At 48.8% G+C, this 144,179-nt stretch overlaps 4 protein-coding genes across 4 annotated transcripts; all 4 read left to right on the forward strand.

Annotated features, from left to right (window-relative positions):
* The first annotated feature begins 27,629 nt into the window (after positions 1-27,629).
* Positions 27,630-92,990, forward strand: LOC142259430 (uncharacterized). Its single transcript, XM_075331841.1, has 10 exons — positions 27,630-27,692; positions 43,892-43,933; positions 44,033-44,095; positions 44,184-44,472; positions 44,624-44,815; positions 44,961-44,995; positions 46,323-46,352; positions 89,210-89,245; positions 89,796-89,834; positions 90,118-92,990. Exons 2-10 carry the CDS (start codon positions 43,913-43,915, stop codon positions 90,130-90,132), a joined length of 720 nt encoding a protein of 239 aa, XP_075187956.1. The 5' UTR covers positions 27,630-27,692; positions 43,892-43,912; the 3' UTR covers positions 90,133-92,990.
* A 2,783-nt stretch (positions 92,991-95,773) lies between these two features.
* On the forward strand, positions 95,774-96,733 carry LOC142259408 (taste receptor type 2 member 8-like). Its single transcript, XM_075331822.1, has one exon. The coding sequence runs from the start codon at positions 95,774-95,776 to the stop codon at positions 96,731-96,733; it is 960 nt and encodes a 319-aa protein (XP_075187937.1).
* A 41,205-nt stretch (positions 96,734-137,938) lies between these two features.
* LOC142259409 (taste receptor type 2 member 40-like) lies at positions 137,939-138,856 on the forward strand. Its single transcript, XM_075331823.1, has one exon. It carries the CDS (start codon positions 137,939-137,941, stop codon positions 138,854-138,856), a length of 918 nt encoding a protein of 305 aa, XP_075187938.1.
* Positions 138,857-141,112: 2,256 nt separating this feature from the next.
* LOC142259410 (taste receptor type 2 member 39-like) lies at positions 141,113-142,033 on the forward strand. Its single transcript, XM_075331824.1, has one exon. The coding sequence runs from the start codon at positions 141,113-141,115 to the stop codon at positions 142,031-142,033; it is 921 nt and encodes a 306-aa protein (XP_075187939.1).
* The last annotated feature ends 2,146 nt before the right edge of the window (positions 142,034-144,179 follow it).

Below are 144,179 nucleotides of genomic sequence, written 5' to 3' on the forward strand. Positions count from 1 at the left end.
CTCAGAAAACTGAATGATACCAATTACCTTCTTTCTTTAGATGATCAGGGGCTAAGGCAAAAGACTGTCCATGTGAATATGATTAAGGAGTACCATGACCGGAACATTCCAATGATAGCAAGCTGTCGGTTGGCTTCAGAAGATGGTCAAGAGGATGAGGACTCTCTACCTGATCTCGTGGAAGCAGCGAGAGCCCCATTAACTGTGGAACAGGTTCCCCTGGGAGATCACCTGGACTCCTTACAGAAAATCCAGATGCTGGAAGTGCTTCAACAGAGACGGGCTGCTTTCTCATCCCAAACAGGTCGAACCACCGTCACCCAACATCATGTGGACACTCAGGGCATCCGTCCCATACAACTGGCTCCTTACCGGGTACCTGAATCAGTTCGAAACACCATGCAGCACGAACTGGAGGAGATGTTACAGCTTGGGGTAATCCAGGCCTCCCATAGCCCTTGGGCCTCCCCTGTGGTGTTAGTACCCAAGAAGGATGGGAGTACTCGATTTTGTGTGGACTATCGGCGACTAAACGACCATACCGTTAGCGATCCTTACCCAATGCCTCGTATTGACGAACTTCTAGACCGACTGGCTGGGTCCCGATATGTCACTACCTTGGATCTCAGTAAGGGATACTGGCAGATCCCTCTAACGGATGAAGGGAGAGAACGGTCCGCTTTTATAACCCCCTTTGGTCTGTATGAATTTCTAAGCATGCCTTTTGGAATGAAAAATGCCCCGGCCACCTTCCAGAGAATGGTGGATCAGATCCTCCGGGGATGTGATGACTTTGCTTGTGCCTACTTGGATGATATCGCCGTCTTCAGCCACACATGGGAGGAACATCTGAATCAAGTAGCCATTATTTTGGACCTGATTCTTGCAGCCGGCCTAACTATTCGACCCGATAAATGCCAATTGGGGATGGGGGAAGTCCAGTACCTAGGACATAGAGTGGGAGGAGGGAAGCTCCGACCTGAGCCTGCCAAAATCCAGGCTATTAGAGACTGGCCTGTACCCCAAACTAAGAAACAAGTTATGGCTTTTCTGGGCACTGCCAGTTATTACCGAAAATTTGTTTCTCATTTCAGTACTGTGGCCAAGCCTCTTACCGACCTGACCAAGAAAACAATGCCCCGGCTGGTGATCTGGACTCCAGCCTGTGATGAGGCTTTTAACCGGCTGAAGGATGCTTTGATCTGCGATCCTGTCCTGGCTGCTCCAGACTACAAGAGGAGATTCATTGTGCAAACGGATGCCTCTGCTTATGGACTGGGAGCTGTCCTCAGCCAGGTGAATGCAGTGGGGGACGAGCACCCCATCGCCTATCTCAGCCGGAAACTGCTGGACCGAGAAGTGGCCTATGCAACTGTTGAGAAGGAATGTCTGGCTGTAGTGTGGGCCCTTAAGAAACTACGGCCGTATCTGTATGGACGGGAATTCACTGTGGTTACTGATCACAATCCCCTCACCTGGCTGAACAGAGTCTCTGGGGACAATGGACGCTTACTGCGATGGAGCCTGGCTCTGCAGCCCTATAACTTTACCATACAATATAGAAGGGGCAGCCAACACCAAAATGCAGATGGACTGTCCAGGCAAGAGGAGCCTTGAGTCCTGTCAGCCATGCCTGCGTGTACTTAACCAGCGACCTGTAGAGGTCCCTAGTACGTACACAAGTTGGGAGGGGAAGGAATTGTCATGATGTATTTTACCTTCTCACTGTATTTGCTGTAATACTATGTCAGGATGTGATGTCACTTTCCTTTGGTTGTACTTACTGAACACTTTGAAATGTCTTGGGATGTAAGTAACCATACCTTCCCCCCATCTCCTGTGTCTCTGGGCCCATAATGCAATTATCTCTTGTCCACACAGCCAGGGGAACTTCTCATTGTTTCGTAAGCAGTGGATAACGCCAACTACACAAACCTGTAGACATCTCGGAGCCAACCTTCTAGAATCTTCTAGTGGGCCCAACCATTGCATAGACCCCTACCCTTGAGGGGCGGGCCCACGAGCTCAAACAATTCACTCCTGTTTCTAAATGCAGTTGGGAGTTGAGTTTTTGAAGAGGAAGGGAGCGAGATCTGAATCTGCGGACAGACCTCGCCGTCCAGTGGATTGTGTGGGATTTCTGGGACTCTGAAAAGGACTATTACGTTGTGATCTGGCACTTTGGATTATCGGGAGGTGCCCCCGAATCTGTTTTATTTGGACTTGTCGTGTGCTGTTCCTGTATTCCTGTTAGTAAACCTGTTGGATCATCCTCGGCCTGTTGTCTCTCTTTGCTCTGATGTACACCCCGTCACACGGTGTATACAGGATATGGGTGGACACACTGCATATAGGTGCGGTGTATACAGGATATGGGTGGACACGCTGTATATAGGTGCCGTGTATACAGGATATGGGTGCACACACTGTATATAGGTGCGGTGTATACAGGATATGGGTGGACGCACTGTATATAGGTGCGGTGTATACAGGAAATGGGTGGACGCACTGTATATAGGTGCGGTGTATACAGGATATGGGTGGACGCACTGTATAGAGGTGCGGTGTAGACAGGATATGGGTGGACACACTGTATATAGGTGCGGTGTATACAGGATATAGGTGGACACACTGTATATAGGTGCGGTGTATACAGGATATGGGTGGACACGCTGTATATAGGTGCGGTGTATACAGGATATGGGTGGACACACTGTATATAGGTGTGGTGTATACAGGATATGGGTGGACGCAGTGTATATAGGTGCGGTGTATACAGGATATGGGGGATACACTGTATATAGGTGCGGTGTATAGAGGATATGGGTAGACGCACTGTATATAGGTGCGGTGTATACAGGATATTGGTGGACACACTGTATAGAGGTGCAGTGTATACAGGATATGGGTGGACACACTGTATATAGGTGCGGTGTATACAGGATATGGGTGGACACGCTGTATATAGGTGCGGTGTATACAGGATATGGGTAGTCACACTGTATATAGGTGTGGTGTATACAGGATATGGGTGGACACACTGTATATAGGTGCGGTGTATACAGGATATGGGTGGACGCAGTGTATATAGGTGCAGTGTATACAGGATATGGGTGGACGCACTGTATATAGGTGCAGTGTATATAGGATATGGGTGGACACACTGTATATAGGTGCGGTGTATACAGGATATGGGTGGACACACTGTATATAGATGCGGTGTATACAGGATATGGGTGGACGCACTGTATATAGGTGCGGTGTATATAGGATATGGGTGGACACACTGTATAGAGGTGCGGTGTATACAGGATATGGGTGGACGCACTGTATATAGGTGCGGTGTATACAGGATATGGGTGGACACGCTGTATATAGATGCGGTGTATACAGGATATGGGTGGACGCACTGTATATAGGTGCGGTGTATACAGGATATGGGTGGACACACTGTATATAGGTGCGGTGTATACAGGATATGGGTGGACGCACTGTATATAGGTGCGGTGTATATAGGATATGGGTGGACACACTGTATAGAGGTGCGGTGTATACAGGATATGGGTGGACGCACTGTATATAGGTGCGGTGTATACAGGATATGGGTGGACACGCTGTATATAGATGCGGTGTATACAGGATATGGGTGGACACACTGTATATAGGTGCGGTGTATACAGGATATGGGTGGACGCCAGGGTGGATAAAAATCTTGATTTTTTTAAAAAAATCAAAAAAATCAGATTTTTTTGATTTAAATCAGATTTTTTTTATTTAAATCATTTGATTTAAATCAGATTTTTTAATCAAGTTGTACACAAGCAAAACTTTGTCTTTTTGCAAATCTAATTGTTTTACACAAATAAAAATATTAAAACAGTTGATTATGAAACTTAATAATTTTTATTTGCACTATTAAACACTCAGAATTGAACTACAGAGAGTAAGTACTTTTTAACAATAGCCTATCTCTAACGTTTGAAGTAAGCAAACATCTTCAGTGAATACATCAGTCCTTTAAGGGGTGCTTCACACATAGCGAGCTCACTGCCGAGATCGCTGCTGAGTCACGGTTTTTGTGACGCAGCAGTGACCTCATTAGCGATCTCGCTGTGTGTGACACTGGATCTGGCCCCTGCTGCGAGATCGCTGCTCGTTACACACAGCCCTGGTTCGTTTTCTTCAAAGCCGCTCTCCTGCTGTGACACACAGATCGCTGTGTGTGACAGCGAGGAGAGCGACAAATGAAGCGAGCAGGGAGCAGGAGCCGGCGTCTGACAGCTGAGGTAAGCTGTAACCAAGATAAACATCGGGTAACCAAGGTGGTTACCCGATATTTACCTTAGTTACCAGCCTCCGCAGCTCTCACGCTGCCTGTGCTGCCGGCTCCGGCTCTCTGCACATGTAGCTGCTGTACACATCGGGTTAATTAACCCGATGTGTACAGCAGCTAGGAGAGCAAGGAGCCAGCGCTAAGCAGTGTGCGCGGCTCCCTGCTCTCTGCACATGTAGCTGCTGTACACATCGGGTTAATTAACCCGATGTGTACTGTAGCTAGGAGAGCAAGGAGCCAGCGCTCAGTGTGCGCGGCTCCCTGCTCCCTGCTCACACTGGTAACTAATGTAAACATCGGGTAACCATACCCGATGTTTACCTTAGTTACCAGTCTCCGCAGCTTCCAGACGGCGGCTCCGTGCAAGCGCAGCGTCGCTTGCACGTCGCTGCTGGCTGGGGGCTGTTCACTGGTCGCTGGTGAGATCTGCCTGTTTGACAGCTCACCAGCGACCATGTAGCGATGCAGCAGCGATCCTGACCAGGTCAGATCGCTGGTCGGATCGCTGCTGCATCGCTAAGTGTGAAGGTACCCTAAGCCTACTGTTTATTTAGGACTTTTAATAGGAAAACCAGTTGTCCTGCTTTAGCAGTTCCTAAGCGGTTTCGGACTGTTGTGTGCACAAAACCAAATGAAGAAAACAATCTCTCTACTCCTGCGGATGAAGCCGATGCAGTCAGTAGCTAGATTTATTATCTTTGCTGGAAGAACAAGTGATTGCGACTTCCACCAGTCCAGTGGTTTTAGTTCATTAACGACGTTATCTGCAAACATGTATTTTTGAAATGGTGCAGATTCACACTTCAATTTCAGCACAGTTGCCACAATGTCATGGTTAGTATTGGCGAGCCACTCCATTGCAGAGTTGATTTCCGCCTCAGATAATTTTTTCCCTCTGTAGATGGGATGCAAGATATTGGCTAAATAGTGTTCTTCTTTTAATGCTTGGTCCTTGCGGTGCTGTATTGCAACCTTTACATTGGTTGAGAGGTTCAAGAGATCTAGAGAACCTTCTAAATCGTTCCAAACTTCTGTGGCATCAGCTATGGTTGCAGTATCTTTCTGCATTTTATCCAACGCAATCGATATTGGCTTTAACCTTTCCAAAAGGTCCTCGGCATTTCTCTTCACACCAAGATTTAATACTTTGCTTCGTATATTAGCATCAATTTTATCCCGATGTGTTTCGCAAATGGACAGTAATTTTGACCAGTTGTTAATAAACAGTTCCAAGCAGTCAGCCAAGGTATTCCATCTAACATCTTGTGGTAGAACCAACTTCAGTCCTCCCATTTCCTTGTAGGTTGCATGTGCAAAATGATAATTGCAGAAATATTTAACAATTTCTACAACATGTTCCTTGACACCCAAAATATGCAGGTCTTTTGCCAAAAGATGCAACAAATGGGCAGAACAACCGTATGTAATGACATTTGTGTCATCCTGTGCCAGTTCCGCTCGCATTTTTGCCACATTGCTTGCGTTATCAGTAACTAAGCTCCTTACTTTACATCCAAACTGTTCTTGGCATTGGTGAATTGAGTTCTTAGCAATTTCAAGTAAATATTCAGCAGTATGTGAATTTCCAGATGTGTCGATTGCGTCTGTAAGGTAAGTTTCACCATCTTCTGTTGTGACACAAGTGCAAATTATGGGGTCGTTGTGGATGTTGCTCCAACCATCCAAGCTCATGTTAACAACCTTGTCTTTCAAATATTTTGTACAAGCCGCTCTTTCTATGTCGTATACAGCCTGAAGATGTTTTCCTGAGATATCAAATCTACTTGGTGGTTTGTAGCCTGGTCTAATTCCTTCGATCATTTGTACAAACAATGGGTGCTCAACTAGTCGGAAAGAAGAATTGGTTGCAAATATGAATTTAGCAATTAATTCATCAAAATGTTCTTTCTGGCTCGTCGTAGTCTTTAAGATGAATTTTTCTACACTTTGTTGCACGCAAAGTTTTTTTTTTTTTTTTGGGCTGCTTTGTTGAAGTTGTACCCAGATATTGATTGTCACGTGCAGCACAAGCCATATTTGACCCTGAAAGCACAGAAATTAAAAATATAAATCGACTGCGTATTTGAAGAAATATAACGAAAATATTGAAACAAACTTTTTGAACAATGTAATGGTCCTCGTCCTATAAGGGCTGTCTCAAAAGTTATGCTACTCAAGTTTTCCGGTGAGGTTGCTGTAATACTGGTAACTAATATCAGAGCCTCAGCAACTGAAAAAAATTATGTCACAAAAGTTTTAAAAATGTTTTTTTTTAAAAATGGTCAATTTGGCAGACTTCAAAAGTGAATTGCAGCCTACAATAAAAAAAAAAATAAGCGTATACACACTTTATTTTTACTTAAAGGACATGTGCACCTTTATTTTTTAAGGTGCAGCCAGTCACAGTGTGCACATGTCCTCCCCCCGCAGCTCTCTTACCTCCGATGTCAGCGCTGCGGGGATCCGTGGCTTCGTTCTGCCCGTCCGCGAGCGCGCCTCCATTCATTTCAATGGAGCGTGCGGCCCGCTGACGTCACGCCGCTGGATCACTGCGAGTAGGCCGCAACCGGAGGACGGGAGGCGGACGGTCAAAACGAAGCCACGGATCTCAGCGCTGCGGGGATCGGAGGTAAGAGCGCTGCGGGGGGGGGGGACATGTGCACCTTAAAAAAATAAAGGTGCACATGTCCTTTAGCGTTAATTTTCTGTGAAATATTGCCTTAACATAAATTTAAATTCTATACTCCAGAACTACCAGTGCTAGAAATTTTTCTTTTCATAGACTTTAACCATCCCAGTAAAATGTCTGTTAAAAAAATAGGTTGTAAATTAATTGCCAGACTTACCACTAGTACTAGGCTCCTGGTGCATAAGAAGCTGTGGGGGTTCATTGACATTAGTTGTATCACTATCAACATCTTCATTTCCCTTCTGGTTGCAGTTTTCATAATGTGATTTCAAACGGCAAACAAGTCCTTGGATATCCTTTTGACAGTATTTGCACTTTGCTCTTGCACCTTTCTTTCCAAGATCTGCTGCTGGCATCTCAACAAAATGAACCCAAATAGGGTCTCTCTTACGACCTGCTGCCATGGCTCACACAGATCACTTATGAAGTTTGATTATTACTACAGCCTGAGCCAAGCACTGCTGATGTTACTACAGCCTGAGCCAAGTACTGCTGACTATCCAACAAGTTTGGGCATGTCAACTGAATGCAGGGAAAAAGAAACTAAACCAAAACTGAAACCAAGCTAGAAGTGTGGAATTAAAGGGGCAGTATGAACAAAATGTGGAGGCCATTAATAGTTTATACAATTAAGACATGCTGCTTTTAAACACCTACCTATTGCCATATAGTAAAACAAAAAAGATTTTTACTTACTTTGGGGTCCCCCCCTCACCCTGGCGTTAGATCGTTGCCCCTAGTTTCGTCCGTGTAACTATGGGCGCACATGCACACTGCTCTCACTTCTCATTTTAATCGTGATTTATATTAAAAAAAAATCTTTTGATTTAAATCGTGATTTAAATCATGATTTAAATCGGCGTGATTTAAATCAATCCACCCTGGTGGACGCACTGTATATAGGTGCGGTGTATACAGGATATGGGTGGACACGCTGTATATAGGTGCGGTGTATACAGGATATGGGTAGACGCACTGTATATAGGTGTGGTGTATACCGGATATGGGTGGACACACTGTATATAGGTGCGGTGTATACAGAATATGGGTGGACGCTGTGTATATAGGTGCAGTGTATACAGGATATGGGTGGACACACTGTATAGAGGTGCGGTGTATACAGGATACGGGTGGACACACTGTATATAGGTGCGGTGTATACAGGATATGGGTGGACACACTGTATATAGGTGCGGTGTATACAGGATATGGGTGGACACACTGTATATAGGTGCGGTGTATACAGGATATGGGTGGACGCACTGTATATAGGTGCGGTGTATACAGGATACGGGTGGACGCACTGTATATAGGTGCGGTGTATACAGGATACGGGTGGACACGCTGTATATAGGTGCAGTGTATATAGGATATGGGTGGACACACTGTATATAGGTGCGGTGTATACAGGATATGGGTGGACGCGCTGTATATAGATGCAGTGTATACAGGATATGGGTGGACACACTGTATATAGGTGCGGTGTATACAGGATATGGGTGGACGCACTGTATATAGGTGCGGTGTATACAGGATATGGGTGTACACACTGTATATAGGTGCGGTGTATTCAGGATATGGGTGGACACACTGTATATAGGTGTGGTGTATACAGGATATGGGTGGACGCACTGTATATAGGTGCGGTGTATACAGGATATGGGTGGACACGCTGTATATAGGTGCGGTGTATACAGTATATGGGTAGACACACTGTATATAGGTGCGGTGTATACAGGATACGGGTGAACGCACTGTATATTGGTGTGGTGTATACAGGATATGGGTGGACGCACTGTATATAGGTGCGGTGTATACAGGATATGGGTGGACACACTGTATATAGGTGCGGTGTATACAGGATATGGGTGGACACACTGTATATAGGTGCGGTGTATACAGGATATGGGTGGACACGCTGTATATAGGTGCGGTTTATACAGGATATGGGTGGACACACTGTATATAGGTGCGGTGTATACAGGATATGGGTGGACACACTGTATAGAGGTGCGGTGTATACAGGATATGGGTGGACACACTGTATAGAGGTGCGGTGTATACAGGATATGGGTGGACACACTGTATATAGGTGCGGTGTATACAAGATATGGGTGGTGTGACGGGGTGTACATCAGAGCAAAGAGAGACAACAGGCCGAGGATGATCCAACAGGTTTACTAACAGGAATACAGGAACAGCACACGACAAGTCCAAATAAAACAGATTCGGGGGCACCTCCCGATAATCCAAAGTGCCAGATCACAACGTAATAGTCCTTTTCAGAGTCCCAGAAATCCCACACAATCCACTGGACGGCGAGGTCTGTCCGCAGATTCAGATCTCGCTCCCTTCCTCTTCAAAAACTCAACTCCCAACTGCATTTAGAAACAGGAGTGAATTGTTTGAGCTCGTGGGCCCGCCCCTCAAGGGTAGGGGTCTATGCAATGGTTGGGCCCACTAGAAGATTCTAGAAGGTTGGCTCCGAGATGTCTACAGGTTTGTGTAGTTGACGTTATCCACTGCTTACGAAACAATGAGAAGTTCCCCTGGCTGTGTGGACAAGAGATAATTGCATTATGGGCCCAGAGACACAGGAGATGGGGGGAAGGTATGGTTACTTACATCCCAAGACATTTCAAAGTGTTCAGTAAGTACAACCAAAGGAAAGTGACATCACATCCTGACATAGTATTACAGCAAATACAGTGAGAAGGTAAAATACATCATGACAATTCCTTCCCCTCCCAACTTGTGTACGTACTAGGGACCTCTACAGGTCGCTGGTTAAGTACACGCAGGCATGGCTGACAGGACTCAAGGCTCCTCTTGCCTGGACAGTCCATCTGCATTTTGGTGTTGGCTGCCCCTTCTATATTGTATGGTAAAGTTATAGGGCTGCAGAGCCAGGCTCCATCGCAGTAAGCGTCCATTGTCCCCAGAGACTCTGTTCAGCCAGGTGAGGGGATTGTGATCAGTAACCACAGTGAATTCCCGTCCATACAGATACGGCCGTAGTTTCTTAAGGGCCCACACTACAGCCAGACATTCCTTCTCAACAGTTGCATAGGCCACTTCTCGGTCCAGCAGTTTCCGGCTGAGATAGGCGATGGGGTGCTCGTCCCCCGCTGCATTCACCTGGCTGAGGACAGCTCCCAGTCCATAAGCAGAGGCATCCGTTTGCACAATGAATCTCCTCTTGTAGTCTGGAGCAGCCAGGACAGGATCGCAGATCAAAGCATCCTTCAGCCGGTTAAAAGCCTCATCACAGGCTGGAGTCCAGATCACCAGCCGGGGCATTGTTTTCTTGGTCAGGTCGGTAAGAGGCTTGGCCACAGTACTGAAATGAGAAACAAATTTTCGGTAATAACTGGCAGTGCCCAGAAAAGCCATAACTTGTTTCTTAGTTTGGGGTACAGGCCAGTCTCTAATAGCCTGGATTTTGGCAGGCTCAGGTCGGAGCTTCCCTCCTCCCACTCTATGTCCTAGGTACTGGACTTCCCCCATCCCCAATTGGCATTTATCGGGTCGAATAGTTAGGCCGGCTGCAAGAATCAGGTCCAAAATAATGGCTACTTGATTCAGATGTTCCTCCCATGTGTGGCTGAAGACGGCGATATCATCCAAGTAGGCACAAGCAAAGTCATCACATCCCCGGAGGATCTGATCCACCATTCTCTGGAAGGTGGCCGGGGCATTTTTCATTCCAAAAGCCATGCTTGGAAATTCATACAGACCAAAGGGGGTTATAAAAGCGGACCGTTCTCTCCCTTCATCCGTTAGAGGGATCTGCCAGTATCCCTTACTGAGATCCAAGGTAGTGACATATCGGGACCCAGCCAGTCGGTCTAGAAGTTCGTCAATACGAGGCATTGGGTAAGGATCGCTGACGGTATGGTCGTTTAGTCGCCGATAGTCCACACAAAATCGAGTACTCCCATCCTTCTTGGGTACTAACACCACAGGGGAGGCCCAAGGGCTATGGGAGGCCTGGATTACCCCAAGCTGTAACATCTCCTCCAGTTCGTGCTGCATGGTGTTTCGAACTGATTCAGGTACCCGGTAAGGAGCCAGTTGTATGGGACGGATGCCCTGAGTGTCCACATGATGTTGGGTGACGGTGGTTCGACCTGGTTGGGATGAGAAAGCAGCCCGTCTCTGTTGAAGCACTTCCAGCATCTGGATTTTCTGTAAGGAGTCCAGGTAATCTCCCAGGGGAACCTGTTCCACAGTGGATGGGGCTCTCGCTGCTTCCACGAGATCAGGTAGAGAGTCCTCATCCTCTTGACCATCTTCTGAAGCCAACCGACAGCTTGCTATCATTGGAATGTTCCGGTCATGGTACTCCTTAATCATATTCACATGGACAGTCTTTTGCCTTAGCCCCTGATCATCTAAAGCAAGAAGGTAATTGGTATCATTCAGTTTTCTGAGAACCCGGAAGGGACCCTCCCATGTGGTCTGCAGTTTATTCTGCCGATGGGGAACAATCATTAAGACTTGTTGTCCTTCTACAAACTCCCGATAGCGTGCGTTACGGTCATACCATGTCTTCTGTCTGGTTTGAGCCATACGCAAATGACTCTGTGCAAAACTAGCAAGTTGGGCCAAGGTTTCTCGCAGCTTTAGGACATAAGGGACAACAGGGGTTCCTGTATCTTCAACTTGCCCCTCCCAGTATTCCTTGAGCAGGGTTAAGGGTCCTCGGACCTTTCTTCCATAGAGTAGTTCAAAGGGGGAGAACCCAGTGGACTCCTGGGGAACTTCCCGATAGGCAAACAAGAGATGGGGTAGGTACTTCTCCCAGTCTGAATCTCGGTCCGTGAAGGCCCTCAGCATATTCTTCAGAGTGCCGTTGAATCGTTCACAAAGTCCATTTGTTTGGGGATGATACGGGGTCGTTCGGATCGCTCGTACTCCACAGGTGCGCCACAGACACTGGACCAACTCTGACATAAACTGGGAGCCTTGGTCCGACAAGATCTCACTGGGGAATCCTACTCTGGTAAAAATAATAACCAAGGCCTCGGCCACCTTGGCTGCAGAGATACTTGACAAGGCCACGGCTTCTGGATATCGGGTGGCGTAGTCCACAACAGTGAGAATGTACTGCTTTCCAGATTTACTTGGTTTAGCCAGAGGTCCAATAATATCAACAGCTACTCTTTGAAAGGGTTCTTCTATTATAGGGAGCGGTTGCAGGGGTGCCTTTGGGTGATCTCCGGGTCGCCCTCTACGCTGACATATGTCACAAGTTCGGCAGAAATGCGCCACTGCTTGGGAAATCCCCGGCCAATAAAAAGTTTGAGTCAATCGTCTCTCGGTGCGGGTTTTGCCTTGATGGCCAGCCGTAGGAATGTCATGAGCCAGGTGTAATAGGGGAATTCTGTACTTCTGAGGAACAATCAGCTGTTTGCTATAAGTCCAGGGCTTATCTAGGGAGTCGGCATTGGCAACCCGATACAGAAGTCCATTTTCTCTGATAATTCTTTCTCCGTTTTCCCCTAGCTGCCCTATTTCAGCCCGAGTTCTAAAACTAGCAAGGGTGGGGTCAGTCTCTACTTCTTGTCTAAACTGAACTTTATCCCAAGTAACATTCCTATTATCCCCACAAGAAGAATCACTCACCGGCTGTAATGGCAGTTCTGGTGGCCTCAGTTCCATGGATGGGTTGTACACGTCCACACGGGCTGCTCTCTTGGCTTGACTTCTGGTTACCGCACCGACAAAGTGGCAATGAAGATTCCCCACATCATTTCCTAGAAGAACGTCTGCAGGGAGGCCGCTCATCACACCGACCACACATTGTTTTGCCCCAAAGCCATAATCCAGGGTCACACTCGCTCTTGGAATATATCTCTGGGTACCTCCTGCCAGTTCAATGGCAATTCCTGGTCTCTTTTGAATTGCTTGTGGTTGAATTACTCGGGGATCGGCTATGGTGAGGAAAGCCCCAGTGTCACGGAAGCCAACAACTTTTTGGCCATCCAGCACGACCTCCTGTAGATGTTTGTCCTGAAGATCAGAAGAACAGGTGGCTGGAGCTCGCACCCCATAGACTCCGGGTAGGGGAGCCAGGATATCTGAGTCACTTGGCAAGTCATCAGGCACAGAATCCAGCTCTTCTCCTGGTGAAGGTGTCTGTAGGTAATGAACAGGCAAAGGCGGTCTGTAGCTGTTCTGTCTATGAACACCTGGACATTGGAATTGCATGTGCCCAGGCTGCCCACATCCATAACATCTGCGCTCTGGGATTCTTCCTCCGCGTCGTATTCCCAAAGGTGGAGCATGAGTAATGCGAGGCACAGTCACACGAAGGTCCCCATGAGTTGACGGTCTAGGGTGATGGTGAACATTGGGGCCAGAAGGACCAGGGGCCACCAGCGTTGGGGGGTTGGTGTTTTTTTTCTCACTGGGTAGTAGTTTTTTCCACTGAGGCTTGATGGTGAGAGCCTCATCAGCTAGAGCTGCAGCTTCCTCCACAGTGGCTGGTCTCCTTTCACGCACCCATTCCCGGATCTCAGCGGGGCACTTGAAGTAAAACTGCTCTTTTAGGAGGACCTGGAGGACGGTCTCCAAGGTTAAGGCCTCCTCTGCCTCCAACCAACGATGCCACAGATGTTTGAGTTTGTGGGCATACATCTTGAAGGACACTTCCTCATCACATGCTAGAGTACGGAACTGAGTCCTGTAAGTGTCTGGCGTTACAGCATAATGTTCTAGAATAGTCTGTTTAATATCCGCATACTCACAGTTCCACCGAGGGTCCATAGCTCTATAGGCTGCAGCAGCTCCACCCTCTAAGAGCCCAACCAGATGCCGGACGCGCTCCCTTTCTGGGACTTCCATTAATCGACACTGATGCTCAAAGTCCTGGAAGAAGCCCTCAATGTCACCAGCAGCCTCATTAAACTGCTTGAAGTCTTTGCGGGACACTCTGGGAAGTTCCCTCATGATGGGTGCTGGGGTTACAGTCTGTCTGGAACCTCTCGCGGCTTCCACAGCGAGCTGCTTATCCAGCAATGCCATCTCCTCCATCCTGCGCTCCTTCTCTTCAGCTCCACGCATGGCCTCCCTCTTATCTTCTATGGTGGCCTCATCTCCAAGCAGTGCCATCTTTTCCTTGTACCACACAACCCATTGACTTTTTTGGGTATTCACCTCCGGCTCCCGTCTTTGCTCCCCTTGCTGTGGAAATTGTTCCTCGGTGCCATCTTGCAGGCAAGCGTGTTCCAATGCCTCAATTAGTTGCTCCTTAGAGAGTCCTTTGTAGCCGACACCTAATTCACGGGCCTTTGTTTGTAGACTCGCCACAGTCCAGTTCCTGTATCCTGAGGTTCTGGTTTCAGACGTCGATTGGCTGTTGTCCTCCATTTCTTCTGCTCTGATCCCGCCGCTGCCACCAGTTTGTGACGGGGTGTACATCAGAGCAAAGAGAGACAACAGGCCGAGGATGATCCAACAGGTTTACTAACAGGAATACAGGAACAGCACACGACAAGTCCAAATAAAACAGATTCGGGGGCACCTCCCGATAATCCAAAGTGCCAGATCACAACGTAATAGTCCTTTTCAGAGTCCCAGAAATCCCACACAATCCACTGGACGGCGAGGTCTGTCCGCAGATTCAGATCTCGCTCCCTTCCTCTTCAAAAACTCAACTCCCAACTGCATTTAGAAACAGGAGTGAATTGTTTGAGCTCGTGGGCCCGCCCCTCAAGGGTAGGGGTCTATGCAATGGTTGGGCCCACTAGAAGATTCTAGAAGGTTGGCTCCGAGATGTCTACAGGTTTGTGTAGTTGGCGTTATCCACTGCTTACGAAACAATGAGAAGTTCCCCTGGCTGTGTGGACAAGAGATAATTGCATTATGGGCCCAGAGACACAGGAGATGGGGGGAAGGTATGGTTACTTACATCCCAAGACATTTCAAAGTGTTCAGTAAGTACAACCAAAGGAAAGTGACATCACATCCTGACCTAGTATTACAGCAAATACAGTGAGAAGGTAAATACATCATGACAGTTTATAGGATGTGGAATGTGTCGGGTGTTTATAGGATATAGATTGTGTCGGGTGTTTATAGGATGTGGAATGTGTCGGGTGTTTATAAGATATAGAATGTGTCGGGTGTTTATAGGATATAGAATGTGTCGGGTGTTTATAAGATATAGAATGTGTCGGGTGTTTATAGGATGTGGAATGTGTCGGGTGTTTATAAGATATAGAATGTGTCGGGTGTTCATAGGATATAGAATGTGTCGGGTGTTTATAAGATATAGAATGTGTCGGGTGTTCATAGGATATAGAATGTGTCGGGTGTTTATAAGATATAGAATGTGTCGGATGTTTATAGGATGTGGAATGTGTCGGGTGTTTATAGGATGTGGAATGTGTCGGGTGTTTATAGGCTATAGAATGTGTGGGGTGTTTATAGGATGTGGAATGTGTCGGATGTTTATAAGATATAGAATGTGTCGGGTGTTTATAGGATACAGAATGTGTCGGGTGTTTATAGGATGTGGAATGTGTCGGGTGTTTATAGGATATAGAATGTGTCGGGTGTTTATAGGATGTGGAATGTGTTGGGTGTTTATAAGATATAGAATGTGTCGGGTGTTTATAGGATGTGGAATGTGTCGGGTGTTTATAGGATGTGGAATGTGTTGGGTGTTTATAGGATGTGGAATGTGTTGGGTGTTTATAGGATATAGAATGTGTCGGGTGTTTATAGGATGTGGAATGTGTCGGGTGTTTATAGGATACAGAATGTGTCGGGTGTTTATAGGATGTGGAATGTGTCGGGTGTTTATAGGATGTGGAATGTGTCGGGTGTTTATAAGATATAGAATGTGTCAGGTGTTTATAGGATGTGGAATGTGTCGGGTGTTTATAAGATATAGAATGTGTCGGGTGTTTATAGGATATAGAATGTGTCGGATGTTTATAAGATATAGAATGTGTCGGGTGTTTATAGGATGTGGAATGTGTCGGGTGTTTATAAGATATAGAATGTGTCGGGTGTTTATAGGATGTGGAATGTGTTGGGTGTTTATAAGATATAGAATGTGTCGAGTGTTTATAGGATATAGAATGTGTCGGGTGTTTATAGGATGTGGAATGTGTCGGGTGTTTATAGGATGTGGAATGTGTCAGATGTTTATAAGATATAGAATGTGTCGGGTGTTTATGGGATACAGAGTGTGTCGGGTGTTTATAGGATGTGGAATGTGTCGGGTGTTTATAGGATTTAGAATGTGTCGGGTGTTTATAGGATGTGGAATGTGTCGGGTGTTTATAGGATGTGAAATGTGTCGGATGTTTATAAGATATAGAATGTGTCGGGTGTTTATAGGATACAGAATGTGTCGGGTGTTTATAGGATGTGGAATGTGTCGGGTGTTTATAGGATATAGAATGTGTCGGGTGTTTATAGGATGTGGAATGTGTTGGGTGTTTATAAGATATAGAATGTGTCGGGTGTTTATAGGATGTGGAATGTGTTGGGTGTTTATAGGATATAGAATGTGTCGGGTGTTTATAGGATGTGGAATGTGTCGGGTGTTTATAAGATATAGAATGTGTCGGATGTTTATAGGATGTGGAATGTGTCGGGTGTTTATAGGATGTGGAATGTGTCGGGTGTTTATAGGCTATAGAATGTGTGGGGTGTTTATAGGATGTGGAATGTGTCGGGTGTTTATAGGATACAGAATGTGTCGGGTGTTTATAGGATGTGGAATGTGTCGGGTGTTTATAAGATATAGAATGTGTCGGGTGTTTATAGGATGTGGAATGTGTTGGGTGTTTATAAGATATAGAATGTGTCGGGTGATTATAGGATACAGAATGTGTCGGGTGTTTATAGGATATAGAATGTGTCGGGTGTTTATAGGATGTGGAATGTGTCGGGTGTTTATAGGATGTGGAATGTGTCGGGTGTTTATAGGATGTGGAATGTGTCGGGTGTTTATAGGATACAGAATGTGTCGGGTGTTTATAGGATATAGAATGTGTCGGGTGTTTATAGGATGTGGAATGTGTCGGGTGTTTATAGGATGTGGAATGTGTCGGGTGTTTATAGGATGTGGAATGTGTCGGGTGTTTATAGGATGTGGAATGTGTCGGGTGTTTATAGGATGTGGAATGTGTCAGGTGTTTATAGGATATAGAATGTGTCGGGTGTTTATAGGATGTGGAATGTGTCATAGTTTCATAGTTTTTAAGGTTGAAGGGAGACTCTAAGTCCATCTAGTTCACCCCGTAGCCTAACATGTTGATTCAGAGGAAGGCAAAAAAACCCCAATGTGTCAAATAAGCTCCAATGGGGAAAAAACTTCCTTCCTTCGTCCACATCCGGCAATCAGACTAGTTCCCTGGATCAATACCCTGTCATAAAATCTAATATACATAACTGGTAATATTACATTTTTCAGGAAAGGCGTCCAGGCTCTGCTTAAATGTTAGTAGTGAATCCCTCATTACAACATCATGCGGCAGAGAGCTCCATAGTCTCACTGCTCGTACAGTAAAGAATCCTCGTCTGTGATTATGATTAAACCTTCTTTCCTCAAGACGTAGCGGATGCCCCCGTGTTCCAGTCGCAGGCCTAGGTGTAAAGAGATCTTTGGAAAGGTCTCTGTACTGTCCCCTCATATATTTATACATTGTGATTAGATCCCCCCTAAGCCTTCGTTTTTCCTGTCTTGGTATTGCAGCCCCCCCATTCCTCTAATAATCTAGGTCGCTCTTCTATCTACCTGTAAGATTATGCTATTTATAACCTTCTATACTTTTGCTAACAAGAAAAGCATCCATTCCTCTCTTAAATTCATTCAGTGAGTTGGCCATCACCACTTCCTCAGGAAGAGAGTTCCAGAGCCTCACTGCTCTTACCGTGAAGAACCCTCTTCTATGCTGATGTAGGAATTTTCTTTCCTCCAATCGAAAAGAATGCCCCCTTGTTCTTGTCATAGTCCTTGGTACAAACAGATCATGGGAGAGATCTCTATATGGCCCTCTGATATATTTGTACATATTTATTAGGTCTCCCCTAAGTCTTCTCTTTTCTAGAGTAAATAGACCTAATTTTGATAACCTTTCCGTGTATTGTAATGCACCCATTCCATTTATTATTTTAGTAGCCCGCCTCTGAACCCTTTCAAGTTCAGTAATGTCTTTCTTCAGCACCGGCGCCCAAAATTGCACACAATACTCCAAGTGTGGTCTGACTAGTGATTTGTACAGAGGGAGAATGATGTTTTCATCTCGTGCCCCCAGACCTCTTCTAATGCATCCCATCACCCTATTTGCTTTGGTGGCTGCTGCCTGACACTGGGGACTCCAATTTAGATTCTTATTCACTAAGATGCCTAAGTCTTTTTCCATGTCTGATTTCCCCAGCAGTTTCCCATTTAGTAAGTAATCGTAGCATCTGTTTCTCCTTCCCATGTGCATAACCTTACACTTATCTGTGTTACACCTCAGCTGCCATTTTTCAGCCCAATTTGTCGGGTGTTTCTAAGATATAGAATGTGTCGGGTGTTTATAAGATATAGAATGTGTCGGGTGTTTATAGGATGTGGAATGTGTTGGGTGTTTATAGGATATAGAATGTGTCGGGTGTTTATAGGATGTGGAATGTGTCGGGTGTTTATAAGATATAGAATGTGTCGGGTGTTTATAGGATGTGGAATGTGTCGGGTGTTTATAGGATGTGGAGTGTGTCAGATGTTTATAAGATATAGAATGTGTCGGGTGTTTATAGGATACAGAATGTGTCGGGTGTTTATAGGATGTGGAATGTGTCGGGTGTTTATAGGATATAGAATGTGTCGGGTGTTTATAGGATGTGGAATGTGTCGGGTGTTTATAGGATATAGAATGTGTCGGGTGTTTATAGGATGTGGAATGTGTCAGGTGTTTATAGGATGTGGAATGTGTCAGGTGTTTATAGGATATAGAATGTGTCGGGTGTTTATAGGATATAGAATGTGTCGGGTGTTTATAGGATATAGAATGTGTCGGGTGTTTATAGGATGTGGAATGGGTCGGGTGTTTATAGGATATAGAATGTGTCGGGTGTTTATAGGATGTGGAATGTGTTGGGTGTTTATAGGATGTGGAATGTCTCTGGTGTTTATAGGATATAGAATGTGTCGGGTGTTTATAGGATATAGAATGTGTCGGGTGTTTATAGGATATAGAATGTGTCGGGTGTTTATAGGATGTGGAATGTGTCGGGTGTTTATAGGATGTGGAATGTGTCGGGTGTTTATAGGATGTGGAATGTGTCAGGTGTTTATAGGATGTGGAATGTGTCGGGTGTTTATAGGATGTGGAATGTGTCGGGTGTTTATAAGATATAGAATGTGTCGGGTGTTTATAGGATGTGGAATGTGTCGGGTGTTTATAAGATATAGAATGTGTCGGGTGTTTATAGGATGTGGAATGTGTCAGGTGTTTATAGGATATAGAATGTGTCGGGTGTTTATAGGATGTGGAATGTGTCAGGTGTTTATAGGATATAGAATGTGTCGGGTGTTTATAGGATATAGAATGTGTCGGGTGTTTATAGGATATAGAATGTGTCGGGTGTTTATAGGATGTGGAATGTGTCTGGTGTTTATAAGATATAGAATGTGTCGGGTGTTTATAGGATGTGGAATGTGTCGGGTGTTTATAAGATATAGAATGTGTCGGGTGTTTATAGGATGTGGAATGTGTCGGGTGTTTATAGGATGTGGAGTGTGTCAGATGTTTATAAGATATAGAATGTGTCGGGTGTTTATAGGATACAGAATGTGTCGGGTGTTTATAGGATGTGGAATGTGTCGGGTGTTTATAGGATATAGAATGTGTCGGGTGTTTATAGGATGTGGAATGTGTCGGGTGTTTATAGGATATAGAATGTGTCGGGTGTTTATAGGATGTGGAATGTGTCAGGTGTTTATAGGATGTGGAATGTGTCAGGTGTTTATAGGATATAGAATGTGTCGGGTGTTTATAGGATATAGAATGTGTCGGGTGTTTATAGGATATAGAAAGTGTCGGGTGTTTATAGGATGTGGAATGGGTCGGGTGTTTATAGGATATAGAATGTGTCGGGTGTTTATAGGATGTGGAATGTGTTGGGTGTTTATAGGATGTGGAATGTCTCTGGTGTTTATAGGATATAGAATGTGTCGGGTGTTTATAGGATATAGAATGTGTCGGGTGTTTATAGGATATAGAATGTGTCGGGTGTTTATAGGATGTGGAATGTGTCGGGTGTTTATAGGATGTGGAATGTGTCGGGTGTTTATAGGATGTGGAATGTGTCAGGTGTTTATAGGATGTGGAATGTGTCGGGTGTTTATAGGATGTGGAATGTGTCGGGTGTTTATAAGATATAGAATGTGTCGGGTGTTTATAGGATGTGGAATGTGTCGGGTGTTTATAAGATATAGAATGTGTCGGGTGTTTATAGGATGTGGAATGTGTCAGGTGTTTATAGGATATAGAATGTGTCGGGTGTTTATAGGATGTGGAATGTGTCAGGTGTTTATAGGATATAGAATGTGTCAGGTGTTTATAGGATATAGAATGTGTCGGGTGTTTATAGGATATAGAATGTGTCGGGTGTTTATAGGATGTGGAATGTGTCTGGTGTTTATAGGATATAGAATGTGTTGGGTGTTTATAGGATATAGAATGTGTTGGGTGTTTATAGGATGTGGAATGTGTCAGGTGTTTATAGGATGTGGAATGTGTCGGGTGTTTATAGGATATAGAATGTGTCGGGTGTTTATAGGATATAGAATGTGTCGGGTGTTTATAGGATATAGAATGTGTCGGGTGTTTATAGGATATAGAATGTGTAGGGTGTTTATAGGATATAGAATGTGTTGGGTGTTTATAGGATGTGGAATGTGTCAGGTGTTTATAGGATATAGAATGTGTCGGGTGTTTATAGGATATAGAATGTGTCGGGTGTTTATAGGATATAGAATGTGTCGGGTGTTTATAGGATATAGAATGTGTCGGGTGTTTATAGGATATAGAATGTGTCGGGTGTTTATAGGATGTGGAATGTGTCGGGTGTTTATAGGATGTGGAATGTGTCGGGTGTTTATAGGATGTGGAATGTGTCGGGTGTTTATAGGATGTGGAATGTGTCGGGTGTTTATAGGATATAGAATGTGTCGGGTGTTTATAGGATATAGAATGTGTCGGGTGTTTATAGGATGTGGAATGTGTCGGGTGTTTATAAGATATAGAATGTGTCGGGTGTTTATAGGATGTGGAATGTGTCAGGTGTTTATAGGATATAGAATGTGTCGGGTGTTTATAGGATGTGGAATGTGTCAGGTGTTTATAGGATATAGAATGTGTCGGGTGTTTATAGGATATAGAATGTGTCGGGTGTTTATAGGATATAGAATGTGTCGGGTGTTTATAGGATGTGGAATGTGTCTGGTGTTTATAGGATATAGAATGTGTTGGGTGTTTATAGGATATAGAATGTGTTGGGTGTTTATAGGATATAGAATGTGTTGGGTGTTTATAGGATGTGGAATGTGTCGGGTGTTTATAGGATATAGAATGTGTCGGGTGTTTATAGGATATAGAATGTGTCGGGTGTTTATAGGATATAGAATGTGTCGGGTGTTTATAGGATATAGAATGTGTCGGGTGTTTATAGGATATAGAATGTGTTGGGTGTTTATAGGATGTGGAATGTGTCAGGTGTTTATAGGATATAGAATGTGTCGGGTGTTTATAGGATATAGAATGTGTCGGGTGTTTATAGGATATAGAATGTGTCGGGTGTTTATAGGATATAGAATGTGTCGGGTGTTTATAGGATATAGAATGTGTCGGGTGTTTATAGGATATAGAATGTGTTGGGTGTTTATAGGATGTGGAATGTGTCAGGTGTTTATAGGATGTGGAATGTGTCGGGTGTTTATAGGATATAGAATGTGTCGGGTGTTTATAGGATATAGAATGTGTCGGGTGTTTATAGGATGTGGAATGTGTCGGGTGTTTATAGGATGTGGAATGTGTCGGGTGTTTATAAGATATAGAATGTGTCGGGTGTTTATAGGATGTGGAATGTGTCGGGTGTTTATAGGATGTGGAATGTGTCGGATGTTTATAAGATATAGAATGTGTCAGGTGTTTATAGGATATAGAATGTGTCGGGTGTTTATAGGATGTGGAATGTGTCGGGTGTTTATAGGATGTGGAATGTGTCGGGTGTTTATAAGATATAGAATGTGTCGGGTGTTTATAGGATGTGGAATGTGTCGGGTGTTTATAGGATGTGGAATGTGTCGGATGTTTATAAGATATAGAATGTGTCGGGTGTTTATAGGATATAGAATGTGTCGGGTGTTTATAGGATGTGGAATGTGTCGGGTGTTTATAGGATATAGAATGTGTCGGGTGTTTATAGGATGTAGAATGTGTCAGGTGTTTATAGGATACAGAATGTGTCGGGTGTTTATAGGATGTGGAATGTGTCGGGTGTTTATAGGATGTAGAATGTGTCGGGTGTTTATAGGATGTGGAATGTGTCGGGTGTTTATAGGATATAGAATGTGTCGGGTGTTTATAGGATGTGGAATGTGTCGGGTGTTTATAGGATGTGGAATGTGTCGGGTGTTTATAGGATGTAGAATGTGTCGGGTGTTTATAGGATGTGGAATGTGTCAGGTGTTTATAGGATATAGAATGTGTCGGGTGTTTATAGGATGTGGAATGTGTCAGGTGTTTATAGGATATAGAATGTGTCGGGTGTTTATAGGATATAGAATGTGTTGGGTGTTTATAGGATGTGGAATGTGTCGGGTGTTTATAGGATATAGAATGTGTCGGGTGTTTATAGGATATAGAATGTGTCGGGTGTTTATAGGATGTGGAATGTGTCGGGTGTTTATAGGATGTGGAATGTGTCAGGTGTTTATAGGATGTGGAATGTGTCGGGTGTTTATAAGATATAGAATGTGTCGGGTGTTTATAGGATGTGGAATGTGTCGGGTGTTTATAGGATGTGGAATGTGTCGGATGTTTCTAAGATATAGAATGTGTCAGGTGTTTATAGGATATAGAATGTGTCGGGTGTTTATAGGATGTAGAATGTGTCAGGTGTTTATAGGATACAGAATGTGTCGGGTGTTTATAGGATGTGGAATGTGTCGGGTGTTTATAGGATATAGAATGTGTCGGGTGTTTATAGGATGTGGAATGTGTCGGGTGTTTATAGGATATAGAATGTGTCGGGTGTTTATAGGATGTGGAATGTGTCAGGTGTTTATAGGATATAGAATGTGTCTGGTGTTTATAGGATGTGGAATGTGTCAGGTGTTTATAGGATATAGAATGTGTCGGGTGTTTATAGGATATAGAATGTGTCGGGTGTTTATAGGATGTGGAATGTGTCGGGTGTTTATAGGATGTGGAATGTGTCAGGTGTTTATAGGATACAGAATGTGTCGGGTGTTTATAGGATGTGGAATGTGTCGGGTGTTTATAGGATATAGAATGTGTCGGGTGTTTATAGGATGTGGAATGTGTCGGGTGTTTATAGGATATAGAATGTGTCGGGTGTTTATAGGATGTGGAATGTGTCAGGTGTTTATAGGATATAGAATGTGTCGGGTGTTTATAGGATGTGGAATGTGTCGGGTGTTTATAGGATGTGGAATGTGTCGGGTGTTTATAGGATGTGGAATGTGTCGGGTGTTTATAAGATATAGAATGTGTCGGGTGTTTATAGGATGTGGAATGTGTCGGGTGTTTATAAGATATAGAATGTGTCGGGTGTTTATAGGATGTGGAATGTGTCGGGTGTTTATAGGATATAGAATGTGTCGGGTGTTTATAGGATGTGGAATGTGTCAGGTGTTTATAGGATACAGAATGTGTCGGGTGTTTATAGGATGTGGAATGTGTCGGGTGTTTATAGGACATAGAATGTGTCGGGTGTTTATAGGATATAGAATGTGTCGGGTGTTTATAGGATATAGAATGTGTCAGGTGTTTATAGGATATAGAATGTGTCGGGTGTTTATAGGACATAGAATGTGTCGGGTGTTTATAGGATATAGAATGTGTCGGGTGTTTATAGGATGTGGAATGTGTCAGGTGTTTATAGGATGTGGAATGTGTCAGGTGTTTATAGGATGTGGAATGTGTCGGGTGTTTATAGGATGTGGAATGTGTTGGGTGTTTATAGGATGTGGAATGTGTCAGGTGTTTATAGGATGTGGAATGTGTCAGGTGTTTATAGGATGTGGAATGTGTCGGGTGTTTATAGGATGTGGAATGTGTCGGGTGTTTATAGGATGTGGAATGTGTCTGGTGTTTATAGGATACAGAATGTGTCGGATGTTTATAGGATATAGAATGTGTCGGGTGTTTATAGGATATAGAATGTGTCGGGTGTTTATAGGATGTGGAATGTGTCAGGTGTTTATAGGATGTGGAATGTGTCGGGTGTTTATAGGATGTGGAATGTGTCGGGTGTTTATAGGATGTGGAATGTGTCGGATGTTTATAGGACATAGAATGTGTCGGGTGTTTATAGGATGTGGAATGTGTCAGGTGTTTATAGGATGTGGAATGTGTCAGGTGTTTATAGGATGTGGAATGTGTCGGGTGTTTATAGGATGTGGAATGTGTTGGGTGTTTATAGGATGTGGAATGTGTCAGGTGTTTATAGGATGTGGAATGTGTCAGGTGTTTATAGGATGTGGAATGTGTCGGGTGTTTATAGGATGTGGAATGTGTCGGGTATTTATAGGATGTGGAATGTGTCGGGTGTTTATAGGACATAGAATGTGTCGGGTGTTTATAGGATATAGAATGTGTCGGGTGTTTATAGGATATAGAATGTGTCGGGTGTTTATAGGATGTGGAATGTGTCAGGTGTTTATAGGATGTGGAATGTGTCGGGTGTTTATAGGATATAGAATGTGTCGGGTGTTTATAGGATATAGAATGTGTCGGGTGTTTATAGGATATAGAATGTGTCGGGTGTTTATAGGATGTGGAATGTGTCGGGTGTTTATAGGATATAGAATATGTCGGGTGTTTATAGGATATAGAATGTGTCGGGTGTTTATAGGATGTGGAATGTGTCGGGTGTTTATAGGATGTGGAATGTGTCGGGTGTTTATAGGATATAGAATGTGTCGGGTGTTTATAGGATATAGAATGTGTCGGGTGTTTATAGGATATAGAATGTGTTGGGTGTTTATAGGATGTGGAATGTGTCAGGTGTTTATAGGATATAGAATGTGTCGGGTGTTTATAGGATGTGGAATGTGTCGGGTGTTTATAGGATATAGAATATGTCGGGTGTTTATAGGATATAGAATGTGTCGGGTGTTTATAGGATGTGGAATGTGTCGGGTGTTTATAGGATGTGGAATGTGTCGGGTGTTTATAGGATATAGAATGTGTCGGGTGTTTATAGGATATAGAATGTGTCGGGTGTTTATAGGATATACAATGTGTCGGGTGTTTATAGGATGTGGAATGTGTCAGGTGTTTATAGGATGTGGAATGTGTCGGGTGTTTATAGGATATAGAATGTGTCGGGTGTTTATAGGATGTGGAATGTGTCGGGTGTTTATAGTATGTGGAATGTGTCGGGTGTTTATAGGATGTGGAATGTGTCGGGTGTTTATAGGATATAGAATGTGTCGTGTGTTTATAGGATGTGGAATGTGTCGGGTGTTTATAGGATATAGAATGTGTCGGGTGTTTATAGGATGTGGAATGTGTCGGGTGTTTATAGGATATACAATGTGTCGGGTGTTTATAGGATGTGGAATGTGTCGGGTGTTTATAGGATATACAATGTGTCGGGTGTTTATAGGATATAGAATGTGTCGGGTGTTTATAGGATGTGGAATGTGTCGGGTGTTTATAGGATATACAGTGCTGGCCATAAGTATTGGCACCCCTGCAATTCTGTCAGAGAATACTCAGTTTCTTCCTGACAATGATTGCAATCACAAATTCTTTGTTATTATCTTCATTTATTTTGTCTTCAATGAAAAAATACATTTTTTTTTTATAAAGCCAAATTGTATATAATTCCACACCAAACATAAAAAGGGGGTGGAGAAAAGTATTGGCGCTGTGTGAATAATCCTGTGCTGCTTCTGTAATTTGTGTAGTAACAGCGCCTGTAACTTACCTGTGGCACCTAACAGGTGCTGGCAATAATAAATCACACTTGCAGCCGGTGACATGGAGTAAAGTTGACTCCACCTCTGTCGTGTGTCCTTGTGTGCACCACATTGAGCATGGAGAAAAGAAAGAAGACCAAAGAACTGTCTGAGGACTGAGAATCCACATTGTGAGGAAGCATGAGCAATCTCAAGGCTACAAGTCCATCTCCAAGGACCTGAAAGTTCCTGTGTCTACGGTGCGCGGTGTCATCAAGAAGTGTAAAGCCCATGGCACTGTGGCTAACTTCCCTAGATATGGAAGGAAAAGAAAAACTGACCAGAGATTTCACCGCAAGATTGTGCGGATGGTGGATAAAGAACCTGGACTAACATCCAAACAAGTTCAAGCTGCCCTGCAGTCCGAGGGTACAACAGTGTCACCCCGTACTATCCGTCAGCGTCTGAATGAAAAGGGACTGTATGGTAGGATACCCAGGAAGACCCCACTTCTTACCCCGAGACATAAAAAAGCCAAAACTTACCTGAGAAAGCCTAAAACGTTTTGGAAGAATGTTCTCTGGTCAGATGAGACAAAAGTAGAGCTTTTTGGGAAAAGCCATCAACATAGAGTTTACAGGAAAAAAAAAGAGGCATTCAAAGAAAAGAACACGGTCCCTACAGTCAAACATGGCGGAGGTTCCCTGATGTTTTGGGGTTGCTTTGCTGCCTCTGGCACTGGACTGCTTGACCGTGTGCATGGCATTATGAAGTCTGAAGACTACTAACACATTTTGCAGCATAATGTAGGGCCCAGTGTGAGAAAGCTGGGTCTCCCTCAGAGGTCATGGGTCTTCCAGCAGGACAATGACCCAAAATACACTTCAAAAGCACTAGAAAATGGTTTGATAGAAAGCACCGGAGACTACTAAAGTGGCCAGCAATGAGTCCAGACCTGAACCCCATAGAAGACCTGTGGAGAGATCTCACAATGGCAGTTTGGAAAAGGCACCTTCACATCTCAGGGACCTGGAGCAGTTTGCCAAAGAAGAGTGGTCTAAAATTCCAGCAGAGCATTGTAAGAAACTCATTGATGGAACCGGAAGCGGTTGTGCGCAGTGATTGTGGCTAAAGGTTGTGCAACCAAGTATTAGGCTAAGGGTGCCAATACTTTTGTCTGGCCCATTTTCGGAGTTTTGTGTGAAATGATCAATGATTTGATTTTTGTTTCATTTTCTTTTGTGTTTTTTCATTACAAGCAAAATAAATGAAGATAATAACAGAGAATTTGTGATTGCAATCATTGTCAGGAAGAAACTGAGTATTATCCGACAGAATTGCAGGGGTGCCAATACTTTTGGCCAGCACTGTAGAATGTGTCGGGTGTTTATAGAATGTGTCGGTTTCCGCTGCTCGGTCATTAACCCTTTCCTGCTCCTCCTCTCTTTCTGTTCTTTCACTTTCTCTCTCGTCTCCCTTTTTGGACGTTGCCTCTTGTGCCCCTTTGTGTGAGTATACAGATGATTTTCCAGGGTGTTGTGGAGCCGGATGGGGGGTGATGAGGACCCCCAGCCTGTAATGCTGCTGTGTGTGGGGGAGGGGAGGACACGTTATCTCCAGGGTGGGGGGTGTCTATCTGTGTCTGGTCTCACACATGGGACTGTCATGATACAGGAAGAAATATGGGGAGAACACACAAACCCCTGCAGAGGTTTCTCTGGTGGCATTTGTACTCTACACCCCAGCGCTGTAAAACAACAGTACTAACCACTGAGCCACCGTGCTGCCCTATATATAGTACAGTGCTAACCACTGAGCCACTGTGCTGCCCTATATATAGTACAGTGCTAACCACTGAGCCACCGTGCTGCCCTATATATAGTACAGTGCTAACCACTGAGCCACCATATTGCCTTATATATAGTACAGTGCTAACCACTGAGCCACCGTGCTGCCCTATATATAGTACAGTGCTAACCACTGAGCCACCGTGCTGCCCTATATATAGTACAGTGCTAACCACTGAGCCACTGTGCTGCCCTATATACTGTATATAGTACAGTGCTAACCACTTAGCCACTGTGTTACCATATATATATATATATATATATATATATATATAATTAGTACAATGCTAATCACTGAGCCGCTGTGCTGCCCTATATACTGTATATAGTACAGTGCTAACCACTGAGCCACTGTGTTACTGTGAAGCCCCGCAGGTGTTGTATCAGTGCATACCTTCAGGGACTCCACGTAGCTGGTGCTGGTCACAGGTAGGGAATCTTCAGTTTTGATCGTGACGCCACTCTCAGATTTGCGGTCAGAGGGGACCGCCACTGCAGGTTAGAGGACGCCTGGGGCTGATGGTGGGTGCAGTCGGGTGTAGTAGCCTCCTGAGAGTGAGGCAAGCCCCAGGGCCCTTTGTAAAGCTGTAGTACCACAAGTCGCAGAATGACCACACACAGGCAGAGTGTCTTTCAGGGTTTTTACTCACTTCAGGTGGCAGGGTGAGTAACCCGGGCGTAGCTGGGATGAACCAGGTGGGAACCAGGTATCCTTCCGGCTGACTGTATGAGGGTGACTACAAACTCGCCTTCCTTAGCCCTTGGTGGTTTGGGGTGACCCCGACTTTGAGTCCCTATGGGGGTCACCCAGGGAAGATGCTCCAAGCCTCTCTCCCCTTCTTGTTTTGCCGTGTGCTTGTTCCCCGGACCAGGCCACTCCAGCCTCTTGCCTCCTGTGACCTATGGGCCCAATCTTGCGGTTACGTGGCTGCGGCTTTTGTAGTGTTGTGGTGTGGGCTGTAAGAGCCCCACACCGGCAGGTTTAGCAGGGAAAGGTGAATCTATCCTCGCTTCGGGATCTGCCGCCCGGTTGGGCCTGGTGCTCTCTAGAAGTCTCCTTACTTCCCACTCCGTGCACTCTCTAGCTGAAGCTGGCTTTCAGGCAGCACTCCTAGTTGACCGTTCTCCCCCGTCTGTAGTCACTGCGCGGGCGCTGTTAGACAGCATCAGCCCCACAGGTCTGCTCCTCACTGAGCCCTCTGGAGTTCTCTGCTCTAACTGACTCCCTGCTCCTCCTCTCCTGTTCTTGCCTACGCCACCTAGCAACCAGACTCTCCACCACACCCCTTGAGAGGAGATGGAGGCTCTACCCCCTCCACTATTCCAGTGAAGGTGAAGGCTTGCCCCCTCCTGGGATCCCCAGGGGTCCTCTCATGGGTACATGTGTGAGACCTGATCACTATGCGCCTGTGTTCCACACCCCTGTCAGCCATCTGGATTACCTGTATTGTACTGTCCCCAGCATGGGTGCAGTACTCAGTGGTGCCTGACCAGGTCAGGGGCGCCACATTCCCCCTTAGTTATCACCAGCACGTCCTCGGGCTGCAAGACAACATTTTAAAATGCATAAAACATTAAAACATGTAAAACATTTAAAACCACCATGTATCAGACATCACCACCCTCCACCCACAAGTCCGTTAACCCACCCAAAACCCTCTCAGGAGGCAGGTCACCGGTCCTGTTGGTAACCAGGTCTGGGCCATCTACTTCCCCAGACCTTTCCTCCAATCTTCCTCTCCCGTTGGCCGCGACTTCAGCCACTTCTGGCAGGATGTAGAGGCGGCTTTCATGGGCTGGTGGTTTCAGGGTATACCTGGCCTGGTGGATCCGCGCCGTCAGCCTCTTCTGGCAGGATGCAGAGGCGGCCTCCACAGTTGGTGCTGACCAGGTACCCTCTTTGTGGTGGTGAGCCAAGGCCCCATAAACAGGCGTGCTCTCTGGTCGCAGGTGGGCCAAGGCCCTTTTCTACGGACGGGCCCCCCTGGTTGCAGACGAGCCAAGCCCCTAAACAGGCTGGCCCTGGTGGTGGTGCCACTGGTGTAACTATTTACACTGCGAGAGTTTGTGGCTATAGCAAGTTCATAGCCTTAAGTTTGTTTCTCACAATAGTTTTTGTGGGCGCATTTCTTAAACGTTGCAAACAAAACTTGTCAAAACTTTAACTGGTAACTTCTCTTCTTACTTTACTTTTACTCCTCTTTTTCACTAGGGCGAGGGCACGTTGGGCACTGGCACCTGTGACTTTCTTGTTCTTTGTCTCTTTCTTCATCTGTGGTTGCCTCATCTGTAGGTTCTGTGTCTTTCCTTTCTTGGTCTGCATCTGATTCCTTTTCTGTATCTGTTTCTTTATCTCTGTCTTGTCTTTCTTGTCTTTCTTGTCTTTCTTGTCTTTCTTGTCTTTCTTGTCTTTCTTGTCTTTCTTGTCTTTCTTGTCTTTCTTGTCTTTCTTGTCTTTCTTGTCTTTCTTGTTGCAGGGGATGGCTGTAAGGTTTGTTGGGACATAGCGTTACGTCCAGAGCATACAATCCTCTTTCGCCTTGATGCAGGGTGAACTGAACGGAATCTCCCATCTTTAGATTTCTGCAAGGGTGTCCTCTTGGCAGATGAGCGTTCACATCTCTGCGGTTTACAAATATCCCTTCTTTTATTCCTGGTGCTACAATGAATCCATAGCCGCTTTTCAGATTAAAGTCTTCCACTACGCCATAACACAGGGGTCCTCTAGCCTGGGCTTTGGACTCTCTCAACAAACGCTTCTCCTTTAGGTCTCTGGCGGTGACTGCTCTCTGTTCAGGAGACTGTGGTGCTGGAGCAAACTGTGTTCTTCTGCGCCGTGTCTTGCGGGCTGGATCCATGCCTGTGGGCTCCCAGGTGAAGCTCTTAGGCAGCTCTTCTTCTGCAGAGGGGGTCAGGTCCTCCTCGTCCCAGCGGGAGTATGGCAGCATTTCCGGCTCTGAATACACATCTGCTACTGGTGGCACTGGAGTCGGAGTCAACCCTTCTGCTTCCTGGCCTCCTCTTCCCCTTAGTTCTTCCTGGCACTCCAGCTGTGGCAGTGCCGGGGATGGCTGCTCTTCGGCCGGCCCAGGTGAGGGACTCCTTGGTGTAGCTGCTGCAGGAGTTAGCAGGAGACTCTTTGGGGTATGCGGAGGGGGTATGTATTGGCTCACCAACCATTGTGGAAATTTGGCCTCCAGGTCAGCCTTCATCTGCCAATATGCAGGGTCTTCACCCACCGTGGGCTGCCTATCAGGAACCTCTGTGGACCGGGGAGCGGTGTCTGCTCTGGCCTTACAGGCCGGGGTAAATGCTGAGGTAGTCTTTCCTTGGCGGGCCGCGCCTGGCATGGCGGCGGCCTGGTCTTGGCGGGCCGCGCCCTGTATGGCGGCGGCCTGGTCTTGGCGGGCCGCGCCCGGGATGGCGGCGGCCTGGTCTTGGCGGGCCGCGCCTGGCATGGCGGCGGCCTGGTCTTGGCGGGCCGCGCCTGGCATGGCGGCGGCCTGGTCTTGGCGGGCCGCGCCCGGGATGGCGGCGGCCTGGTCTTGGCGGGCCGCGCCTGGCATGGCGGCGGCCTGGATCAGTGTCGCTGTTGCAGGGGGCTCTGTGCAGGCTGGGCTGGACGTCGCTGCAGCAGTCTGGGCTTGGCGGGCCGCGCCCTGTATGGCGGCGGCCTGGTCTTGGCGGGCCGCGCCCAGGATGGCGGCGGCCTGGTCCTGGCGGGCCGGGCAGGGCATCGCTGCAGGGACTGGGTCTTGGTGGGCCGAGCAGGGCATCGCTGCAGCCGCTGGGGCTTGGAGGGCCGCACCTGGCGTGGCTGCGGCCTGCTTCAGCGTCGCCGCACCGGACGCCTCTTCAGGGACCGCGGACGTGGCAGCAGGGGTCGGGGCACTTGCGCGGGCCGGGGCATCATTCGACTCACCCGTTGTTGGTAGCACTGGGGTCTGCGTCGTCGCCGTCCCGCCTGACACCCGGCGCGCAGCTCTCCCTTCATAGGCCCGAACCGCCGCGGTCATCTCCTGCAGTTCCATCCGTTCCTCCCGAATCTGCTCCACGACCCGGGTCTCCAGCCGGTTGCAAAACTGGGCCAGCTCTCGGTACCACCAGGCAGCGGAGCCTGGTTCTGGGTTCCTGCGGTCAGACGCCATTTCTTCTGCGCCGTCTTCTGCACGGTCTCCCAGCAGTGGACTCTTCGCTGCCTCCTGTAACAAGCTGTCCAGTTTCTGCTCTGCCTCTTTCAGCAGCTCCTCTCCCAGCAGCAGACTTGTGGCTCCCTTTCTGTTCCGCCGCTTCTCGACGCTTCCACTCTCATAGCTGGCAAGCTCAGAACTCTGCAGGGGATCTCTGGGTAGCCACACCTCTTCGTGGGCGGTAACTTCTTCCAGCGCGGGCTGCTGTTGTTTTTCAGCGCGCTTTTCATGGTGGCAATATGGCGGCGCTTCCAATTTTTCAAGCGGACCGCCCAGGCACATGGTCACCTGTCTGAACAGGTCTAGTCCTTATCCTGTTCGTGACGCCAGATGTGAAGCCCCGCAGGTGTTGTATCAGTGCATACCTTCAGGGACTCCACGTAGCTGGTGCTGGTCACAGGTAGGGAATCTTCAGTTTTGATCGTGACGCCACTCTCAGATTTGCGGTCAGAGGGGACCGCCACTGCAGGTTAGAGGACGCCTGGGGCTGATGGTGGGTGCAGTCGGGTGTAGTAGCCTCCTGAGAGTGAGGCAAGCCCCAGGGCCCTTTGTAAAGCTGTAGTACCACAAGTCGCAGAATGACCACACACAGGCAGAGTGTCTTTCAGGGTTTTTACTCACTTCAGGTGGCAGGGTGAGTAACCCGGGCGTAGCTGGGATGAACCAGGTGGGAACCAGGTATCCTTCCGGCTGACTGTATGAGGGTGACTACAAACTCGCCTTCCTTAGCCCTTGGTGGTTTGGGGTGACCCCGACTTTGAGTCCCTATGGGGGTCACCCAGGGAAGATGCTCCAAGCCTCTCTCCCCTTCTTGTTTTGCCGTGTGCTTGTTCCCCGGACCAGGCCACTCCAGCCTCTTGCCTCCTGTGACCTATGGGCCCAATCTTGCGGTTACGTGGCTGCGGCTTTTGTAGTGTTGTGGTGTGGGCTTTAAGAGCCCCACACCGGCAGGTTTAGCAGGGAAAGGTGAATCTATCCTCGCTTCGGGATCTGCCGCCCGGTTGGGCCTGGTGCTCTCTAGAAGTCTCCTTACTTCCCACTCCGTGCACTCTCTAGCTGAAGCTGGCTTTCAGGCAGCACTCCTAGTTGACCGTTCTCCCCCGTCTGTAGTCACTGCGCGGGCGCTGTTAGACAGCATCAGCCCCACAGGTCTGCTCCTCACTGAGCCCTCTGGAGTTCTCTGCTCTAACTGACTCACTGCTCCTCCTCTCCTGTTCTTGCCTACGCCACCTAGCAACCAGACTCTCCACCACACCCCTTGAGAGGAGATGGAGGCTCTACCCCCTCCACTATTCCAGTGAAGGTGAAGGCTTGCCCCCTCCTGGGATCCCCAGGGGTCCTCTCATGGGTACATGTGTGAGACCTGATCACTATGCGCCTGTGTTCCACACCCCAGTCAGCCTTCTGGATTACCTGTATTGTACTGTCCCCAGCATGGGTGCAGTACTCAGTGGTGCCTGACCAGGTCAGGGGCGCCACATTACCATATATATATATATATATATAATTAGTACAATGCTAATCACTGAGCCGCTGTGCTGCCCTATATACTGTATATAGTACAGTGCTAACCACTGAGCCTCCATGCTGCCACACAATATCCTGTAATATTTGTTACATGACATACCGCATTATTTTTGTCACTAAATATTTTGCAGCCTATAATCTGATATTATAGAATATCGTTCTGTGCCGCCCCGGTGTTGGTCGGGCTGCTCGGATCCGGGATCGTGGTGGCTCGAGGGGTCCGGACCCGGCTTGGCGGACACTCTGATCCGTGAAAGGGGGTATTTACAGGGGATTAGCTTGTGACGCCACCTGTGGGTTGTGGTAATGGGAGTACCGCCGCTGGTGGAGGGAGGACCGGGGCAGATGGTGTGAAGCGGCAAGGTGTCAGTCCCTCCGCAGGTAGGGAGGCCCCGGGCTCAGGGGGTTGGTGACGCCACCTGCGGGTTGTGGTAATGGGAGTACCGGCGCTGCTGCTGGAGGGAGGGCCGGGGCAGATGGTGTGGGGCAGCAAGGTGTCAGTCCCCCCGCAGGTAGGGAGGCCCCGGGCTCAGGGTGTTGGTGACGCCACCTGCGGGTTGTGGTAATGGGAGTACCGGCGCTGCTGGAGGGAGGGCCGGGGCAGATGGTGGGAAGCAGCAAGGTGTCAGTCCCCCCGCAGGTAGGGAAGGCCCCGGGCTCAGGGTGTTGGTGATTTGGGAGGACGGGGTGCAGGGACCAGGGTAGTCACTGCGGGTAGTCGTGGTGGTGGATGAGGTGGAGAAACGAGACACACACACACTGCAGGTAAACCAAGGTCTCTGTGTGCCGCTGCGGGGAGCCCGTGCAGGTACCCGGTCCCACCGATGTCACTTAGTGATCCGGAGCCTGCCTCCGTGCACAATTTGTGGTCTGTGGATGGTCCCCGTGGCTTGAAGCTGTTGGGGCCCCGCTCACTATGTGTAGTGTAGCCGTGCTCTCGAGGGCTGGCACGCGGGAGTTTAGTGGGTTACTGTGTGTGGATACACCCCTGTCCCCCTCGTTGTGCTGATGCCCTCAGTCTCTGAGCTCGTAGGGAAGTCCTTGGAGGTCCTCTCCCTAACAGGTGAATTGTCAGGACATTGAATCAGCTCCTGACCTAGGGTCCTGTACCCCGTCATGCTCGGTACCGGTCAGTTCTTTTGGGCCTTCTGGTGCCGACAGTCCCTTCAAGATTACGTCCATAACACCCCTGTCCAACGTCCCTGCAACCGGTCCCCGACTCCTCTGGACCGGAATTACCGCTTGCGACCCAACCAGTGTCCCTAGCTCCCCAGGACCTCAGGGCGGGCGCTGCAGAGGAGAGGGAGGGGTTAATCCTCCCATCTCCTCCACTGTCAGCCTGTGCGTATATCACACTGCACTGGGATAACATCTGGGTGCGGTCCGATGTATCTCTCGCACCCATGCACTTGAATGGGTGCGAGGGATACGGCTCTAGAAGAAAATCGCAGCATGTTGGGATTTTTTCCTCAGTCCATCTAGAACTGAGAAAAAAATCACAGATCTGAGCTGCAGCATTGTCTAACATGGGCCCGAGTGCAATGCCAGATTTACTCACTGCACTTGTGAAGCCCCACAGGTGTTGTGTCGGTGTCGGTGCGTTACCTTCAGGGACTCCACGTAGCTGGATCTCCGTCACTGGTAGGAAATCTTCTGTTTTTGATCGTGACGCCACTCTCAGTATTGCGGCCAGTAGGGACCGCCACTGCAGATTGAGGGTCGCCTGAGGCTGATGGTGTGTGCAGTTAGATGTAGTAGCCTCCTGAGAGTGAGGCAAGCCCCAGGGCCCTGTGTAGGTTTGTAGTACCACAAGTCGCAGAATGACCACACAGGCAGGATGTCTTTCAGGGTTTTTACTCACTTCAGGTGGCAGGGTGAGCACCCGGGCGTAGCTGAGATGAGCCAGGTAGGAACCAGGTATCCTTCAGGCTGACTTTATGAGGGTGACTACTGACTCGCCTTCCTTAGCCCTTGGTGGTTTGGGGTGACCCCGACTTTGAGTCCCTATGGGGGTCACCCAGGGAAGATGCTGCAGCCTCTCTCCCCTTCGTTTGCCGTGTGCTTGTTCCCCGGACCAGGCCACTCCAGCCTCTTGCCTCCTATGACCTATGGGCCCTAACTTGCGGTTACGTGGCTGCGGCTTTTGTGGTGTTGTGGTGTGGGCTTTGAGAGCCCCACACCGGCAGGTTTAGCAGAAGAAAGTTGAATCTATCCCCGCTTCGGGATCTGCCGCCCGGTTGGGCCTGGTGCTCTCTAGCAGTCTCCTTACTTCCCACTCCGTTGCACTCTCTAGCTGAAGCTGGCTTTCAGGCAGCACTCCTAGTTGACCGTTCTCCCCCGTCAATAGCCACTGCACGGACGCTGTTAGACAGCAACAGCCCCACAGGTCTGCTCCTCACTGAGCCCTATGGAGTTCTGCTCTAACTGACTCACTGCCCCTCCTCTCCTGTTCTTGCCTACGCCACCTAGCAACCAGACTCTCTTACCACACCCCTTGAGAGGAGATGGAGGCTCTACCCCCTCCACTATTCCAGTGAAGGTGAAGGCTTGCCCCCTCCTGGGATCCCCAGGGGTCCTCTCATGGGTACATGTGTGAGACCTGGTCACTATGCGCCTGTGTTCCACACCCCTGTCAGCCTTCTGGATTACCTGTATTGTACTGTTCCCAGCATGGGTGCAGTACTCAGTGGTGCCTGACCAGGTCAGGGGCGCCACATTCCCCCTTAGTTATCACCAGCACGTCCTCGGGCTGCAAGACAACATTTTAAAATGCATAAAACATTAAAACATGGTAAAACATTTTAAGATCACCAGTTATCGTACATCACCACCCTCCACCCACAAGTCCGTTAACCCACCCAAAACCCTCTCAGGAGGCAGGTCACCGGTCCTGTTGGTAACCAGGTCTGGGCCATCCGTTTCCCCAGACCTTTCCTCCAATCTTCCTCTCCCGTTGGCCGCGACTGCAGCCACTTCTGGCAGGATGTAGAGGCGGCTTTCATGGGCTGGTGGTTTCAGGGTATACCTGGCCTGGTGGATCCGCGCCTTCAGCCTCTTCTGGCAGGATGCAGAGGCGGCCTCCACAGTTGGTGCTGACCAGGTACCCTCTTTGTGGTGGTGAGCCAAGGCCCCATAAACAGGCGTGCTCTCTGGTCGCAGGGGAGCCAAGGCCCTTTTCTACGGACGGGCCCCCCTGGTTGCAGACGAGCCAAGCCCCTAAACAGGCTGGCCCTGGTGGTGGTGCCACTGGTGTAACTATTTACACTGCGAGAGTTTGTGGCTATAGCAAGTTCATAGCCTTAAAGTTTATTTCTCACAATAGTTTTTGTGGGCGCATTTCTTAAACGTTGCAAACAAAACTTGTCAAAACTGGTCAAAACAGTAACTTCTTACTTTCCTTTGCTTTACTCCTCTTTTTCACTAGGGCGTGGGCATGTAGGGCACCGGCACCTGTGACTTTCTTGCTCTCCGTCGTCGTCCGTGGTTGTTTCATCTGTAGGATCTTTGTCTGTGGTTGTTTCATCTGTAGGTTCTTTATCTTTCCTTTCTTGGTCTTCGTCTGTTTCTACATCTGGGTCTTTATCTCTGTCTTTTCTTTCTTGTCTTTCTTGTCTGGGACATGGTGCTACGTCTAAGGCATAGTAGCCCCTTTCTCCTTGATGCAAGGTGAACTGTACTAAGTCCCCAATTTTCAAATTTCTGCCTGAATGTCCTCTGGGCAGGTGGGCTTGAACATCTCTCCGATTTACAAATATGCCCTCTTTTATTCCTTTTACTACAATAAAGCCGTATCCGCTTTTCAAGTTGAAGTCCTCTACTATTCCTCTGTAAAGGGGTCCTCTAGCCTGGGCTTTGGACCTTCTTAGACACCTTTTCTCCTCCAGGTCTCTGGCTGTGACCTCTCTCTGCTCTGGGGATTGTGGTGTTGGAGGATACTTTGTTCTGCTGCGCCGTGTCTTGCGGGCTGGGTTCATGCCTGCGGGCTCCCAGGTGAGGTCTTTGGGTTGATCTTCATCTGCTGACGGTGTCAAGTCTTCCTCCTCCCAGCGGGAATAGGGCAGCATCTCCGGCTCTGGGTAGGGGTCTGCTGCGGTTGGCGTCGGAGTCAGCCCTTCTGCTTCCTGATCTCCTCTCCCCCTTAGTTCTTCGCTGCACTCTGGTTGTGGCAGTGCTGGGGATGGGCTCTCTTCAGCTGGTCTGGGCGGTGGACTCTTCGGCGCAGCTGCAGGGGTTGCCTGTATTTCCTTGGGGGTATGCGGAGGGAGCAGATACCGATCCACCATCTCTTGCGGGAACTGGGCCTCCAGATCAGCCTTCAGCTTCCAGTATTCGGGGTCCTCTCCTATGAGGGTCTTCCTAGCAGGGACCTCTTTGGACTGGGGAGCGGTGTCTGCTCTGGCCTTGCAGGCCGGGGAAAATGATGAGGTAGTCTTCTCTTCTTGGCGGGCCGCGCCCTGTATGGCGGCGGCCTGGTCTTGGCGGGCCGCGCCCGGCATGGCGGCGGCCTGGTCTTGGCGGGCCGCGCCCTGGATGGCGGCGGCCTGGTCTTGGCGGGCCGCGCCTGGCATGGCGGCGGCCTGGTCTTGGCGGGCCGCGCCCTGGCTGGCGGCGGCCTGGTCTTGGCGGGCCGGGCCTGGCATGGCGGCGGCCTGGATCTGTGTCGCTGTTGCAGGGGGCTCTGTGCAGGCTGGGCTGGACGTCGCTGCAGCAGTCTGGGCTTGGCGGGCCGCGCCTGGCGTGGCTGCGGCCTGGTTCAGCACCTCACTTGCGGCGCGGACGAGCGTTGCTGCGGCGGTGGGGTCTCGGCGGGCCGGGCCTAGCAGGGCGGCGGCCTGGGTCAGCGTTACGCCTGCGACACGGATGAGGGTCGCGGTGGCAGCCGGTTCTTTGCGGGCCGGACTGGGCGTTGCTGCAGGGACCGGGTCTTGGTGGGCCGAGCAGGGCATCGCTGCGGCCGCTGGGGCTTGGAGGGCCGCACCTGGCGTGGCTGCGGCCTGCTTCAGCGTCGCCGCACCGGACGCCTCTTCGGGGACCGCGGGCGTGGCAGCAGGGGTCGGGGCACTTGCGCTGGCCGGGGCATCACTCGACTCACCCACCGGTGGCAGCATCGGGGTCTGCGTCATCGCCGTCCTGTCTGGCACTCGGCGCGCGGCTCTCCTTTCATAGGCCCGATCTCCAGCAGTTCCATTCGTTCTTCTCTAATCTGCTCCACGACCCGGTTCTCCAGTCGGTCGCAGAACTGGGCCAGCTCCCGATACCACCAGGCAGCGGAGCCCGGTTCTGGATTTCTGCGGTCAGACGCCATTTCTTCTGCGCCCTCTTCTGCACGACTCTCCAGCTGTGGACTCGCCGTTGCCTCCGATAGCAAGCTGTTCAGTTTCTGCTCTGCCTCTTTCAGCAGCTCCTTTCCCAGCAGCAGGCTTGTGGCTCTCTTTCCTTCCCGCCGTCTCTGGACGCTTCCGCTCTCATAGCCGGCAAGGTCAGAACTCTGCAGGGGATCTCTGGGTAGCCACACCTCTTCGTGGGCGGTAACTTCTTCCAGCGCGGGCTGCTGTTGTTTTTCAGCGCGCTTTTCATGGTGGCAATATGGCGGCGCTTCCAATTTTTCAAGCGGACCGCCCAGGCACATGGTCACCTGTCTCAACAGGTCTAGTCCTTATCCTGTTCGTGACGCCAGATGTGAAGCCCCACAGGTGTTGTATCGGTGCATACCTTCAGGGACTCCACGTAGCTGGATCTCCGTCACTGGTAGGAAATCTTCTGTTTTTGATCGTGACGCCACTCTCAGTATTGCGGCCAGTAGGGACCGCCACTGCAGGTTGAGGGTCGCCTGGGGCTGATGGTGTGTGCAGTTAGATGTAGGAGCCTCCTGAGAGTGAGGCAAGCCCCAGGGCCCTGTGTAGGTGTGTAGTACCACAAGTCGCAGAATGACCACACAGGCAGGATGTCTTTCAGGGTTTTTACTCACTTCAGGTGGCAGGGTGAGCACCCGGGCGTAGCTGAGATGAGCCAGGTAGGAACCAGGTATCCTTCAGGCTGACTTTATGAGGGTGACTACTGACTCGCCTTCCTTAGCCCTTGGTGGTTTGGGGTGACCCCGACTTTGAGTCCCTATGGGGGTCACCCAGGGAAGATGCTGCAGCCTCTCTCCCCTTCGTTTGCCGTGTGCTTGTTCCCCGGACCAGGCCACTCCAGCCTCTTGCCTCCTATGACCTATGGGCCCTAACTTGCGGTTACGTGGCTGCGGCTTTTGTAGTGTTGTGGTGTGGGCTTTAAGAGCCCCACACCGGCAGGTTTAGCAGAAGAAAGTTGAATCTATCCCCGCTTCGGGATCTGCCGCCCGGTTGGGCCTGGTGCTCTCTAGCAGTCTCCTTACTTCCCACTCCGTGCACTCTCTAGCTGAAGCTGGCTTTCAGGCAGCACTCCTAGTTGACCGTTCTCCCCCGTCAATAGCCACTGCGCGGACGCTGTTAGACAGCAACAGCCCCACAGGTCTGCTCCTCACTGAGCCCTATGGAGTTCTGCTCTAACTGACTCACTGCCCCTCCTCTCCTGTTCTTGCCTACGCCACCTAGCAACCAGACTCTCTTACCACACCCCTTGAGAGGAGATGGAGGCTCTACCCCCCTCCACTATTCCAGTGAAGGTGAAGGCTTGCCCCCTCCTGGGATCCCCAGGGGTCCTCTCATGGGTACATGTGTGAGACCTGGTCACTATGCGCCTGTGTTCCACACCCCTGTCAGCCTTCTGGATTACCTGTATTGTACTGTCCCCAGCATGGGTGCAGTACTCAGTGGTGCCTGACCAGGTCAGGGGCGCCACACACTCGTCCGATTTATACACTCGTGTGAGCATACCCTTATAAGCAGAACATCACTAACACCCTCACCGTCACTGTTTTACCGCATTGAGCTCCTCCCATTTTTAACAGGGGTTGGCCCTGAGTGTTGTGGCTTCTGGGGCTGGCCCTGAGTGTGGTGGCTTCTGGGGCTGGCCCTGAGTGTGGTGGCTTCTGGGGCTGGCACTGAGTGTGGTGGCTTCTGGGGCTGGCCCTGAGTGTGGTGGCTTCTGGGGCTGGCCCTGTGTGTGGTGGCTTCTGGGGCTGGCCCTGAGTGTGGTGGCTTCTGGGGCTGGCCCTGAGTGTGGTGGCTTCTGGGGCTGGCCCTGTGTGTGGTGGCTTCTGGGGCTGGCACTGAGTGTGGTGGCTTCTGGGGCTGGCCCTGAGTGTGGTGGCTTCTGGGGCTGGCCCTGAGTGTGGTGGCTTCTGGGGCTGGCCCTGAGTGTGGTGGTTTCTGGGGCTGGCCCTGAGTGTGGTGGCTTCTGGGGCTGGCCCTGAGTGTGGTGGCTTCTGGGGCTGGCCCTGAGTGTGGTGGTTTCTGGGGCTAGCACTGTGTGTGGTGGTTTCTGGGGCTGGCCCTGAGTGTGGTGGCTTCTGGGGCTGGCCCTGAGTGTGGTGGCTTCTGGGGCTAGCACTGTGTGTGGTGGCTTCTGGGGCTGGCCCTGAGTGTGGTGGCTTCTGGGGCTGGCCCTGAGTGTGGTGGCTTCTGGGACTGGCCCTGAGTGTGGTGGCTTCTGGGGCTAGCTCTGAGTGTGGTGGCTTCTGGGGCTGGCCCTGAGTGTGGTGGCTTCTGGGGTTAGCCCTGAGTGTGGTGGCTTCTGGGGCTAGCCCTGAGTGTGGTGGCTTCTGGGGCTGGCCCTGTGTGTGGTGGCTTCTGGGGCTGGCCCTGAGTGTGGTGGCTTCTGGGGCTGGCCCTGAGTGTGGTGGCGTCTGGGGCTGGCCCTGAGTGTGGTGGCTTCTGGGGCTGGCCCTGAGTGTGGTGGCTTCTGGGGCTGGCCCTGAGTGTGGTGGCTTCTGGGGCTGGCCCTGAGTGTGGTGGCTTCTGGGGCTGTCCCTGAGTGTGGTGGCTTCTGGGGCTGGCCCTGAGTGTGGTGGCTTCTGGGGCTGGCCCTGAGTGTGGTGGCTTCTGGGGCTGGCCCTGTGTGTGGTGGTTTCTGGGGCTAGCCCTGAGTGTGCTGGCTTCTGGGGCTGGCCCTTTGTGTGGTGGCTTCTGGGGCTGGCCCTGAGTGTGGTGGCTTCTGGGGCTAGCCCTGAGTGTGGTGGCTTCTGGGGCTGGCCCTGAGTGTGGTGGCTTCTGGTGCTGGCCCTGAGTGTGGTGGCTTCTGGGGCTGGCCCTGAGTGTGGTGGCTTCTGGGGCTGGCCCTGTGTGTGGTGGTTTCTGGGGCTAGCCCTGAGTGTGGTGGCTTCTGGGGCTGGCCCTGTGTGTGGTGGTTTCTGGGGCTAGCCCTGAGTGTGGTGGCTTCTGGGGCTGGCCCTGAGTGTGGTGGCTTCTGGGGCTGGCCCTGAGTGAGGTGGCTTCTGGGGCTGGCCCTGTGTGTGGTGGCTTCTGGGGCAGGCACTGAGTGTGGTGGCTTCTGGGGCTGGCCCTGAGTGTGGTGGCTTATGGGGCTGGCCCTGTGTGTGGTGGTTTCTGGGGCTGGCCCTGAGTGTGGTGGCTTCTGGGGTTGGCCCTGAGTGTGGTGGCTTCTGGGGCTAGCCCTGAGTGTGGTGGCTTCTGGGGCTGGCCCTGTGTGTGGTGGTTTCTGGGGCTAGCCCTGAGTGTGGTGGCTTCTGGGGCTGGCACTGAGTGTGGTGGCTTCTGGGGCTGGCACTGAGTGTGGTGCCTTCTGGGGCTGGCCCTGTGTGTGGTGGTTTCTGGGGCTAGCCCTGAGTGTGGTGGCTTCTGGGGTTGGCCCTGAGTGTGGTGGTTTCTGGGGCTGGCCCTGAGTGTGGTGGCTTTTGGGGCTGGCCCTGAGTGTGGTGGCTTCTGGGGCTGGCCCTGAGTGTGGTGGTTTCTGGGGCTGGCCCTGAGTGTGGTGGCTTTTGGGGTTGGCCCTGAGTGTGGTGGCTTCTGGGGCTAGCCCTGAGTGTGGTGGCTTCTGGGGCTGGCCCTGAATGTGGTGGCTTCTGGGGCTGGCACTGAGTGTGGTGGCTTCTGGGGCTGGCACTGAGTGTGGTAGCTTCTGGGGCTGGCACTGAGTGTGGTGGCTTCTGGGGCTGGCCCTGTGTGTGGTGGTTTCTGGGGCTAGCCCTGAGTGTGGTGGCTTCTGGGGTTGGCCCTGAGTGTGGTGGTTTCTGGGGCTGGCCCTGAGTGTGGTGGCTTTTGGGGCTGGCCCTGAGTGTGGTGGCTTCTGGGGCTGGCCCTGAGTGTGGTGGCGTCTGGGGCTGGCCCTGAGTGTGGTGGCTTCTGGGGCTGGCCCTGAGTGTGGTGGCTTCTGGGGCTAGCCCTGAGTGTGGTGGCTTCTGGGGCTGGCACTGAGTGTGGTGGCTTCTGGGGCTGGCCCTGAGTGTGGTGGCTTCTGGGGCTAGCCCTGAGTGTGGTGGCTTCTGGGGCTGGCCCTGAGTGTGGTGGCTTCTGGGGCTGGCCATGAGTGTGGTGGTTTCTGGGGCTGGCCCTGAGTGTGGTGGCTTCTGGGGCTGGCCCTGAGTGTGGTGGCTTCTGGGGCTGGCCCTGAGTGTGGTGGCTTCTGGGGCTGGCCCTGAGTGTGGTGGTTTCTGGGGCTAGCCCTGAGTGTGGTGGCTTCTGGGGCTGGCCCTGAGTGTGGTGGCTTCTGGGGCTAGCCCTGAGTGTGGTGGCTTCTGGGGCTAGCCCTGAGTGTGGTGGCTTCTGGGGCTGGCCCTGAGTGTGGTGGCTTCTGGGGTTAGCCCTGAGTGTGGTGGCTTCTGGGGTTAGCACTGCTGCTGTGCAGTTTGTATGTTCTTCCCAGGGGTGCGGTTACAGCTGAGGGCAGTCCACGGTCCTTCTTCAGGTCAGATTTGTGTTTTTTGCCTATTTTGTTCTTGAATTTTTAGCTGAAGATGAGGAATCCGACCTCTGATCCAGATGCCCTGATTGTGCCTCTCCCGTCACTCCTCATTCTGCAGTGATATCGGTACAAAGATATGATTCCGCCATTATTCTATGGCCCAGAGGGGCCGCTGTAGAGAGGTTCTGGATTCTTTCCTATGACTTAATCTCCGGTGCCAGCATATAGTTCTTGCACTTGTTCATTAGACCCACGGGCAGCTCTGGAGAAGTTCTGGATTATCGGTCTCCGGTGAGAAGTCGGGGGCTTATCCTGAGTTGTCGGTCATCCTAGTTACACCTTTCTTTCCTCTCCCTGTAGATCTCCGGGCCGGTGGTCATCATGTCCTTCTTCTCCTGCCTGGTAAGATGTGGTCCTGTGTATGTTCCCCATCTTTTGTCACATGGTGTTCAGTCTCCGGGGGTCATCATTACTCATCTTACAGTGGTCTTCTCTCCTCAGGTGTCCGTCATTTTCTTCCCCTTTGCGGTTTTAGGGGTGTTAATACGTTACTCATTGTCTCTGGTAAGGGCGTGGTGTAATATTTCTTTCTAGTCATTATTATTACCGCCATGATATAGTGACATGTCCTCTGTCTCTCCATCCTGCACAGTTTGGCGTCTGTTTTTCCTCCCGTCGTATGGTTGCGATTTTCTCACGTTCGGCTGCTGATGACTATGAGTGGCTGATGACGGGCCTGAGATCCCCAATGTTTAGTGGCCTTGTGGCAGAGCCTTGGCCCGTGTACATATCCAACAGAGACGAGCGTCCCTTCCGAGACGCCCTCCGAGATTGTGACTTTGCCATTCTGTATCACACCAAGAACCGCGGGAGGATCAACATCATCAACGTGACAGACTCCCTCTATGATGAGGAGCTGACGTCCATGGCTTCTTCTATAGGTGGGGTCTGTGGCCGGCTGCCATTGTTCATGGTCACTGGGTAGTTGGAATGAATGTATTTGGTGATCTATGGGCTCCGACTCTGATCGGGAACCTCATCCAGATGATTTCACTCTATTGGGTATAACCGGAACACTTCTTTTACTTTTAGGTAGAGAAAATGTGATTGTGCTGGTGGACGACCTGGAGAAGAGTGACTACCAAGAGAGGAGCCGCATCCTGGAAGGCCAGCCGGACATCACCATATACGCCCGAGACCTGGTACTGGTCAGCAGCAACGACAAGAGGCAGCCGCAGTTACTGGACAGAAAGCTTCAGGACATCAGGGCCAGCATCTCTGCCGGTACGAGGTCATCCCGGGGGTCTGACGGTTTGTAGACTATGACTACTCTTATATAACTTTGTTGTATCATGAGGCTCCTGGAGATATCTTCAGGGTGAGCTGCAGAGGAAGCGCATTGTCTCTGACTCGTCTTCATCTCTTACAGGGTCTTGGACTTCAGTGAATTTGGGGAATTATTTGGTAAGAAAATAAATCGCTGTAATTTCTGCACTTTATTTACCGGTCTTCTTCGTTGGAACATTTGTTTCGGCCCCAGGGATGATTCATTTCTGTCTATGCTGTTGGCCCAGAGTGCAATCAGTCATCTATTGCTGATGCGCTTCCATCTCAGGGGTGTCGGGGCCGCACGGGTCGGGGGGTTTCATTATATTCCCAGACATCAGTGCACTGGATTCCTCGGAGTGTGCACTGGTCTCCTCTCTAGGTGTCTCCGTCTTCAGGCTCCCTAGTTGTAGATGCCACCAGAACCCCAGACTCTCAAGACAGATGAGGAAGAGTCCATCCTCCGCGCAGTAATGAATCCGGTTTAACTGTGGAACTTGCTGGAACATTTGGGCAGCGGATCACAGGTCTGAAAGTGCCGAATCTTCTGTACTGAGGTCCAGACTGAGACGCATCATGAGCTCCATGGGGGGTTTACACGTCATACTGACCCCCCGTACCGAAGCCAGACTATAACTCACAGCAAAGGTACTGCAGTGGCCTGCGACCTCACCGATCCGAGCAGTTAAACCCTTCATGTGCTGCTGTCAGTAGAGACAGCGGTAACTGAGGAAGAGTCTGACTGAAGGAAAGCACTGAACATTTGATAACTATGTGGTGGTCGCTGCCGATTACGGCGGACTCTCCTATTCTTTCCCAGACCTGCATTACCACAGGCGGGCGGATCCTCCCGTTCTTCCACAGGCGGGCGGACTCTCCCGTTCTTCCACAGGCGGGCGGATCCTCCCGTTCTTCCACAGACGGGCGGACTCTCCCATTCTTCCACAGGCGGGCGGACCCTCCCGTTCTTCCACAGGCGGGCAGACCCTCCCGTTCTTCCATGGGCGGGCGGACCCTCCCGTTCTTCCACAAGCGGGCAGACCCTCATGTTCTTCCACAGGCGGGAGGACCCTCCCGTTCTTCCACAGGCGGGCGGACCCTCCCGTTCTTCCAAAGGTGGGCGGACCCTCCCGTTCTTCCAAAGGCGGGTAGACCCTTCCGTTCTTCCAAAGACGGGCGGACCCTCCCGTTCGTCCACAGGCGGGCAGGCTCCAGTACAGGTGGCTCAGTACTCTATCACTAACCCGACCTGGTATGGTTACACGTAGCCTGTGTCCCCATTTGCTGCCGTCTCGGGGTCCCTACTGACATTGGCTCCTGTCTCACTGTTCTGGGCCTCACGATGGGCCAGCCATATTCCAGCATAAAGGGTCGGGCACTTAATGTGATACCGGCACAATCTACAGGGTGTACCGGCAATCTCTACTGCCAGATCGCAGTCTGACTGTCTTCTTCTTCTTTCCAGGAATCTATGGCTGTTTGGGTCTGGAGTAATGTGAGTCATAGATGTATAGTATTGTCTGTGACGTCTCCTCTGGCTCTTCTGCTGCCTCTGCTCTGTGACTCCTCTCCTTTATCTCTGCTCTGTGACTCCTCTCATCTTCTTTATCTCTGCTCTCTAGCGCCTCTTCTCTGTCTCTGCTCTGTGACTCCTCTCCTTTATCTCTGCTCTGTGACTCCTCTCATCTTCTTTATCTCTGCTCTCTAGCGCCTCTTCTCTGTCTCTGCTCTGTGACTCCTCTCCTTTATCTCTGCTCTGTGACTCCTCTCATCTTCTTTATCTCTGCTCTCTAGTGTGACGCCCTGGCACAGCCAGGTTGTCACATAAAGAGTTAATCCTCCTTGGTAATATGATCTCACACCGGTGCAGCCAGACAAGCACAGCCCCCAGTGTAAGGGAAAAGCAGAGGAGAGGGGAGGGGCTAGAGCAGAGAGTGTGTGGAGGGCAGACTGGACAGAGGTCTGTAGTTTGGCTCCGAGGCTGGGAGTGAAGCGTGCTCCAAAAGGGCCGGGACAGGCCGTAGTGAGGAAGGGGCCAGAACAGGTAGCCGGAGCCGGGCGGTGGCCCCTCGGTACCTGGGTACCCGGATCACTACAGGGGAGAGGATTCCCGTTCCCGGCTGAGGAGACAGAGGAAGAGAGAGGAGGAAAAGGCACTTTGCTGCAGGGAAAGAACAGGAGCTGCTGCACCGTGTGTGGGACACTAACACCCCCGTACCGGAGGCCGCGGACACCGGCAATTCTTAGTTCACCAGTGACTCCGTGTGACTTTCTTGTGAGTACACCCGTGCCCTCGGGCACCGCACTGCAGCACTGCGCCCTGTTCCCTGCTTACCCCATCACCGGGCCCCGGGACAACCAACCCCCTACCCACGGAGGGGAGAAATAACATCTAGCTGCTCCATATCATCGCTCCCGGGATCCCCGTCCAGAGCAGCGGTGGTGTTCCACAATCACCACAACCGTGGGTGGCGTCACGGACAATATCCCAACACCCAAATACCCCCCTTTTACTGTGGAGCCTGGGATCACAGACTGGGTCACGCCATCATGATACCCACAGAAGTGACTCTGTGGCCCGGATCTGAGTACCCCCTGGTCCCCGGGCGAAACACTAGCGCCTCTTCTCTATCTCTGCTCTGTGACTCCTCTCCTTTATCTCTGCTCTGTGACTCCTCTCATCTTCTTTATCTCTGCTCTCTAGCGCCTCTTCTCTGTCTCTGCCCTGTGACTCCTCTCCTTTATCTCTGCTCTGTGACTCCTCTCATCTCCTTTATCTCTGCTCTGTGACTCCTCTCCTTTATCTCTGCTCTGTGACTCCTCTCATCTTCTTTATCTCTGCTCTCTAGCGCCTCTTCTCTGTCTCTGCTCTGTCATTCCTCTCCTTTATCTCTGCTCTGTGACTCCTCTCATCTTCTTTATCTCTGCTCTCTAGCGCCTCTTCTCTGTCTCTGCCCTGTGACTCCTCTCCTTTATCTCTGCTCTGTGACTCCTCTCATCTCCTTTATCTCTGCTCTGTGACTATCCTGTATTTATGTTTACTGCATAAAAAAAATATATACAATACTTGGACCCAGGGAACTACAGGCCTGTGAGCCTGACTTTTTATACCAGGAAAGATCTTTGAGCAAATTATTAAACAACATTTATGTAAGTACCTGGATGAGAATGAAGTGATTAACCAGAGCCAGCATGGGTTTGTAATTAATAAGTCATGTCAGACTAACCTAATTTCATTCTATGACAGAATCACTGACTGGGTGGATCAGGGAAATGCAGTAGATATAGTAAATCTTGACTTCAGTAAAGCATTTGACAAAGTATCTCATACAATCCTTATTGAAAAAATGACCGAGTGTGGAATGGACAAGGCAACTGTTAGATGGATTCGTAACTGGCTTAGTGATCGGAGTCAAAGAGTGGTCATAAATGGCTGCACATCCAGTTGGAAGACTGTCTCAAGTGGGTACCACAGGGCTCTGTCCTGGGCCCCGTGTTGTTCAACATCTTTATCAATGATTTAGATGAAGGAATTAAGGGTAAACTGATTAAATTTGCTGATGACACAAAGCTCGGAGGAATAGCGAATACTAGAGAAGAGAGCGCGGATTCAACAAGATCTAAACAAGCTGGAACAGTGGGCAGCAACTAAGAGAATGGTTTATAACAGGGAGAAATGCAAAGTCATACATCTTGGCAAAAATAATGAAAAGAGCATATACAGCATGGGAGGAATATAGCTATCCAAAAGCATGTGTGACATATACAGCATGGGAGGAATAGCGCTATCCAAAAGCATGTGTGACATATACAGCATGGGAGGAATAGCGCTATCCAAAAGCATGTGTGACATATACAGCATGGGAGGAATAGAGCTATCCAACAGCATGTGTGATATATACAGCATGGGAGGAATAGAACTATCCAACAGCATGTGTGATATATACAGCATGGGAGGAATAGCGCTATCCAACAGCATGTGTGACATCTACAGCATGGAAGGAATAGAGCTATCCAACAGCATGTGTGATATATACAGCATGGGAGGAATAGCGCTATCCAACAGCATGTGTGATATATACAGCATGGGAGGAATAGCGCTATCCAACAGCATGTGTGATATATACAGCATGGGAGGAATAGCGCTATCCAACAGCATGTGTGATATATACAGCATGGGAGGAATAGCGCTATCCAACAGCATGTGTGATATATACAGCATGGGGGGAATAGCGCTATCCAACAGCATGTGTGATATATACAGCATGGGAGGAATAGCGCTATCCAACAGCATGTGTGACATATACAGCATGGGAGGAATAGCGCTATCCAACAGCATGTGTGACATATACAGCATGGGAGGAATAGAGCTATCCAACAGCATGTGTGACATATACAGCATGGGAGGAATAGAGCTATCCAACAGCATGTGTGATATATACAGCATGGGAGGAATAGCGCTATCCAACAGCATGTGTGACATATACAGCATGGGGGGAATAGCGCTATCCAACAGCATGTGTGATATATACAGCATGGGAGGAATAGCGCTATCCAACAGCATGTGTGACATATACAGCATGGGAGGAATAGAACTATCCAACAGCATGTGTGACATATACAGCATGGGGGGAATAGCGCTATCCAACAGCATGTGTGATATATACAGCATGGGAGGAATAGCGCTATCCAACAACATGTGTGACATATACAGCATGGGAGGAATAGCACTATCCAACAGCATGTGTGACATCTACAGCATGGGAGGAATAGAGCTATCCAACAGCATGTGTGACATATACAGCATGGGAGGAATAGCGCTATCCAACAGCATGTGTGACATCTACAGCATGGGAGGAATAGAGCTATCCAACAGCATGTGTGACATATACAGCATGGGAGGAATAGCACTATCCAACAGCATGTGTGACATATACAGCATGGGAGGAATAGCGCTATCAAACAGCATGTGTGACATATACAGCATGGGGGGAATAGCACTATCCAACAGCATGTGTGATATATACAGCATGGGAGGAATAGCGCTATCCAACAGCATGTGTGACATATACAGCATGGGAGGAATAGAGCTATCCAACAGCATGTGTGACATATACAGCATGGGAGGAATAGCACTATCCAACAGCATGTGTGACATATACAGCATGGGAGGAATAGCGCTATCCAACAGCATGTGTGATATATACAGCATGGGAGGAATAGCGCTATCCAACAACATGTGTGATATATACAGCATGGGAGGAATAGAACTATCCAACAGCATGTGTGACATATACAGCATGGGGGGAATAGCGCTATCCAACAGCATGTGTGACATATACAGCATGGGAGGAATAGAGCTATCCAACAGCATGTGTGACATATACAGCATGGGGGGAATAGCGCTATCCAACAGCATGTGTGACATATACAGCATGGGGGGAATAGAGCTATCCAACAGCATGTGTGACATATACAGCATGGGAGGAATAGAGCTATCCAACAACATGTGTGATATATACAGCATGGGAGGAATAGAACTATCCAACAGCATGTGTGACATATACAGCATGGGGGGAATAGCGCTATCCAACAGCATGTGTGACATATACAGCATGGGAGGAATAGAGCTATCCAACAGCATGTGTGATATATACAGCATGGGAGGAATAGAGCTATCCAACAGCATGTGTGACATATACAGCATGGGAGGAATAGCGCTATCCAACAGCATGTGTGACATATACAGCATGGGAGGAATAGCGCTATCCAACAGCATGTGTGATATATACAGCATGGGGGGAATAGAGCTATCCAACAGCATGTGTGACATATACAGCATGGGAGGAATAGAACTATCCAACAGCATGTGTGACATATACAGCATGGGAGGAATAGCGCTATCCAACAGCATGTGTGACATCTACAGCATGGGAGGAATAGCGCTATCCAACAGCATGTGTGACATATACAGCATGGGAGGAATAGAACTATCCAACAGCATGTGTGACATCTACAGCATGGGAGGAATAGCGCTATCCAACAGCATGTGTGACATATACAGCATGGGAGGAATAGCGCTATCCAACAGCATGTGTGACATCTACAGCATGGGAGGAATAGAACTATCCAACAGCATGTGTGACATATACAGCATGGGGGGAATAGCGCTATCCAACAGCATGTGTGACATCTACAGCATGGGAGGAATAGAACTATCCAACAGCATGTGTGATATATACAGCATGGGAGGAATAGAACTATCCAACAGCATGTGTGACATATACAGCATGGGAGGAATAGCGCTATCCAACAGCATGTGTGACATCTACAGCATGGGAGGAATAGAACTATCCAACAGCATGTGTGATATATACAGCATGGGAGGAATAGAACTATCCAACAGCATGTGTGACATATACAGCATGGGAGGAATAGCGCTATCCAACAGCATGTGTGACATATACAGCATGGGAGGAATAGCACTATCCAACAGCATGTGTGACATATACAGCATGGGAGGAATAGAGCTATCCAACAGCATGTGTGATATATACAGCATGGGAGGAATAGCGCTATCCAACAGCATGTGTGACATATACAGCATGGGAGGAATAGAGCTATCCAACAGCATGTGTGATATATACAGCATGGGAGGAATAGCGCTATCCAACAGCATGTGTGACATATACAGCATGGGAGGAATAGCACTATCCAACAGCATGTGTGACATATACAGCATGGGAGGAATAGAGCTATCCAACAGCATGTGTGATATATACAGCATGGGAGGAATAGCACTATCCAACAGCATGTGTGATATATACAGCATGGGAGGAATAGAGCTATCCAACAGCATGTGTGACATATACAGCATGGGAGGAATAGCGCTATCCAACAGCATGTGTGACATATACAGCATGGGAGGAATAGAGCTATCCAACAGCATGTGTGACATATACAGCATGGAGGAATAGCGCTATCCAACAGCATGTGTGACATATACAGCATGGGAGGAATAGAGCTATCCAACAGCATGTGTGATATATACAGCATGGGAGGAATAGCGCTATCCAACAGCATGTGTGATATATACAGCATGGGAGGAATAGCACTATCCAACAGCATGTGTGATATATACAGCATGGGAGGAATAGCACTATCCAACAGCATGTGTGACATATACAGCATGGGAGGAATAGAGCTATCCAACAGCATGTGTGATATATACTGCATGGGAGGAATAGCGCTATCCAACAGCATGTGTGACATATACAGCATGGAGGAATAGCGCTATCCAACAGCATGTGTGACATATACAGCATGGGAGGAATAGAGCTATCCAACAGCATGTGTGATATATACAGCATGGGAGGAATAGAGCTATCCAACAGCATGTGTGACATATACAGCATGGGAGGAATAGCGCTATCCAACAGCATGTGTGACATATACAGCATGGGGGGAATAGAGCTATCCAACAGCATGTGTGACATCTACAGCATGGGAGGAATAGAGCTATCCAACAGCATGTGTGACATATACAGCATGGGAGGAATAGCACTATCCAACAGCATGTGTGACATATACAGCATGGAGGAATAGCACTATCCAACAGCATGTGTGACATATACAGCATGGGAGGAATAGAGCTATCCAACAGCATGTGTGACATATACAGCATGGGGGGAATAGCGCTATCCAACAGCATGTGTGACATATACAGCATGGGGGGAATAGCGCTATCCAACAGCATGTGTGATATATACAGCATGGGAGGAATAGCGCTATCCAACAGCATGTGTGACATATACAGCATAGGACGAATAGCGCTATCCAACAGCATGTGTGATATATACAGCATGGGAGGAATAGAGCTATCCAACAGCATGTGTGACATATACAGCATGGGAGGAATAGAACTATCCAACAGCATGTGTGACATATACAGCATGGAGGAATAGCGCTATCCAACAGCATGTGTGACATATACAGCATGGGAGGAATAGAGCTATCCAACAGCATGTGTGACATATACAGCATGGAGGAATAGCGCTATCCAACAGCATGTGTGACATATACAGCATGGGAGGAATAGAGCTATCCAACAGCATGTGTGATATATACAGCATGGGAGGAATAGCGCTATCCAACAGCATGTGTGATATATACAGCATGGGGGGAATAGCACTATCCAACAGCATGTGTGATATATACAGCATGGGAGGAATAGCACTATCCAACAGCATGTGTGATATATACAGCATGGGAGGAATAGCACTATCCAACAGCATGTGTGACATATACAGCATGGGAGGAATAGAGCTATCCAACAGCATGTGTGATATATACTGCATGGGAGGAATAGCGCTATCCAACAGCATGTGTGACATATACAGCATGGAGGAATAGCGCTATCCAACAGCATGTGTGACATATACAGCATGGGAGGAATAGAGCTATCCAACAGCATGTGTGATATATACAGCATGGGAGGAATAGAGCTATCCAACAGCATGTGTGACATATACAGCATGGGAGGAATAGCGCTATCCAACAGCATGTGTGACATATACAGCATGGGAGGAATAGCACTATCCAACAGCATGTGTGATATATACAGCATGGGAGGAATAGCGCTATCCAACAGCATGTGTGACATATACAGCATGGGAGGAATAGAGCTATCCAACAGCATGTGTGACATATACAGCATGGAGGAATAGCGCTATCCAACAGCATGTGTGACATATACAGCATGGGAGGAATAGCGCTATCCAACAGCATGTGTGATATATACAGCATGGGAGGAATAGCGCTATCCAACAGCATGTGTGACATATACAGCATGGGAGGAATAGCACTATCCAACAGCATGTGTGATATATACAGCATGGGAGGAATAGCGCTATCCAACAGCATGTGTGACATATACAGCATGGGAGGAATAGAGCTATCCAACAGCATGTGTGATATATACAGCATGGGAGGAATAGCACTATCCAACAGCATGTGTGATATATACAGCATGGGAGGAATAGCGCTATCCAACAGCATGTGTGATATATACAGCATGGGAGGAATAGCGCTATCCAACAGCATGTGTGACATATACAGCATGGAGGAATAGCGCTATCCAACAGCATGTGTGACATATACAGCATGGGAGGAATAGCGCTATCCAACAGCATGTGTGATATATACAGCATGGGAGGAATAGCACTATCCAACAGCATGTGTGATATATACAGCATGGGAGGAATAGCGCTATCCAACAGCATGTGTGACATATACAGCATGGGAGGAATAGCGCTATCCAACAGCATGTGTGACATATACAGCATGGGAGGAATAGAGCTATCCAACAGCATGTGTGACATATACAGCATGGGAGGAATAGAACTATCCAACAGCATGTGTGACATATACAGCATGGGAGGAATAGAGCTATCCAACAGCATGTGTGACATATACAGCATGGGAGGAATAGAGCTATCCAACAGCATGTGTGACATATACAGCATGGGAGGAATAGAACTATCCAACAGCATGTGTGACATATACAGCATGGGAGGAATAGCGCTATCCAACAGCATGTGTGACATATACAGCATGGGAGGAATAGAACTATCCAACAGCATGTGTGACATATACAGCATGGGAGGAATAGCGCTATCCAACAGCATGTGTGACATATACAGCATGGGAGGAATAGAGCTATCCAACAGCATGTGTGATATATACAGCATGGGAGGAATAGAACTATCCAACAGCATGTGTGACATGTACAGCATGGGAGGAATAGAGCTATCCAACAGCATGTGTGATATATACAGCATGGGAGGAATAGAGCTATCCAACAGCATGTGTGACATATACAGCATGGGAGGAATAGCGCTATCCAACAGCATGTGTGACATATACAGCATGGGAGGAATAGAGCTATCCAACAGCATGTGTGATATATACAGCATGGGAGGAATAGAGCTATCCAACAGCATGTGTGATATATACAGCATGGGGGGAATAGCGCTATCCAACAGCATGTGTGATATATACAGCATGGGGGGAATAGCGCTATCCAACAGCATGTGTGATATATACAGCATGGGAGGAATAGCGCTATCCAACAGCATGTGTGACATATACAGCATGGGAGGAATAGAGCTATCCAACAGCATGTGTGATATATACAGCATGGGAGGAATAGCGCTATCCAACAGCATGTGTGACATATACAGCATGGGAGGAATAGCGCTATCCAACAGCATGTGTGATATATACAGCATAGGAGGAATAGCGCTATCCAACAGCATGTGTGATATATACAGCATGGGAGGAATAGCGCTATCCAACAGCATGTGTGACATATACAGCATGGGAGGAATAGCGCTATCCAACAGCATGTGTGACATATACAGCATGGGGGGAATAGAACTATCCAACAGCATGTGTGACATATACAGCATGGGAGGAATAGCGCTATCCAACAGCATGTGTGATATATACAGCATGGGAGGAATAGCACTATCCAACAGCATGTGTGACATATACAGCATGGGAGGAATAGAACTATCCAACAGCATGTGTGATATATACAGCATGGGAGGAATAGAGCTATCCAACAGCATGTGTGATATATACAGCATGGGAGGAATAGAGCTATCCAACAGCATGTGTGATATATACAGCATGGGAGGAATAGCGCTATCCAACAGCATGTGTGATATATACAGCATGGGAGGAATAGCGCTATCCAACAGCATGTGTGACATATACAGCATGGGAGGAATAGCACTATCCAACAGCATGTGTGATATATACAGCATGGGAGGAATAGCACTATCCAACAGCATGTGTGACATATACAGCATGGGAGGAATAGAACTATCCAACAGCATGTGTGACATATACAGCATGGGAGGAATAGCGCTATCCAACAGCATGTGTGACATATACAGCATGGGAGGAATAGCGCTATCCAACAGCATGTGTGACATATACAGCATGGGAGGAATAGAGCTATCCAACAGCATGTGTGACATATACAGCATGGGAGGAATAGCGCTATCCAACAGCATGTGTGACATATACAGCATGGGAGGAATAGAACTATCCAACAGCCTGTGTGATATATACAGCATGGGAGGAATAGAGCTATCCAACAGCATGTGTGATATATACAGCATGGGAGGAATAGCGCTATCCAACAGCATGTGTGACATATACAGCATGGGAGGAATAGAGCTATCCAACAGCATGTGTGATATATACAGCATGGGAGGAATAGCGCTATCCAACAGCATGTGTGATATATACAGCATGGGAGGAATAGAGCTATCCAACAGCATGTGTGACATATACAGCATGGGAGGAATAGCGCTATCCAACAGCATGTGTGACATATACAGCATGGGGGGAATAGCGCTATCCAACAGCATGTGTGATATATACAGCATGGGGGGAATAGCGCTATCCAACAGCATGTGTGATATATACAGCATGGGGGGAATAGAACTATCCAACAGCATGTGTGACATATACAGCATGGGGGGAATAGCGCTATCCAACAGCATGTGTGATATATACAGCATGGGGGGAATAGCGCTATCCAACAGCATGTGTGATATATACAGCATGGGGGGAATAGCGCTATCCAACAGCATGTGTGATATATACAGCATGGGGGGAATAGAACTATCCAACAGCATGTGTGACATATACAGCATGGGAGGAATAGAGCTATCCAACAGCATGTGTGACATATACAGCATGGGGGGAATAGCGCTATCCAACAGCATGTGTGATATATACAGCATGGGGGGAATAGCGCTATCCAACAGCATGTGTGATATATACAGCATGGGGGGAATAGCGCTATCCAACAGCATGTGTGATATATACAGCATGGGAGGAATAGAGCTATCCAACAGCATGTGTGATATATACAGCATGGGAGGAATAGAGCTATCCAACAGCATGTGTGATATATACAGCATGGGAGGAATAGCGCTATCCAACAGCATGTGTGATATATACAGCATGGGAGGAATAGCGCTATCCAACAGCATGTGTGACATATACAGCATGGGAGGAATAGAGCTATCCAACAGCATGTGTGATATATACAGCATGGGAGGAATAGCGCTATCCAACAGCATGTGTGATATATACAGCATGGGAGGAATAGAGCTATCCAACAGCATGTGTGACATATACAGCATGGGAGGAATAGCGCTATCCAACAGCATGTGTGACATATACAGCATGGGGGGAATAGCGCTATCCAACAGCATGTGTGATATATACAGCATGGGGGGAATAGCGCTATCCAACAGCATGTGTGATATATACAGCATGGGAGGAATAGAGCTATCCAACAGCATGTGTGACATATACAGCATGGGGGGAATAGCGCTATGCAACAGCATGTGTGACATATACAGCATGGGAGGAATAGAGCTATCCAACAGCATGTGTGACATATACAGCATGGGAGGAATAGCGCTATCCAACAGCATGTGTGATATATACAGCATGGGAGGAATAGAGCTATCCAACAGCATGTGTGATATATACAGCATGGGAGGAATAGAGCTATCCAACAGCATGTGTGATATATACAGCATGGGGGGAATAGCACTATCCAACAGCATGTGTGACATATACAGCATGGGAGGAATAGCGCTATCCAACAGCATGTGTGATATATACAGCATGGGAGGAATAGCGCTATCCAACAGCATGTGTGACATATACAGCATGGGAGGAATAGCGCTATCCAACAGCATGTGTGATATATACAGCATGGGAGGAATAGCGCTATCCAACAGCATGTGTGATATATACAGCATGGGAGGAATAGAGCTATCCAACAGCATGTGTGACATATACAGCATGGGAGGAATAGAACTATCCAACAGCATGTGTGACATATACAGCATGGGAGGAATAGAGCTATCCAACAGCATGTGTGATATATACAGCATGGGAGGAATAGAGCTATCCAACAGCATGTGTGATATATACAGCATGGGAGGAATAGCGCTATCCAACAGCATGTGTGATATATACAGCATGGGAGGAATAGCGCTATCCAACAGCATGTGTGACATATACAGCATGGGAGGAATAGCACTATCCAACAGCATGTGTGATATATACAGCATGGGAGGAATAGAGCTATCCAACAGCATGTGTGACATATACAACATGGGAGGAATAGAGCTATCCAACAGCATGTGTGACATATACAGCATGGGAGGAATAGAACTATCCAACAGCATGTGTGATATATACAGCATGGGAGGAATAGCACTATCCAACAGCATGTGTGACATATACAGCATGGGGGGAATAGAGCTATCCAACAGCATGTGTGACATATACAGCATGGGAGGAATAGAGCTATCCAACAGCATGTGTGACATATACAGCATGGGAGGAATAGCGCTATCCAACAGCATGTGTGATATATACAGCATGGGAGGAATAGCGCTATCCAACAGCATGTGTGATATATACAGCATGGGAGGAATAGAGCTATCCAACAGCATGTGTGATATATACAGCATGGGAGGAATAGCGCTATCCAACAGCATGTGTGATATATACAGCATGGGAGGAATAGCGCTATCCAACAGCATGTGTGACATATACAGCATGGGAGGAATAGAGCTATCCAACAGCATGTGTGATATATACAGCATGGGAGGAATAGCGCTATCCAACAGCATGTGTGATATATACAGCATGGGAGGAATAGAGCTATCCAACAGCATGTGTGACATATACAGCATGGGAGGAATAGCGCTATCCAACAGCATGTGTGACATATACAGCATGGGGGGAATAGCGCTATCCAACAGCATGTGTGATATATACAGCATGGGGGGAATAGCGCTATCCAACAGCATGTGTGATATATACAGCATGGGAGGAATAGAGCTATCCAACAGCATGTGTGATATATACAGCATGGGAGGAATAGAGCTATCCAACAGCATGTGTGACATATACAGCATGGGAGGAATAGCACTATCCAACAGCATGTGTGACATATACAGCATGGGAGGAATAGCGCTATCCAACAGCATGTGTGACATATACAGCATGGGAGGAATAGAGCTATCCAACAGCATGTGTGACATATACAGCATGGGAGGAATAGAGCTATCCAACAGCATGTGTGACATATACAGCATGGGAGGAATAGAGCTATCCAACAGCATGTGGGACATATACAGCATGGGAGGAATAGAACTATCCAACAGCATGTGTGACATATACAGCATGGGAGGAATAGAGCTATCCAACAGCATGTGTGATATATACAGCATGGGGGGAATAGCGCTATCCAACAGCATGTGTGATATATACAGCATGGGAGGAATAGAGCTATCCAACAGCATGTGTGATATATACAGCATGGGAGGAATAGAGCTATCCAACAGCATGTGTGACATATACAGCATGGGGGGAATAGAGCTATCCAACAGCATGTGTGACATATACAGCATGGGAGGAATAGAACTATCCAACAGCATGTGTGACATATACAGCATGGGAGGAATAGAACTATCCAACAGCATGTGTGACATATACAGCATGGGAGGAATAGCGCTATCCAACAGCATGTGTGACATATACAGCATGGGGGGAATAGAGCTATCCAACAGCATGTGTGACATATACAGCATGGGAGGAATAGAGCTATCCAACAGCATGTGTGACATATACAGCATGGGAGGAATAGAGCTATCCAACAGCATGTGTGATATATACAGCATGGGAGGAATAGAACTATCCAACAGCATGTGTGATATATACAGCATGGGAGGAATAGAGCTATCCAACAGCATGTGTGATATATACAGCATGGGAGGAATAGAGCTATCCAACAGCATGTGTGATATATACAGCATGGGAGGAATAGAACTATCCAACAGCATGTGTGATATATACAGCATGGGAGGAATAGCACTATCCAACAGCATGTGTGATATATACAGCATGGGAGGAATAGAACTATCCAACAGCATGTGTGATATATACAGCATGGGAGGAATAGCGCTATCCAACAGCATGTGTGACATATACAGCATGGGAGGAATAGTGCTATCCAACAGCATGTGTGACATCTACAGCATGGGAGGAATAGAACTATCCAACAGCATGTGTGATATATACAGCATGGGAGGAATAGAGCTATCCAACAGCATGTGTGATATATACAGCATGGGAGGAATAGAACTATCCAACAGCATGTGTGACATATACAGCATGGGAGGAATAGAACTATCCAACAGCATGTGTGACATCTACAGCATGGGAGGAATAGAACTATCCAACAGCATGTGTGACATATACAGCATGGGAGGAATAGAACTATCCAACAGCATGTGTGATATATACAGCATGGGAGGAATAGCACTATCCAACAGCATGTGTGATATATACAGCATGGGAGGAATAGAGCTATCCAACAGCATGTGTGACATATACAGCATGGGGGGAATAGAGCTATCCAACAGCATGTGTGACATATACAGCATGGGAGGAATAGAACTATCCAACAGCATGTGTGACATATACAGCATGGGAGGAATAGAACTATCCAACAGCATGTGTGATATATACAGCATGGGAGGAATAGCGCTATCCAACAGCATGTGTGACATATACAGCATGGGAGGAATAGCACTATCCAACAGCATGTGTGATATATACAGCATGGGAGGAATAGAACTATCCAACAGCATGTGTGACATATACAGCATGGGAGGAATAGCGCTATCCAACAGCATGTGTGACATATACAGCATGGGAGGAATAGCGCTATCCAACAGCATGTGTGACATCTACAGCATGGGAGGAATAGAACTATCCAACAGCATGTGTGATATATACTGCATGGGAGGAATAGAGCTATCCAACAGCATGTGTGACATATACAGCATGGGAGGAATAGAACTATCCAACAGCATGTGTGATATATACAGCATGGGAGGAATAGAGCTATCCAACAGCATGTGTGACATATACAGCATGGGAGGAATAGAACTATCCAACAGCATGTGTGACATATACAGCATGGGAGGAATAGAGCTATCCAACAGCATGTGTGACATATACAGCATGGGAGGAATAGAACTATCCAACAGCATGTGTGATATATACAGCATGGGAGGAATAGAGCTATCCAACAGCATGTGTGACATCTACAGCATGGGGGGAATAGCGCTATCCAACAGCATGTGTGACATATACAGCATGGGGGGAATAGCGCTATCCAACAGCATGTGTGACATATACAGCATGGGAGGAATAGAGCTATCCAACAGCATGTGTGACATATACAGCATGGGAGGAATAGAGCTATCCAACAGCATGTGTGACATATACAGCATGGGGGGAATAGCGCTATCCAACAGCATGTGTGACATATACAGCATGGGAGGAATAGCGCTATCCAACAGCATGTGTGACATATACAGCATGGGAGGAATAGAGCTATCCAACAGCATGTGTGACATATACAGCATGGGGGGAATAGCGCTATCCAACAGCATGTGTGACATCTACAGCATGGGGGGAATAGCGCTATCCAACAGCATGTGTGATATATACAGCATGGGGGGAATAGAGCTATCCAACAGCATGTGTGATATATACAGCATGGGAGGAATAGCGCTATCCAACAGCATGTGTGACATCTACAGCATGGGGGGAATAGCGCTATCCAACAGCATGTGTGATATATACAGCATGGGGGGAATAGAGCTATCCAACAGCATGTGTGATATATACAGCATGGGAGGAATAGCGCTATCCAACAGCATGTGTGACATATACAGCATGGGAGGAATAGAGCTATCCAACAGCATGTGTGACATATACAGCATGGGAGGAATAGAGCTATCCAACAGCATGTGTGACATATACAGCATGGGAGGAATAGAGCTATCCAACAGCATGTGTGACATATACAGCATGGGAGGAATAGAGCTATCCAACAGCATGTGTGATATATACAGCATGGGAGGAATAGCGCTATCCAACAGCATGTGTGATATATACAGCATGGGAGGAATAGCGCTATCCAACAGCATGTGTGATATATACAGCATGGGAGGAATAGAACTATCCAACAGCATGTGTGACATATACAGCATGGGAGGAATAGCGCTATCCAACAGCATGTGTGACATATACAGCATGGGAGGAATAGCGCTATCCAACAGCATGTGTGACATCTACAGCATGGGAGGAATAGAACTATCCAACAGCATGTGTGATATATACAGCATGGGAGGAATAGAGCTATCCAACAGCATGTGTGACATATACAGCATGGGAGGAATAGCGCTATCCAACAGCATGTGTGATATATACAGCATGGGAGGAATAGCGCTATCCAACAGCATGTGTGATATATACAGCATGGGAGGAATAGAGCTATCCAACAGCATGTGTGATATATACAGCATGGGAGGAATAGCGCTATCCAACAGCATGTGTGATATATACAGCATGGGAGGAATAGCGCTATCCAACAGCATGTGTGATATATACAGCATGGGAGGAATAGAGCTATCCAACAGCATGTGTGACATATACAGCATGGGAGGAATAGCACTATCCAACAGCATGTGTGACATATACAGCATGGGAGGAATAGCGCTATCCAACAGCATGTGTGACATATACAGCATGGGAGGAATAGCACTATCCAACAGCATGTGTGATATATACAGCATGGGAGGAATAGCGCTATCCAACAGCATGTGTGACATCTACAGCATGGGAGGAATAGCGCTATCCACCAGCATGTGTGACATATACAGCATGGGAGGAATAGCGCTATCCAACAGCATGTGTGACATATACAGCATGGGAGGAATAGAGCTATCCAACAGCATGTGTGATATATACAGCATGGGAGGAATAGCGCTATCCAACAGCATGTGTGATATATACAGCATGGGAGGAATAGCGCTATCCAACAGCATGTGTGATATATACAGCATGGGAGGAATAGAGCTATCCAACAGCATGTGTGACATATACAGCATGGGAGGAATAGCGCTATCCAACAGCATGTGTGACATATACAGCATGGGGGGAATAGAGCTATCCAACAGCATGTGTGACATATACAGCATGGGGGGGAATAGCGCTATCCAACAGCATGTGTGACATATACAGCATGGGAGGAATAGCACTATCCAACAGCATGTGTGATATATACAGCATGGGAGGAATAGAACTATCCAACAGCATGTGTGACATATACAGCATGGGAGGAATAGAGCTATCCAACAGCATGTGTGACATCTACAGCATGGGAGGAATAGAACTATCCAACAGCATGTGTGATATATACAGCATGGGAGGAATAGCACTATCCAACAGCATGTGTGACATATACAGCATGGGAGGAATAGCGCTATCCAACAGCATGTGTGACATATACAGCATGGGAGGAATAGAGCTATCCAACAGCATGTGTGATATATACAGCATGGGAGGAATAGCGCTATCCAACAGCATGTGTGACATCTACAGCATGGGAGGAATAGCGCTATCCACCAGCATGTGTGACATATACAGCATGGGGGGAATAGAGCTATCCAACAGCATGTGTGACATATACAGCATGGGGGGAATAGAACTATCCAACAGCATGTGTGACATATACAGCATGGGAGGAATAGAGCTATCCAACAACATGTGTGACATATACAGCATGGGAGGAATAGCGCTATCCAACAGCATGTGTGATATATACAGCATGGGAGGAATAGCGCTATCCAACAGCATGTGTGACATATACAGCATGGGAGGAATAGCGCTATCCAACAGCATGTGTGATATATACAGCATGGGGGGAATAGCGCTATCCAACAGCATGTGGGACATATACAGCATGGGAGGAATAGAACTATCCAACAGCATGTGTGACATATACAGCATGGGAGGAATAGAACTATCCAACAGCATGTGTGACATATACAGCATGGGAGGAATAGAGCTATCCAACAGCATGTGGGACATATACAGCATGGGAGGAATAGAACTATCCAACAGCATGTGTGACATATACAGCATGGGAGGAATAGAGCTATCCAACAGCATGTGTGATATATACAGCATGGGGGGAATAGCGCTATCCAACAGCATGTGTGATATATACAGCATGGGAGGAATAGAGCTATCCAACAGCATGTGTGACATATACAGCATGGGAGGAATAGCGCTATCCAACAGCATGTGTGACATATACAGCATGGGAGGAATAGAGCTATCCAACAGCATGTGTGACATATACAGCATGGGAGGAATAGAGCTATCCAACAGCATGTGTGACATATACAGCATGGGAGGAATAGCGCTATCCAACAGCATGTGTGATATATACAGCATGGGAGGAATAGAACTATCCAACAGCATGTGTGATATATACAGCATGGGAGGAATAGAGCTATCCAACAGCATGTGTGATATATACAGCATGGGAGGAATAGCGCTATCCAACAGCATGTGTGACATATACAGCATGGGAGGAATAGAGCTATCCAACAGCATGTGTGACATCTACAGCATGGGGGGAATAGCGCTATCCAACAGCATGTGTGACATATACAGCATGGGAGGAATAGCACTATCCAACAGCATGTGTGACATATACAGCATGGGAGGAATAGAGCTATCCAACAGCATGTGTGATATATACAGCATGGGAGGAATAGAGCTATCCAACAGCATGTGTGACATATACAGCATGGGGGGAATAGCGCTATCCAACAGCATGTGTGACATATACAGCATGGGAGGAATAGCGCTATCCAACAGCATGTGTGACATATACAGCATGGGAGGAATAGCGCTATCCAACAGCATGTGTGATATATACAGCATGGGAGGAATAGAGCTATCCAACAGCATGTGTGATATATACAGCATGGGAGGAATAGAGCTATCCAACAGCATGTGTGACATATACAGCATGGGAGGAATAGAGCTATCCAACAGCATGTGTGACATCTACAGCATGGGAGGAATAGCGCTATCCAACAGCATGTGTGATATATACAGCATGGGAGGAATAGAGCTATCCAACAGCATGTGTGATATATACAGCATGGGAGGAATAGAGCTATCCAACAGCATGTGTGACATATACAGCATGGGAGGAATAGAGCTATCCAACAGCATGTGTGACATCTACAGCATGGGAGGAATAGAACTATCCAACAGCATGTGTGATATATACAGCATGGGAGGAATAGAACTATCCAACAGCATGTGTGACATATACAGCATGGGAGGAATAGCACTATCCAACAGCATGTGTGACATATACAGCATGGGAGGAATAGAGCTATCCAACAGCATGTGTGACATATACAGCATGGGAGGAATAGAGCTATCCAACAGCATGTGTGACATATACAGCATGGGAGGAATAGCGCTATCCAACAGCATGTGTGACATATACAGCATGGGAGGAATAGCGCTATCCAACAGCATGTGTGACATATACAGCATGGGAGGAATAGCGCTATCCAACAGCATGTGTGATATATACAGCATGGGAGGAATAGAGCTATCCAACAGCATGTGTGACATATACTGCATGGGAGGAATAGCGCTATCCAACAGCATGTGTGACATATACAGCATGGGAGGAATAGCGCTATCCAACAGCATGTGTGACATATACAGCATGGGAGGAATAGCGCTATCCAACAGCATGTGTGACATATACAGCATGGGAGGAATAGCGCTATCCAACAGCATGTGTGACATATACAGCATGGGGGGAATAGTGCTATCCAAAAGCATGTGTGACATATACAGCATGGGAGGAATAGCGCTATCCAACAGCATGTGTGATATATACAGCATGGGAGGAATAGCGCTATCCAACAGCATGTGTGACATATACAGCATGGGAGGAATAGCGCTATCCAACAGCATGTGTGACATATACAGCATGGGAGGAATAGCGCTATCCAACAGCATGTGTGACATATACAGCATGGGAGGAATAGCGCTATCCAACAGCATGTGTGACATATACAGCATGGGGGGAATAGTGCTATCCAAAAGCATGTGTGACATATACAGCATGGGAGGAATAGAGCTATCCAACAGCATGTGTGACATATACAGCATGGGGGGAATAGCGCTATCCAACAGCATGTGTGACATATACAGCATGGGAGGAATAGCGCTATCCAACAGCATGTGTGACATATACAGCATGGGAGGAATAGCGCTATCCAACAGCATGTGTGATATATACAGCATGGGAGGAATAGAGCTATCTAACAGCATGTGTGACATATACAGCATGGGAGGAATAGCGCTATCCAACAGCATGTGTGACATATACAGCATGGGAGGAATAGAGCTATCCAACAGCATGTGTGACATATACAGCATGGGAGGAATAGCGCTATCCAACAGCATGTGTGACATATACAGCATGGGAGGAATAGCGCTATCCAACAGCATGTGTGACATATACAGCATGGGAGGAATAGAACTATCCAACAGCATGTGTGATATATACAGCATGGGGGGAATAGCGCTATCCAACAGCATGTGTGACATATACAGCATGGGAGGAATAGAACTATCCAACAGCATGTGTGATATATACAGCATGGGAGGAATAGAGCTATCCAACAGCATGTGTGACATATACAGCATGGGAGGAATAGAACTATCCAACAGCATGTGTGACATATACAGCATGGGAGGAATAGCGCTATCCAACAGCATGTGTGACATATACAGCATGGGAGGAATAGAACTATCCAACAGCATGTGTGACATCTACAGCATGGGAGGAATAGAGCTATCCAACAGCATGTGTGACATATACAGCATGGGAGGAATAGAGCTATCCAACAGCATGTGTGACATATACAGCATGGGAGGAATAGCGCTATCCAACAGCATGTGTGACATATACAGCATGGGAGGAATAGAACTATCCAACAGCATGTGTGACATATACAGCATGGGAGGAATAGAGCTATACAACAGCATGTGTGATATATACAGCATGGGAGGAATAGAGCTATCCAACAGCATGTGTGACATATACAGCATGGGAGGAATAGCGCTATCCAACAGCATGTGTGAAAAAGACTTAGGTATACTAATAGATCACAGACTGCACAGGAGTCAGCAGGGTGACGCAGCAGCAAAAAAGGCAAACCCCATTCTAGGATGTATTAACAGAAGCATACAGTCTAGATCACGTGCAGTCATTATCCCCCTTTACTCCTCTTAGGTCAGACCTCATCTGGAATACTGTGTCCAGTTCTGGGCACCACATTTTAAAAAATACATCAACAAACTGGAGCAAGTTCAGAGAAGAGTGACCAGAATGGTGCTGGTCTGCAACCCATGTCCTATGAGGAACGGTTACAGGATTTAGAATTGTTTATCTTGCAAAAGAGAAGACTGAGAGGAGACTGAATAGCGGTCTACAAATATCTTACAGGCGGTCACACTGTAGAGGGATCAGTTATATTCTCATTTTCACAAGGAAAGACTAGAAGCAATGGGATGACACTGATGGGAGGAGACACAGAGTAGATAGTAGAAAAAACTGTGACAGTGAGGGTGATCAACGAGTGGAACAGGCGACCACGAGAGGTGGTGAGGTCTCCTTCAATGGAAGTCTTTAAAAAGATGTTGGACGGACATCTGTCTGTGATGATTTAGTGAGTCCTGCTTCGAGCCGGGGGTTGGACCAGATGACCCAGGAGGTCCATCCCAACTCTAATATTCTATGATTCTACTTTTTTTGTAACTCAAAAAATAATATATTAAATAAGTAAAATTTATTTATATGGACCACATTAAGGATGAAGCACCAATTATTAAATATATAACGAAAAAAGAGTGTACTCAAAACCAATATATTTAATAAAATATATTTTATTAGAATTTATTAAAACATTATTGAAAAAAATATATATACTTCAATATTAACTGCAAAAAAAATACTTTTTGACTCAACGCTATTGAACAAAGAATTTTTTTTATGAATAATTCCGTACAAAACATGCACCAATAATAATAAATAATGTTCCCCAAGTAAAAATTATTATGCACCGTGCCCTTTAATAAAGAAATAGCTGTATATATGTGTGTAATTACATAAGGAATAATTAATATATATGCAAAATTGTCCAGATTAATATAAATATATAATACATAATAAAATAAATAATCACAGACTCTCAAGGATTAATAATTTAATAATTTACACCAGTTCATAAAAAAAATAAATAAATAATAGTAATGAATTATAACCCATACGCAGTAAATAAATACTTAAACCATCACTAAATCTAGAGTCAAAGTGAGCATGTGTATAATCTCAAACCATCAGCATGGGATTTGAACGTTGTCCTAATGATCTATATAGAAATCAAAGTGAGTGTGTACTGAGTCAAAATTAACGTCAGCACATAATCTGGACACTGATATATTGGGCATTTAAATTACCTGTGCACTACTAGGAAACATTACAGGGACATATTAACTACAATAAAGATCCTAGTAGTCACAATGGCCATGTGTTACCTGTGCCCACATGGAATCAAATAAGCTTCCCGACGCGCATTTCGGCGCTGTGCCTTCTTCCAAGGGAAGTCAATGACTATCATGACTGCTCTATTATCTCTGTTCTGTGGCTCTCCTAACTCCTCTCCTCTGTCCTGTAGCTCCCCTCCTCTATCTCTGCTATGTGACTCCCTCTTCTGCTATCTCTGGTGTGGCTCCTCTCCTCTGTCTCTGCTTTATGGCACACTCCTCTGCTGTCTCTGCTCGGTGGCTCTTCTGCTCTGTGGCTCCTCTCCTCTGCTCTCTGGCTCCTCTTCTATATCTCTGCTCTGTGCTGCCTATCCTCTCCTATATCTCTCTGGATCCTCTGCTGCATCTGCTCTTTGGTTCCTCTTCTGCATCTCTGCTCTGTGATTCACTCCTCTGCTGTCTCTGCTCGGTGGCTCTTCTGCTCTTTGGCTCCTCTCCTCTTCTCTCTGGCTCCTCTTCTATATCTCTGCTCCGTGGTGCTTATCCTCTCCTATATCTCTCTGGATCCTCTGCTGCATCTGCTCTTTGGTTCCTCTTCTGCATCTCTGCTCTGTGGTTCACTCCTCTGCTATCTCTGCTCTCTGGCTCCTCTTCTCTATCTCTACTCTGTGGTTCTTCTCCTCTGCTAAATCTGCTCTCTCACACAATAAACATCTCATGATGGGTAAAACCAGTGAGCTGTCTCAAGACCTTCACAACCTTATTGTTGTAAATCATACTGATGGCACTGGTTACAGAAGAACTTCTAAACTACTGAAGGTTCCAGTGACTGTTGAGGCCATTATCCCGGAATGGAAAAAAAGATAATTTCACCATAAACCATCCACGTCCAGGTGTTCCCCACAAGATTGCACACAGAGGAGAAAAAATAATTATTAGAAGAGTTGCCCAAGAGCCAAGATCACCTGTTGAGATCTACAGAAAGAATTGTTTGGAGGCCAAAAGGCAAATCACTCCAAAAACACCAACACCAGTGAAGTGTGGAGATGGGAACATCATGGTGTGGGACTGTTCTTCAGCAGACGGCACTGGCAAACTTCATATAATTGAAGGAAGGATGAATGGATTAATGTAGCGACACATTCCTGATAAAAATCTGCCGCCATCTACCAGGAATGATGAAAATGAAATGAGGGAGAACATTTCACCAAGACAATGATCCCAAACACACGGCCAAGGAAACTCTATATGGGCTTCAGAGAAAGAAAATAAATCTGCTATAATGGCCGAGCTGATCACCGGAGCTGAATCCAATAGAAAATATATGGAAGGAACTAAAGCTCAGAGATCGTAGAAGGAGCCGGGACCTGCAGCATGTGAGGCGTGTGTGCGGAAGAATGGGCCAAAATCCACCTGAGCAATGCAGGTGACTAGTGTCTCCATACAGGATGTGAGGAGTGTGTGCAGAAGAATGGACCAAAATCCACCTGAGCAATGCAGGGGACTAGTGTCTCCATACAGGATGTGAGGAGTGTGTGCGGAAGAATGGCCCAAAATCCACCTGAGCAATGCAGGTGACTAGTGTCTCCATACAGGATGTGAGGAGTGTGTGCAGAAGAATGGGCCAAAATCCACCTGAGCAATGCAGGAGACTAGTGTCTCCATACAGGATGTGAGGAGTGTGTGCGGAAGAATGGGCTAAAATCCCCCTGAGCAATGCAGGCGACTAGTGTCTCCATACAGGATGTGAGGAGTGTGTGCGGAAGAATGGACCGAAATCCACCTGAGCAATGCAGGCGACTAGTGTCTCCATACAGGATGTGAGGAGTGTGTGCAGAAGAATGGACCAAAATCCACCTGAGCAATGCAGGTGACTAGTGTCTCCATACAGGATGTGAGGAGTGTGTGCAGAAGAATGGGCCAAAATCCACCTGAGCAATGCAGGCGACTAGTGTCTCCATACAGGATGTGAGGAGTGTGTGCAGAAGAATGGGCCAAAATCCACCTGAGCAATGCAGGGGACTAGTGTCTCCATACAGGATGTGAGGAGTGTGTGCAGAAGAATGGACCAAAATCTACCTGAGCAATGCAGGTGACTAGTGTCTCCATACAGGATGTGAGGAGTGTGTGCAGAAGAATGGGCCAAAATCCACCTGAGCAATGCAGGCGACTAGTGTCTCCATACAGGATGTGAGGAGTGTGTGCAGAAGAATGGGCCAAAATCCACCTGAGCAATGCAGGTGACTAGTGTCTCCATACAGGATGTGAGGAGTGTGTGCGGAAGAATGGGCCAAAATCCACCTGAGCAATGCAGGTGACTAGTGTCTCCATACAGGATGTGAGGAGTGTGTGCAGAAGAATGGGCCAAAATCCACCTGAGCAATGCAGGTGACTAGTGTCTCCATACAGGATGTGAGGAGTGTGTGCAGAAGAATGGGCCAAAATCCACCTGAGCAATGCAGGCGACTAGTGTCTCCATACAGGATGTGAGGAGTGTGTGCAGAAGAATGGGCCAAAATCCACCTGAGCAATGCAGGTGACTAGTGTCTCCATACAGGATGTGAGGAGTGTGTGCGGAAGAATGGGCCAAAATCCACCTGAGCAATGCAGGTGACTAGTGTCTCCATACAGGATGTGAGGAGTGTGTGCAGAAGAATGGGCCAAAATCCACCTGAGCAATGCAGGCGACTAGTGTCTCCATACAGGATGTGAGGAGTGTGTGCAGAAGAATGGGCCAAAATCCACCTGAGCAATGCAGGCGACTAGTGTCTCCATACAGGATGTGAGGAGTGTGTGCAGAAGAATGGGCCAAAATCCACCTGAGCAATGCAGGTGACTAGTGTCTCCATACAGGATGTGAGGAGTGTGTGCGGAAGAATGGGCCAAAATCCACCTGAGCAATGCAGGTGACTAGTGTCTCCATACAGGATGTGAGGAGTGTGTGCAGAAGAATGGGCCAAAATCCACCTGAGCAATGCAGGTGACTATTGTCTCCATACAGGATGTGAGGAGTGTGTGCAGAAGAATGGGCCAAAATCCACCTGAGCAATGCAGGCGACTAGTGTCTCCATACAGGATGTGAGGAGTGTGTGCGGAAGAATGGACCGAAATCCACCTGAGCAATGCAGGCGACTAGTGTCTCCATACAGGATGTGAGGAGTGTGTGCGGAAGAATGGCCCAAATCCTCCTGAGCAATGCAGGCGACTAGTGTCTCCATACAGGATGTGAGGAGTGTGTGTGCGGAAGAATGGGCCAAAACCCACCTGAGCAATGCAGGTGACTAGTGTCTCCATACAGGATGTGAGGAGTGTGTGCAGAAGAATGGGCCAAAATCCACCTGAGCAATGCAGGCGACTAGTGTCTCCATACAGGATGTGAGGAGTGTGTGCAGAAGAATGGGCCAAAATCCACCTGAGCAATGCAGGTGACTAGTGTCTCCATACAGGATGTGAGGAGTGTGTGCAGAAGAATGGGCCAAAATCCACCTGAGCAATGCAGGTGACTAGTGTCTCCATACAGAATGTGAGGAGTGTGTGCAGAAGAATGGGCCAAAATCCACCTGAGCAATGCAGGTGACTAGTGTCTCCATACAGGATGTGAGGAGTGTGTGCAGAAGAATGGACCAAAATCCACCTGAGCAATGCAGGCGACTAGTGTCTCCATACAGAATGTGAGGAGTGTGTGCGGAAGAATGGACCGAAATCCACCTGAGCAATGCAAGCGACTAGTGTCTCCATACAGGATGTGAGGAGTGTGTGCGGAAGAATGGGCCAAAATCCACCTGAGCAATGCAGGTGACTAGTGTCTCCATACAGGATGTGAGGAGTGTGTGCGGAAGAATGGGCCAAAATCCACCTGAGCAATGCAGGTGACTAGTGTCTCCATACAGGATGTGAGGAGTGTGTGCGGAAGAACGGGCCAAAATCCACCTGAGCAATGCAGGTGACTAGTGTCTCCATACAGGATGTGAGGAGTGTGTGTGTGGAAGAATGGGCCAAAATCCACCTGAGCAATGCAGGTAACTAGTGTCTCCATACAGGATGTGATGAGTGTGTGCAGAAGAATGGACCAAAATCCCCCTGAGCAATGCAGGTGACTAGTGTCTCCATACAGGATGTGAGGAGTGTGTGCAGAAGAATGGGCCAAAATCCACCTGAGCAATGCAGGTGACTAGTGTCTCCATACAGGATGTGAGGAGTGTGTGCGGAAGAACGGGCCAAAATCCACCTGAGCAATGCAGGTGACTAGTGTCTCCATACAGGATGTGAGGAGTGTGTGCGGAAGAATGGGCCAAAATCCACCTGAGCAATGCAGGTGACTAGTGTCTCCATACAGGATGTGAGGAGTGTGTGCGGAAGAATGGGCCAAAATCCACCTGAGCAATGCAGGGGACTAGTGTCTCCATACAGGATGTGAGGAGTGTGTGTGTGGAAGAATGGTCCAAAATCCACCTGAGCAATGCAGGTGACTAGTGTCTCCATACAGGATGTGAGGAGTGTGCGGAAGAATGGTCCAAAATCCACCTGAGCAATGCAGACGACTAGTGACTCCATACAGGATGTGATGAGTGTGTGCAGAAGAATGGACCAAAATCCCCCTGAGCAATGCAGGTGACTAGTGTCTCCATACAGGATGTGAGGAGTGTGTGCAGAAGAATGGGCCAAAATCCACCTGAGCAATGCAGGTGACTAGTGTCTCCATACAGGATGTGAGGAGTGTGTGCTGAAGAATGGACCAAAATCCACCTGAACAATGCAGACGACTAGTGTCTCCATACAGGATGTGAGGAGTGTGTGCGGAAGAATGGACCAAAATCCACCTGAGCAATGCAGGTGACTAGTGTCTCCATACAGGATGTGAGGAGTGTGTGCGGAAGAATGGGCCAAAATCCACCTGAGCAATGCAGGTGACTAGTGTCTCCATACAGGATGTGAGGAGTGTGTGCGGAAAAATGGACCAAAATCCACCTGAGCAATGCAGGTGACTAGTGTCTCCATACAGGATGTGAGGAGTGTGTGCGGAAGAATGGACAAAATCCACCTGAGCAATGCAGGAGACTAGTGTCTCCATACAGGATGTGAGGAGTGTGTGCGGAAGAATGGGCCAAAATCCACCTGAGCAATGCAGGTGACTAGTGTCTCCATACAGGATGTGAGGAGTGTGTGCGGAAGAATGGGCCAAAATACACCTGAGCAATGCAGGCGACTAGTGTCTCCATACAGGATGTGAGGAGTGTGTGTGGAAGAATGGGCCAAAATCTACCTGAGCAATGCAGGTGACTAGTGTCTCCATACAGGATGTGAGGAGTGTGTGCGGAAGAATGGGCCAAAATCCACCTGAGCAATGCAGGAGACTAGTGTCTCCATACAGGATGTGAGGAGTGTGTGCAGAAGAATGGGCCAAAATCCACCTGAGCAATGCAGGCGACTAGTGTCTCCATACAGGATGTGAGGAGTGTGTGCGGAAGAATGGGCCAAAATCCACCTGAACAATGCAGGTGACTAGTGTCTCCATACAGGATGTGAGGATTGTGTGCGGAAGAATGGACCAAAATCCCCCTGAGCAATGCAGGCGACTAGTGTCTCCATACAGGATGTGAGGAGTGTGTGCGGAAGAATGGGCCAAAATCCACCTGAACAATGCAGGTGACTAGTGTCTCCATACAGGATGTGAGGAGTGTGTGCGGAAGAATGGGCCAAAATACACCTGAGCAATGCAGGCGACTAGTGTCTCCATACAGGATGTGAGGAGTGTGTGCGGAAGAATGGGCCAAAATCTACCTGAGCAATGCAGGTGACTAGTGTCTCCATACAGGATGTGAGGAGTGTGTGCGGAAGAATGGGCCAAAATCTACCTGAGCAATGCAGGAGACTAGTGTCTCCATACAGGATGTGAGGAGTGTGTGCAGAAGAATGGGCCAAAATCCACCTGAGCAATGCAGGCGACTAGTGTCTCCATACAGGATGTGAGGAGTGTGTGCGGAAGAATGGGCCAAAATCCACCTGAACAATGCAGGCGACTAGTGTCTCCATACAGGATGTGAGGAGTGTGTGCAGAAGAATGGGCCAAAATCCACCTGAGCAATGCAGGTGACTAGTGTCTCCATACAGGATGTGAGGAGTGTGTGCAGAAGAATGGACCAAAATCCACCTGAGCAATGCAGGCGACTAGTGTCTCTATACAGAATGTGAGGAGTGTGTGCGGAAGAATGGACCGAAATCCACCTGAGCAATGCAGGCGACTAGTGTCTCCATACAGGATGTGAGGAGTGTGTGCGGAAGAATGGGCCAAAATCCACCTGAGCAATGCAGGTGACTAGTGTCTCCATACAGGATGTGAGGAGTGTGTGCGGAAGAATGGGCCAAAATCCACCTGAGCAATGCAGGTGACTAGTGTCTCCATACAGGATGTGAGGAGTGTGTGCGGAAGAACGGGCCAAAATCCACCTGAGCAATGCAGGTGACTAGTGTCTCCATACAGGATGTGAGGAGTGTGTGTGTGGAAGAATGGGCCAAAATCCACCTGAGCAATGCAGGTAACTAGTGTCTCCATACAGGATGTGATGAGTGTGTGCAGAAGAATGGACCAAAATCCCCCTGAGCAATGCAGGTGACTAGTGTCTCCATACAGGATGTGAGGAGTGTGTGCAGAAGAATGGGCCAAAATCCACCTGAGCAATGCAGGTGACTAGTGTCTCCATACAGGATGTGAGGAGTGTGTGCGGAAGAACGGGCCAAAATCCACCTGAGCAATGCAGGTGACTAGTGTCTCCATACAGGATGTGAGGAGTGTGTGCGGAAGAATGGGCCAAAATCCACCTGAGCAATGCAGGTGACTAGTGTCTCCATACAGGATGTGAGGAGTGTGTGCGGAAGAATGGGCCAAAATCCACCTGAGCAATGCAGGGGACTAGTGTCTCCATACAGGATGTGAGGAGTGTGTGTGTGGAAGAATGGGCCAAAATCCACCTGAGCAATGCAGGTGACTAGTGTCTCCATACAGGATGTGAGGAGTGTGCGGAAGAATGGTCCAAAATCCACCTGAGCAATGCAGACGACTAGTGTCTCCATACAGGATGTGATGAGTGTGTGCAGAAGAATGGACCAAAATCCCCCTGAGCAATGCAGGTGACTAGTGTCTCCATACAGGATGTGAGGAGTGTGTGCAGAAGAATGGGCCAAAATCCACCTGAGCAATGCAGGTGACTAGTGTCTCCATACAGGATGTGAGGAGTGTGTGCTGAAGAATGGACCAAAATCCACCTGAACAATGCAGACGACTAGTGTCTCCATACAGGATGTGAGGAGTGTGTGCGGAAGAATGGACCAAAATCCACCTGAGCAATGCAGGTGACTAGTGTCTCCATACAGGATGTGAGGAGTGTGTGCGGAAGAATGGGCCAAAATCCACCTGAGCAATGCAGGTGACTAGTGTCTCCATACAGGATGTGAGGAGTGTGTGCGGAAAAATGGACCAAAATCCACCTGAGCAATGCAGGTGACTAGTGTCTCCATACAGGATGTGAGGAGTGTGTGCGGAAGAATGGACAAAATCCACCTGAGCAATGCAGGAGACTAGTGTCTCCATACAGGATGTGAGGAGTGTGTGCGGAAGAATGGGCCAAAATCCACCTGAGCAATGCAGGTGACTAGTGTCTCCATACAGGATGTGAGGAGTGTGTGCGGAAGAATGGGCCAAAATACACCTGAGCAATGCAGGCGACTAGTGTCTCCATACAGGATGTGAGGAGTGTGTGCGGAAGAATGGGCCAAAATCTACCTGAGCAATGCAGGTGACTAGTGTCTCCATACAGGATGTGAGGAGTGTGTGCGGAAGAATGGGCCAAAATCCACCTGAGCAATGCAGGAGACTAGTGTCTCCATACAGGATGTGAGGAGTGTGTGCGGAAGAATGGGCCAAAATCCACCTGAGCAATGCAGGGACTAGTGTCTCCATACAGGATGTGAGGAGTGTGTGCAGAAGAATGGGCCAAAATCCACCTGAGCAATGCAGGCGACTAGTGTCTCCATACAGGATGTGAGGAGTGTGTGCGGAAGAATGGGCCAAAATCCACCTGAACAATGCAGGTGACTAGTGTCTCCATACAGGATGTGAGGATTGTGTGCGGAAGAATGGACCAAAATCCACCTGAGCAATGCAGGCGACTAGTGTCTCCATACAGGATGTGAGGAGTGTGTGCGGAAGAATGGGCCAAAATCCACCTGAACAATGCAGGTGACTAGTGTCTCCATACAGGATGTGAGGAGTGTGTGCGGAAGAATGGGCCAAAATACACCTGAGCAATGCAGGCGACTAGTGTCTCCATACAGGATGTGAGGAGTGTGTGCGGAAGAATGGGCCAAAATCTACCTGAGCAATGCAGGTGACTAGTGTCTCCATACAGGATGTGAGGAGTGTGTGCGGAAGAATGGGCCAAAATCCACCTGAGCAATGCAGGAGACTAGTGTCTCCATACAGGATGTGAGGAGTGTGTGCAGAAGAATGGGCCAAAATCCACCTGAGCAATGCAGGCGACTAGTGTCTCCATACAGGATGTGAGGAGTGTGTGCGGAAGAATGGGCCAAAATCCACCTGAACAATGCAGGTGACTAGTGTCTCCATACAGGATGTGAGGATTGTGTGCGGAAGAATGGACCAAAATCCACCTGAGCAAAGCAGGCGACTAGTGTCTCCATACAGGATGTGAGGAGTGTGTGCGGAAGAATGGGCCAAAATCCACCTGAACAATGCAGGTGACTAGTGTCTCCATACAGGATGTGAGGAGTGTGTGTGGAAGAATGGGCCAAAATCCACCTGAGCAATGCAGGCGACTAGTGTCTCCATACAGGATGTGAGGAGTGTGTGCAGAAGAGTGGACCAAAATCCACCTGAGCAATGCAGGCGACTAGTGTCTCCATACAGGATGTGAGGAGTGTGTGCAGAAGAGTGGACCAAAATCCACCTGAGCAATGCAGGCGACTAGTGTCTCCATACAGGATGTGAGGAGTGTGTGCGGAAGAATGGGCCAAAATCCACCTGAGCAATGCAGGCGACTAGTGTCTCCATACAGGATGTGAGGAGTGTGTGCGGAAGAATGGGCCAAAATCCACCTGAGCAATGCAGGTGACTAGTGACTCCATACAGGATGCGAGGAGTGTGTGCGGAAGAATGGGTCAAAATCCACCAGAGCAATGCAGGCGACTAGTGTCTCCATACAGGATGTGAGGAGTGTGTGCAGAAGAATGGGCCAAAATCCACCTGAGCAATGCAGGTGACTAGTGTCTCCATACAGGATGTGAGGAGTGTGTGCAGAAGAGTGGACCAAAATCCACCTGAGCAATGCAGGTGACTAGTGTCTCCATACAGGATGTGAGGAGTGTGTGCGGAAGAACGGACCAAAATCCACCTGAGCAATGCAGGTGACTAGTGTCTCCATACAGGATGTGAGGAGTGTGTGCGGAAGAATGGGCCAAAATCCCCCTGAGCAATGCAGGTGACTAGTGTCTCCATACAGGATGTGAGGAGTGTGTGTGGAAGAATGGGCCAAAATCCCCCTGAGCAATGCAGGTGACTAGTGTCTCCATACAGGATGTGAGGAGTGTGTGCGGAAGAATGGCCAAAATCCACCTGAGCAATGCAGGTGACCAGTGTCTCCATACAGGATGTGAGGAGTGTGTGTGGAAGAATGGGCCAAAATCCCCCTGAGCAATGCAGGTGACTAGTGTCTCCATACAGGATGTGAGGAGTGTGTGCGGAAGAATGGCCAAAATCCACCTGAGCAATGCAGGTGACCAGTGTCTCCATACAGGATGTGAGGAGTGTGTGCGGAAGAATGGACCAAAAATCCACCTGAGCAATGCAAGCGACTAGTGTCTCCATACAGGATGTGAGGAGTGTGTGCAGAAGAGTGGACCAAAATCCACCTGAGCAATGCAGGCGACTAGTGTCTCCATACAGGATGTGAGGAGTGTGTGCGGAAGAACGGACCAAAATCCACCTGAGCAATGCAGGTGACTAGTGTCTCCATACAGGATGTGAGGAGTGTGTGCGGAAGAATGGACAAAATCCACCTGAGCAATGCAGGTGACTAGTGACTCCATACAGGATGTGAGGAGTGTGTGTGGAAGAATGGACCAAAATCCACCTGAGCAATGCAGGTGACTAGTGTCTCCATACAGGATGGGAGGAGTGTGTGCGGAAGAATGGACCAAAATCCACCTGAGCAATGCAGGTGACTAGTGTCTCCATACAGGATGTGAGGAGTGTGTGCAGAAGAATGGACCAAAATCCACCTGAGCAATGCAGGCGACTAGTGTCTCCATACAGGATGTGAGGAGTGTGTGCGGAAGAATGGACCAAAATCCACCTGAGCAATGCAGGTGACTAGTGTCTCCATACAGGATGTGAGGAGTGTGTGTGGAAGAATGGATCAAAATCCACCTGAACAATGCAGGTGACTAGTGTCTCCATACAGGATGTGAGGAGTGTGTGCGGAAGAATGGACCAAAATCCACCTGAGCAATGCAGGTGACTAGTGTCTCCATACATTATGTGAGGAGTGTGTGCGGAAGAATGGACCAAATCCACCTGAGCAATGCAGGTGACTAGTGTCTCCATACAGGATGTGAGGAGTGTGTGCGGAAGAATGGTCCAAAATCCACCTGAGCAATGCAGGTGACTAGTGTCTCCATACAGGATGTGAGGAGTGTGTGCAGAAGAGTGGACCAAAATCCACCTGAGCAATGCAGGCGACTAGTGTCTCCATACAGGATGTGAGGAGTGTGTGCAGAAGAGTGGACCAAAATCCACCTGAGCAATGCAGGCGACTAGTGTCTCCATACAGGATGTGAGGAGTGTGTGCGGAAGAATGGGCCAAAATCCACCTGAGCAATGCAGGCGACTAGTGTCTCCATACAGGATGTGAGGAGTGTGTGCGGAAGAATGGGCCAAAATCCACCTGAGCAATGCAGGTGACTAGTGTCTCCATACAGGATGCGAGGAGTGTGTGCGGAAGAATGGGTCAAAATCCACCAGAGCAATGCAGGCGACTAGTGTCTCCATACAGGATGTGAGGAGTGTGTGCAGAAGAATGGGCCAAAATCCACCTGAGCAATGCAGGTGACTAGTGTCTCCATACAGGATGTGAGGAGTGTGTGCAGAAGAGTGGACCAAAATCCACCTGAGCAATGCAGGTGACTAGTGTCTCCATACAGGATGTGAGGAGTGTGTGCGGAAGAACGGACCAAAATCCACCTGAGCAATGCAGGTGACTAGTGTCTCCATACAGGATGTGAGGAGTGTGTGCGGAAGAATGGGCCAAAATCCCCCTGAGCAATGCAGGTGACTAGTGTCTCCATACAGGATGTGAGGAGTGTGTGTGGAAGAATGGGCCAAAATCCCCCTGAGCAATGCAGGTGACTAGTGTCTCCATACAGGATGTGAGGAGTGTGTGCGGAAGAATGGCCAAAATCCACCTGAGCAATGCAGGTGACCAGTGTCTCCATACAGGATGTGAGGAGTGTGTGTGGAAGAATGGGCCAAAATCCCCCTGAGCAATGCAGGTGACTAGTGTCTCCATACAGGATGTGAGGAGTGTGTGCGGAAGAATGGCCAAAATCCACCTGAGCAATGCAGGTGACCAGTGTCTCCATACAGGATGTGAGGAGTGTGTGCGGAAGAATGGACCAAAAATCCACCTGAGCAATGCAAGCGACTAGTGTCTCCATACAGGATGTGAGGAGTGTGTGCAGAAGAGTGGACCAAAATCCACCTGAGCAATGCAGGCGACTAGTGTCTCCATACAGGATGTGAGGAGTGTGTGCGGAAGAACGGACCAAAATCCACCTGAGCAATGCAGGTGACTAGTGTCTCCATACAGGATGTGAGGAGTGTGTGCGGAAGAATGGACAAAATCCACCTGAGCAATGCAGGTGACTAGTGACTCCATACAGGATGTGAGGAGTGTGTGTGGAAGAATGGACCAAAATCCACCTGAGCAATGCAGGTGACTAGTGTCTCCATACAGGATGGGAGGAGTGTGTGCGGAAGAATGGACCAAAATCCACCTGAGCAATGCAGGTGACTAGTGTCTCCATACAGGATGTGAGGAGTGTGTGCAGAAGAATGGACCAAAATCCACCTGAGCAATGCAGGCGACTAGTGTCTCCATACAGAATGTGAGGAGTGTGTGCGGAAGAATGGACCAAAATCCACCTGAGCAATGCAGGTGACTAGTGTCTCCATACAGGATGTGAGGAGTGTGTGTGGAAGAATGGACCAAAATCCACCTGAACAATGCAGGTGACTAGTGTCTCCATACAGGATGTGAGGAGTGTGTGCGGAAGAATGGACCAAAATCCACCTGAGCAATGCAGGTGACTAGTGTCTCCATACATTATGTGAGGAGTGTGTGCGGAAGAATGGACCAAATCCACCTGAGCAATGCAGGTGACTAGTGTCTCCATACAGGATGTGAGGAGTGTGTGCGGAAGAATGGTCCAAAATCCACCTGAGCAATGCAGGTGACTAGTGTCTCCATACAGGATGTGAGGAGTGTGTGCGGAAGAATGGGCCAAAATCCACCTGAGCAATGCAGGTGACTAGTGTCTCCATACAGGATGTGAAGAGTGTGTGCGGAAGAATGGACCAAAATCCACCTGAGCAATGCAGGTGACTAGTGTCTCCATACAGGATGTGAGGAGTGTGTGCGGAAGAATGGACCAAAATCCACCTGAGCAATGCAGGCGACTAGTGTCTCCATACAGGATGTGAGGAGTGTGTGTGGAAGAATGGGCCAAAATCCACCTGAGCAATGCAGGCGACTAGTGTCTCCATACAGGATGTGAGGAGTGTGTGCGGAAGAATGGGCCAAAATCCACCTGAGCAATGCAGGCGACTAGTGTCTCCATACAGGATGTGAGGAGTGTGTGCAGAAGAATGGGCCAAAATCCACCTGAGCAATGTAGGTGACTAGTGTCTCCATACAGGATCTGAGGAGCGTGTGTGCGGAAGAATGGGCCAAAATCCACCTGAGCAATGCAGGGACTAGTGTCTCCATACAGGATCTGAGGATTGTGTGCGGAAGAATGGGCCAAATCCACCTGAGCAATGCAGGAGACTAGTGTCTCCATACAGGATGTGAGGATTGTGTGCGGAAGAATGGGCCAAATCCACCTGAGCAATGCAGGAGACTAGTGTCTCCATACAGGATGTGAGGAGTGTGTGCGGAAGAAAAGACCAAATCCACCTGAGCAATGCAGGCGACTAGTGTCTCCATACAGGATGTGAGGAGTGTGTGCGGAAGAATGGGCCAAAATCCACCTGAGCAATGCAGGCGACTAGTGTCTCCATACAGGATGTGAGGAGTGTGTGCGGAAGAATGGGCCAAAATCCACCTGAGCAATGCTGGTGGTGACTAGTGTCTCCATACAGGATGTGAGGAGTGTGTGCGGAAGAATGGGCCAAAATCCACCTGAGCAATGCTGGTGACTAGTGTCTCCATACAGGATGTGAGGAGTGTGTGCGGAAGAATGGGACAAAATCCACCTGAGCAATGCAGGCGACTAGTGTCTCCATACAGGATGTGAGGAGTGTGTGCGGAAGAATGGCCCAAAATCCACCTGAGCAATGCAGGTGACTAGTGTCTCCATACAGGATGTGAGGAGTGTGTGCGGAAGAATGGCCCAAAATCCACCTGAGCAATGCAGGTGACCAGTGTCTCCATACAGGATGTGAGGAGTGTGTGCAAAAGAATGGACCAAAATCCACCTGAGCAATGCAGGCGACTAGTGTCTCCATACAGGATGTGAGGAGTGTGTGCGGAAGAATGGGCCAAAATCCACCTGAGCAATGCAGGTGACTAGTGTCTCCATACAGGATGTGAGGAGTGTGTGCAGAAGAATGGACCAAAATCCACCTGAGCAATGCAGGTGACTAGTGTCTCCATACAGGATGTGAGGAGTGTGTGCGGAAGAATGGGCAAAATCCACCTGAGCAATGCAGGCGACTAGTGTCTCCATACAGGATGTGAAGAGTGTGTGCGGAAGAATGGGCCAAAATCCACCTGAGCAATGCAGGTGACTAGTGTCTCCATACAGGATGTGAGGAGTGTGTGTGGAAGAATGGGCCAAAATCCACCTGAGCAATGCAGGCGACTAGTGTCTCCATACAGGATGTGAGGAGTGTGTGTGGAAGAATGGGCCAAAATCCACCTGAGCAATGCAGGTGACTAGTGTCTCCATACAGGATGTGAGGAGTGTGTGCGGAAGAATGGGCCAAATCCACCTGAGCAATGCAGGAGACTAGTGTCTCCATACAGGATGTGAGGATTGTGTGCGGAAGAATGGGCCAAATCCACCTGAGCAATGCAGGAGACTAGTGTCTCCATACAGGATGTGAGGAGTGTGTGCGGAAGAAAAGACCAAATCCACCTGAGCAATGCAGGCGACTAGTGTCTCCATACAGGATGTGAGGAGTGTGTGTGCGGAAGAATGGGCCAAAATCCACCTGAGCAATGCTGGTGACTAGTGTCTCCATACAGGATGTGAGGAGTGTGTGCGGAAGAATGGGCCAAAATCCACCTGAGCAATGCTGGTGACTAGTGTCTCCATACAGGATGTGAGGAGTGTGTGCGGAAGAATGGGACAAAATCCACCTGAGCAATGCAGGCGACTAGTGTCTCCATACAGGATGTGAGGAGTGTGTGTGGAAGAATGGACCAAAATCCACCTGAACAATGCAGGTGACTAGTGTCTCCATACAGGATGTGAGGAGTGTGTGCGGAAGAATGGGCCAAAATCCACCTGAGCAATGCAGGTGACTAGTGTCTCCATACAGGATGTGAAGAGTGTGTGCGGAAGAATGGGCCAAAATCCACCTGAGCAATGCAGGGACTAGTGTCTCCATACAGGATGTGAGGAGTGTGTGCGGAAGAATGGACCAAAATCCACCTGAGCAATGCAGGGACTAGTGTCTCCATACAGGATCTGAGGATTGTGTGCGGAAGACTGGGCTAAATCCACCTGAGCAATGCAGGCGACTAGTGTCTCCATACAAGATGTGAGGAGTGTGTGCGGAAGAATGGACCAAAATCCACCTGAGCAATGCAGGCGACTAGTGTCTCCATACAAGATGTGAGGATTGTGTGCGGATGAATGGGCCAAATCCACCTGAGCAATGCAGGCGACTAGTGTCTCCATACAAGATGTGAGGAGTGTGTGCGGAAGAATGGGCCAAATCCACCTGAGCAATGCAGGTGACTAGTGTCTCCATACAGGATGTGAGGATTGTGTGCGGAAGAATGGGCCAAATCCACCTGAGCAATGCAGGAGACTAGTGTCTCCATACAGGATGTGAGGAGTGTGTGCGGAAGAAAGGACCAAATCCACCTGAGCAATGCAGGTGACTAGTGTCTCCATACAGGATGTGAGGAGTGTGTGTGCGGAAGAATGGGCCAAAATCCACCTGAGCAATGCTGGTGACTAGTGTCTCCATACAGGATGTGAGGAGCGTGTGCGGAAGAATGGACCAAAATCCACCTGAGCAATGCAGGTGACTAGTGTCTCCATACAGGATGTGAGGAGTGTGTGCGGAAGAATGGGCCAAAATCCACCTGAGCAATGCAGGTGACTAGTGTCTCCATACAGGATGTGAGGAGTGTGTGCGGAAGAATGGGCCAAGATCCACCTGAGCAATGCAGGCGACTAGTGTCTCCATACAGGATGTGAGGAGTGTGTGCGGAAGAATGGACCAAAATCCACCTGAGCAATGCAGGGACTAGTGTCTCCATACAGGATGTGAGGAGTGTGTGCAGAAGAATGGCCAAAATCCACCTGAGCAATGCAGGTGACTAGTGTCTCCATACAGGATGTGAGGAGTGTGTGTGGAAGAATGGACAAAATCCACCTGAGCAATGCAGGCGACTAGTGTCTCCATACAGGATGTGAGGAGTGTGTGCGGAAGACTGGGCCAAAATCCACCTGAGCAATGCAGGGACTAGTGTCTCCATACAGGATGTGAGGAGTGTGTGCAGAAGAATGGGCCAAAATCCACCTGAGCAATGCAGGCGACTAGTGTCTCCATACAGGATGTGAGGAGTGTGTGCAGAAGAATGGACCAAAATCCACCTGAGCAATGCAGGCGACTAGTGTCTCCATACAGGATGTGAGGAGTGTGTGCGGAAGAATGGGCCAAAATCCACCTGAGCAATGCAGGTGACTAGTGTCTCCATACAGGATGTGAGGAGTGTGTGTGCGGAAGAATGGGCCAAAATCTACCTGAGCAATGCAGGCGACTAGTGTCTCCATACAGGATGTGAGGAGTGTGTGCGGAAGAATGGACCAAAATCCACCTGAGCAATGCAGGCGACTAGTGTCTCCATACAGGATGTGAGGAGTGTGTGCAGAAGAATGGGCCAAAATCCACCTGAGCAATGCAGGCGACTAGTGTCTCCATACAGGATGTGAGGAGTGTGTGCAGAAGAATGGACCAAAATCCACCTGAGCAATGCAGGCGACTAGTGTCTCCATACAGGATGTGAGGAGTGTGTGCGGAAGAATGGACCAAAAATCCACCTGAGCAATGCAGGTGACTAGTGTCTCCATACAGGATGTGAGGAGTGTGTGTGGAAGAATGGACCAAAATCCACCTGAGCAATGCAGGCGACTAGTGTCTCCATACAGGATGTGAGGAGTGTGTGCGGAAGAATGGGCCAAAATCCACCTGAGCAATGCAGGCGACTAGTGTCTCCATACAGGATGTGAGGAGTGTGTGCGGAAGAATGGGCCAAAATCCCCCTGAGCAATGCAGGTGACTAGTTTCTCCATACAGGATGTGAGGAGTGTGTGCGGAAGACTGGGCCAAAATCCACCTGAGCAATGCAGGTGACTAGTGTCTCCATACAGGATGTGAGGAGTGTGTGCGGAAGAATGGGCTGAAATCCACCTGAGCAATGCAGGTGACTAGTGTCTCCATACAGGATGTGAGGAGTGTGTGCGGAAGAATGGGCTGAAATCCACCTGAGCAATGCAGGCGACTAGTGTCTCCATACAGGATGTGAGGAATGTGTGTGGAAGAATGGACCAAAATCCACCTGAGCAATGCAGGCGACTAGTGTCTCCATACAGGATGTGAGGAGTGTGTGCAGAAGAATGGACCAAAATCCACCTGAGCAATGCAGGTGACTAGTGTCTCCATACAGGATGTGAGGAGTGTGTGCGGAGGAATGGACCAAAATCCACCTGAGCAATGCAGGTGACTAGTGTCTCCATACAGGATGTGAGGAGTGTGTGTGGAAGAATGGACCAAAATCCACCTGAGCAATGCAGGTGACTAGTGTCTCCATACAGGATGTGATGAGTGTGTGCAGAAGAATGGACCAAAATCCACCTGAGCAATGCAGGCGACTAGTGTCTCCATACAGGATGTGAGGAGTGTGTGCAGAAGAATGGACCAAAATCCACCTGAGCAATGCAGGTGACTAGTGTCTCCATACAGGATGTGAGGAGTGTGTGCAGAAGAATGGACCAAAATCCACCTGAGCAATGCAGGTGACTAGTGTCTCCATACAGGATGTGAGGAGTGTGTGCGGAAGAATGGGCCAAAATCCCCCTGAGCAATGCAGGAGACTAGTGTCTCCATACAGGATGTGAGGAGTGTGTGCGGAAGAATGGCCCAAATCCACCTGAGCAATGCAGGCGACTAGTGTCTCCATACAGGATGTGAGGAGTGTGTGCGGAAGAATGGCCCAAATCCACCTGAGCAATGCAGGTGACTAGTGTCTCCATACAGGATGTGAGGAGTGTGTGCGGAAGAATGGACTAAAATCCACCTGAGCAATGCAGGCGACTAGTGTCTCCATACAGGATGTGAGGAGTGTGTGCGGAAGACTGGACAAAATCCACCTGAGCAATGCAGGCGACTAGTGTCTCTATACAGGATGTGAGGAGTGTGTGCGGAAGAATGGACCAAAATCCCCCTGAGCAATGCAGGTGACTAGTGTCTCCATACAGGATATGAGGATTGTGTGTGGAAGAAAGGGCCAAAATCCACCTGAGCAATGCAGGGACTAGTGTCTCCATACAGGATGTGAGGAGTGTGTGCGGAAGAATGGGCCAAAATCCACCTGAGCAATGCAGGCGACTAGTGTCTCCATACAGGATGTGAGGAGTGTGTGCGGAAGAATGGACCAAAATCCACCTGAGCAATGCAGGTGACTAGTGTCTCCATACAGGATGTGAGGAGTGTGTGCGGAAGAATGGGCCAAAATCCACCTGAGCAATGCAGGTGACTAGTGTCTCCATACAGGATGTGAGGAGTGTGTGCGGAAGAATGGGCCAAAATCCCCCTGAGCAATGCAGGGACTAGTGTCTCCATACAGGATGTGAGGAGTGTGTGCAGAAGAATGGACCAAAATCCACCTGAGCAATGCAGGGACTAGTGTCTCCATACAGGATGTGAGGAGGGTGTGCAGAAGAATGGGCCAATATTCACCTGAGCAATGCAGGTGACTAGTGTCTCCATACAGGATGTGAGGAGTGTGTGCAGAAGAATGGACCAAAATCCACCTGAGCAATGCAGGTGACTAGTGTCTCCATACAGGATGTGAGGAGTGTGTGCGGAAGAATGGCCCAAATCCACCTGAGCAATGCAGGCGACTAGTGTCTCCATACAGGATGTGAGGAGTGTGTGCGGAAGAATGGACCAAAATCCACCTGAGCAATGCAGGCGACTAGTGTCTCCATACAGGATGTGAGGAGTGTGTGTGCGGAAGAATGGCCAAAATCCACCTGAGCAATGCAGGTGACCAGTGTCTCCATACAGGATGTGAGGAGTGTGTGCAGAAGAATGGACCAAAATCCACCTGAGCAATGCAGGCGACTAGTGTCTCCATACAGGATGTGAGGAGTGTGTGTGCGGAAGAATGGCCAAAATCCACCTGAGCAATGCAGGTGACTAGTGTCTCCATACAGGATGTGAGGAGTGTGTGCAGAAGAATGGGCCAAAATCCACCTGAGCAATGCAGGGACTAGTGTCTCCATACAGGATGTGAGGAGTGTGTGCGGAAGAAAGGGCCAAAATCCACCTGAGCAATGCAGGTGACTAGTGTCTCCATACAGGATGTGAGGAGTGTGTGCAGAAGAATGGGCCAAAATCCACCTGAGCAATGCAGGTGACTAGTGTCTCCATACAGGATGTGAGGAGTGTGTGCAGAAGAATGGGCCAAAATCCCCCTGAGCAATGCAGGAGACTAGTGTCTCCATACAGGATGTGAGGAGTGTGTGCGGAAGAAAGGGCCAAAATCCACCTGAGCAATGCAGGTGACTAGTGTCTCCATACAGGATGTGAGGAGTGTGTGCAGAAGAATGGGCCAAAATCCACCTGAGCAATGCAGGTGACTAGTGTCTCCATACAGGATGTGAGGAGTGTGTGCAGAAGAATGGGCCAAAATCCCCCTGAGCAATGCAGGAGACTAGTGTCTCCATACAGGATGTGAGGAGTGTGTGCGGAAGAAAGGGCCAAAATCCACCTGAGCAATGCAGGTGACTAGTGTCTCCATACAGGATGTGAGGAGTGTGTGCAGAAGAATGGGCCAAAATCCACCTGAGCAATGCAGGTGACTAGTGTCTCCATACAGGATGTGAGGAGTGTGTGCAGAAGAATGGGCCAAAATCCCCCTGAGCAATGCAGGAGACTAGTGTCTCCATACAGGAGGCATCTGGAAGTTTCATCACTAGAGATGAGCGCACTTGTTCGCCACTCTCAAATTCGGCACAAGCCTTGGCTCGGACGGAATCAGATTCACAGACACTTTTCTCAAAAATCGGCAAAGTTTAGTTTTGTGCAGTAACTGTTTGCATTTACACCATTGCAAAAACCATCCACTTCCGGTCCCATCACAGTCATGTCAAGTATTGGTATAGCTGTGATTCGCCAGGGAAATTGCTGTAAAAAAAAAAATTGGTTAAAACAGGACATACTTACCAGTCTCCACGTCGCTGCAATACTACTTCCTGTGTATCAAAATAAGAAGAACCACATATGGCTTTTTTTTGTTTCAATTTATTTAAATAATTAAAAAAAAAAAACGGTGTGCGGTCCCGTCCAATTTTGATACCCGGCCATGATAAAGCAGACATCTAGGTTCTTGTATTCTCAGGCTGGGTTGGCCAATGGTTATTGGGGCCCCCCAGCCTAAAAATAGCAGCCTACAGCTACCCAGAATTGTTGTATCCATTATATGTGGTGGCAATTGTGGTAATAGGTTAATAACTGCTCAAAGCTGCCACTAAGCTCTAGATTGGTAACGGGAGGCATCTATGAGATCCCCCATTATTAATACTGAGTGAAAAGAAATAAACACAAATGCTGAAAAATACTTTTATTTGAAATAAAATCCACCAAAAAACTCCACCCTCTTTCTCCAATTTATCCACCCACCATCCTCCCACTCAGTTCCGATGTAATCCACACGAGGTCCCACAACAATTCTGGCTCTGCTACATCCTGAAGTTGCAGTGTGCGGGCACAGAACATGACAGCATGCTGTGGTTTCAGGCTGAGACTGACTGAGCCACAGCTGTGAGGTGACGGTGCTCAGTATATCGGTGGTCACAGCTGGAGGTTCCCACAGTGCCTCATCTATGACTGCAGGTAAACTCACCTCAGGTAAACTCATTGAACTCCGTGACCTCACCTCTGGTGAACTGAGTTCAATCAAACCTGCATGTCCTGGTGAAAAACTTTGTGCGGATGTGCGAATCTCAGACCTGATCATGACATTCTCTTTCTAGATTTTCAGACGAGGAAGAGGTGGAGCGCTGAACCAGGTAACGTCGGAGTCAGTGTCAGTGTGATTTCTTATAATATCAGACCCATGTTCCCCAAATCCAAAAGAAGCCTTGTATTTATATGTGCTTCAGGCTCCAGTCTCTGCTTCTCCATAGTGCAGAGATGTCATGTGACTGCTGTAGCCAATCAGCGCCATGACTTGTGACATCACTGCTGCGTCATTGAGGTGTGATGACATCATATGACATACTCAGTTTATCTGCGGTCACAGCTGGAGGTTGCCATGGTGCCCCATCTATGACACAGGTAAACTCACCTCATTGAACTCAGTGACCTCACCTCAGGTGAACTGAGTTCAGTCAGTTCTGCAGCTCCTGGCCGTGTTTTGTTTTTGCCAAGAGATGCAGATTTGGTGCTGAAATTTATACACCAATTTTCTGCACAAAATCTGCATCTTCTGGCAAAAAAAATGTATCAAAATGTGCAAAACATAATACACAATGGCCGACAACGGAGGATGGTGAAGGACAGTGCGGCCTCTGATGGGCGGATCTCAGACCTGATTGTGACGTTCTTTATTCTTTCTAGAGTTTTAGAAGAGGAGGAGGAGGTGGAGAGCTGGACCAGGTAACGTCAGTGTGATTTCTTATACTATCAGACCCATGTTCCCCAAGTCCAGAGGAAGCCTGTGATATATCTGCTCGAGGCTCCAGTCTCTGCTGCTCCGTAGTGCAGAGATGTCACGGGATTTCTGCAGCCAATCAGCGCCATGACTTGTGACATCACTGCTGCCTCGTTCAGGTGTGATGACATCATATGTGACGTAACGTCCGCTTGCTGGCTCCGAGGCGTCCTCAGCCATCACACAGACCATGACAGGTGCTATAATCTGCTTCTCTTTGGTTTTCAGCCGTTACTTGACTGACCCTGAGCGGATCTTTTGGCCGGTTCTGTCACCTTCTCTTGTGATCACCTTCCTTGAATCTCTCCCCGGCTGTGAGGAATGAGGAATCCTAGAATCTACTGATCAAGGATTTTGTCCAAGACGCCCCCATCACTGTATAAGGAACGATCGGCACGTGGAGAAGGATCCAGTAACGTCGTAGAGTCCCGGCACTCACATTGATGGTAAACGCGTTCCTGAACGTTTCAGCTCCAACCGAGCAGTGAAGATCCTCCTACATTACACCAGAAATCCGGAAATCCAGGGGATCACTGGGGTCATCGGAGATACTCACACAGATCGAGATATGACAATACAAAGAATCACAAATCATCCACACAATAAATACTAAAGTTTCGCTTGTGAATAGTAAAGTGCGTTCATGTATTTATCATTAAATTAATAAGATGAAATAAGGTTCTAAATATTAAGATGTAGCAAATAGGAAATAAATATATAAAATGTATCGACCAGAACAATTTTTGGTTATTTTGTGGTGAATTTATCATTTATTTTGGATTGTCCTGCGCTAGGTTTTTGTAAGGATTTGATATGAATCTTCTAGAATAGAACAATATAAATACGGATTATGGGAAGACGCGGATCTCGGCTAGAAGAAAATGTGACTAAATTGTTAATGATGAGACATGTATATTTTTTTCTTGTATATTATGTGGGTGATTGTTATTCTTTGTATTGTTAAATCTAGACTTGTTTATATGGGTATGTAAATAACCGGATTTCCGGATTTCTGGTGTAATGTGTGAGAATCTTCCCTGCTCGGGGGGAGCTGAAACGTTCAGGAATCACAGAGAAAGCGAATGCCGGGACTCGTCATAATTACTATGGATCCCAACATTGTAACTGGGAAATATAAAAACAAAAAGTCCACGAGGAAGTGGCGCCCCCCGCAGACGTTGTGACATCACATCTGCTCATCCATCAAAGGAAGACTCAGCCCAAGAGAGAAATCACGAGACGAGACATTGGACTGATACATTGTAACTTCAGAGAAGACAAGCCGCCCTATGTCTCCCCTCACAGCCTCCCGGCGTCCCCCCTCACAGCCGCCCAGTGTCTCCCCTCACAGCCTCCCGGCGTCTCCCCTCACAGCCTCCCGATGTCTCCCCTCACAGCTGCCCAGTGTCTCCCCTCACAGCCTCCCAGTGTCTCCCCTCACAGCCGCCCAGTGTCTCCCCTCACAGCCTCCCGGCGTCTCCCCTCACAGCCTCCCGATGTCTCCCCTCACAGCTGCCCAGTGTCTCCCCTCACAGCCTCCCAGTGTCTCCCCTCACAGCCGCCCAGTGTCTCCCCTCACAGCCTCCCGGCGTCCCCCCTCACAGCCGCCCAGTGTCTCCCCTCACAGCCTCCCGATGTCTCCCCTCACAGCTGCCCAGTGTCTCCCCTCACAGCCTCCCAGCTCACAGTCTCCCGGCATCCCCCCTCACAGCCGCCCAGTGTCTCCCCTCACAGCCGCCCAGTGTCTCCCCTCACAGCCTCCCAGTGTCTCCCCTCACAGCCGCCCAGTGTCTCCCCTCACAGCCTCCCGGCGTCCCCCCTCACAGCCGCCCAGTGTCTCCCCTCACAGCCTCCCGATGTCTCCCCTCACAGCTGCCCAGTGTCTCCCCTCACAGCCTCCCAGCTCACAGTCTCCCGGCATCCCCCCTCACAGCCGCCCAGTGTCTCCCCTCACAGCCGCCCAGTGTCTCCCCTCACAGCTTCCCGATGTCTCCCCTCACAGCCTCCCGATGTCTCCCCTCACAGCCGCCCAGTGTCTCCCCTCACAGCCTCCCGATGTCTCCCCTCACAGCCTCCCGATGTCTCCCCTCACAGCCTCCCGGCGTCTCCCCTCACAGCCTGCCGGCTCACAGTCTCCCGCCATCCCCCCTAACAGCCGCCCAGTGTCTCCCCTCACAACCTCCCGGCGTCTCCCCTCACAGCCTCCCGGCGTCTCCCCTCACAGCCGCCCAGTGTCTCCCCTCACAGCCTCCCGATGTCTCCCCTCACAGCCTCCCGGCGTCTCCCCTTACAGCCTCCCGGTGTCTCCCCTCACAGCCTCCCGACGTCTCCCCTCACAGCCTCCCGATGTCTCCTCTCACAGCCTCCCGGCTCACAGTCTCCCGCCATCCCCCCTCACAGCCGCCCAGTGTCTCCCCTCACAGCCTCCCGGCGTCTCCCCTCACAGCCTCCCGATGTCTCCCCTCACAGCCTCCCGGCTCACAGAATCCCGGCATCCCCCCTCACAGCCTCCCGGCGTCTCCCCTCACAGCCTCCCGGCTCACAGTCTCCCGGCATCCCCCCTCACAGCCGCCCAGTGTCTCCCCTCACAGCCTCCCAGCTCACAGTCTCCCGGCGTCTCCTCTCGCAGCCTTCCGGCGTCTCCACTCACAGCCGCCCTGCGTCTCCGTCGCCATCACAGCCGCCCTGCGTCTCCTTCACCCTCATGGCTGCTCAGCATCTCCGTCACCCTCATGGCCGCCCAGTGTCTCCGTTGCCCTCATGGCCGCCCTGCATCTCCGTCGCCATCACGGTTGCCTGCGTCTCCATCGCCCTCACGGCAGCCCAGCGTCTCTGTTGCCCTCCCGGCCGCCCTGCGTCTCCGTCGCTCTCACTGCTGCCATCACTCTCACACTTTTAGGACTTCTGGTTGACCTCTCGTAATTGATCACGTCTTCTTTATGGAGTGGATATTGGAGGAGACGTATCGCAGGTGGAGCTCGTGTCTACTGTTTCCTTCGGTTTTGAAGGCTTCTGGTAATGTTGTGTGTCTATGAATGAAGGTCCGGGCCGGGATGATTTTATGTAACTGCTGATACAATCAGGCTAATTAATAAAACGCTCTGTAATCACTCAGCCATGTGCGGTCATTGGCTCCAAGATCCTTCTCACACATTGTAATATTTTAGGATTTTCCCGCCATTACAGCCTTTTCTCTTCTGCGGTGAAGACGTCCTCCGATCACTGGAGGATGAACGTCTGGAGAGTCCAGAAGGAAATCATTCCTTCTTGTATCAATTCCATGGAAATAATGCTCTGTATGGAAATACCTTCTATATCGGCCGTCTGTCCATGTACTGAGTCTGCAGAGTGCAGAGCCTGGACGCCTTTCTTGAAAAATTTAATATTACCAGTTATGTATATTAGATTTTATGACAGGGTATTGATCCAGGGAACTAGTCTGATTGCCGGATGTGGAGTCAGGAAGGAATTTTTTCCCCATTGGAACTTGTTTGCCACATTGGTTTTTTTTTGCCTTCCTCTGGATCAACATGTTAGGCTACGGGGTGAACTAGATGGACTTAGAGTCTCCCTTTAACCTTAAAAACTATGATACTATGATACTATGATGATACTATGAGTCTTGGGTACCAAGCATGAGACACTTGTCTCTATCCCGGCCTCACCTCAGGTCACATCCTCCATATTCTAGGGTCTTAATGTCCCTAAATTGGCCAATATTTGAGGTCTTTATTGATTCTGTAGACATATGGACTGGATACCAGTGAGCTGCTAAGGGTGGACATGTCGCAGTGTAGTAATAGCCCTTATCACAGCCGGTTACTGAGGATGTGACAGTCCTCCACTGACTTATTCTGCTTAGTGGATTTGGAGTCAAGAAGTAAATTGTGTCCTAATGTGGGGGGTCATGAGGGATCAACATTGCTGGGGGATGGGTTTCCCATAGATCATCTCATGTCTTACCCACTATGGTACCCATTTGGCTTGTATTAAGTCTTGAGTCTTGAAGTTTACTTAACATAATGTTGTTATATGTTGTTGTCAGATGTTTAGAAGTTTGGATCACTAGAGGCTCAGGTCCTGAAAACCTACGGGAAACAGCCGACGCTCTCAGCATATCCTGCATCTTCATGTCTGAGGCCTATCCCACCTGAAGACATGAAGTCAGGTCTGATAAGGAGACAGCACTGGCCACATCTTCACATTTGAGTCCTACCGCACATGAAGGTATGAAGTCAGGTCTAATAAGGAGACCACGCTGGCCGCATCTTCATGTCTGAGTCCTACCCCACCTGAAGGCATGAAGTCAGATCTGATAAGGAAACAGCACTGGCCCCATCTTCACATCTGAGGCCTACCCCACCTGAAGGCATTAAGTCAGATCTGATAAGGAGACAGCACTGGCCGCATCTTCACATGAGGCCTACCCCACCTGAAGGCATGAAGTCAGGTCTGATAAGGAGACAGTGCTGGCCACATCTTCACATCTGAGGCCTACCCCACCCGAAAGCATGAAATCAGTTCTGATAAGGAGACAGCGCTGGCCACATCTTCACATCTGAGGCCTACCCCACCCGAAAGCATGAAATCAGTTCTGATAAGGAGACAGCGCTGGCCACATCTTCACATCTGAGGCCTACCCCACCCGAAAGCATGAAATCAGTTCTGATAAGGAGACAGCACTGGCCGCATCTTCATGTCTGAGTCCTACCCCACCTGAAAGCGTGAAGTCAGTTCTAATAAGGAGACAGCGCTGGCCGCACCTTCACGTCTGAGTCCTACCCCACCTGAAAGTGTGAAGTCAGGTCTGATAAGGAGACAGCGCTGGCCGCATCTTCATGTCTGAGTCCTACCCCACTTGAAGGCATGAAGTCCGTTCTGATAAGGAGACAGCACTGGCCACATCTTCACATCTGAGGCATACCCCACCTGAAAGTGTGAAGTCAGTTCTAATAAGTAGACAGCGTTGGCCGCACCTTCACGTCTGAGTCCTACCCCACATGAAGGCATGAAGTTCGTTCTGATAAGAAGACAGCGCTGGCCGCATCTTCACGTCTGGTTTTCGACACCAGACTACACCCAGGGACAAGGGTTCAGAGTTGTGCAGTCTAAACCCCTGTCTCTGTGTCACGGGGGCTCATATGTTTATCCCCTAGGATAAGTAGCAGATAATCATCGTATATCAGTTACATGGAAGGTGACGAGCTTCAGGGAAATCAGGTGCAAATTCTGCCAGAAGGACTAATCTGTTTTAAGCATCCTGACCACAGAAACAAATGAATGAATCCATTGCCCCCTTCACTCCTGCCCAGATCTTTGGATTGTGTCTTCCAGGAGCGGCCGCTGCCCTGCTTGTACCTTCTGGTGCAGGTTTATGTTACTGTTGGTCCTAGACTTGGTTGTTGATCAGGCTTATTGGATATAGCCTTGGGTATAGCCCTGATTTGAATGATCTATTAGTTGAGTTAATAAATGCAAATATGCGGTGTAGACAGAAGCTGTTGACACAACGGCACTACTCTAGCTCTATGCAACCTGCGCTCGGGTTTTGCATGGTGCCATGAATTCTGAACTCAGACTTGCTCATATATTCAGGTCCCAGAAGTCATTTATGGAGGACATTTTGCCTTCAGTTTTGGATTGTTGACAATTGGGCATGAATCCAGGTGACCAATCCTTGTAAACTAGGACAAGGCTTGACCAATCTCAAGAGCAATGATGAGCAGATAAAAAGCCAGGACAAGATTTAGCTCCTGAGAGTGACACATTACATGAAGAGACATTGTCCTCCTCTAGACGTTTTCATTGACTAACATCTGCTCCTTGAGAACTGCAGATGTCTTCATGGTTTTCGTTATAGGCGACCTTCTATATTGGGATAGTCATGGTCTACCACGACCCCATAATCTCTATGTACATTGCTATCCTTAGTCTGGAGACCATTTATGGAGTATCTACTAACGCCTTCATCATCTCGCTCCTTTCCTATTATTATGTTCATGGACTGGACCGGAGTGTCAGTAATGTCATCATCTTGGCTTTGAGCGTCTCCAATGTCCTCTATGCCTGTGTGTCATATGTGAATGTGTTACTGCTCTATTGCAATCCCTTAGTTTTTCTGAAAACCCTTATTACTCCATCCGTCTACGTCTTTGCCTCATTCATGATCACATCCTCATCCTGGCTTACTGCCTGCTTATGCTTCTTCTACTTCATGAAGATCCAAACATTTCGGTCTGGCTTCCTATCCTGGATAAAGATGAAGGTCAACATTGCTATTCCATGGATGATCCTGATGGCCGAGCTTCTATCTGTGGTCACTGCCTCACTGCACATACTAGAGATTCTTGAACATAGTGAATCTCCCAAGAACATCTTGCTGGTCCAGTTGGCCAAGATGAAGGCATCATCCAATGGGGTTTTCCCCAATAACTTGTACATCTCGTTTGTGAGCAGCTGCTTTCCTTTTCTCAACAGTGTAGTCACCACAACGGCCACAGTATGGTCCTTGAATAAACACAGCAAAAAGATGGAGAAAAAACAAACAAAATCTTCTGTCAGCGTGAAAGCTTACGAAAATACCATCCTCAACATGATACGACTTCTGATCTTTTATGGGATCTTTTATGTCACCTTGTTCCTTTTTTACTTTAACCTATTTGCTTCATACACCACTGGGTTTTGGATGTTTCTGATGGTGATATTTTTATATGCTCCCGTTCAATCAACTCTTCTGATTTTTTCAAACACTAAACTGAAGAAAGCCTGGATGAAGATCTTCCTCTGCAAAGCAACATCCACCATAGAAGAGGAGAGCGGCAACATCTCCTCACCGGAGAGCTGATCATCCGTCATGTATCCCGGAGGCTGACATCCCTGGTCCTAAGTGTATATCATCTGTCACTGAAACTAGTGCCGGGCCATCAAGTATCTGGAATGGTCAATATTTTATCAACCCAGGAACCAGAAAAATAAAAGTGATCGTAGAAAGTATGAAAAACAACAACAAAAATGTAAAAGTTTTATTAATGATTTCACACATTGAATAATAAATTATCAATAAATTGTTGTTTAGACGAATATTTCTTCTGTTTCAAGAGCATTTAGAAAGACTCTGTTTTCGTTTCTTCTTCTTCTTCTTCCTCTTGTCCTTGTAATTTTTGTTCTTTTCCTTCTTGTTCTTCATTCTCTTGTTGTTGTTTTTCTTCTTGTTCCTTTTGTACTTCTTGTTATTGTTGTTCTTCTAGCTCTTATTCTTCTTCTGTTTTTTTTCGGGTTGCTCTTCTTGTCCTTGATGTTCCTCTTTTTCTTGCTCCTGTTCTACGTTTCTTGTTGTTCTTGTTCTTATTGCTCTTCATCTTGTTCCTCTGCTTGTTCTTTTTTTGATTTTCTTGCTCTCGTTCTTCTGGGGGGGTTTATTTGTTGTTTTTCTTGTTCATTTATTTTATTGAACTTCTTGTTTTTCTTCTTTTTGATATTCTTTTTGTTCTTTTTCTTGATCTTTTTCTTCTTGATGTTTTTCTTCTTGATCTTTTTCTTTTTGATCTTCTTCTTGTTCTTGTTCTTTTTCTTCTTGATCTTTTTCTTCTTGCTCTTTTTGTTCTTGATCTTTTTCTTCTTGCTCTTTTTGTCCTTGATCTTTTTCTTTTTGCTCTTTTTGTTCTTGATCTTTTTCTTCTTGCTCTTTTTGTTCTTGATCTTTTTCTTCTTGCTCTTTTTGTTCTTGATCTTTTTCTTTTTGTTCTTTTTGTTCTTCATCTTTTTCTTCTTGCTCTTTATCTTTTTCTTTTTGCTCTTTTTGTTCTTGATCTTTTTCTTCTTCATTTTCTTCCTTTTGATCTTCTTGATTTTTTGTTCTTGATGTTTTTCTTCTTTTTGATCTTCTCCTTGTTCTTCTTCTTCTTGATGTTATTGGTGTTCTTCTTGATTTTGTTTCTTTTCTTGCTGTATGAGCCTCGGATTCAGCAGTTTTGACCAGAATTCAGGTATATATCTATTTAAAGTGTTACAGCTCGAAGGTGCACAACATAAATTGTTTTTCCTTTTCACTGTTTGTCTTTCACCAAATGTACAACCATCCTGGCCCGCTTTGCCAATTATTAGAAAAGTGGGTGTAATATCAGCATCATAGCGCTTGGCCGGGAGTCTGACCACATCTTTATAATTTATGTCTTACAGTGGTGTGAACTATGAAATAAACATGACACCCGGCAGCTGCATGATGCGCCATATTCATTAATCAAGGAGCTGCCTCTTAGTGAATTTGGCGCTTCTTACTCCAGTGCTCCTGACATTGAGTTTGGTGTACTAGACGCCGCCCTTATAAATCGGGGCCATGGTCTTCATCCTACCTAGCTCTGGAGGAGTGGGAATAAATCCCTGATTACTATAGAAAATTCCATGAAGCAGGAGAAGAAAAGGAGGATCCATTGAGGTGTCACTAGAATTCACGGGGCCCATATCATAGTGAGATAAGTGTTCAGCACCTTGTCCGAGAAAGAGAAAATGCAGCATTATTGGAAATAACTAAATCACGCTATAGTAACATATTTTTAATTAATCTGGTAATTAGTTCTGCGGTATACAGTATATATATATATATATATATATATAAAATATTTCTTTCTATCTAACATTGCATGGATTCTTCTGCCCACTCGGGTTATGTGATCTCATTGATTGTCCCACAGAGTGAGACTGAATCTTTTATCGCAGGTACTGATGATGATTAGTCGGGATTCATAGCAGCGCCCTGTATGTTGCCTGGATATGGCATCATAATGCTTTTTTTATTAAAATATCAAAAGAAATAGAAAACAGACATAAAATAATCAGATTCTACATGAAGCTACATGGTTACTCCTCATTGAGAGGCAGGAAAAGAAAGAGTGAAGATAAAATCATTCGTTAAAACAATCCAAAGTGTGTGACAATTGTTGGCGATTTTTATTTTCAGACTCTTCGGATCATTTTCTTTCATACTTGTAGCTTCTCTTTTCTAAGATGATGATCTCTTGTAGATGGCAGCAATGTCTGGCTATGACCACGCAGGATCTAGACGAGGGAAGACAAACTCCTATCGCAGTTACTGAGGATGACTACACATCTCCTGCCTCATGTCTGATGATACACTTGAGGGACGGGGGCGGCGTAACATGTAATATTGGAGGTCCACAGAGCGCCTGATATTTCGTGCTTCTTGTATCACGTGTGCTGCGCGTCAGGACGTTATTAGTGTGTTTGTCACTTCTTCCTTTTAACATGAATGTGTAAGTGTCCATTAGGGAAAAAATATATAAATCTCAGCTTTTGGCTGGAATTATTAGCACTTAGCCCATTGCTGAGCTGTGATGGGGGGCAACACACAGCCTAACAATCATTCCTGGGGGACCATGTGGAGGACTCCAGAACAATCTATATAACAGAGAGCATTCTGTGAGAGATGGAGGCAGGGGCCACGTGGAGCAGTCTGTGACAGATAGAGGGCCACGTGGAGCATTCTGTGAGAGATGGAGGGCCACGTGGAGTGTCGCGGACGGAGGAGGGGACGCTGCGCTCTCCCACTGCTCGGGTCCGGCGGCTGCTGCTGCTCGGCGGTGGCTCGAGCGGTGGGCCGGATCCCGGGGACTCAAGCGGCGTTCCTCGCCCGTGAGTGAAAAGGGGGGGTTTTGATTGTGGGGATGTGATATTGTCCGTGACGCCACCCACGGTTGTGGTGAGATTGGTGACACCACCGCTGCTCTGGACGGGGATCCCGGGAGCGGTGACAGCGAGCAACTTTGATGTTAGTTCTCCCCTCCGTGGGTAGGGGGTTGGTTGTCCCGGGGCCCGGTGATGGAGTAGGGATGGATGGCAGGCGGGTTAAGGGGCCTGGCGAGGTGCAGGGTCGCGGGGGCAGCGCTGTGCCGCACGGCACGGTGGTACTCCCTCAGCCCAATGATGTACACAGAGTCTCTGATGAAACAAACGGCTGGATGGATGGGTCCCACAGACGGCTGCTGTTGTTTTTCCCCTGACCCCAGGTTGGTAATGTAAGTCCTTTCCGGCACCTTCCGTACACTCCTCCTGCGCTCCGGTTTCCAGCTGGCACCCCGGTTCGGTACCGGTGGGCCAACGCCCAGCCCCGGCTACCTATGGTTCCACCAGACTGTCTTCCCGGCCCTCGCAGACGGCCACTACCATCTGCCTGAATGCTACACGAGGGACCTAGGCTCCAACCTAGGCCCCTGTCTGCTTCTGCCACTCTGCACACCTCCTCTCTCTTCCTCTGCCTGGACTTGTCTGGGCTTGTTTCCTGCCTCAGGCCAGCTAAACTCCTCGGTGGGCGTGCCCATCTGCCTGACTCCGCCCACCTGGTGTGTCTGTCTGAACCCGAGGAAGAAATCAGGTCTCACTGGGGAGGACTGCTGTGAACTGCTGGGGGTGGGGGTTTGTGTGTGTTGTTACCTGTGGCCCCTGGCTTGTCCAGGGCGCCACATTCCCCCTTAGTAAAATGCAGACCGTCCGCGGGCTGCCCGTCGATCACCGGTTTTATTTTTCACGAACTGAAAAAGAATAAAACATTTTTTAAACATTTTCACACATGCATTTTTCATAAAACTTCCCTTACGGGAGGCATAACACTTCAACCGTTGCAACAGCAATAAAACACTTTTAATAACGGCAATGGAACGGGTCCTTCAGTCACCCACCCAAATAACCTGGCCCTGATGCTGCCCCTAAGAAGTGGGCAGCACCACTTGATCCCAGTCCAGGAATGGGCCCAGATTCCTTAACGGGATGGGTGCTTCGCTACCGTTGCGGCCGGGCGGACTGCCGGAGCCGTCGTCATCTCCGTCGCGGCCGGGTGGACTGCCGGGGCCGTTGTCATCAGCGGTGCCGGACGGACGGGACATCTCGCGCAGCGGTGTTCCAGGAACCAAATAGTTGCAGAGTCCGTCCAGAGTTGCCATCCGCCCCCCCCCCTTAGTGTCTCTCTGGCACCTCCTCTACAGGGGCGGGGTTTTGGCTTTCGCGCCTCCACTGGTCGAGGAGACGCTCGAGCGGGAACTTTTCGCGCCCAAGATGGCGGCTTCGCAAATTTTTAGGCCGGACACCTCCGGCGGTCACAAGGCGCACCTCTACCAGACGGCAGAGCGGTAAGATACTGTTCGTGATGCCAAGTTGTCGCGGGCGGAGGAGGAAACGCTGCGCTCTCCCACTGCTCGGGTCCAGCCGCTGCTGCTGCGGCTCGGTGGTGGCTCGAGCGGTGGCCCGGATCCCAGGGACTCGAGCGGCGTTCCTCGCCTGTGAGTGAAAAGGGGGTTTTGATTGTGGGGATTTGATATTGTCCGTGACGCCACCCACGGTTGTGGTGAGATTGGTGACACCGCTGCTCTGGACGGGGATCTCGGGAGCAATGATAGGGAGCAGCCTGGATGTTAGTTCTCTCCTCCGTGGGTAGGGGGGTTGGTTGTCCCGGGGCCCGGTGATGGAGTAGGGATGGATGGCAGGCGGGTTACGGGGCCTGGTGAGGTGCTGGGTCGCGGGGGCAGCGCTGTGCCGCACGGCACGGTGGTACTCACTCAGCCAGTAAGGCTGCTTTCACACATCCGGCTTGAGCTCTGCGGCTCAATCCGGCTGTGCAAGCTATGCAACGGATGCGGTAAAAACACCGCATCCTTTGCATAAGTTTTTCCTTTGCGGCCAGTCCGGTTTTTGCCGCTTGCGGCATGCTACTGAGCATGCGCAGTGGCAAAAACTGCATGCGGCGGCCGGATGCGGTTATTGCCGCATCGCGCAGCATCCGGCCGCCATAGGCATGCATTGTAAAATGCGCCGCATCAGCCGAATGCGGCGCAATGCGGTTTTTTTTGCCGCACGAAAAAACGTGCCAGGCAACGTTCCATCCGGCCGCCGCATCGGCTAAGTCTGCCGCATGCGGCAAAAACCGGATGGAACGCAAGGCCTTGCGGCACAAAGCGGCACTAATTAAAGTCTATGCAGAAAAAACGCAACCGGCAGCAAAAAAAACCGGTTGCGATTTTCCTGCAAAGTGCCGGATTGTGCCGCATTGCAGAAACCGGAGGTGTGAAAGCAGCCTAATTCACACAGAGTCTCCTGTCAAACAAACGGCTGGATGGACGGGTCCCACAGACGGCTGCTGTTGTTTTCCCCTGACCCCAGGTTGGTAATGTAAGTCCTTTCCGCGCACCTTCCGTATGCTCCTCCTGCACTCCGGTTTCCAGCTAGCTCCCCGGTTCGGTACCGGTGGGCCAACGCCCAGCCCCGGCTACCTACGGTTCCACAAGACTGTCTTCCCGGCCCTCGCAGACGGCCACTACCGCCTGCCTGACTGCTACACGAGGGACTTAGGCTCCAACCTAGGCCCCTGTCTGCTTCTGCCACTCTGCACACCTCCTCTCTCTTCCTCTGCCTGGACTTGTCTGGGCTTGTTTCCTGCCTCAGGCCAGCTAAACTCCTCTGTGGGCGTACCCATCTGCCTGACTCCGCCCACCTGGTGTGTCTGTCTGAACCCGAGGAAGAAATCAGGTCTCACTGGGGAGGACTACAATGAACTGCTGGGTGTGTGTGTTGTTACCTGTGGCCCCTGGCTTGTCCAGGGCGCCACAGGAGCAGTCTGTGAGAGATGGAGGGCCACGTGGAGCAGTCTGTGAGAGATGGAGGGCCACGTGGAGCAGTCTGTGACAGATGGAGGGCCACGTGGAGCAGTCTGTGAGAGATGGAGGGCCACGTGGAGCAGTCTGTGAGAGATGGAGGGGCCATGTGGAGCAGTCTGTGACAGATGGAGGGGCCACGTGGAGCAGTCTGTGACAGATGGAGGGCCACGTGGAGCAGTCTGTGAGAGACGGAGGGCGGAGGGCCACGTGGAGCAGTCTGTGAGAGATGGAGGGCCACGTGGAGCAGTCTGTGAGAGATTGAGGGCCACGTGGAGCAGTCTGTGACAGATGGAGGGCCACGTGGAGCAGTCTGACAGATGGAGGGCCACGTGGAGTAGTCTGTGAGAGATGGAGGGTCACGTGGAGCAGTCTGTGGCAGATGGAGGGCCACGTGGAGCAGTCTGTGACAGATGGAGGGCCACGTGGAGCAGTCTGTGAGAGATGGAGGGCCATGTGGAGCAGTCTGTGAGAGATGGAGGACCACGTGGAGCAGTCTGTAAGAGATGGAGGGCCACGTGGAGCAGTCTGTGAGAGATTGAGGGCCACGTGGAGCAGTCTGTGAGAGATGGAGGGGAATCAGTCTGTGTGAGAGGGGGGATTATAGGGAGCAGTCTGTGTGAGAGGGGGGATTATAGGGAGCAGTCTGTGTGAGAGGGGGGGATTATAGGGGGCAGTCTGTGTGAGAGGGGGATTATAGGGGGCAGTGTGTGTGAGAGGGGAATTATAAGGAGCAGTCTGTGTGAGAGGGGGATTATTGTTACAGTTGCTGTGGCACTGGAGACTATGTTCAGCTTTCTTGCTACTGCACATGTGCGAGCACTGGAGTCTATGTCCAGATTTCTTACTACTGCACATGTGCAAGCGCTGGAGACTAAGTTCTATCTTGGAGCCATTGCACATGTGCGGGTGACATCATCGCTGACACGAGGTCACATGTCTCTGACACCTTCTAAGCTGATTGGCCGCTGGTCATGTGCTTTTGACACGTGGTCACATGTCTCTGACACCTTCTATACCGATTGGTCGCTGGTCATGTACTTGTGACGCTTTGCTCGGTGATAGGCCAGCATGACGTCATTGCTGTCATTCTGGCAGCGGATTGGCTCTGGTGTCCTCCATCTTGGATAAGGCACAGAGTCTATATAAGACCCTGACGCATGCCGCCCGGCGCTCAGTCCTCTTGGTTCATGCATGAGAGTAGACGCTCTGTGCACGTTCCTCCAGGCATCTCTCTGTCTATGTTAGGTGAGCGCTACCGGCAGGGTAGCGTTCTTGTACCTTACAGCTTCGGTTGCGGTCCATATCCTTACATCTTAGTGGAGCGGACATAGGCAGGTGCCCGAAGCACATGGTTCGGCTGGGCCTTGTGATTCTACTCGTAGGTGGACGTTGCCGCTAGGGTAACGTTCCTTATACTGCGTCTGGCAGTTGTTCGTATCCTCGCACACTAGTGGAGCGAACAGAGGTAGGAGCTTTGTGCGGCTTACGCTGCTGTCCGTCTCTTTTGCACCACTAGAAGAGCGGACCTAGGCAGGTGCCATATCTAGTGGTTCGTGTCCTCGCACACTAGTGGAGCGAACGCAGGTAGGAGCTTTGTGCGGCTTACGCTGCTGTCCGTCTCTTTTGCACCACTAGAAGAGCGGACCTAGGCAGGTGCCATATCTAGTGGTTCGTGTCCTCGCACACTAGTGGAGCGAACGCAGGTAGGAGCTTTGTGCGGCTTACGCTGCTGTTCGTCTCTTTTGCACCACTAGAAGAGCGGACCTAGGCAGGTGCCATATCTAGTGGTTCGTGTCCTCGCACACTAGTGGAGCGAACGCAGGTAGGAGCTTTGTGCGGCTTACGCTGCTGTCCGTCTCCTGGCACCACTAGAGGAACGGACCTAGGTAGGTGCCATTTCACACTCACTGCTTTTGTCTCTCTGATCTTTAACAGAGACCATTCCACACACCCTCCAAGTAAGGGAGGAATTGCTTTATTTTCTAATTATATTCCTCTGTGAGTATAACAGAGGTATTGCACTCTGCACTTGTGCTATTATTTTTTACAGTGGTACCCTTATATACCCCTTATCCTCTGCCATAGTCTGCAGCAAAGTCTTTGCACGGTGGACCCTGACTGTCTGATACTGCTTTCGGTTATTATCAGACAGCCCCCCGTAACATTAGGACTGAGCCAAGGGTCTGGCAGTTATGGCAGAATATCAGCAGTTACACCGTTACATACAAGTACTTGAGTCACGGCTCAAGAGTATAGAGGATAAACCTCAGACCATGGTGACATCTGGACATCATCCTCGACTTGCAAACAGATATTCTGGCGATGCCAGATCATGTCGTGGTTTCATTAGTCGGTGTCAGATACACCTAGAGGTCAACTCTTCTCGCTTCTCTACGGAGAGGTCCAGAGTAGGCTTTATCATCTCCTTACTTCAGGACAAAGCCTTAGAATAGGCGACTCCCTTATGTTAGCGCTCTGATGTGGTTACTCTGAGACATCAGGACTTTCTTGAAGCTCTTAAAGCGGTATTCATGGGTCCGCAGGTTACCCATGATGCGGCCCTGAGACTGTTAGATCTATCTCAGGGTTCGTTATCCACTAGTTCTTATGCCATTGCTTTTAGAACTCTGGTGGCAGAACTAGATTGGCCAGAGAAGGTGTTGATTCCTATCTTCTGGAGAGGGTTGGCAGGCTATGTCAAGGATGCCCTTGCTACTCGTGAGGTCCCTGCTTCTCTGGAGGACTTGATCACAGTAGCAACGAGGATCAATGAACGCCGAGTGAATGCTTAGGGCGTGAGGAACGTAGACTCGAGGTCTCTTCCTCACGCTCTAAGCATCGGGCTATTCCAGTTGTTGAGGGTCCCCCACCATCTTCCTCAGCATCTATCTGAAACATCTCCCACTCCTATGGAGTTAGGTCATACGTCCTCCAGACTACGCAAGTCTGGTCCTCCTATATGTTACGTATGTCGTCTGGCTGGGCACTATGCCAACAAGTGTCCTAGCCGTTAGGGAAACTCCCAGGCCTAGTAACCATTAGAGGGGGGTTACTAGAGACGTCTTCTGCACCCTCTAAGTGTTGTATCCCAGGTCAGCTCTCGTTATCTGAGAATACATGGCCTATTATGGCTTTTGTGGATTCCGAAGCTGACGGGACTTTTGTGTCCTCAGGATTTGTAAAGAGACACAATATTCCCTCTATCATGTTAGAGGCGCCTATTCCTGTCCGGGTTGTTAATGGGACTATGTTGTCTGACTCCATTACATTGAGGACAGTTCCCTTGCACCTTTCCCTGTCTCAGGGTCACATAGAGGAGATTTCTTTTCTTGTTTTACCTGAGGGTATAGACGACGTCCTTCTGGGTCTTCCATGGCTTCGGACTCATGCTCCTCACATTGACTGGGAGTCTGACAGCATTATTAGTTGGGGTTCGAAATGTCAGTCCCGATGTCTTCCCTTACCACCTAAGGTCGTTGCGGTTGCATCAACTGATCTCTCTCCCATACCTACACCCTATCTGGATTTCGCTGACGTGTTCTCCAAACAGGGTGCTGAGGTTCTTCCACCCCATAGGCCGTATGACTGTGCCATAGACCTTATCCCAGGTTCGGTTCCACCTAAGAGCAGGGTTTACCCCCTGTCGATACCTGAGTCGGAGGCCATGTCGACCTATATAAGAGAGAGTTTAGAGAAGGGGTTCATTCGTAAGTCTGTCTCTCCCGCGGGAGCTGGGTTTTTCTTTGTTCGGAAGAAAGAGGGTGATTTGCGTCCCTGCATAGATTACAGGGGTCTCAACGCAATCACAATAAAGAACAAATACCCGTTACCTTTAATTTCGGAGCTCTTTGACAGACTGAGTGGAGCTCAGGTTTTTACGAAGTTGGATCTGCGGTGTGCGTATAACTTGGTACGAATTCGAGAGGGTGACAAATAGAAGACCGCTTTTAACACCCGAGACGGTCACTATGAATACCTCGTCATGCCTTTTGGTTTATGTAATGCACCCGCAGTATTTCAGGACTTCATAAACGATGTGTTCAGGGATTTACTGTTATCCTCCGTCGTGGTGTATCTGGACGACATCCTGATTTTTTCTCCTGATCTGGAGACTCATCGTCAGGATGTCGTTCGTGTCCTTTCCCGTTTAAGGGAGCACTCCTTGTTTGCTAAACTCGAAAAGTGTGTATTCGAGCAGTCCTCATTGCCTTTTTTGGGCTACATTATCTCACAAGAGGGTCTGGCTATGGATCCTGCAAAGCTCTCTGTTGTCCTGGAATGGTCCGAACCTCATGACTGATGGACTAGTGAATTGCGCTCCTGGTAACCTAATAAATAAGACACCACACACTGCGTGACATGGATTAAAATTTTGGCCACAGCAGCCCTTTATTTTTTATAAGAAAAAACATCAACAAGAAAAACAAGATTATCGGCCCAGAGATGTGGTTGTTATAAATCCCAGCCCCATATCCCCCTCCGCCGTGTACACCTAGCTCAAGGGGGAATCTGGGTATACCCCTTGATCATTTTCCTTGTGTCCGCTGAGCTCCTCCCCAGGGACCCATATTCCACTGTCCGCTGAGCTCTGGCCCAGGGACCCCATTAAAAACATAATTCTCCAACCAACAAAGAGGGGGTTTAAACAACCACATCCCGCCGCCAAATGCTGCTGTAACATACAATATTAAAATGTTAATACAATATTAATATGTTGATATGACATTGTCAATTTGGATACATTACTGATAACAATTGATACAATACTAATAATGTTGATAAAATACCGATGATGTTGAATACCAAAACATTGTTAGAATATTGACAGTGTTGCAATGTCCTGATATTGATACATTTCCCTTTATTATAGGGAGGGTGGGTGGGACAACTGCTGGTTCAGTCTTTGAGTCCAGGACAAAGGAATGACACCTTAACATGGGACCTATTTCTTATATGGCCCCTGCCCCCCATCTCTCCTCCTGCTCGCTGACCCCCCACCACATTCCTTAGGTAAAAACCCCATCCCTTATTCCTTAACCCTTTCCTGGATCTATCACTGCCTCAGTCATGTACGTTACGGCTATCTGCCTTCACTCTGCTTGACTGATGGACTAGTGAATTGCGCTCCTGGTAACCTAATAAATAAGACACCACACACTGCGTGACATGGATTAAAATTTTGGCCACAGCAGCCCTTTATATTTTATAAGAAAAAACATCAACAAGAAAAACAAGATTATCGGCCCAGAGATGTGGTTGTTATAAATCCCAGCCCCATATCCCCCTCCGCCGTGTACACCTAGCTCAAGGGGGAATCTGGGTATACCCCTTGATCATTTTCCTTGTGTCCGCTGAGCTCCTCCCCAGGGACCCATCTATTCCACTGTCCACTGAGCTCCTCCCCAGGGACCCATATTCCACTGTCCGCTGAGCTCTGGCCCAGGGACCCCATTAAAAACATAATTCTCCAACCAACAAAGAGGGGGTTTAAACAACCACATCCCGCCAAGACTCGCTCTTGTGACACCTTACAAGAGTGAGTTCCTCCACAACTTAATGGCTCGTTCTACTCCTTCTTGTATTCCCAACATCCATATATCAATGCCAATGTCATTAAGATGTACCTTATCATCTCTCCAAAATTGTTCCTTTGTATTTTCAAGCATCTGGTGACGTATGGCCACCCCTCCGTTTTCCAACACAAATTTTGTTATTTTTTTATTAACCTTTATCCTTGTATTATTGATGCGAGCCACTGATCGCGCTGTTCTCCACATTTGTCTAGCTACTATATCCGACCAGACCACCACTGTTTCTGGGTAAGACCTCCATAAATTCAACATATCAAGCTTTATGTTCCTAACTAAATGTCTTGATGTTCTTATTGCTAAATCATTACCACCTAAATGGATAAGTAAGACGTCCGGGGGGCGGTAGAACTCCACATGATACTGGATTTCTTTCAACAGCTGATGCCACTGCATTCCCCTCTTTCCTATCCATGTCACCCGTGCCAAGGAACTGGGCAACCCCAACTGTTTACCATTAGGCCTGACTGCTGCACGTAAGGCCCCCCAAAAAACAAATGAATGTCCCATGATCCAAACCAGGCATTGCTGTTCAGCTAAAACAAAAAACAAAAAACACAATTATCACACAATTGTCTAAATGAAGACACAACTACTATAAGATTACCAAAATGTACACATATATATATATGTACGCCATTTATAATAAATGTAATCTAATGTAACTCTTAAATCTGCTCGATTCCCATCTCCCGATTTTTTTAACTATGTCAGGCCCTAAGCCCCATCTACAGCTTCTGTGGCTGCTCCTATCCTAAATGAGTGTGAAGTGAATGCATTTGGAGACTCTCCCAATATTGTCAGGCATTTTTTAAGAACTGCTGTGAATTGAAATTGTGACAATGACTTACAATCCTCATGAATTAGTAATGAACCTTGGATATTTGGCCTTATTGAGACATAGTTTCTAAAACAGATGACCGGGCCGGCCCTGGAACCGCTTAAAGGAAACAATGTGATCCATTTTCCTCTACCCTGTTGATCAGTTTTTGACTTTGCCAGAAAACATTCCAATCTGTCTGTGTACTGATGCATGTCCTCAGGCTTGTAGACCCCCTCTGTCTGTGTACTGATGCACGTCCTCAGCTTGTAGACCCCGTCTGTCTGTGTACTGATGCACGTCCTCAGCTTGTAGACCCCCTCTGTCTGTGTACTGATGCACGTCCTCGGCTTGTAGACCCCCTCTGTCTGTGTACTGATGCATGTCCTCGGCTTGTAGACCCCGTCTGTCTGTGTACTGATGCATGTCCTCAGCTTGTAGACCCATCTGTCTGTGTACTGATGCATGTCCTCAGCTTGTAGACCCATCTGTCTGTGTACTGATGCATGTCCTCAGCTTGTAGACCCCCTCTGTCTGTGTACTGATGCATGTCCTCAGCTTGTAGACCCCGTCTGTCTGTGTACTGATGCATGTCCTCAGCTTGTAGACCCCCTCTGTCTGTGTACTGATGCATGTCCTCAGCTTGTAGACCCATCTGTCTGTGTACTGATGCATGTCCTCAGCTTGTAGACCCCGTCTGTCTGTGTACTGATGCATGTCCTCAGCTTGTAGACCCCCTCTGTCTGTGTACTGATGCACGTCCTCAGCTTGTAGACCCCCTCTGTCTGTGTACTGATGCATGTCCTCGGCTTGTAGACCCAGTCTGTCTGTGTACTGATGCATGTCCTCAGCTTGTAGACCCATCTGTCTGTGTACTGATGCATGTCCTCAGCTTGTAGACCCATCTGTCTGTGTACTGATGCATGTCCTCAGCTTGTAGACCCATCTGTCTGTGTACTGATGCATGTCCTCAGCTTGTAGACCCCCTCTGTCTGTGTACTGATGCATGTCCTCAGCTTGTAGACCCCCTCTGTCTGTGTACTGATGCATGTCCTCAGCTTGTAGACCCAGTCTGTCTGTGTACTGATGCATGTCCTCAGCTTGTAGACCCCCTCTGTCTGTGTACTGATGCATGTCCTCGGCTTGTAGACCCCCTCTGTCTGTGTACTGATGCACGTCCTCGGCTTGTAGACCCCCTCTGTCTGTGTACTGATGCATGTCCTCAGCTTGTAGACCCCGTCTGTCTGTGTACTGATGCATGTCCTCGGCTTGTAGACCCCCTCTGTCTGTGTACTGATGCACGTCCTCGGCTTGTAGACCCCCTCTGTCTGTGTACTAATGCATGTCCTCAGCTTGTAGACCCCCTCTGTCTGTGTACTGATGCACGTCCTCGGCTTGTAGACCCCCTCTGTCTGTGTACTGATGCATGTCCTCAGCTTGTAGACCCCCACGTCTGATGGAGCTACTCGACACTAACTCGCTGATTCTAAAAGCTCCAAAGAAGGCCAGTGTGAATGCACAACTAACGAGTAACACTTCAAACGGACTGCTCCAGACTCGGCCTAGTACACTCAGTATCTGCTGCAATAACTGGAAAGAAATCGGACGCCGTTTATCTCTGGTCTTCTTACAACTTTTTCTGTAACCCTTTAGGGCCTGCTTAACTAAAAAATGCTTTGTGTAATCAGTGAAGTCGTGCAGCTTAAACCAAAAAGCTAATCCAGACATTTTACTATCAATACTGGACAATGAAGTACCGTCCACAAAGGCCCTGCTAATGTAAAATAACAACAAGGAAACATTGTCATGTACACTGGCATCATGTGCCACTAGAGCACACAAGTCTTCCCATTCCCTCCATGCTGACTGGTACCTCTGCCATGTGCTTACACCCACAGACCGTTCTATCAGAGCGTATGCGGTGTCACTGGCAGTGACCACAGAAAATCCGGACACTTCTTGCCTTGTACCTCTGCCATCGGGGCTAACGAACGGAATCTGTCCCACTGAAAACGAGCCCGAGCATCAGCCACAGAATTGCAAACACCGGGGACATGCACAGCTGTAATCTGACAATTTGACTTTAAACAGCGCAGCACTAGATGACGCAGCAACGTAACAACAGGCAGGGAAGAAGCTGATTGTTTGTTGATGACTTCTACAACTCCCAAGTTATCACAATGAAATCTCACTTTTCGGTTTTGGAAAATATTGCACCAAATTTCACAAGCAACCACTATGGGGAACAATTCAAGGAGTACTAAGTTTCGTGTTAACCCATTGTTTCTCCAACTCTCTGGCCACCTATCTGCACACCACTGTCCAGAACAATATGCACCAAAACCAGTTGACCCCGCTGCATCAGTGTGGATGTCTAGATCAAAATTTGAAACCGGTGGTCTGATCCACAATGACCTCCCATTAAACTCCATTAAGAACTGTTCCCATACCGCCAGATCGTCCTTTAATGTTCTAGCCAGCCGCACAAAGTGATGTGGAAAGGTTATGCCTGAGGTAGCTGCAGCTAGGCGCCTACAAAAAACTCTACCCATTGGAATAATGCGACACGCAAAGTTCATTTTTCCTAACAGCGATTGTAGATCCTTTAATCTGATCTTACGGTGAGATCTAGCTTCTCTGACTGCCTCCAGCAGATCACTGACCTTGTCATCCGGTAATCTGCACTCCATGGCCTCACTGTCAATCAAAATTCCTAAAAACTTGATAAGTGTAGACGGGCCTTCTGTTTTATCTGATGCTAACGGTACTCCGAAACGCTTAAAAACCGACTGAATCGCTGCCAATAATGAAGCACAAACAAATGACTTTGGTGGACCTATACATAGGAAATCATCTAGATAATGCAGGACAGAACGCACGCCGGCTTCCTTCTTTACTACCCACTCCAAAAATGTGCTAAATGATTCAAACAAGGAGCATGAGATGGAGCAGCCCATCGGTAAACACAAGTCTACATAAAACCTTCCCTGCCACTGACAACCCAAGAGATGGAAGCTTTCTGGATGGACTGGTAGGAGTCTAAAGGCAGCTTCAATGTCTGTTTTTGCCATTAAAGCTCCTCTGCCGTACTTCTGTACCCATGCAATCGCTGTATCAAATGAAGTATACGAGACTGTGCAAAGTTCCTGATCGATTCCATCATTAACTGAGCTTCCATGAGGGAAGGACAGATGATGGATCAGCCTAAACTTATTGGGTTCCTTCTTTGGGACCACTCCCAATGGAGAGACTCTTAAGTTTTCTATTGGCATTTTGGTGAATGGGCCTGCCATGCGGCCCAGGTCAATTTCTTTGTTTAGTTTTGTGGAGACAATGTGAGAATATGTATAAGCTGAAGCAAGGTTACGAGAACAGGTTAATGGGCCTGAAGTAGATGGGATCTTAAAACCTTCTGAGAAGCCCTCCCCCAGCAATTGTGCTGCTTTTCTATCTGGGTACCTGCTTAGATAGCCCACCATCTCCCCGAGTCTAATTGGGGTTTCCCCCTTTTTGGTTAATCTCTGCTGTTGGGGTTTTATTTCGTTTAAAGCATTTTGATAGGCTATGGTTTCCACTACAGAAGGTGCATTCATGTCTGTACCTGCATGTGTTTCCGAATCTGCACTGGCTATCATTGAACTGCCAGCAGCAACCTTTTCTGTTTGCTGCCGACAATCCGATTGCTGATGATCTGCCGACATAGCCCTGAAAGGGCTGATTAACCCCACGTGGCGCTGTCATGAGACGCATCCATAAACCAATATCTTTGTGATCCCAACGAATCCCTTGGCGACCAGCCTTTCGTTGGCGAAACTGCTCATCATAGCGCAGCCATGCTAAACCTCCATACACACGGTGCGCCTCCCCGATAGAATTCATGTAACAAAATAAGGCAGAGCAATGTTCAGGAGTTTTTTGGCCTATTACACTTGCTAATATGGCAAAAGCCTGGAACCAATTGCTAAATGTTTGGGGGATGAGACAATACCGTCCTTCTTGTTCCTCTCTTTTTCTCTCATCAAACCTAACTCTATCCAAGTTATATTTTTCTAAGGGCAATAATGAAAATATTTCCACATATTCGTCGGCCCAAATCTTCTCCCTAACCTCCTGTTTCAAATGAATTCCTAGAGGACCCTCAAAACATACATATAATTCTCCTTTTGCTGCATCAGATAATGTAACCCCTTGTGAAATTACTGCGTCCTCCTGTGTCTCTGGGTCAGCACACGCCTGACTTACCACCTCCGATGTCCGGCGACCATTCCCACACCATGCAGCAATAGGAGAAGAAGTTATGGGTAAGCTAGACTGACTCAAAGCCTCCTTAACCCCTGACACTAATTGCTGTACTACTGAATTAAGATCCCATCCTACATTGCCGGGAACTGCACCCCCAACTGCGCCCACTGGACTCATTACAGGTGTTGTTACACTAGATATAGGACAAGAAAAAGTGTTCTCACCAATACCTGGCTGCGTCCTAGGTTGACCAGCCGTCCGTGACGTATTAGTTATAGTCTCTACAGCCCCTTCATTATTGAAGTGCTGCGTGCTGCTGCCCTCCAGTGGGGAGTCGTTATCTGTGTCATAGTCATTGTCTGGAATCTCTTCTGAGTCTTGTAGCTGTAGATTTATTGCCTGACTCACATCCTGAGCCGGCCGATGAAGTCTTTGTCTGGTTAAAGTACTTTTGCGCAGTTGTCTTTTTGGATTCCTACCACTCCTCGTGTAATGAGAACCCGGATCCGGAAATGTTGTGTGTCCTAAGCCCATCCCCCCGTGTTGGTTCAGTTCCTGGGGTGAGGGCGTATGATGTCCTCTAGAATGATGCAAAGATTGTTGAGGAAGTTCTAAGGATTCATGGTGGGCTGTCGTCACGTCAGTTGTAGCTTGTGTGGCTGCTTCTCTGGCTGGCACCTCAGTAGAGCTGGACTTTCTCCTTGCACTTCTTGGCGTCTCTCTGGTTAGATGATCTGGCTCTTTTCTCTGTCCCTTGTTATTCTTGTACTGTAGTTTCCTTCCTGGTTTGTAAGAAGGATCAGAGGCCGTGCTGCGCTTTGCTCTTTTCCTAGAAGTAACAGAAGGACTTATGATCCTATTGTGAGTCCTATTGGCCATTTCAGAAGTTAGTCTCTCAGGAGGTCTTGATCTTCTTAGAGTTTGATGTTCAGAAAGTTCAGAAGGGACAGATGCTGTATCCCGGGCATTCTTCAGCAATTCGTCTAGCTGGGCCTGAATCCATTCGGGCCTACACGTCAAAGCCGCAGTCTGAACAGTCTTCAGCAAGGCATCCATACTGCTGGTTCAGTCTTTGAGTCCAGGACAAAGGAATGACACCTTAACATGGGACCTATTTCTTATATGGCCCCTTCCCCCCGTCTCTCCTCCTGCTCGCTGACCCCCCACCACATTCCTTAGGTAAAAACCCCATCCCTTATTCCTTAACCCTTTCCTGGATCTATCACTGCCTCAGTCATGTACGTTACGGCTATCTGCCTTCACTCTGCTTTCCTTGAAGGCGGTGCAACGATTCTTAGGATTCATAAATTATTACAGGCAGTTCATACCCCATTTCTCTACTTTGGTGGCCCCTTTGGTGGCCTTGACTAAGAAAGGTGCTAATCCAAAAGTCTGGTCTACTGAGACATCCCAGGCTTTTGAGGCAGTAAAAAGACACTTTTCAACTGCTCCCGTTCTTCAAAGACCCGATGAGATTAAGCCCTTCCTCTTGGAGGTTGATGCCTCTTCAGTGGGTGCTGGTGCGGTCTTGTATCAAAAGAACGGTGCAGGTAGAAAAAGGCCGTGTTTCTTCTTTGCTAAAACCTTTTCACCGGCAGAGAGAAACTATACCATTGGGGATAGGGAACTGCTCGCCCTGAGATTAGCCTTGGAGGAGTGGCGTCACTTGCTGGAAGGAGCGAAACATCCTTTCCAGGTCTATACAGACTATAAGAATCTGACGTACTTACAAACCACTCAGCGTCTGAATCCTCGCCAAGCCCGCTGGTCCTTGTTTTTCTCCCGCTTTCACTTCTCCATCAACTATTTGTCTGGGAGTAAGAATAACAAGGCAGACGCCCTGTCTCGCTCTATGGTTTCTACCCAGGAAGAGATTGACGAACCTTGTCTTATCCTTCCCTCCAGGGTTTTTCATACGCTCTCCCCTGTGACGTTAGACCAAATCCCACCGGGCAATACCTTTGTTCCGCCTGATCGACAGAATGATATACTGTCGTGGGCCCACACCTCAAAGGTGGGTGGGCATTTTGGTATTAGGCGGACACGAGAGTTACTCGAGAGGTGGTATTGGTGGCCACACGTAGCCAGCCACGTCAAGAGATATGTCGGTTCCTGCTACTCGTGTGCTCGCAACCGCCCGTTACGGCAGAGACCGGCTGGGCTCTTGCATTCTTTACCAGTGCCAGATAGACCATGGGAGGTGATAGGCATGGACTTTGTGGGTGATCTTCCGTGTTCACAGGGACATAGATTTGTGTGGGTCATTACGGACCATTTCTCCCGGATGGTTCATCTCGTACCGTTATCGAGAATCCCATCTTCCAGGGTACTAGCTAAACTATTCCTCAAGCATGTCTTTAGGCTTCACGTTATGCCAGATCGTATCATTTGTGATAGAGGTCCGCAATTTGCTTCCTGTTTCTGGCGAGATCTTTGTAGCCTTCTGCAAATTGAGTTGAATTTTTCTTCGGCATACCATCCGGAGACCAATGGTTTGGTTGAGTGTACCAATCAATCCATGATTATATACCTTTGACACTTTGTTGCTGAGAACCACGATAACTGGTCCTCCCTCCTACCCTGGGCAGAATTCGCCCTTAACAATTCGGTGGCTGAGGCCACTGGGCAAACACCGTTCGTACTCAATAATGGGCAACACCCTAGGTTACCGGTACCGTTTCCCGCTGCTGCACCTCCTCCTCTTGTAGCCGACTGGGCAACTAATGCCAGAGAGGTTTGGGATCGGACTCAAGAGTCGATCCAAGCAGCTAAGGACCGTATGAAGACGGTGTCCGATCGGTTTCGTCGCCCGGCTCCTGTCCTTTCTCCGGGGGACTTTGTGTGGTTCTCTGCAAAACACGTGAAACTTAGAGTGAGCTCTGTCAAATTTGCTCCTCGCTTCCTGGGTCCTTATGAGGTTCTTCGACAGGTAAATCCTGTAGTCTACCAATTGAAGTTACCCGTCCATCTTAGGATCCATGAAAAATTCCATGTTTCACTGTTAAAGCCGGCTATTTTACCTCACGCTCGTGAAGTGCACTCTCCTGCCTCTGATTCCTCTCGCTCTAGCTATGAGGTACGAGCCATAGTTGGTTCTAAGATGGTTAGAGGGCGCAGGTTCTTCTTGATAGATTGGGAGGGTTACGGCCCGGAACATCGCTCTTGGGAGCCTGAGGAGGCTGTCCATGCTCCCGACTTAGTTGCCGATTACCTGCGTCGCCGGGAGGGGGGCCCTTGAGGGGGAGGTACTGTTACGGTTGCTGTGGCACTGGAGACTATGTTCAGCTTTCTTGCTACTGCACATGTGCGAGCACTGGAGACTATGTTCGGATTTCTTCCTACTGCACATGTGCAAGTGCTGGAGACTAAGTCCTATCTTGGAGCCATTGCACATGTGCGGGTGACATCATCGCTGACACGAGGTCACATGTCTCTGACACTTTCTAAGCTGATTGGCCGCTGGTCATGTGCTTGTGACACGTGGTCACATGTCTCTGACACCTTCTATACCGATTGGTCGCTGGTCATGTGCTTGTGACGCTTTGCTCGGTGATAGGCCAGCATGACGTCATTGCTGTCATTCTGGCAGCGGATTGGCTCTGGTGTCCTCCATCTTGGATGAGGCACAGAGTCTATGTAAGACCCTGACGCATGCCGCCCGGCGCTCAGTCCTCTTGGTTCATGCATGAGAGTAGACGCTCTGTGCACGTCTCTCTAGGCATCTCTCTATCTATGCTAGGTGAGCGCTACCGGCAGGGTAGCGTTCTTATACCTTACAGCTTCGACTGCGGTCAGTATCCTTACATCTTAGTGGAGCGGACATAGGCAGGTGCCTGAGGCACATGGTCCGGCTGGGCCTTGTGATTCTACTCGTAGGTGGACGTTGCCGCTAGGGTAACGTTCCTTACACTGCGTCTGGCAGTTGTTCGTATCCTCGCACACTAGTGGAGCGAACGCAGGTAGGAGCTTTGTGCGGCTTACGCTGCTGTTCGTCTCTTTTGCACCACTAGAAGAGCGGACCTAGGCAGGTGCCATATCTAGTGGTTCGTGTCCTCGCACACTAGTGGAGCGAACGCAGGTAGGAGCTTTGTGCGGCTTACGCTGCTGCCCGTCTCTTTTGCACCACTAGAAGAGCGGACCTAGGCAGGTGCCATATCTAGTGGTTCGTGTCCTCGCACACTAGTGGAGCGAACGCAGGTAGGAGCTTTGTGCGGCTTACGCTGCTGTTCGTCTCTTTTGCACCACTAGCGGAGCGGACCTAGACAGGTGCCATATCTAGTGGTTCGTGTCCTCGCACACTAGTGGAGCGAACGCAGGTAGGAGCTTTGTGCGGCTTACGCTGCTGTCCGTCTCCTGGCACCGCTAGAGGAACGGACCTAGGTAGGTGCCATTTCCCACTCACTGCTTTTGTCTCTGTGATCATTAACAGAGACCATTCCACACACCCTCCAAGTACGGGAGGAATTGCTTTATTTTCTAATTATATTCCTCTGTGGAATATATCCCTTATCAATTTCTTAATTTGAACACTCTGAACTACTTTTTACTGACTTACTGAAGCACTAAATTGGTTTTGTAACCTCATTGAGCTTTGAGCTTCATAGGCAGGTGTATCCAATCATGAGAAAAGGTATTTAAGGTGGCCACTTGCAAGTTGTTCTCCTATTTGAATCTCCTATGAAGAGTGGCATCATGGGCTCCTCAAAACAACTCTCAAATGATCTGAAAATAAAGATTATTCAACATAGTTGTTCAGGGGAAGGTACAAAAAGTTGTCTCAGAGATTTAACCTGTCAGTTTCCACTGTGAGGAACATAGTAAGGAAATGGAAGAACACAGGTACAGTTCTTGTTACGCCCAGAAGTGGCAGGCCAAGAAAAATATCAGAAAGGCAGAGAATAAGAATGGTGAGAACAGTCAAGGACAATCCACAGACCACCTCCAAAGACCTGCAGCATCATCTTGCTGCAGATGGTGTCAATGTGCATCGGTCAATAATACAGCGCACGTTGTACAAGGAGAAGCTGTATGGGAGAGTGATGAGAAAGAAGCCGTTTCTGCAAGCACGCCACAAACAGTTGCCTGAGGTATGCAAAAGCACATTTGGACAAGCCAGTTACATTTTGGAAGAAGGTCCTGTGGACTGATGAAACAAAGATTGAGTTGTTTGGTAATACAAAAAGGCGTTATGCATGGAGGCAAAAAAACACGGAATTCCAAGAAAAGCACTTGCTACCCACAGTAAAATTTGCTGGAGGTTCCATCATGCTTTGGGGCTGTGTGGCCAATGCCGGCACCGGGAATCTTGTTAAAGTTGAGGGTCGCATGGATTCAACTCAGTATCAGCAGATTCTTGACAATAATGTGCAGGAATCAGTGACGAAGTTGAAGTTACGCAGGGGATGGATATTTCAGCAAGACAATGATCCAAAACACCGCTCCAAATCTACTCAGGCATTCATGCAGAGGAACAATTACAATGTTCTGGAATGGCCATCCCAGTCCCCAGACCTGAATATCATTGAACATCTGTGGGATGATGTGAAGCGGCTGTCCATGCTCGGCGACCATCAAACTTAACTGAACTGGAATTGTTTTATAAACAGGAATGGTCAAATCTACCTTCATCCCTTATCCAGGAACTCATTAAAAGCTACAGGAATCGACTAGAGGCTGGGATTTCTGCAAAAGGAGGATCTACAAAATATTAATGTCACTTTTATGTTGAGGTGCCCATACTTTTGCACCTGTCAAATTTTGTTTAAAAGAGGATTGCACATTTTCTGTTAGTACAATAAACCTCATTTCAATCCAGAAATATTACTCAGTCCATCAGTTATTAGATATATGAAACTGAAATAGCAAAAACCCAAATTGTTCTAAAGAAAAAAGGTTAACATTAATAGGGGTGCCCAAACTTTTTCATATGACTGTAGGGCAGTCTGTGTGAGGAGAGAGTGGAACACCCCACGGGGTCTTGGGAATATTACGGGTTGGTGAGGGTCAGGGGATGTCACGGGTGGCCCTGCCCGGTTTCGTGACACCGAGGTGTCCACAAAGGGATGGAAGATGCGATGATGGTGGGGAGATAGGGATGAAGGGGTTGAGGAAGTTGAGAGTAGTTGTCTCGTGATGCCACCTTTAGTGTGCAGCCAGGGATTAGCCGCCGCTGCGGGTGCTGTCCTATGGGGCAGATGGTGTCGCAGCTGGGATGGTTCAGCTCCCCACAGGTAGAGCTAGGCCCCAGGGAGGATGATGGTGGTGGCAGTCTATGGTGGTGTGTGCTGGGGTGCAGGACTGAGAACGCCGACAGTAACTGGAAACACAGGCCAGTAGTTTCTTTTACCTTTTACTGGTCGGTCTTTATGGTCCCAAAGTTACAGTGGTCCGGTCAGCCTTGTAGCAGTGGGGAATCTCTCTTTGCCAGGTACGTTGGAGGCCTTTCTTAGTGAACTCTGTGCATGGGTCACTGTGGCCTGAAGCAGCACAGCATCCCTCTTCTTAGATGCAATTTGTCTTGCCCCTTGTGGCGGGCAGCACGAGCCGGATGTAGGGCCCGCTTGTATTTCTGCGGCCCGGGCTCTATTGTGCTACTTCGCCTTGGGAGTCTCTGGTGAGCCAGGAGATGTGGAATCTCCTGCTGTCTGGGTTTACTGCTGGGCCGTTAGCACCCGACAGTCGGGGACCCTGGTGTCCTGATTCTTGTGCTCGGTCCTGGAAAGCTTGCACAACAGCTCTATTACAGTGACGTTTCTCTTCTCTCGCCTCTCGTGTTCTGAGGTCTCTCTTCCTGTCTCCCTGTCTAACCCCTCCCCAGCCCAGAATGCACAGGGAAGCTCGTCCTAACCAGGACTTGAGCTTCCCCTTCTGGCCTGAGTTAGGAAGTGTGTGATTGTACCTGACATAGAGATTTCCCCGCTTCTTCCAGTCATAGCATTGCCCTCTGGTGAGGAAAACAACGCCACTGCGGCTCCCATGACCACTGGGGTGCCACAGGAGCATATGGGAGGGAACAGTCTGTGTGAGAGAGGGAGTATAGGGTGAAGTCTGTGTGAGAGGGGGCGTAGGGGAGGGAAGGGGGATCAAGATGTCTGCATTTGGCTCTTGAGCAGTTGAAGAATGTTCTGTCCATCCACGACCACGTCATCTGCTACATGAGAACTACATTTCTTTATTTTCTTATAAGACCCTGGCATTTTTACTGGTTAGACCCACTCATGGATGAGATTGAATCTTCTCTTATCATATGAGCCACAATGGTGGAGCGGTCACATTAATATCAGATGATCTCCGTATCTGTCGCGGGCGGAGGGGTTCGGAACGCCGCTCGTCTGGAATCGATGGCGCTCGGGTCTGATGCTTCTGATCCTCGGTGGCTCGAGCACGGGGCTGGACCCGGGGCTCGAGCAGCGCCTCCTCGCCCACGAGTGAAAAGGGGAGGTTTGTGGTGGGTATTTGGGGGATGTCGGTCGTGACGCCACCCACGGGTTGTGGTGATGGTGGGCACCACCGCTGCTGGTGACGGGGGATCCCGGGCGCGATGGCGGAGAGCAGCTGAGGTGTTGACCCCTCCGTGGGTAGGGGCTGTTGGTCCCAGGGCCCCTGTTGGGGAGGTAGGGAGGAGGTATAGGTGCAGGTGCCGAGGCGGGGAGGCAGCGTGGGCGCGGGTGCAACGTTGCGGTGCAGCGCGGTGCCGGATGGCACTGTTGTACTCACTCAGACACAGAAGGACAGAGTCTCTGGTAAACCAAACGGCTGGATGGACGGGGCCCACAGCCGTCTGCTGTGTTCTCACTCTCCCCGGACGGGTTGATGGTGGCTGTCATTTTCCTGCACCTGTGTAAGTGTATTTGACTCCTATGGCTTCCCACGGGTAGTCCGCTCCCCGGCGTGTACGGGAGAGCCCGTTTGCACGCAGGCGCTGGCCCTTGGATCTCTGGCCCTTGGTGGTGGCACTTATCCGGACGGGTTGGGCTGTTGCCTTCTGACGGGACTTAGGTGGGAATAAACCCCTGAGGTCCAGACCGCAATCAGATAATTTGACCTTTACGGTGGCTCCTAGCCTGATCGGGGTCTGAGTACCCTGACTTGCTGCTTGGCTTCAATCTGCTCCCCGGTTCGGTACCGGTAGGCAACCGCCCGACCCCGGTCCTACGGTTCCGCTGACCTCCACCAACTCCTGCAGACGGCCACCACCGTCTGCCGACCTTGCTGAATGTGCCTGGGCTCCAACCCAGACACTGACAGTGTTTCACTCCTCTCACTTTCACTGCCTACTACAATCTGCTGTCTTTTCCCGCCTCCAGGCCTGTGAACTCCTCGGTGGGTGGGGTCAACCGCCTGGCTCCGCCCCACCTGGTGTGGACATCAAGCCTGGAGGGTGGCAACAAGGATTTTGATTGACTGGTGTCACCTACCCAGAGGGGGGGGGATTGTGTGTGTGATGTTAGTGTACTGTGACCCCTGGGGGTCCAGGGCGTCACACTCCCCCTTGGTTAAATGCAGACTGTCCGCGGGCTGCCCGTCCATCACCGTTTTTATTTTCTGAAAAATATAAATAACAGGGAAACAAACAAACGGTATGTATATTTTTTACAAATCTTCCCTTACGGGAGGTATTTCACTTCAAACGTTACTAACGGTAATAAAACATTTTTAATAACAATGGACAGGTCCCAGTTCTTCCGCTTTCCCTCCCAAACAACCTAAACCTTGATGCTGCCCCTAAGAAGTGGGCAGCACCCCTTTTCCCCAGTCCGGAAACAGGAACCTGGTTCAGGTCGCCCAAGCGGGAACGGCACCCGGCTGTCATTCAGGGGGCCCCACGTCCAGGGGGACCCCTGACCCTGGAGAATGGTCACCGGTCCTGGTGGTGACCGGACCCCAGCCTGCCCTGCTGCGGGTCCTTCCTCCAACCTGCCTCTCCGGAGGCGGTTAACGGAACTCCAGCCCGGAATTATTTACAAGCCCACCAGTTTGTGGGTGGCCTGCGAGTTCTCGGCCTTGTTCATGAGCAGTTCCTCATGTGGGAGGGGGCTTTTTGGGGGCTAACGGGGACAACAGTTCTGCTACAAATCAGGTGAAAATCTCGGATGATTAATGCTCATTCATTCAGGTATTTACACAATCAACGTACTGCACCCCTAGATGGCAGTTTCCCTATACCTAAGCGGGGGCCTACCTAGGTTGGGGCGTGTGGACCTTCTGGGTACAATGTCGTCAGTAGAGGGCACTGGGACAGAGGAGACAATCGGTTCCTCTTCCCGTCTGTCGGGTATGGCAGGTGGAGACCTACGGGGGCATGGTATAGGTACATCCCTGGGCGCTGGTTCAAGCGGTTCACTGGCGGTTATTTCCGTTTCCATTTCTTCCATGGGTTGTGGGAACATTATCACTGGAATAATCACTGCGCCGTTCTGCATAGGCCAGTCTACTGAAAAGTCACCCATCCCTGTGTGGATCACCTCTTTCTTCTCTTCCCCGTTTGGTATGGGAACTGGGACTTCATTTGCCAATCTTAAGGGGTGTGGGCACCTCTTCAGGTGGTCCCTGGAAACGGTAGCCGTGGTCCTCCCCTGGTCGCGACTAATCAGATAAGTCTTCTCATTCTCCCATTCAGTGGGCTGTATGATATACGGGGTTCTTTCCCACTGATCATCAAGCTTATGGGTTCTCCTCTTCAGTTTCAGCACTATATCTCCAGGCTCAAAGGGAACAGCTGGAGCCCGTCTGTTGAAGCGCTGCTCTTGTTTTTCTCGGCTCTGACGCAGATTCCTGTCCACATATTCCTGGATCCGTCTGTACTGCGCCTGCCGCTTGGTATCCCAGTTTGCAGTGGAGGGAAGAGCCTCTGGAGCGTCCAGGCCCATTTCCAGGTCCACCGGCAGCCGGCCCGGTCGGGCTCTTATCAGATACGCGGGTGTACACTTGGTAGAACCACAGGGAATGTTGTTGTACATGTCTACCAGGTCCGGCAGCTTCTCCGGCCACAGGTTTCGTTCTTCCAACGGTAGTGTCTTGAGGAGACCCAGGACCAAGTGATTCATCTTTTCACACATCCCATTGGTTTGGGCATGGTATGCTGTGGTCCTGATTTTCTTGCACCCGTACAACTGGCAAAACTCCTGGAACTCTTCTGCTTCAAAGGCCAGACCCCGATCCGTGAGCACCCTCTCCGGGTACCCATGCGGTCGACAGAAGTAGGCCTGGAATGCTCTAGCTGCGGTACGGCCTGTCAGATCCTTAACTGGAACAACCACCATGAACCACGAGTAGTGGTCCACGATGGTCAGGGCATAGGTATACCCATTTCGGCTGGGTGTGAGCTTGACGTGGTCTAAGGTGACCAATTCCAGCGGTTGATGGGTGATGATTGGCTGTAGGGGGGCTCTCTGGCTGACTTCATCCCTCCTTCTCAGTGTACAGGGACCACACTCTTGACACCAGGCCTCCCCAGAATTTTGCATCCCACTCCAATAGAACCGCTCTCTCAGCAACATCTCCAGCTTCTTCCAACCGAAGTGTCCAGTGCCATCATGGTACGCCTGCATGACTTTGGGCACGCTGGCCTGAGGAACCACCAGCTGGCGAACTTTCTCATGAGTTTTTGGGTTGATCAGCTCCCGATACAGCTTCCCTTGATGCAGGTATAGCCGGGCTCTTTCTCTCCACAGCCGCTGGGCTTCAGAGGGAGCTGAGGGATCCATTTTGGAGGAGCCCTGTGCAATCATGGTCTTGACCAACTGGACGGCAGGCGCCTGATCCTGGGCTTCTTGCTACCCCTGGCTGGGTAGCGGGTCCAGGTCCACATGTTGCTGATTGACACAAAGTTTTTCGGCCGGTGGCCAGTGGATCGCGGGCAACTCGATTTTCCTTGAGGTCGTCGTCTTCTGACCCGCCATCCGGCAGGTGGGGCATCCGGGATAACGTGTCCGCGTTGGTGTTCTTGCGGCCGGCTCTGTATTTGATAGTGAAGTCATAGTTGGACAGCCGAGCCACCCACCGCTGTTCCAGTGAGCCTAGCTTGGCCATATCCAGATGGGTCAACGGATTATTGTCCGTGTAGGCAGTGAATTTCACCGCCGCGAGGTAATGCCTAAACCTTTTGGTGATTGCCCACACCAGGGCTAGGAATTCAAGCTTGAAGGAGCTGTAATTCTCGAGGTTTCTTTCCGTGGGCAAGAGTTTTCTGCTGGCGTAGGCGATCACTGTCTCCTTCCCATTCTGGACCTGGGAATTCAAGCTTGAAGGAGCTGTAATTCTCGGGGTTTCTTTCCGTGGGCAAGAGTTTTCTGCTGCCGTAGGCGATCACTGTCTCCTTCCCATTCTGGACCTGGGACAAGACTGCCCCCAGGCCTACCTTGCTGGCATCGGTGTAAAGGATGAACGGGAGGCTGTAGTCGGGATACGCCAGGATTTCTTCCCCTGTCAAGGCTGACTTCAGCTGGTGAAAGGACTGCTTATGCTTCTCTTCCCACACAAACGGGGGTCCGGGGGCCCTACCACCCTTGGTCTGTCCCACGAGGAGGTCTTGCATTGGTGCAGCCATCTTCGTGTACCCCTTGATGAAGCGGTGGTAATAGCCCACCAGGCCCAGGAACTGTCTCACCTCCCTCACTGTGGTCGGCCGGGGCCATTCCTGGATAGCGGTAATCTTCTCAGGGTCTGGGGCAGGCGACACCTTCTGCACTCACCAAGTGTCCGAGGTACTGCACCTTTGGCTTCAGCAGATGGCACTTGGAGGGTTTCAGCTTCATCCCATACTTAGCAAGGGACGCAAACACTTCTGCCAGGTGCTCCAGGTGGGCCTCGTACGTCTGAGAGTATACGATCACATCATCCAGATACAGCAAGACAGTTTCGAAATTAAGATGTCCCAGGCAGCACTTCATAAGCCGTTGGAAGGTCCCAGGGGCATTGCACAGCCCAAATGGCATGCTATTGAACTCGCAGAGTCCCATGGGGGTGGCAAATGCAGTCTTCTCATGATCCTCTGGTGCAACTGACACCTGCCAGTATCCGCTAGTAGGGTCGAGGGTAGAGAAATAGTTAGCCGTTTTCAGCGCAGCCAGCGACTCTTCAATACAGGGGAGAGGATAGGCATCTTTATGCGTTATTTGATTGATCTTCTGGTAATCTACATTATAGGTGCAGGTGCCGACATCAGGCATGAGCCACAATGGTGGAGCGGTCATATTAATATTAGATGATCTCCGTATCCATCAGACATGAGACACAATGGTGGAGCGGACACATTAAGATCAGATGATCTCCGTATCCATCAGACATGAGCCACAATGGTGGAGAGGTCACATTAATATCAGATGATCTCCTTATCCATCAGACATGAGACACAATGGTGGAGAGGACACATTAATATCAGATGATCTCCTTATCCATCAGGCATGAGCCACAATGGTGGAGCGGTCACATTAATATCAGATGATCTCCGTATCCATCAGACATGAGACACAATGGTGGAGAGGTCACATTAATATCAGATGATCTCCGTATCCATCAGACATGAGACACAATGGTGGAGAGGACACATTAATATCAGATGATCTCCTTATCCATCAGGCATGAGCCACAATGGTGGAGCGGACACATTAATACCAGATGATCTCCTTATCCATCAGACATGAGACACAATGGTGGAGAGGTCACATTAATATCAGATGATCTCCGTATCCATCAGACATGAGACACAATGGTGGAGCGGTCACATTAATATCAGATGATCTCCGTATCCATCAGACATGAGACACAATGGTGGAGAAGTCACATTAATATCAGATGATCTCCGTATCCATCAGACATGAGACACAATGGTGGAGAGGTCACATCAATATCAGATGATCTCCGTATCCATCAGACATGAGACACAATGGTAGAGAGGTCACATTAATATCAGATGATCTCCGTATCCATCAGACATGAGACACAATGGTGGAGCGGACACATTAATACCAGATGATCTCCTTATCCATCAGACATGAGACACAATGGTGGAGAGGTCACATTAATATCAGATGATCTCCGTATCCATCAGACATGAGACACAATGGTGGAGAGGTCACATCAATATCAGATGATCTCCGTATCCATCAGACATGAGACACAATGGTAGAGAGGTCACATTAATATCAGATGATCTCCGTATCCATCAGACATGAGACACAATGGTGGAGAGGACACATTAATATATCAGATGATCTCCGTATCCATCAGACATGAGACACAATGGTGGAGAGGTCACATTAATACCAGATGATCTCCATATCCATCAGACATGAGACACAATGGTAGAGAGGTCACATTAATATCAGATGATCTCCGTATCCATCAGACATGAGACACAATGGTGGAGAGGACACATTAATACCAGATGATCTCCGTATCCATCAGACATGGGACACAATGGTGGAGCGGACACATTAATATCAGATGATCTCCGTATCCATCAGACATGAGACACAATGGTGGAGCGGACACATTAATATCAGATGATCTCCGTATCCATCAGACATGAGACACAATGGTGGAGAGGTCACATTAATATCAGATGATCTCCTTATCCATCAGACATGAGACACAATGGTGGAGCGGTCACATTAATATCAGATGATCTCCATATCCATCAGACATGAGACACAATGGTGGAGAGGTCACATTAATATCAGATGATCTCCGTATCCATCAGACATGAGACACAATGGTGGAGCGGTCACATTAATATCAGATGATCTCCGTATCCATCAGACATGAGACACAATGGTGGAGAGGTCACATTAATATCAGATGATCTCCGTATCCATCAGACATGAGACACAATGGTGGAGAGGTCACATCAATATCAGATGATCTCCGTATCCATCAGACATGAGACACAATGGTAGAGAGGTCACATTAATATCAGATGATCTCCGTATCCATCAGACATGAGACACAATGGTGGAGCGGACACATTAATACCAGATGATCTCCTTATCCATCAGACATGAGACACAATGGTGGAGAGGTCACATTAATATCAGATGATCTCCGTATCCATCAGACATGAGACACAATGGTGGAGAGGTCACATCAATATCAGATGATCTCCGTATCCATCAGACATGAGACACAATGGTAGAGAGGTCACATTAATATCAGATGATCTCCGTATCCATCAGACATGAGACACAATGGTGGAGAGGACACATTAATATATCAGATGATCTCCGTATCCATCAGACATGAGACACAATGGTGGAGAGGTCACATTAATACCAGATGATCTCCATATCCATCAGACATGAGACACAATGGTAGAGAGGTCACATTAATATTAGATGATCTCCGTATCCATCAGACATGAGACACAATGGTGGAGAGGACACATTAATACCAGATGATCTCCGTATCCATCAGACATGGGACACAATGGTGGAGCGGACACATTAATATCAGATGATCTCCGTATCCATCAGACATGAGACACAATGGTGGAGCGGACACATTAATATCAGATGATCTCCGTATCCATCAGACATGAGACACAATGGTGGAGAGGTCACATTAATATCAGATGATCTCCTTATCCATCAGACATGAGACACAATGGTGGAGCGGTCACATTAATATCAGATGATCTCCATATCCATCAGACATGAGACACAATGGTGGAGAGGTCACATTAATATCAGATGATCTCCGTATCCATCAGACATGAGACACAATGGTGGAGAGGACACATTAATACCAGATGATCTCGTTATCCATCAGACATGAGACACAATAGTGGAGAGGTCACATTAATATCAGATGATCTCCGTATCCATCAGACATGAGACACAATGGTGGAGAGGACACATTAATATCAGATGATCTCCGTATCCATCAGACATGAGACACAATGGTGGAGAGGACACATTAATACCAGATGATCTCGTTATCCATCAGACATGAGACACAATGGTGGAGAGGACACATTAATATCAGATGATCTCCGTATCCATCAGACATGAGACACAATGGTGGAGCGGACACATTAATACCAGATGATCTCGTTATCCATCAGACATGAGTCACAATGGTAGAGAGGTCACATCAATATCAGATGATCTCCGTATCCATCAGACATGAGACACAATTGTGGAGCAGTTGTCGCGGGCGGGGAGGAGGGTGTCAGCACACCGCGCTCACCCCTTCTGCTCGGGTCCGGCAGCTGCTCAGTGGTGGCTCGAGCGGTGGGCCGGATCCCGGGGTTTCTCGAGCGACACTCCTCGCCCGTGAGTGAAAGGGGGGGTTTTGTGGTTGGGTGTGGGGATTGTTATAGTTCGTGACGCCACCCACGGTTGTGGTGATTTCACCACCGCTGCTCAATGTGGGGACCCCGGGGATGGTGATGTGGAGCAGCCAGTTGTTGTGTTGCCCCTCCGTGGGTAGGGGTTGGTGATCCCGGGGGCCAGTGGGGTGCAGGGGCGCAGGGGCAGCGCTGTGCCTTGCGGCACTGAGGTACTCACTCAGCCAGTAAACACGACACAGTTCTCGGTAAACAAACGGCTGGTTGGACGGGTCCCTCGGACGGTTCACGGTGCTGCGGTTCCCTGCAGTTAGCGGTGACGGTCTCTTCCCTGCACCTTTGAAATGTCTGTTTGGTAGCGGTGGATTCCCACCGGTTACCCGCTCCCCGACTGCAATCTGTGCCGGAGGAGCTCCACACTTTGCCCGCAGGCGCCGGCCCTTGGAAACTGGTGCCTTGGCGGTGGCGGTGTTTCCCCGTTGTGGTTGGACCTTTGCCGTCAATCAGGACTTGCTTGTTGGGGGATCTACGTCCCCTTCACTAACGGATTTAGCAATTTACAGCGACTCCAAGCCTTGCTGGGATCCGAAAGCCCCTGCTCTGGTGCTGACTGCCCTTTGTATACTGCTCCAGACCCCCGGATACACACAGCCTCCGTGGCCCTTCCAGCAACCTCCAGACAGTCCCACTGCAGATCTTCACCACTGTCTGCTGACCTTGCTGACTCCGTCTGGGCACACAGCCACAGACCAACTTCAGGCTTTCTGTCACTTCCACTGATGTTTCACTCTAGCTCCCTCCTGAGTTACTCTGTTGTTTCCTTCTCACTCTTGCCCTGCCTGGGCTAATCTCTCTCTTAGGCCTTGTGCGCACTAGGCGTTTTTGCCGCGTTTTTAGCGGCGTTTTTTACCGCGTTTTTGTGCTGAAAACGCAGTGACATTGCTTCACCAGCAATGTCAATGGGTTTTCAGAAGTGCTGTCTGCACACAGCGTTTTTTTTTAGCTGCGTTTTTGTGGTGACCACAAAAACGCAGCATGTCAATTATTTCTGCGTTTTTCACTGCGTTTTTCACCCATTCAATTCAATGAGATGTTAAAAACGCAATGAAAAATGCATATAGCCGCGTTTCTATGACTAAAAACGCAGCTATAAACGCAAGGGGTGGGTACTACAGTGACGTGTACAGGAAGAGGATTCCTTCTGTTGGTAAACACAGAAGCATGAATCCTCCCGGTACCGTCACCGCTGCCTCCACCTCCCGTCCTGTGCATGTCAGCTCCGTGCGGCGCCATGTCTGGGCGGGAGGTGGAGGCAGCGGCGAAAACCAAAGTGAACAGTAGAAAAAAAAAATGTCATATATACTCACCTGTCTGCAGGGTCCCGGTGCCATGCCCGCTCCCATCTCCTCCCGGTACCGCCACTCTGGCTGTGTGCAGTCTCCCCGGGGCAGGACCTTGCTTGCAGGACCTGGCGCTGATCACCTGATGCAGTCACCTGACGCATCAGCTGATCGTAGTCTCGCCGGCTTTTTCGCGCCCGGCCGGCTATCAGCTGATCCTGCCGTCAGGGGAGTTCATCAGCTGATTACCGGCAGCTCCTGCTGCGATCGGACGGGATCAGACTCCTGTCCAATCGATCGCTCCAGGAGCTGCCGGTAATCAGCAGAGCACATAAGTGAGTATTATTATTTTTTTTCTTTTTCTACTGATGCATCAGCTGATTGTATAATCGGCTTTTATACAATCAGCTGATGTGTGATGTGATTCACATCCTTGAACCTGACACATCATCTGATCGCTTTGCCTTCCAGCAAACCGATCAGATGATATTGGATCCGGATTGGACGGCGCGGGACCCTGACCCAGGATTACTGCGGAGGGGGGTTTATTTCAATAAAGATGGAGTCACTAATTGTGTTGTGTTTTATTTCTAATAAAAATATTTTTCTGTGTGTTGTGTTTTTTTTTTATCTGTACTAGAAATTCATGGTGGCCATGTCTAATATTGGCGTGACACCATGAATTTCGGGCTTAGGGCTAGCTGATAATATACAGCTAGCTTTAACTCCATTATTACCCGGCTAGCCACCCGGCTTCAGGGCAGCTGGAAGAGTTGGATACAGCGCCAGAAGATGGCGCTTCTATGAAAGCGCCATTTTCTGGGGTGGCTGCGGACTGCAATTCGCAGTGGGGGTGCCCAGAAAGCATGGGCACCCTGCACTGTGGATTCCAATCCCCAGCTGCCTAGTTGTACCCGGCTGGACTCAAAAATTAGGCGAAGCCCACGTCATTTTTTTTTTTTAATTATTTCATGAAATAATTAAAAAAAAGGGCTTCTCTATATTTTTGGTTCCCAGCCGGGTACAAATAGGCAGCTGGGGGTTGGGGGCAGCCCGTACCTGCCTGCTGTACCCGGCTAGCATACAAAAATATGGCGAAGCCCATGTCATTTTTTTTTTCTTTTTGGGCAAAAAACTGCATACAGTCCTGGATGGAGGATGCTGAGCCTTGTAGTTCTGCAGCTTCTGTCTGCTCTCCTGCATACACTAGTGAATGGAGGATGCTGAGACTTGTAGTTCTGCAGCTGCTGTCTGCTCTCCTGCATACACTAGTGAATGGAGGATGCTGAGACTTGTAGTTCTGCAGCTGCTGTCTGCTCTCCTGCATACACTAGTGAATGGAGGATGCTGAGACTTGTAGTTCTGCAGCTGCTGTCTGCTCTCCTCCATACACTAGTGAATGGAGGATGCTGAGACTTGTAGTTCTGCAGCTGCTGTCTGCTCTCCTGCATACACTAGTTCTGCAGCTGTCTGCTCTCCTGCATACAATGAACATTTTGAAGAAGGAAATGACATCAGACCTTTTTTTTTTTTTTTCATCAACAATCTTTAATGGCATTGTGCACTGATTAAAAACGCAGTGAGCAAAAACGCAGCAAAAAACGCACCAAATCGCGGCAAAAACGCATGCGTTTTTGCCGCGTTTTTAGCCGCGGGTGCGTTTTTTAGACAAAAACGCACATAAAAACGCAGCGTGAAAAAAACGCCTAGTGCGCACATACCCTTAGCTCCTCACTCCTGCTCCTCCCTGAGCTATCTCCTCTCTCTATCTGCCTGTAACTTCCTGCCTCCAGAGCTGTGAGCTCCTTGGTGGGCGGAGCCAACCGCCTGGCCCACCCCCTGGTGTGCATCATCAGCCTCTGGAGGAAGGCAACAAGGATTTGTGGGTTAGCTGGTGTACCTGCAGGGAATGTGGGGTGCGTGTGTGTTGTTATCTGTGTCCCCTGGCTTGCCCAGGGCGACACATTCCCCCTTAGCAAAACGCAGACCGTCCTCGGGCTGCCCGTCCAACACCGGTTTTATTTTCCTTTTGTTTTTCTGTAAAGGTAAAACGGTATACCATTATAAACGGTAAATTATATACATTTTTAATCACAACTCTTCCCAAGACGGGAGGCACATTTACTTTTAACGTTACAACGGTATACGGTCACGGTTTCCGCTCTCTCCCACCCAAGCAACCTGGCCCTGATGCTGCCCCTAAAACCCAGGCAGCACCCCTTGACCCACAGTCCAGCACAAGTCACCCGAGCGGGATCTGTCCTTGCCCTCCAGAGGGTGGCCACCGGTTCCTTTGGTGGCTGGACCCCAGCCTGCTCTGCTCAGGGCCCTCCCTCCAACCTGCCTCTCCGGAGGCGGCATAGCGGAAACGGTAACGGTACCCAACATATTTACAAGCCACTTAACGTTTGTGGTGCCCTGCTAGTTCACGGGCTTGTCCATGGATAGTTCCCATGCAAAACTTAAACGGTCCCCACGGGGACAACGGTGCCGGCTCCTGCCGGTTCAATCACAAAGCAAATCAACAAACAAATCAGGTGACTTCTTCGGTAATTTCACTTATCATCATTTTTCAAAACTTTCTAAACTTTTTCAAACAAACAGCAACTTCAGTGATGGTCCCAACGGGGACGGTGCAACGGGCATCCGCTGCCCTACTCCGGTCCTTTTGCTGCTTCATCCGAGGGAGGGGATGCAGAGCTCACCTTGCTCTCCGGGCTGCCCTTCAGCTTTACATCCAGGGCGAACCACCCCCTCTCTCCGCAGTGCCGGGTGTAACGCACCATGTCCCCCGGTATAAGATTGCGGCCAGGATGCTCCTCGGGCAGATGGGCGTTCACGTCCCGCCGGGCCACAAACACCTCGGCCTCCAGGCCCGGTTCGTATATGAACCCGTAGCCCCGGCGGACATCAAACCGCCTCACCTGCCCCTCGTAGAATGGGCCCCGGACACGGAAGGTCGCTTGCCGCAGGTTTTCCTTTTCCCGAATGGCTCGGGCCACCAGCTCGGCTTTCCTTCTCTCCTTCTCGCGATCTCCAGGCCCAGCTTTGTCGGCTCCCTGTCCCAGTATGGCGCTGCTGCCAGCTCCGGCGCACGGGTTGAGCCCCGCGGGACATCCAGCACGTTACCCACTGTCAAGAAGGTGGGCAGCGTATCCCGCGGTGTCATGGCCTTGGGCGCTGCCTTGCAGCAACAACCCGGCGCCACCTCAGCCGAGGTGTGGGGGATGGGCACAGGGGCTTTCCGCAGCCGGGCCTTCGGCTCGGAGCGGGTCGTCGGCTCCGGCTCGGGAAACTGCTCGGGGACTGTCTCTGGCACAATCTTCGGGGCCTTCCAAGGTAATGCCTCCGGTTTGTTACGGGCTCCGGCTACAGGTCGGTCCGCTGGGGCGGACGGGCTGGGTATCGCTACCGGTTGCGGTGGTAGCGGGCCTAGTGGCGGGGTCACGGCCTCCGAGACGGGTGGCGAGGGAGGCAACGGGGGAAGAGGGCTTGGACCGGGCCCCACAGCCGCGATGACCGGCCCTGCAAGGGCATCGGGACGTGGGTCACTCACCCTCTCTTTCTCCGCCTCCTCCTCGCGTCTCCGCACGGTGGCTACAACGTCCGCCATGTCGGCCTCCCACTCCTCCATGAGGAGCTGCATCTTCACCTGCAGCCGTTGATAGAGCTGCGCGGTCCGGATCTCCACCCACGCCGCGGTTCCAGGCGCGGGGGGTACGGTGTCGCGGGACGGCATCCACATGGTGTCTTCACTGTTTGCTTCCAGGAACGGTATTCTCGCAAGGTCCTGGCGTCCCTGCTTTTATAGCCGCAGCTACATGCGTTCAGCCGCCATCGCGTCCCCCTTAGCTCTTTCCGGCCCCTCCTCTCTCGGGGCGGAGTTTTGGCCTTCGCGCCTCTACTGCTCGAGAAGACGCTCGAGCGGGAACTTTTCGCGCCAAAGATGGGGCTTCTGAAATTTTTCTGCCGGATAACTCCGGCGGTAACAAGGCGCACCTCTACCAGACGGCAGAGCGGTAAGATCCTGTTCGTGACGCCAAGTTGTCGCGGGCGGGGAGGAGGGTGTCAGCACACCGCGCTCACCCCTTCTGCTCGGGTCCGGCAGCTGCTCAGTGGTGGCTCGAGCGGTGGGCCGGATCCCGGGGTTTCTCGAGCGACACTCCTCGCCCGTGAGTGAAAGGGGGGGTTTTGTGGTTGGGTGTGGGGATTGTTATAGTTTGTGACGCCACCCACGGTTGTGGTGATTTCACCACCGCTGCTCAATGTGGGGACCCCGGGGATGGTGATGTGGAGCAGCCAGTTGTTGTGTTGCCCCTCCGTGGGTAGGGGTTGGTGATCCCGGGGGCCAGTGGGGTGCAGGGGCGCAGGGGCAGCGCTGTGCCTTGCGGCACTGAGGTACTCACTCAGCCAGTAAACACGACACAGTTCTCGGTAAACAAACGGCTGGTTGGACGGGTCCCTCGGACGGTTCACGGTGCTGCGGTTCCCTGCAGTTAGCGGTGACGGTCTCTTCCCTGCACCTTTGAAATGTCTGTTTGGTAGCGGTGGATTCCCACCGGTTACCCGCTCCCCGACTGCAATCTGTGCCGGAGGAGCTCCACACTTTGCCCGCAGGCGCCGGCCCTGGGAAACTGGTGCCTTGGCGGTGGCAGTGTTTCCCCGTTGTGGTTGGACCTTTGCCGTCAATCAGGACTTGCTTGTTGGGGGATCTACGTCCCCTTCACTAACGGATTTAGCAATTTACAGCGACTCTAAGCCTTGCTGGGATCCGAAAGCCCCTGCTCTGGTGCTGACTGCCCTTTGTATACCGCTCCAGACCCCCGGATACGATACACACAGCCTCCGTGGCCCTTCCAGCAACCTCCAGACAGTCCCACTGCAGATCTTCACCACTGTCTGCTGACCTTGCTGACTCCGTCTGGGCACACAGCCACAGACACTTCAGGCTTTCTCTCACTTTTCCTGCTGTTTCACTCTAGCTCCCTCCTGAGTTACTCTGTTGTTTCCTTCTCACTCTTGCCCTGCCTGGGCTAATCTCTCTCTTAGCTCCTCACTCCTGCTCCTCCCTGAGCTATCTCCTCTCTCTATCTGCCTGTAACTTCCTGCCTCCAGAGCTGTGAGCTCCTTGGTGGGCGGAGCCAACCGCCTGGCCCACCCCCTGGTGTGCATCATCAGCCTCTGGAGGAAGGCAACAAGGATTTGTGGGTTAGCTGGTGTACCTACAGGGAATGTGGGGTGCGTGTGTGTTGTTATCTGTGTCCCCTGGCTTGCCCAGGGCGACACACGGACACATTAATATAATATGATCTCCGTATCCATCAGACATGAGTCACAATGGTGGAGAGGTCACATTAATATCAGATGATCTCCGTATCCATCAGACATGAGACACAATGGTGGAGAGGACACATTAATATCAGATGATCTCCATATCCATCAGACATGAGCCACAATGGTGGAGCGGACACATTAATATCAGATGATCTCCGTATCCATCAGACATGAGACACAATGGTGGAGAGGACACATTAATATCAGATGATCTCCATATCCATCAGACATGAGCCACAATGGTGGAGAGGTCACATTAATATCAGATGATCTCCGTATCCATCAGACATGAGACACAATGGTGGAGAGGACACATTAATATCAGATGATCTCCGTATCCATCAGACATGAGACACAATGGTGGAGAGGACACATTAATATCAGATGATCTCCGTATCCATCAGACATGAGACACAATGGTGGAGAGGACACATTAATATCAGATGATCTCCGTATCCATCAGACATGAGACACAATGGTGGAGAGGACACATTAATATCAGATGATCTCCGTATCCATCAGACATGAGACACAATGGTGGAGAGGTCACATTAATATCAGATGATCTCCGTATCCATCAGACATGAGACACAATGGTGGAGAGGACACATTAATATCAGATGATCTCCGTATCCATCAGACATGAGACACAATGGTGGAGAGGACACATTAATATCAGATGATCTCCGTATCCATCAGACATGAGACACAATTGTGGAGCGGACACATTAATATCAGATGATCTCCGTATCCATCAGACATGGGACACAATGGTGGAGCGGTCACATTAATATCAGATGATCTCCGTATCCATCAGACATGAGACACAATGGTGGAGAGGTCACATTAATATCAGATGATCTCCGTATCCATCAGACATGAGACACAATGGTAGAGAGGTCACATCAATATCAGATGATCTCCGTATCCATCAGACATGAGACACAATGGTGGAGAGGTCACATTAATATCAGATGATCTCCGTATCCATCAGACATGAGACACAATGGTGGAGAGGTCACATTAATATCAGATGATCTCCGTATCCATCAGACATGAGACACAATTGTGGAGCGGACACATTAATATCAGATGATCTCCTTATCCATCAGACATGAGACACAATGGTGGAGAGGTCACATTAATATCAGATGATCTCCGTATCCATCAGACATGGGACACAATGGTGGAGCGGTCACATTAATATCAGATGATCTCCGTATCCATCAGACATGAGCCACAATGGTGGAGAGGTCACATTAATACCAGATGATCTCCGTATCCATCAGACATGAGACACAATGGTGGAGCGGACACATTAATATCAGATGATCTCCGTATCCATCAGACATGAGACACAATGGTGGAGAGGACACATTAATACCAGATGATCTCCGTATCCATCAGACATGAGACACAATGGTGGAGAGGTCACATTAATATCAGATGATCTCTATATCCATCAGACATGAGACACAATGGTGGAGAGGACACATTAATATCAGATGATCTCCGTATCCATCAGACATGAGACACAATGGTGGAGAGGTCACATTAATATCAGATGATCTCCGTATCCATCAGACATGAGACACAATGGTGGAGAGGTCACATTAATATCAGATGATCTCCGTATCCATCAGACATGAGACACAATGGTGGAGAGGTCACATTAATACCAGATGATCTCCGTATCCATCAGACATGAGACACAATGGTGGAGCGGACACATTAATATCAGATGATCTCCGTATCCATCAGACATGGGACACAATGGTAGAGAGGTCACATCAATATCAGATGATCTCCGTATCCATCAGACATGAGACACAATGGTGGAGCGGTCACATTAATATCAGATGATCTCCGTATCCATCAGACATGAGACACAATGGTGGAGAGGTCACATTAATATCATATGATCTCCGTATCCATCAGACATGAGACACAATGGTGGAGAGGTCACATTAATATCAGATGATCTCCATATCCATCAGACATGAGACACAATGGTGGAGAGGACACATTAATATCAGATGATCTGCATCTGCAGCTTCTTCTCATCCTCATCATTCTCTGGGTTTATGGAGTTCAGTGATTCATCTGTGATTTATTGCATCTTCTGGAGAGAATAATGGGGATATTTACCAACGTCTTCATCATCGGGGTCTTCAGAAGCAGCACCAGTCAGGACGAGACGTTGCTTGGGAGCATCCTCCGCTCTGTCTCTGCTTCTTCTCACCCATGGTCCCACTTTCTTGCCCCTTTATAGAATAGTCCTGGACCCCGCACCTCACATATTTGCTGTATCGCCTTGTTATACATGTCATTATTCATTATAAAGTCTGAAATTTATGAAAAAGGGTTTTTTTATGTTTTATTTCACGTTGCACAATTTCAGACGCTTTATATTTCAGGATGATTAGGTCGAACCAACCTTTGGGCAGTGGGATGGGTCAGGGTCAGGGTTTTCTACACTTCTGGTACCGTGAGGTCAAGGCCATGACTTGCGTGTGATGAACACATTTACAGTCATCCATGCAAATTGTGAAAGTAATTCAATATATCCATGGTTTCCATACAAGTGAGGCCGCGCTGCACTGGAAGGAGATGAGATATTGGAGCAGCTGGATGGAGAAGTAAGCTTAGGGACAAGGGGCAAACATCTGACATGAGACTCTACTGCCTGAAAACTGGATAATGAGCAGATCTATGGGAGATTTCCATCAGGAGAAGCAGTGAAGGTGGAGATCTGAGAGCGGGGACATCTTCCTCGAGCCATGGACACCCTTTTGCTTTCGACGCTATCGTGTATCACAGTGGTGATATTTGAGGTTGGTGCTGGGGTCCTGACCAGTATCTATGTCATCATCATCATTCTTCTCGATTTCCATAAAAAGAAAAACATGAGGACTGGGAACAAGATCCGGATCGCTCTGGGCCTGTCCAACGTCTGCTTCTCCATCATAACAACGGCCAATGTCTTCAGTGGTTTCTATTGGCCCATGATCCCCAGGAAAACCCATAGTACGGACATCTTATACCCGCTCACCATGTATTGCATCAGCTCGTGCTCCTGGTTCAGTGCCGCTCTCAGCTTCTTCTACTTCGTCAAGATTGTGAATGTGGGGAACAGATGGTTAGCGTGGGCAAAGACAAATATCAGCTCCATTGTGTCCTGGGTGATTCTGGTGGCAGGACTTGTGTCTTTTGGGAGTTTTTTTACCGTATTTTTCCTCATTGTCCCTCCAGCATCAGCGAATAATGCATCCGTCTCCTCATTTAGCGCGTTTGCAGTCAGAGAACTCAGACGCAGATTCATCTATATCGTCATTGTTGTGACGTTCCTGCCTTTAGTCACTGTTTTGGTCACCACTATCTCCACGGCCATAGTCCTTAAGCGGCACACACTAAAGATGGAGCAGAATATGAGGCCTTCAGGCAACATCCAGCTGGGGACCTATGGAAGCGCTGTCTTCAGGATGTTCCGCTTACTGTTCTTCTTTGCTTTGTTTTATTTTGTCATGTTGCTCTTTTATTTGCCCGTTTTCAAGGAGCTGAGCCCCGGGTTTTGGGTATCTCTTATTATCTTGTCCTCCTTTTCTTCAGTTCAGTCCGTTCTTCTTGTCCTCGGTAACCCAAAGCTGAAGAGGGCATGGAGAGAGCTGGTGAAGTGTGTGAGGAGCTGTAGACACTAGCAATAAAGATGGCCCCCGGGGACATCAGGACATCACAGCCAGGCACTACTCTATGCGCAAAATGGCAGAGAGGAACCCAGGGACAAAGGTTGGGCACTAGAGATGGGAGAAATCAATCCAAAATTACATGGACTCATCAGAAATTCAGTGCAAAATTTAGATTCTTTGGAATTCGTAATTTTACAAGATTGAATTCAAAGGAATCCTGAAAATGTCAGCCAGTGAGTCACCACTGAGGGACATGAGTAATAATAATCCATTATCCTCACCAGTCCTAGGCCCCGTCACCGATCCTCATCTGATCAATGGATTTTCTTCAGGTTCTGCTCATCAGTCTTCTCTTCAGGTCTCCTGCCTCTGACTCGGCCTCATGGGGTCACGTGGGGTGACAGAGCTCTCAGAACAGAGAGTCTTTTTGGAAACTTTCGATCTATTGAGAATCCATTTGGTCCAAACGGAAATTGTCAGACAATTTGGACAAATGAAAACATAATTGAATTTTTGAGACTTCTCTCTGCTTTTGTGGCTCCATCTTTGAAGGCTTCATGAGCTCTTGGGCCACCAATGGCAGGCATGGACTCTTTCTTCTATCTATAAAGCTGCGATATTCTGCTGATCGCAGGGGACGGCTTGTTCTGGTGTCATCTCGCTGAAGAGCTTTGTGGTCAGTATTGTCCTATTAGGCTGAGGAGACATCACTGATTGGATGTGATCATGGAGGCTTTCATAGTAAGAGTGGTCATCATGACATAACATGGAGAGAAGATCTAAAGTATTCATGTGGGGACCTGCTCAGATAAAACATGGTGGACAAAGCACAGTGGACAAAGCATGGTGGATAGCATGGTGGACAATGAACAGTGGATAATAAAGGATAGACAATCAGTGAGAGATAATGAATGAGATAATGAATGGTTAAGAGCAAATGATGGACAATGAACCATGAGAGGTAAGGAATGGTTGGAAAGGACTGGTTGGTAAGGAATGGTTGGTAACGACTGGTTGATAAAGACTGGTTGGTAAGGACTGGTTGGTAAGGAATAGTTGGTAAGGAGTGGTAGGTAATGACTGGTAGGTAATGATGAGTGGGATGGAATCTGTTGGAGTCTTCACATTTTTGGAAATTTTAAACAAGTCTGGATATCTTACAATGGATTTATTCATCTCGGTCTTTAATTATTGCCCCTTTTCACCTTCGAGGAACCCGTCATGTTGAAAATGTTATTGGATCTGCGGGATGGATGTTATAGAGGAGGTGATAATGGTCACATTAATCTACATTTCAGTGGGAACAAAGACACCCTTACAGGGAACCGGTCGTGTTGTACGTGGAGTCTGACTTGTGGAGAGCGTGGTATAGAGGAGAAGCTGGGCAGGATCATCGCAGATATGTGCGGAAGGATCCAGTAAACCATGTCTTTCTTTATCCATTGCGTTCCCTGGTGTTTATATGATTATACGTCCAGTGGGCGGTGCTATCTGTGATTGACAGCCTTCTGAGATGGAAGACAACTACTTGTAGGACCGCCCACTGTACTCATGCTAAAAACACAGGGAAGTCAATGAGTAAAATACAAGTGTAACTGGATCCTTCCCCACAAATCTACGCATCATTCTGCTCAGCTTTCCCTTCTCTATCCCACACTGTCCACAATGCAGACTCCGCGCATATCCCTTTAAGGGCGCCTTTACATTCAATCATTCCTTCCCCACCAGTAATAATCCAATTACATTACCATTACCCACAAACCCGCCCATGTATCCAATAACAGATATTGTGAGAACATCTATATAGTATGAAATGGTCCATGTAAGGTGATTCCATGAGGACGTGAGATATTACCAGACCCCATGTACTGTAGAGTCCTCCATGTTGGGGTTAAGATCTGCGCCTATGATGTTCTGCAGCTGACGAGCTCAGATCCTTCCCCCCATCACATTGATATAAGTCTATCATCACCTGCTGACCATGGACACTGTGGACACCTCTGATAATCCACCGCTTAACACAAATTCTCTGCATGAGTTACCATGAAAAACTAAAGCTCCATGGACGTCAATGGAATGGAAATCCTTTGTATATTTGCATGTTCCTTAATCAGGGGATTATAGACTGATGTGTGATTCCACCCTCTGATGTCATGGGGTAGATTACGGAGGAGGTTAATAGTGAGGGATCCTGTGGACCTTCTGCATATGTCTTGGCTTTGACCCTGTGGCTCGTGAACTTCTCCATCAGCCAATGCTTCCATTGAGATGGCCTTGGACAACTTCTACATTCCGTCATTTGTGGAGTCCTTCCTCATCGTCCTTATGATTGAGATCTGTACTGGAGTATTCACCAACGTCTTTATCGTGGTGGTCAATTTCCATGACTGGCTGAGAGGACAGGGCTTGAACTCCAGTGACCATCTGGTGGTTTCCTTGGCTCTTTCTAATTTTTGCTTCTCCTGTATCAATGCTGCCACCATTGTGTGCGCCATCTTGTTCTCCAGCATTTTCTTGGTGGATTATGTCTTTTATACCTTGTACAGTATCATGTCCTACAACATCTTTTCCAGTTCTTGGCTTTCCGCATGGCTCTGTTTATTCTTCTGCGTAAACATTATCAGTTTCAAACATGGCTGCATGGCGCGGCTGAAGGCGAACATCACAACGGTGGTTCCATGGCTGATATTTTTTTCACAAGTCTTCTCCATTGTCTCCAGTCTCCCGTTAATTTGGACCATCACTAAAGTGTTTGCACCGAATTCCACCAATGAGACCAATAGGACGTTACGAGTGATTGGGTACAAAATTAATGATACTTATAATGCTTTCTCCCTCCTCATTAATTGCTTTATACCTTTCATTTTTGTGATGGTCACCACGGGCCGCATCATTGCATCGCTCTGTGCTCATGCTCGTCATATGAAGCAGAACATGGACGATCGTGGGCCAAGCTTGAAGGTCCACCAGGGCGCTGCCAGGACAATGATGTCTCTCTTAATTCTATATCTCATATTTTATGTGGTGGAGATCGGACTTGGGTTCCTTTCAATGATGGATCCATTGTACTGGGTCTGCTTTTTACTGATTTTTTCTTTTCCCACTTTACAGTCCATCATAATTATGAATGGAAACTCTAAGCTGAAGCAGACTTTCCAGAAACTGCTGAAGATCTGCAGAAAGGAATAGAGATCTGCCCAGTCTGCCATGTTGTAGCATGCAGCAGCTGCAGGCTCATGCTGGAGACTGCTGAAAGGAATAGAAATCTGCCCAGTCTGCCATGTTGTAGTATGCAGCAGCTACAGGCTCATGCTGGAGACTGCAGATGAGCTGTGGACTGTAACGGTTGTTGGTGTGTATAATAGCTCCTCTAGACTGCATTCTATGACCTCTCTGCTTTACTTGTCTCACGTCTTTCCTCCATGTTGTGAGCATGCAGATAATAATCTCAGTGTGTCCCAAATAAAACAGGTAATTCTTTCATAATGTTATTATTATTATTTATTATTATAGCTCCATTTATTCCATGGCACTTTACATGTGAAAAGGGTATACATAAAAAACAAATACAACAATCATGAACATTACAAGGCCCATACAAATACAGGAGTAGAGAGGACCCTGCCCGCGAGGGCTCACAGTCTACAGGAGGAGAGAGGACCCTGCCTGCGAGGGCTCACAGTCTATGGAGGAGAGAGGACCCTGCCCGCGAGGGCTCACAGTCTACAGGAGGAGAGAGGACCCTGCCTACGAGGGCTCACAGTCTACAGGAGGAGAGAGGTCCCTGCCTACAAGGGCTCACAGTCTACAGTAGGAGAGAGGACCCTGCCCGCGAGGGCTCACAATCTACAGGAGGAGAGAGGACCCTGCCTACGAGGGCTCACAGTCTACAGGAGGAGAGAGGACCCTGCCCGCGAGGGCTCACAATCTACAGGAGGAGAGAGGACCCTGCCTACGAGGGCTCACAGTCTACAGGAGGAGAGAGGACCCTGCCCGCGAGGGCTCACAATCTACAGGAGGAGAGAGGACCCTGCCTACGAGGGCTCAAAGTCTACAGGAGCACTTCCCTTGTAGTATTTTCAGGAGATAATCCCATCAAGTGTGCAATTCTAAGGAAATCCAGAACACATGATTTGCTGGGGGGCCATGAGGACTCAGCTACAGAGCGGTGGATTTCTGGTCTTCTCTATTGCATTGAATTGTCCAGTGTTCATATACATATCATCATATTCATCACCATGATTTCTCTAATGTTCTGCTGATCCTGGTGTTAGAGTGAACTCTTAATCAGAGATCACTTGTTGCCTACTGCCTGGCCTAATTGGTGTAGATCGAGTGCATGCTTGAAAAATGACATCAGACACACAGTCGGATATTCATCTTTCCTCAGTCAGAGGTGGCTCAGAACTGTCTGATTTATTCAAGAGCATGCCTTTATATAACCTAGGAAAGGGGCATAGTCGGCTCTACAGTGAGCATACTTGGATGTGTCCATTTGTCAGTGGGTTGAACAATGTGTCCATGAGCTGATTGGTGGGCATCATCGTAGGCGGGTCTATGACGTCATTGGATGGATCCATGGTGATGCTGATAGGAGGGTCTGTCGTCATCTGGTGGATCCATGCTGATGGGAGGGTTGTGGAGACACGGGGCTCAGTGGGTGCTCTCGTCCACTAAAAAAATTAGACTTTATTGGATCCCCAAACAATTAACGGCACATAACACATAACCAGCAAAACACACAAATGTAACAGGCAACAGAGTCTCACCCTTCCGCTGGCTCACCAGGGATTTAGAATGTCCATGACTCACAGGTTCCAGGGCTACTTACTCCAATACAGCAGCACCCCGCTTTCGGCGGGCACCCACCGTGACTGGAATAACGCCAGATTCAGGAAGCTGTGTGAGGTCTGCAAAGTCTGTAACAGGTGACTGAACTGTCCCAACCTGAGTGTCCTCCTTAGGTAGTCCTGGTATGATGATACAATCCTGGCAGCCGGGGTCGAAATCCCTAGGCTGTGGATATGGTCTCCAACCGGAACCGGAGCCCCTAGATTGAAGCCATAAGATATCCTGATCCTCTAGTCAGCTCCAAAGAGCTTAGACTGGATCCATCAGCATCCATCAACCTTCATCAACCTGGTGGCTTAAAGAAATACCTTTTTATAGCCACAGCCTTCCACTTAGATACACTGTGTCCTCATCGATTGGTTGGACAAGATCGCCTCTCCCATTGGATGAATCTCAAGCTGCATGGACAATGTTAATTTAAATGATGTGCATAGAAAGACTCAGTATATCTACATGGAGTCGGCAAGTCACCGACTAGACAATG

This window comes from Anomaloglossus baeobatrachus, assembly GCF_048569485.1.
Source record: "Anomaloglossus baeobatrachus isolate aAnoBae1 chromosome 7 unlocalized genomic scaffold, aAnoBae1.hap1 SUPER_7_unloc_3, whole genome shotgun sequence".
Lineage (NCBI taxonomy): Eukaryota > Metazoa > Chordata > Amphibia > Anura > Aromobatidae > Anomaloglossus > Anomaloglossus baeobatrachus.

Excerpts from the sequence above, each read along its gene's own strand:
- LOC142259408 (XM_075331822.1), top strand. The coding sequence starts at position 95,774 with ATGGTCTACCACGACCCCATAATCTCTATGTACATTGCTATCCTTAGT.
- LOC142259430 (XM_075331841.1), top strand. The coding sequence starts at position 43,913 with ATGTCCTTCTTCTCCTGCCTG. Across the intron at positions 44,473-44,623 it reads GTCCATGGCTTCTTCTATAG|GTAGAGAAAATGTGATTGTG; the intron begins GTGGGGTCTGTG and ends TTTTACTTTTAG. Across the intron at positions 89,246-89,795 it reads GAGGTGGAGCGCTGAACCAG|AGTTTTAGAAGAGGAGGAGG; the intron begins GTAACGTCGGAG and ends TATTCTTTCTAG.
- LOC142259410 (XM_075331824.1), top strand. The coding sequence starts at position 141,113 with ATGGCCTTGGACAACTTCTACATTCCGTCATTTGTGGAGTCCTTCCTC.
- LOC142259409 (XM_075331823.1), top strand. The coding sequence starts at position 137,939 with ATGGACACCCTTTTGCTTTCGACGCTATCGTGTATCACAGTGGTGATA.